Below are 144,179 nucleotides of genomic sequence, written 5' to 3' on the forward strand. Positions count from 1 at the left end.
TTGCAACGAGCTTAGCTTCTGTCTTGCTAGCTTGTGCTGCGCTCAGTGAATCTGCGCTTGACAGTGCAACCTAGGCGGAGTAGTCGAACGCAGATCCACTGAGCTCTCAACACAGACAGCATCGTCAGAAGGAAAGTTGATAAAATAAATTAAAAATTTTGTATTGTTCGATACATATGCGTACCAAACCGAAAGCACTGTATCGAACGGTTCAATATCGATACGAGTATCGTTGGACCCCTATAATATCTATATATATATATATATATATATATATATATATATATATATATATATATATATATATATATATACACACATACACATATATATATATATATATACACATACACACACACACACATATATATATATATATATATATATATATACAGAGAGAGAGAGAGAGAGAAAGAATGACATTTCTTTAGTTTAAACTGTAACTGTGGAGTATATTTTAAAACCATTTGTAATGTAAAAATAGGTTAATTGTTTCAGAAAAATCCAAAATGGGCATTTCTTGTTAAAAACAAATCATATTTCAAACTCAGGCAATTGTGAGAAGAGAATTTGTTAATTTTCACATACACATTTTATTTTGCATCATAGGATTGGAAAAAAAAAAATGGCCCTACTGTATGTGGCTGTGTATTCCTGAGGGCAAACCAATCTGGCATAAAGATTCTTCATAGGGAGAGCCATTACCAGAACAACGGTCAGAACATAACCATCCAAACAAATGTAAAGACATCACATTCCCAATCTCACTGGCAGAAAATGATAATTGGCTGTATTTTTTTAAAACTTTACAAAACATCTTTCAATTTGGCAGTCATTCAAGTCTATACATGTTGATGATAGTGGAAATCCATAACCATTCTGCTCTGTCGTTCATAACAACAAATTTGAACAGTATCATTTCTTTGATGTTTAACATCATAAACACATGTCATTAAAACATCCTATTTCTCTACAAGTGACATTGGACATTTTTAATTAATCTATCCAATGCATTATAGGTGACCTGCTCCAAATTCCTGTCATCTTCTCATTTCACAAACTGTCATATTGTATTTTTAAATATTGCACTATCATCATGTCACTGGATGTAACTGTAAAAGGAACAGATATATATATAAATATGTATTAAGAGATTAATGCTGGGAATGGCAGAGAAGTATATTTCCATTTGTGTTTGCTTTGGATATCACAGCTGATGTGTTACTTGGTTACCATACAAAATCTTCTATTAACCATTTGTTGAGAAACATTTTTAGTATAATGCATAATAGGTTTCCCAGCAAAAGAAGTATGAAACACAGTTAGTTATTTTGGCATATTAGTTTTCGCCTGTGTTTTTTGCCTCATAATTCTCAATAGATGAACATTTCTCAAAAAAACAAAAAATACAGCACAGCCAAGTATACATGTCTTTTTGTTTATGTTCTCGATTCCCCTCTTTGCCATTATGATTCTCCTCCTCAGCTTAGCTGACAATGGGTTTGTGCTTATTTTCACCAAAATGCTCTGTGCAAAAATACAATGATACAGTAGCTTCATCAAAACAAGCTAACAGTTTGAGCATTAATGAAAAAAAGGACTCATGGTAATAAATCACAAAAAAAGACAACATTGGGTTTGGCTTGCATAGCAAAGCAAAAGAAAGAGAAAAACATTAAAAAATCTATTTACAAATTATGCAAGTCCGTTTTCATTTGAATCATTAGTCATTTTGTTAGTTGTGTGTTTTCTTCCTCATCTCCACTGTGTGAATTGTTGTACACCATGTGACAGAAAATAGAAGCGGACACATAACGCACTGTTTACTCTTTTGAAGAGGGGGATGAAAATAACACTGTGAGAGTGGTGTCTGTGTCTGTACATGACATTTACAGCTCTGCATTTTATCCTGCACAATTTTGCTTCTTTGTCTTTATTCTGTCTCCATTTTCCAAACATCATACAGTGTCACTCGCAGAGAAAAATCTCATAGCGCTTATAAACAAGGTGTCCTGGGACAGGCAGCAACTGCGGGGAATGATGCTTCACATAAACTCTGAAAGAAAGACAGACAGACACAAAGGAAACAATGTAAAGTCTGGATGATATAAAAAACTTTACTCTCACAATCTGGATGTTCAGCTGCCACTCTCAGGATGTGTCTGAGGTGACAAGACAAAAGATTTTGTTCAATCTATACCAAAACTGTATTTGTTTTTGTTTTTTCTAGGTTATGTATAGAATTTAATAATAAAAAAAATCCCAGGTGATCTGACTTTATTTTATTATTCCCCTTCCACCAGATTCTACCAGATTTCTTTTAACTGAATTTTACCATTCATAGGAACAGCCTTTTTAACTTTGGGGTTCACTGTTAGTAGAATATAACATCACTGCTAATATTGCAAACCCTTGAATGTGGTATACTGTTCCAGAGAACACTTAGTGTTTGTTAGATTTAGGAAAAACTGGCAAGCATAAGAGTGTCAGGAACATTGCCAATAGCCAAAATGGTATGGCTACACTACTGGTCAGAGCATCTCAGTCCTGTCAGTTGATCCCACATGACTGAGATGCTACGTTTTGAACATTACATACAAAAAATACAACAAAAGATAAGTTTGAACTGGTTGCATGAAGAGTGAATTCTAACCTGTAGCATCCACTGCTGAAAGCCTTAAGGCTGCTTATGAGAGAAAGGTGAAAACACAATGGATCTATATGCTTGGTGGCCTGATCTTATACATCACATTTTCAGTGAGGTGTGTTTCCCTGTTATGCAGGAAAGACACTGGTGCATAACAGGAAGCTATTATACATTGGAAGAGTGATGCTCTGGCCAATGCACTCATGTAGTTGATCCTTTAACATTTATCAACTGCCTAAACATTCTTACAGACTATCTACACCCCTTCATGTCCCCTTTAATTTGATTGATGATTCCTTCATACCGTAAATTTCATTCAAGACTAGGGTTAAAGTTTTCTAACTGTCCTCCAAATTTTCCAGATCTCAACTCAACTGAGCATCTGAAGGATGTCCTGGAAAAAGTCCAATCTATGGGAGCCTTACCTTTACATGCTACTAGTCATATTTAGAGGTTAAACGGTATTACGGAAGTGGTTTTAATGTTGTGTCTGATCAGTGTATGTAGTATATATATAGTATATAACTGAACCTGTCTAATGTTAATCTTTGCAGAGTGAAAATTATTAAATGCATCAGAATTCATGAAAACTTGCATGTTATTACTTTCTTGCTTGTGTTTGCTTTACAAGAGATATCCAATATTTGTAATGTGCACACACACACACACACACACACACACACACACACACACACACACACACACACACACACACACACACACACAAATACAGTAGATCCTTTTGAGGATGAACACTCACAGTGTTCCCTTTTCTCTGTGCCGTTTGTGGAAGGATGCCCGTTGTGGGAGGGTTCTATGCCAGCTCTCTTGTTTGAACCCCTACTCAGGGTGGCCCTGCTGGATGATGTCGTGCCACTCCAGGATGCCATATGCTGCCGCTCCAGCGTGGACACACTCACCATGCACTCCTCAGAGGGGTCTGAGGGAGCAGCTGCCCACGAACTGTGCATGTGGGAACCCATGCCGTGCAGGGACTTCATGGCTGGTGTGTGGGCTATTGAGTGGATGGTAGATCAGGGTGTTTGGCAAAGGATACGAATCAGACGTCACGATATGGGCATTCTCATTAAATGTACTAAAAAGACTTAAAATAAATAAAAAGTAATAGCTGGGGGTATTAAAGTCCAGACTCACCGTCTGTGTTAGTGTCTCTTCGTCTGGGAAGAGTTCCAACCTTGTCTGTCTGAGGCTTGTTAGCAGTGAGTGGCGCCCTCTTGTGTCCAAGGCTATGCGAGCCTTGTGTACCATGGTCTGCTGTGCCAAAGCTGTCTGAGAGACACTGCTCAGAGGCCTTACCTATAATGGACCGAAATGAGACAGTTATTGAATATTAAGGTTTGGGTATGAATTCAAAACCAAGTATTTGGAAAACCCATAGAGGATCAGCAGATCTATTAACAAGCCAAACGTGTCAGTTGGAACGATAGCGGAACTCAAAGCTTCGATTGAAATCAACAAATACTAGAAATTTCAAAAACTGTCTGTTCTACATCCTAGCCTATATGTGATATGCAACAGAAGGTATGAGAGCATATTGCTACTGAATGCCAGAATCAGAGTACAGAACTGTTTTTCTTTGTTTGAGTGACAATAAAATCAAGCTCTAAAACCAGACAAGCATTTGAAAATAAATAAATAAACTATTTAAAGAAGTACTCCACAAATGCAATATGGCAGCCGCTGTGGAAATACTGCCACCACAAAAAAACCTTATTCATGTTTTGATTCACTGGACTGAAATAATTCTCTCGCTGTGACTGAATGCACTTCTAAAATAGGAAGAACTCTTGACAGCTAAATATGAGTTCATAAAATGTTTGCATTGCTAATGTTGGTAAATATTTTTAGTCACACTGATCTGCATTTTGCCCTGCAATGGGTTAATAAAAGGGCTTAAAAAACACATATTCTCAATTCACATTTCAATTTTAACCTTTCAAACAATGGAGTCTAAAAATGGTACAATCCTGTCCCTGTGGGAGAAGCCATCAAGTTTCTCTTTAAAGAAACATTTTCACACAGTAAACCTATTTATAAATGCATCAAATCTTAAATGCAAGATGTGTTTCTTTTCAGTAGAGCCCTACTAAAGATGTTGAAATATCATATATTATTGCTTTGACATCTATCCACGGAGGACTTCAAGCAGCTTTTAACAGACTGTCTTAATATTTCTTTGAAAAAGAATAAAGAGGTATTAATGGTTAACCCTAAACTATCTGAATATCCTTGAGATGATGAAACTGTTTTACATTTGCCCAAATGTATTGTCTGCATCACATTGCGCGCAAATCGCGGTCCAAACGACCAATCAATGTCCTAAAAGACCAGAACAGTGTACGGGGGGCTTGCATGCATGTGATTAAATGATCCATTTTATGCTTTTGTGTTTGTGTTGCCGACCCATAATTGATTAGCAAGGCTACACACTGCAAAACATTTTCACTTCAAGCTTCAGTGGCCCAACCACATTGGCAGATAGAGTGTTGATATTGAAGAAATCTGCAATGCCTTGGATAGTTAGAAAGCTGATTTTCTTGATTATTCACTGCTGTTTTTACATTATTTACGTGTGATAGTGGATATTGTTAAAAAGACAATATTGGTTGTCACCCACCATAAAAGGCACTTCTTCTTGTTGCGAGTTAAAGAATGTATTTCAGAAACTATCTGACATGAATGCAGTTTCTCAGATTGGCTGAATGTATGAACAAGAAAAGCAGAATTGTCTCCTCTTTGATATCGTCCTTTTCTTAAGTACCCCATTCAAAATCTCTGATAAGAGACAGATTTCCTTTTGTTGCATTTTGACATCTGTATTGTTATATGTTTTAAATCTACACTTTTGTGGTTTTTCAGTAGTGATGACAGCAAAACACATGTTTCCTTTCAGTGAATCATAACTATATCCACATGTCTCCCATTCATATGCAGTCATGGTGAAAAGAAAGCACACCCTCTTTCAATTCTAACTTTTTCCGTATCAGGACATAACAAATAATCATCTGTTCCTTAGCATGTCTTAAAATTATTTAAATACAACCTCATATGAACAACAATGCATGGGATATTAGATAGTGCCATTATTTATTTGACAAAAATTAAGGAAAAATGTTGAAATGATGTGTGAAAGTCTAAATACAGCCTCACTTATAGCCTCAACTAGGTTACTAATCAAATGCATTAACAGCAACTACTTTTAGCAGTTTTAGTCTGGAAAATTCAGGTGTGTGCTAACACGATACCAAGGAGGAAAACCATCCACAGTGATCCTAGAGAAGCAGTTACTGCTGCCAATCAATCTGGAAAGCATTATGAGGCCATTTCCAAACAATCTGAAGTTCATCATTCCACTGTGAGAAAATTATTCATTAGTGAAAAACATAAGACAGTTGCTAATTTTCCCAGGAGTGGACTCTGCAGTAAACTCACCTCAAAGAAACTGAAAAAAAGAAAAGAAAAAAATCTACATCTCAGATGCTACAGGCCTCAGTCAGTATGTGAAAAGTTAAAGTTTGTGACAGTTTAATTAGAAAAAGACTGAATATGTATGGTTTGTTTGGAAACAGGTTGCCAGGAGAAAGTCTCGTCTCACGAAAAGAACACGGCAGCAAGGTTTAGGTTTGTAAAGTTGGATAATCTGGATAATCTGAAGACTTCCGAGTGGAGATGTTTGGCCATACAGCCCAGCACCACATCTGACAAAAGCCCAAGACAGTATATTACCACCAACACATTATACCAGTTGTCAAGCACAGTAATGGAAGGGGGATAGTTTGGGCTTGTAGTTTGCCATGGGAACCAGGAACCTTGCAATCACTGAGTCGAATATGGACTCATCTGTGTTCCAAAGTATTCTAGAGTCAAATGTGAGGCCATTTGTCCAACAGCTAAAACTTGGTGCTAAAGGTAATTGTAAGCTACTGAATCATGGCTTAGTTTTTCACACACTGCTTCAGCATTTTGGCTTATTTTTTGCTACATGGTGTAATATGCAATGCATTGTTGTTCATCTCAGGTTGTATTTTTAAAAAAATGTTTTTTTAGTTATGTCCTCCAACGTAAAATTTGGAAATTGAGAGAGGTTGTATTTTCTTTCTTTTTATCATTATGCTTTTCATCGACTACACTGAAGATGAAAAACTTCTACTAGCTACATTCTCACATGGGAATGATATTATTCTTAAAAGTGGCATGCCTTCAGTGAGAACACATCAAGTGAAAGCTATGAATTAAAAATGGGCTCCATAAATAAGTAATAATCATACCTCGGTTTCACAAATCATCCATATTCCTAATGAAAGTGCTATCGGTGAACTTGGTGTAGGCATATAAAAATATAATTAGAGCATGCATGTTAATATCTGTCATATTTTCAGCACCTATGCATTATTATTTACCCATATTTCCATGTGAGCATGACCTCATAGTGTCAATGACTCAGTGGTCTATTCACTTAAAAATGAAGACAGCAATTAATTTTTAAAACATTTTTACCTGAGCCCTCAAGGTTATCCATGCTGTGACCAGGAGTGTATTCAAAGCCACACAAATTCTTTGACACCACAGCATATCTTTCATCCTCCTCCTCCTCTTCCTCCTCGTCTTCAGAAAGGAGAGTGGTTCCCAAATCAGAACCCAGTGTACTAGACATGAAGTCGATTGGGGAGTTGGACACGTTTGGACTGGTTTTCATATGCCTATTTAAATGTGGGGAAACAGTGTGTATTAATAAAATGTTTTTAAAGCAACAGAAGACAGATAATGGGCGTGAAAAATGCTGCAAAACAAGCATTACAAATTCAGAATCAGTAGATATTCAGGAGGGTGGAGATGCAATGTGCATACACTATGAATGCCTGCAGTGATTTTACTGATTACTTTCTCAGTGCTGGTGTGTGTTGTGCTAACACAATGGAGTTGTAATTGGACTGGATTAAGGATATCTGGATGGGCAGGGCTGTCACCAACATGCCTGTTATCTCCCGCACAGCTGTCCTCCATGATGGCTCGCATCCCACCATAGAGGAGATGCATGCATAATTACTAACTCTATTTACTGATGTCAGAACAGCGTGTAAGACTAAACCCAGTCATTACCCTCCATGTCGCCACTGACTTGTCAAGTTTTCCAATGCTCCATCAAAGGTGTAATCAATGGAGAGATGTTTTTATCGCTTGCAAGACACACGGGCCGCAGGTCTGAGCTGACACATGTAAATACCAGCATTGAAAGGCACTCAGACATTTTCCATTGATATGCAAAATCCAAACTTTCACCAGAATAAAATGAATAAAATTACATGCATCTCTCTAACAGAGCAAAGCAAACATAGTTGAATGGATCTGCGTTACCATGCAAAGCTTTCACACTTTCACATTATTACCAAAAACAAGAATATGAAAGGTGGTCTTAAAAAGCCATCTTTGCTTTTCCTTGTTTGGTGTTCTAGCATTTTGGTTGTGAAGCATTTTGTGATGCTTACTGTATATTGAAAAGTGCTATATAAATAAATTTTTATAAAACCTAGCTTTACAAGGGAATCTTACCATGCCTGCTTGGCCACTTCATACTGGTAGGCTCTAGTCAGCTCATCCAAGTGAGCCTGCAAGATGGACTGCATTTCTTCATGGTGGGCAGAACTGAGAGAGGACGATGAAGGCTGACTAAAAGTAGCTGCTGCTGGGGAGGAGGACCTTCCTCTCAGGGGAGGAGTGGGACCTCTCTCTTCCTCTACTTCATTTTCCAAATTCTGATGGCGGTAGGTCTGGACAGACATTGGTGGTGCCCAGCTTCCGTTGTCATATCTGGCATGTGGACAAAATGTTTTCATGTTAATCACCACATTGACTTTCCTAAATAACTGATTAGAGATGTATGCCAAAGACAGAAAATACCTGTAAATATTCCACTAACAAAAGTGTTCTCAACACTTTTAAATGATCAGAAAATAGCAGCCACAATATGTTTAGGCTTTACAATGCAAGTGTGACTGTGCAATTCAGGATGGCAAAATGTGGTCCTGAAGACATCTGCTCTAGAAGATTTACCACACAGAGAGTAGCACTTTAGCCACCATTCAGAAAAATCAGAATCTGTCATATCTCATCATCATATCATATTATCCCAAAAGAGCACTTTGCTCTCTAAGTGCAGGCTTACTTGTGGTTCCTAGAGCTTCCAACAATACAGTGGGGGAGACAGAGCCTTCAGCTGTGAGGCTCCGCCCCCGTTAAACCAGCTCCCTGTTTGGATTTATCATAATCCAAAGACAAGCACCTAATATGGATATCTTTGGTGTGAACCCACATAGGCACAGAAAGATCCCCAGCTAGTGGTTGGGTTCAAACACACCCAGTGGTTTCACAACTGTAGAAATGGTGCTAGATAAATAACAAAAAAAAGGAATTCACTCCAAGAACTTTTTAATTTTGTTGAGTTAAATTATAATGTTTTGTTTATATGTTAATTAGCACTTATTAGCAGCTATGTTAAGGATATAGCTTGCTAACTAAGCTCACACTGTTAGCGCTTCATCATGTGGTTTAAATATAGTCACTTCTAACTCGAAAAAACATGGCATAGACAAAAAACAAACAAAAAGGCTTCACATTGCAGAGTTCAGAAATTAGTGTGGGGCAGCATGGCGACCACATCCATTTTTCATAACAAAGACTTTAGCTTAGTCTTAGCCAAAAGGGCTAAATGTAGGCCAGCAGTCACTCAGCTAACTAGGGTACTAGCGTTTAACAGGCTAATACAGCTAATTCTTTTTTCTTTCACAAGGTAAATTAAACAGGCAGCTTATATCCAAATTCTGATAATAACACAAAGCCACCCATGCATACACTCTGCTTGGGCCCCAAGTGCAGGCTCTGTGTTTGCATGTGTTTCTTTTCTGTTTTTATGTATTTTAGTACAGAGACTGATGACATATGAATGTACATTACCCTCCTCCATGATTTTCCTGGGGGTAACAGTCAAGGTCAACCTCAGTCCCAGGCAGGGGGTTCATGGGTGGTGGTGGCAGAGGCATGTTAGCCCAACATGTCCCATTTGATTTAGAGGTTTTTGTTCCACTTTTTAGCTTCTTTTTCTTCCCAGCCTTTGCACCTGGGGGTAGGCAAAGAGAGGTTTAGCTTCCTCTATACAAAATACGCAAGAGTATTATTCTACTCTCAGTCCACACACATTCGGTTTTGCTTGGAAAAAGGTACCTTCTATTTTTCTCTGCTGCTTCTCTCTGTGAACTTTTACCCAACCTATCTTCTACCCAGTTTTCATTATTCGTCTCTCCTGTGTGCTGACAGCACATTACAACATTTTCTAAATGTTGACATTTCTTAAATAGGCATCAAAACCTGCGGCAAACCACTTTAAGTTGCTTCTCCACTTGTTCTCTTTATCTGTGGTTAGCTTGACATTTAACTGAGCACACGGCCTATAGTGCAAAAAAAAAAAAAGAAAACACAGAAAAGCCTCCACGACTTTACTAAATGTATATAAGCTACATAAATAGCTCCAAACACTGAGGGATTTTCTTCTTCCATCTAATCAAATTAACCCAAAAGAAATGTGTCATGATTGCGTGACATTTCTAGGCAAGATAAGCTCCCAGGGTAGAATTGTGATGAAGACAGAAGAGTAATTAAGGACATTATCCTAAGGGTTTATTTTTAGTGAATATGTAAACAAATTCTCTCCTTCCTAGTTTGGTCTTTCCTTGGTTTAGCTCCCAGTAATTTAAATGATAGGGAAAAAAGTGCTTGTGATTTTGCTGCAAAGATGCTACACTTAGTTCACAGAGACCCAAGGAGTTTATCATAAAATGAAAAAAACCCAAAACAAAACCAAAAACAATCAAATAAACAAAGATCTTGATCATTTCATCGTGGCTCATACCACTGCCAGGGCGTCTGTCAGTTAGCGAGTAGCCCAGGTTTGCTATTTCCTGCTGGGCTTGAAGAGAAGCCTTCCAGCGGGGATCTGGCCTATCCACCGCCAGCTCGTGGAAACTATTGGACTGAAGTATTTGAGTGGTGGCATAGGGGGTGGGCTGAGTGCCTCGTGCTGGGCTGCTGTAGCCTGCCTTCCCCATGAAGTCGATACTGCTGTAGATGGCACCATCAGACAGCATGGTACCAGTTTTCTCCACCGCTGCAGACGGTAAAACATCTGAGGCAAAAAAGAGGATGAACACAGAGAGGGGAGGGAAATGGAAAAGGCATCATGGAGAGATAAGTTGACATGAAGTTAACGATCTTTAAGGTCATTAACACTCCCTGCTGCTCCAGCACTCTGTATTAGTTAAATACATTTCTCAAATGGACTTGATATAAATGAAAGTGATTATCAACAACCATAATTAGCATGCAATGCTCTGTGGGAGCCGGGTGGAGTGCTCACAAGAGGGATGCTCAAACAGTGCTAACCTTCAGCTCAACAGTCTTGCACGAATAAAGCCTGAAGCTCACCAGGGTTCCATTGAACTTTGAGAACATGTAGGCATACAAACACATAATGGAAACCAATATACTTCAACCACTGTGCGCAACCTCGAAAAACGGACAATGGCAGAGCATGACAAAGAATGATGGGGAAAACAATATCTAAACAGTGCAAATTTAAGCCAGATATCAGGCTTGTCACATCAAATTAGTAAAACAGAGCCCTTGAAGGCTGTTTTAATTTGTGTGTGTGTGTTAACCTATTTGTGTATATGTGCTTAAGTGTGACATCCTGTCAGCATGCTTCCCAAGGGATCAACATCAAAACTGTCCAACTAGGCATCGCTAAACCGTATTCTTCATCGCTCCGGCTTGTTTATGTTTCTTACCTCCTCGGCCAAAGTTGCTGCCGCCTTTTGGACTCCCTAAGCCCCCGTTAGCTGGGAGACTTGTGGAAGGCCAGGAGTCAGCTAACCAGGGGAGGCCTGGATCACCTGCTTTTAACAACCCTGGACGGCTGTGAGAGAATGTTTAAAGTCAGACAAAGGTGGATGAGAGGTGGAAAGGACACCAGAGAACCAGTGACATTGTTAAATATTCAGCCTGCCCTGCTTATTTTCTTCCTGCTGCATCAACAACAAATTGATGCGAAAACTCATTCAGCATATTCTCGCCCGTGGAGCAGCCGAGCACGCAGGCAACAATAAACAACAGAGAGACATAAAATGGCAAGTCTATAAATCAGACTTCTGCCTCCCCTCGACTCTACCACCCCTAACTCTCCCTGGAGAAGCAAGGCAGGCCTAAATACACACTAAATCCACTTTAGAGCCTTAGCACAACAGAAATTTACATTTTAAATTGAGAATCATGGACAGCCTCTGGCAGATCAGCTACACTGCTGCTCAGTCTCCATAGCAACAGAGACAGCAAAAGCCCATTAGGTGGTTTAGGAATGCTACCATGTCATTTTGTCTTTGTGAAGTACAACGTCCACGAATAAAGGCGTTCGCTTCAAGGTAGGAAAGTTGTGGGCAGCAATTCAGGGAGGAACAAAAAATAGAAAAAGACAATTTACACCCCCTCTATATCAGCTGCTGTAAAAATGGCAAAACATTCACATGCCTGCACATTAAGTAAACATACCGTGTGTCTGCATATGTTTACTTAATGTGCAGCTTTACAGTGAGTTTTCCACTGAGCCTGATTTACCAAGTGCCAGGGGAGTTGTTCACAGCTGACTTGGTGATGGCTCAAAGGTGTTCAAACAATTACGTCAATAATTTCCATTTTAAACTACACAAGCATAATACATATATTTCCTTGGAAGAACAGGGCAAAGCTATGCACAGTAGCGCAAGCAGTCTGTGCACCTTCAGTGTGGAGAAAGGCACTCATGCAAAAGGGTTTTACAAGAAAGCGTTTATTTTTAGTCTATTACTTGCAACATTTGTTCTGGCTTTGGGCTTATCTGCTTGCTTAGGTGTAACAAATATGTAGAGCAAACCACTGTCCACAGAGCAAATTCACCTCTTTCCCCCTGTTGTTTTCAGGAATACTTTGATATTCTGTGGACACGCTGTCTTTGCTTTGGGCATTTTGAGCAGTCTGGAAATTCTATCGGCCACTGAGAGGAGTCTCAAGGTCCGACGCATTGTTCTTCTGTCTCCACATAAAACCCATGACTCTACTTACTCTAGGCCAAGCTTTTTAAACAGCACATTCATCACCTCTCCCCTCCTTTATTGACCTCTGGCTCACTCAGATGAACTGAGAAGCGCGCCGGTGACTAAAACACCTGCATTAATTGGTAGCTCTCAGTTCAAAGGAGTGATTAATGATTTCATCACAGTGAACAACAGTGGAAATCGTGCACTGATACAATATGAATAGGTGGGGGTGGGTGAAGGGGGGGCATAAATGCAAATTCCATTCATCAGGAGAGAACTCTTCATATTAAGTTTTACGATAGCATGGTGTCATTAAAAAGTTCACCATGTGACACCGAAATGTCAGCTTGGAAGCTTTAGCAGTAGGGTTTCTGAAGGTTTTTAGTGGAGAAATTCTCACCTTCCATTGCGAATCAGGCCTCTGTCTCTTTGGAATGTCACTTGGAGGGAAAAGAGGGAGGAGAGAGAAACAATTAAACTGTCAAGTAATCAACAGCATGACTGTAGATTTGAATGGCTGATACATTACTGCTGTCAAGAATGAAGGCACCTAAATTGCCGGGATATTGTATATACAATGGCACAATGTAAAGACATACCTGCTCGAGTGAAGGTGAAGGACTGAACTGCAATTTAAAGAGACATAAAGAGTGTGCGTATCAGAGGGCATATCAAGTGGCATAAAGAGTGCTTAGAAATATTAAAATGATTCAAAATGCTCTCGTGTTCAAAAGATATGGATTGTGTGCTTTCATTTTTGCTTTGTTTGTTCATCCATCACTGATATGTCAGCACTGTGATCATATTTTGATGAAGCTTGGGCAATAACGCAGCTAACATTCCAGCATTTTCTGATTTACACTGACTGCCCTGAGGGAGAAGTTTAAATGAAGGTGACATTTTTAACCTTTTATTTTTTATTTTTGCTCGCCTCAGGTGATCTGCACTCTCATCATAATTCTATTTTTTTATGAAATCCTTCCAAAATACATCTTGAAACAATACGTGTGCAACAAGAAAGACAATTACTGATGCAATAGCATTTTTAAACTACTGCTATAAATTATTTAAAAATGAAGAAATCAATGAATTTTTTAAGTCAATGGCTCTTATAGAAAGAAAAAAAAAAGAATCCATTGTTTTCCAAATGGAAATATGAAATTTTGGACTTAAACTCCTGCAGTTTTTGAATAAAGGGATCAGAAAACCAGCCCTCAATCACATAAATCCCTGCTGAATTAGGAAATCGCACTGCTCTCTCCCCAAGTCACTAAATAAAAGCTGCAATACGCATTATGAAATTTGCACACAGCTTCATGCTCGACTCGCAGTGGAATAAAAGAATATTCCATACATAAACCTAGATGTACCTCATGTTAATGTGCAAACAACACCAGGCATGGTCTGATAATGGAAGGGGATGTTAAATTACTTATCTCGCATGAATGTATTAGAGTGTTGAGGTGTGCTGCTGATGGAACGCAGCACAGTCGATGCACATCAGTGCACAGTGAATTAAAGTAAATAGGGCCTATTTCCATCCGCGCTGAATACATTTTCTTTGTTCTGCGTTTCAGCCAGCTCAAATGGAGTCACATCTGTGATGGCATCAGCTTCCGCTGGAGAGAGACCTACTTTGCTTTGTGAGCCAGTTTTGATGCAGAACCATGTAAATTGATTTTTTTTTTTTTTACCTGCATAGTTGCTAAGTCCTTTCCTCTTTTTTCTCCTCCAGTACAACCAGGCACTGAAGCCCATGAGGACAATCCAGCAAGCCCCTCCCAAAGCAGCGATGAAGGCCGGCTGCTTCACCACATCTGAGATGCTGTTGTTGTTGTCCGATCCTGTCATTACGTCCCTCAGTTCTGCACCTGGAGGCACCACACACCCACACAGGGAGAAAAGGGAAAGAATTTAGAATTTTAATTTCAGTATGAGTGACTGAATGGGATTAAAAAAAATATTGAGCAGGAAAAAATGCAGTTCAGAGAAATTAAATTGCAACAAAATTTTATTCAATATCATCACAATGTTTGACATAGAGATAAATAAATATGGTGAAAATGTACAAGTTTAAGCAAATCAAAGAAGTGTGGAACACACTATGTATCAAACCAGGACACATGGACTACAGAGACCACCGAAAGATGAGCCCGTGAAAAAATACAAACACAAAGAGATAAAAAAAAAACCCAGCATCAGTGCATCCAATATAGCGTTAATCAATTCAGCAGTGCACTTATCAACTTGAGCTGCAAGACACAAGATTGACAGAGCAGCTCTGACAGAGTTTGATTTTCTGTTGCGGCTACTGTGCTGTGAAATTAGATTCACAGTCTCCAGCAGGAACCACCCCCCCATCATTAAGCTTCATTCCACAGGCCTGTTTCCCTTTCTCTGGGCGTTAGGGGTGTTATTATATATCAGTCAAAAGTCACAGATGAAGAGCATCTGGCCTGAGCTCCCATATTGATTCTGGGCTTATATACGCTGGGCATCCTTTAGTGATTTCATAAGATGTGATAGGCTGATAAGCTCCTACAAAAACACTGTCTACTTTGTTAGCGCCAGCTGCACACATATTGGAGAGGATTATTGATATGGCTAACAGTACTTGGCACAGTGTTACCAGGCACTACACTTAATGAACTGCTATTGATTTCTCTATAGACATCTGGCGTTGTAAAGCGCATTTTTCTTTCTTCAAGTGCGATAAATTGATAAATCATTTTCCCAGACCCCCAATCTGTGATAGAGACCTAGGTCTCCTATCTTGGGGTCATTTTATTTGACTCGAGGTTTGGCGTGTGTGTGTGTGTTTGTGAGAGAGAGAGAGTGGATTACCCAAAGTGATGAGCTGGGGTATGCTCTTGACCCCCACCCCTGCGCTGGTGCCTGCAGCCACCTCTACACGGTACTGCACTCCAGTCTGCAGACCCCCAACTACCACTGAACGGATGGTCGCGTCCACAGACTTATTGACATGAAAGCGAGTTTCGTTGGCCAAACACCAGATCTGACAAAGACAGACACACCAGACAGATTTCATTGTGTGGTTGTACATCACTAAATCACTAAACTATTCAGTCTGGAGAAGCCTGGGCTCACCTTGTACTCTTGTATGATGCCATTCTGTTGGTCAGAAGGAGGAGGGTCCCAGGATACACTGATGGATGTGCTGTTGTGGTTTCCCACTGTCAGCACTGTCACTTGCTGTGGAGGCGCACTTGGTGCTGATGGGTCACACCGGGAGGGGGGAGGGGGGGGGGGGGGGGGGGGGGGGGGGGTGGTAAAAAGATTAAAGAAAGAAAAGGTAAAAAAGAAAGAAAGAATGAAATCACTACACATAGTTTATTCTGAAAAACGAGTGTGTCTTGTTTTATTTATTTCTTTTTTCATATGTCAAAGAGGGATTTGTCTCACTCGCTACCTCAATTCATATTAATTCAGCAAGCCAAACAACATGGGTTTTTCTATTTCCTAAGCCAGCCTGGCAGATGGCTGCTGGGAGTACTTCATCTCAGTTTCTTATCTTAATAGTGAGATTCTTATTGTGTTGCTGAACCCAGTAAGTAAATCACTTTCATCATGTCCTACGCGCACTACACCATATTGGCCACATCCAAATGCTTCCAGTGTAGATGCACTCAATTTAGCATGTCTGTTTGAATAAAATTGGTCAGTACCCATGTCTGATAATAAGTTTGAGGTGATTTCTTGGTGTGTATGTGGAGACTAAGGGCATAAAAAACAAACTTTAATAGTTCTTTTTTTAAATTAGAGATTGTGGCACCCTCCATAGATAGATGTAAAATTTAAAGAAACTATAGGCAGCAGGAGGCAAAAAGATCATATCTATGGAACTGTGCAAATCAGGCAATCCCTGGGCACATAGTCTCTCTCGATTCCTAATAAAATCATCATTACGTTCTGACTGAATGGATGAAACAGCTAGTTTGAGCCCGATTAAGGAGGCTTAAAATAACAATACTAATCACAGTGTTTCAATATATGGAAGGCACTGTCTTACTGTACTGAGAAGTAAAGGTGGAAATGGGCGTTGTGAGTCAAATTCTCAAAATGGACATGGTGTCTGTACTCTCAAAGTCAAAAGCACCAAGCCATGTATTAGCGCATATGAACTAATGACACAACAGCATATTAGAAGTGTATGACAGAGCATTTGTGCAAGATTTGATCCTGACCTCTGCCAGTTATTTGACATCTGCAAAGCTCAACATCAGCCTCAGGTAATTTACATAGCAAAAAGATGACAAAACAATAGATTTCTTTTGTTGCCAGATGAAACAAATCTCCCTGTATAATGTAGCTTGTGCTTAAAAGAGCGGCTATGAACAGATATGGCTGTGTCTGCAAAGTACTTGACAGGCTGGCAGGACAAAGGAATTAAATCAGCCATAGGAGATGCGGTTTATTTTTATTACATTTAACAAATTAACTGAGCTCAGTTTGAGGATATCTATATTCAGACATTTAGGCAGTATTGACTTTCCAAAGCAATTACCGTTAAACAGACTCACACAAATTACTGTCCCAGTATTGAGATGACTATTGTTCAGAAGGAAGGAAAAAATACACACGCAATGAAGGAAGAGTCAAATATAAAATACAGGATATTATATTATACCATATCATCCTGCCACAAATCTTTACTCCTTTCATTCAAGTAAACATTTACAAGTAATTCCAATTTGATTACAGGTGAAGGAATTCAACTTTCTAAGTCATCAACAGTCTGAACAAAGAAGGCTCCTAATATTCATCTTCGGGCTCATAATATTTGAGGCAATCCTTTTGTCTCTGAAGACAAAAATCTAATCATAATAACTAATCTGATGGAGCAAAAAACAAACAAACAAACAAAGCATTCCATAAAACACAGACCTCTACAACTGTTTGAGGATTTTTGGGGGGCTTTCAAAACCTCAGCCAGGAACAGTTTATTTGTCAGTTTTGTTTGTTTATCTTTTCAGTTTTGATTTTCTGAAAAAAGGAAAATACACATATACAGATAAAATCAGAAGGTATGCTATATGTCAGAAAGTACACAGAATAATGGGCATGTATACGGTTCCACATTTTTTTAAATAAATGAAATGATCATAATTTCTGATTATACCACGTTTAACATTTTATTTCAAAAGTATTCATTCCTTTTGTCATTGCACGTTATTCTGGAAATACTACCACTGTCTGTATATTTTATAATAATGCTGCTTCATACACTTTCCACAAGGCACCTAGTAAGCTTAGAGCAAGCTTAGAGCAGTAGTAGAGTGACCAATAAAAAAAAACTGCAGGAGGGCAGTGACCACTAAATGCCTTCAGTGCTCCAAGTAGGGTAATATCAGGTCACAATTATCCAAGTAACTTTCAGCTTTCCAGATGTCATTTCAGAGGTGCTCTTTTAGCAAACAGTGCCTTTCCAGTCAGTCAAAGGTCTGCATTAGGAGAAGACAGGAACCATTAAGTGTAGTTCTACAATTTCCATATGTACCACAACAATCCCCTTGGATGAATAATAGTTAGAATACCAGTAATGACTCAGGATAATATTACTATAAATGGCTGCAAAACCAAGAAAAGGTCAAAGATTATGTTCTTACTAATGTGACTAATACTTATATTAGGACTGATGTGAACTGTAGCTAGAGAGTAATTTCAAGCAATTAATGCTTCCAATGTCTAAGTAAACATTTCAGGGGGTTTTTTTACCCACAGCTGTGCAATTAAACAAAAGCTACTAAAGCTGCTTAATGTTCTGCTATGCAGGATATGAAGTAGTAAACATAACCTGTTATGCAAATGGATGCATAATTTAAGCTAATTAATTCATGAACTGGTGAACATTACTCTACAACACATCTGCCCCCGCCCCCAAAAAACAAAAACAAAAACAAAAAAACAGTAATAAACTCTATCTAGCAAGAGAAGGGAGCTCTGTTTCATATGAGAATTTCAGCTTTTAGCCTCACTAATGTCCATATGAGACCAGGTCAGATCAGAGGTTCTCATTTTAACAACTATACAAGCATAGAACCTTGACTCATGGGTTCATTTGACTTGCTGTGAATACTGGCTGAAAGCCTCTTTAAACTCACTGAAAGGTTGTGAGGTGCATTAGTATACAAATTCTCCCTTGTGCAGTAGGGAACTTCATTTCCAATCTACCTTTGATGGATAACAAGTGATTTTCTTGCAATTTTTGCAAGAATTGCATTTCTGTGCAGTAGAGAATAGGTTGAGCAAGGCAATTTTTTTCCCCTCTACCACAATGCCTTGTTTCTAGGTATCCCTGAGCAGACCATATGCCCCCATCTGCAAAGACCTCTGTGATCCTGTGTGGCCATTTTAATTGGGCTCCAGTGAGGTGAGTCTCTCTTTTTTCCACCAGCTTTATCCCCTAGACTAAGCTAGCCCTGTTCTCCTACTGGGGGGAAGATGCAGCCCTGTGATCCACTCATCATCAAACACAGATGCTTTGGGCTAATATTTTCTCTGACATTAATGGCCTTGTCATGACTTGTTTTTCAGCGCAAGCCAAGTTCCACACCATTCAAATGATGCAACACCTGAATGATGCAATGAAGTAAGTGAAGATATTGTCTTGTTCACCCACAGGCAACATATGTAGCCGCTGTAAATGAATGATGATACAGTGCATTCACTTTTTTTTACTCTTGAAGTCCAAAATGCAGTCTCACCTTCAGGGGAATTGATTAAATTTGAAAACAGTGTTAACCTTAATGCCATAGCCTGTATCACCCGATCATGTTTGCTCAGTTGTTATGGAGATCTTTTGCAAAGAGAGGACAGTAACTCTCATTGCTTTTAGCACATTTTCAGATGAGCCGGTAACGGCTTGCAATTTCGGTGAAAAGAAAAGCTAGTGAGTGGATGTTTAGTTGGGATTGTCACACAACCATATTCAAGGTTAAAGTGGATTTTCACATCAGGGGCTTTAAATAATAAATATTGGGTGATTTGACTGGAAGGTATAGAGAAAGTTAATGAGAATCAATGAGAGCATGAATCCTTTAACCTGAATGAGTAGCACTGATTCAGTGACTCCACCTGTAAGATTCATATGCATAATTGAAATTTTGTAGTTCTTTCAAAGTTGTCTCCTTAGTCAGCACTCCACCTGCCTAAGATCTTTCACTCCACAGCTGAGTTGGTGCATCTTAAAGCCAGTGTTTTTGACACCACAGCTGAGATAGTTTCCACCAAATGTTCAAATGCTCCTTAGAATTCTTATAGTTAAGCTCTGTACTGACAGGTTGAGTCCAGGGGTGAAGAGCCCATTCAATGAGAAAACACAACGAGAGTGATGCAGCAAATGAAGTCGCAGCCATGACCTGATTCTCTACCTTTGGGCTTTGTGCACTGTGGTCTCTTTCACTTCAATCTGCTTTTTCATCTCCGATCACAGAAAACCCAACATAAAAGTTGGGGTTCATCTCTTGTGATGTTTGCATTGGCAGCATTAAATAATTTCTATTATAGCATTAGCATGCAAAGATAATTCTTATCATTTCCTGTTTGCAAAGAATTGAGAATGAATAGAGAAGTCTGATATTAATAACATTTCAAATAGCCGATGAATAACACGAGGAGAAAGACGAAATCAGGAAGTGTAATTACACAAAGAGCTCATTGGTGTGTGAGTGTAAGTGAGGTGGGAGGTCATATCATGTACATTTAGACAGAGACATGGCAGCAGGCACAGACGAGGTGAGAGAGAGTTGAGCTTTACTGCTCGCCCTCTTTGCCCACCAACCCACAGAGGCTCGGGGTTGTCATAGAGCCCTACTGCGCTGTCTGGGAGACCTGCTTTCACACACAGGGGACATAGCACTGCAGCAGTGTGCGTATGTGGGAGGGTGTACTTGAAATGCCATTATCCATTCCTATCTAGCCAAGAAGCCATTAGTAGGAGCAACTAAATATGAAAGTAGGTAGAAACATTTACACAAGAGCTCCTGCTCATGCATTAGTAACTATATCTTACTTCTTTCGAACATTAAGTCAGCAGAGAAATTAATTTTTATCAGAAATGCGAATTAATTTGTGGCTCACCTTCTTCCATGGTGCGTGCTGTCATGGATTCACTGTCGGCGCCCTGAAATTCATTGAAATACGGCCGCACTTTAATCTCATATACAATGCCTTTCTTCAGACCAGAGAGAGTTATGTCCCTCTCTGAGGCAACCTTCAAGTCCTGTATCTGCCACGGCCCTGGGGAGGGCAGCCCTGAAGTTTGCCGGTACAAAACACGGTAGCCTTGGATAAACTTGGATGGATTCTCCACCTGAAAAGAGAGGAGAAGGAGAAAGAGAGAGACACGCTGCATTGTAATTGTGCGGAAGGTGTCATAAAAACTGCTATGACTCAACATCCGCTTATTTAATCACACAGTTCAATTAGCAGAAGAGAAGCAAGAAACCGTACAAAAACAGTAGTAGTGCATTTGCCATATCTGCACAGAATATGTTTTTCCTCTTGTTTTTTTTTAATTTTCCCAGGTTCTTTTCAGGACAGGTACTTCTTGACAGGGGGAGAAGCAAGAAAAAGCTTTTACAAGGAAAATAACACACTGGATTATCACCAAAACAGTGCAAGAGTGGCTCTTTTCTGGCTTATTTCTTTTCTTTCGCTGTCTCTCTGTTGTCTCAGCTTGTATGTTCTTAACAAAATGATTTGTGCATCTAAATGTCCCATAAGCCATCTCTTTTTCCTTTTTTGCCTATGTTTAAAAAAGGAATTACTGTTATTGGGAGTGTGAATAAAAAATAAACACAAATTCCTATTTTCTTCAAAAGATAGAAAAAAGTAATACAATTGATCCAAATTTGTGGAAGTTTGTGCACGCCGGTTCTTACGTTCTCCAATCTCATTACTACCAAACCCTTATCTTTACAGAAATGTGATTTTTCATAAGGCAGGAAAAATTTGCTTTGTGATTTTTGATGTCTTAGTGGAACTGTTTCTAGTAAATGTAATGTCTGATGTAATCCTGCACAAGCTGTGCATATAGGCCAGAAATGTGGAGATCCAAGTTTAACAAGAAGTATGCAATGAAGTTCTCATCTACCACACAGACAAAGGTGACTGACAACTTTATGTTCTGAGCAACAAAGTACTGAAATTAAAGTTGAGTAAAATCCAAAAAACAAAATGGGAAATGCTGTTTTTCCCAAATAACATGCAAAATACAACAATTAAGAAAGATTCTGCTGCAACTGTTTAATACATAAAGTTTGGGTACTGAAAAAACTTCTGTTAAATGGAGCCAGGTCAAATAACGCCTGTGAACCTATTCAGATCCACCACAAACACAGTTGTCTCAGTCTAAAAGCTGTGTGACAGTACACGGTTGTCATGCTGACAAGCATGAAATAGCAGACTGCAGTAAATGTATCCAAGGTGTGTTATTAACCTACAGCAGCAGGCACTGGGACACCTTGCCAACAGACAGAAATAACATTTCCCAGATCAAGCACTGCAAACTGCTTCCAGAAGTGACACATGTAGTGCCTAATGGTGATGTATTTGTCCTGAATAGAAGCATTAGTCTTGATTCCTGCATCGCTTCACACCAATCAAAATTGATGCAGCAGCAGCTGTTCATTCTACAAATGTGTATCCATCCCCTCATATTTATTCTGTGTGTGTGCCAGCTAATCCAAAACAAAGTGACGTGCCAGGTATAAAGTTCTCAAACAAGCTTAGACCAGATTTGTTTTTCTTATATTGCTCCAAAGGTAACAGTCGGTACTTCGGCTATACTTTTACAAATCTTTTAAGGGTTGTGGGTACTCACAGTCCAGGTGACCTGCACTGAAGTGGAGCTGAGGACAACAGGATTGTGCATGTTGACTACAACATCCCCCAACTCTTTCTGCACACGACGGTGGTCCACTCCCTGTGCTGTAGGACTAATGTCTGTGACAGAGAAAAAAACCAAAACACAAGCAATGTAAGTGGGAACAGGAATTCTTATCGCTAAAAATTTATTAGAATCCATTCTCATTTCTGTACCTTGAGTGCGAACGGGCTCAGACATTGGGCTCGGATCCCCGAGCCCTTGAGCATTGACTGCCCTGATGATGAACAAGTAGACGGTATTGGGTCGTAGATCTTTGACTGTGAACTCTGTGGTTTTCACATGATCTGCCACGGTCTGCCAGCTGTTACTCACTGACTGACTGTAAAAAGAATAAATTAAATAAGCAGTGAACAACTTCAAATGTAAGAAATCCAGACAATTCATTTGAGATAACTAGATGTACTGCTGAGAGTGGGAGCTCAAATGATGTGCCACATAGTAATGAAACGCCAGAATAACTATTGAAAGGCTTTGAAAAACATTTTGTTTGGTGAAAGAATAGTCAGTCCAACAAACACAAGACACACACACATACACACAAAAAGTGTGCTAATCATATTCTGCTTAAAAACAACCAATAAAGTTATTATTTACATTTAAATACAAGCTACTTTGTACTCCTTGGAAATTAACTATATATATATATATATATATATATATATATATATATATATATATATATATATATATATATATATATATATATATATATATATATAAATATATATATATATATATATAAATAAAAGAGCTACTCATGAATGTTCTCCTTCAAACTGCCCAGGCTTGCTTGACTGCCCACAGAAACACCCACATCTGTTACTGCCATGAAAGTTTGGGGTCACTAAATGTTGCTCGAGGCCATAGGTCGCAGACATACCCAAAAGCCTCAATGACATAGGAGGACACTGGGGAGCCCCCCTCTGGTCCCGGTTTCCATGACAACGAGATACTGCTCTTGGTAACATTAGTAACCTCGGGTTTGGAGGGAGGCCCTGGGAGGGCGGTCGAATTGTGAGATATGAAGTCAACGAGGTCAGTAGCGTCTAAGGAAACAAGACAGACACAATTAAAGCAAAAAACCCACACAAAAACAAAACAAATGCAAGCCATGTTATAAGTGATATGCATAAAACATGTGAATCATTTCTACTGAAGCAGACCTCTGACATCCAAGTAGGCACTCCACGATGTTTCTCCACTGGAGCTGGTAGCAACGCAGGTATACAGCCCTGAGTCAGACAGCTAAGAAAAACACAATTTAAATTTCAAGTTAATTCAAGCTCCCATTTCATCTGAACTCTACAAGAACTGGGCAGATTTCAAAACTGCAACAGAAACCAAATTCTTTTGGGTTTTTTTCACTAAAAAACAGTAACTAATGATAAAAAAATAATAATAATGATTGCAGACACTGTGTCTATTAAACTAACAAACATTTTCTGCTCATCTGCATCATAATACAGCTTTTCGAGTGTACTCTGTTGCTTTGTACAGCTGAATCCAACTCTGATCCCAGATGGTTTCCAGAAGCTCTTACGTCACTCTGGGCTTTGCACCTACTAGTACAGTAAAAATGCATTAACCTCCACTGGCCTGCATTTGGCTCGAGAAAAGCCGGAGAGTGGATGAGAGGGAACTTTAATGCTGGCCAATGACAAAAAAAAAAAGAAAAGAAAAAAAAAAGAGAGATCCCAGTGAAAGCTTACATTAATTTTCTTAATTGATTTGCTCCAGTAATGGTCACCCGCCATTCCAAAAGCCATCGACATTATCATCACTAGTGCTGACACAGGAAATAGTAGATATGACAACCAATTTCATATTGGCAATGCTTTAGGAGAGACTGACAACTATGTTATCTCTCGAGAGAAAGTACACGAGTGAGGAGCACTTTGACATTGTGACAGTACAGCGTATATTGGAGATTCTCCATTTTATTTCCCCCTTCACACTTCTGAATTCAGACTATATAAAAGACTTCAAAAACTAACAAAAATCTATACTCACTATTCATCATTTAACAGCAACCTGACTGTACCTGTTCATCTGTAATGCATTAAAGCTGACATCATTTATCAGGTACGTAGATTCCTCTTTATTCTTTCACACGCAATGCAGGGTGTGAAAGCTACACATGCAAAAACAAACAAAAGCCCCATAGACTAAATATGTTGTTTTCCTTTGATGTGTTTATGAACTGCATTCACATTCACTTCAATGTCCTTCTCACCAAAAGAGAAAGATTTCACTGCAAAATATACGAATAATTTACAGGTCAGAGGAATGTGAAATATGTGCAGTGGGATTAATTGAAGGCACAATAATCAACAGGAGATTCAACTGATATCCTGCTGAGAAGATAACAAGGGCATTTTAATTTTGGTGGTAAAACACTGTCTCCAAGATTAATTAACTGTCCTTTATTTTGATTAATTAGTCCTGAGGACCTGATTGAACTATTGCAAAGGACACTTCAATTCCGTCTGCCACATCTGGCATGAGGAAATATAAAGGTCGTACGTAATGCTAACTGGCAGAATGTTTGCTGCAATTGTGGTTTATCATTTCATATATTTGGTAATTTGTTTATCTCTTTTAAAAAAATTAATTAGACTAAACCAAGTGAACAACTAAAACCTAGGAAAACAGCTGACTGGCAACAAAGATGGATTGAATGCCAGGAGCCCAGCCAGCACTTAAAAAACAAAAAAGAAAAAGAAAAAAGAAACACTACTCTATATGCTTTAAACATCTACAGACTGAGCAGAAAAGTTAGATGTAACTGGAAAGTGATGTCAGTGAAGAGTCTCCTAAAACTCAATTCTTTCTAATGACAGGCATGGAGAAACGTAATTTGTTAGAAACAAGATTAATTATCTAGAAGTCTAGAAAAAGAAAAAATACAACTTTTCACTCAGCAAGTATGTCTTACTTCTGAATCACAAATTTCATTTAGAGTTCAACGAACACTTAAGTTGAGCATGATTCACCACTATTTTGTGGCAGATCAGTTGCTACTCTTTCCAATAATATAAGAGAAAATGCCTTTAAAATAAGAGTCCAGAAACCAGTGATCTATGGTTAACCCATCAACTTCTTCCAACTGGACTTCAATCATTTTTTAAAGCAAAGTTATGGGGAAAACAATTAAATTAGCAATTAGAGCTATTCTTTGGTGGTTAGTAGGCCACTGTCCCCAGAAGAAACTACAGTACATATTACAGATACAAGGTATCGCTCGCTACTTCAACATAACCCACCCTGGTACTCTGGATCTGAAGGCTGCCATGTTCCAGAAGGGAAAACCTTGTGTCCTTTCCAAGCAGGTTGGCTCCATTCTTCCGCCAAGTGATTGTAGGCTCTGGGTCCCCAGACGCCTGACACCTGAGTAGGGACATGCCTCCCAAAGCCTGAGTTTGGTTGGATGGGCCCTGCCGGATGATCGGTGGTGGGCGGTCCTTCAGGGCTGAGTATAACAATCAAGAATCCGGTGTTATTATTTGAATGCTTTCCTAACATTGTAATTTGAATGTCATAGTCTTGGCAAGAAACATGCAACTGTTTTCTTGGAGTTATCAGATTTGTGGGAAAAAATACATGACCTTATCACAAGGTGTTAATTTGTGATTGCAATAATTATATTTGTGGTTGCATGCCCGAGATGTTAGGGTTCAATCTGGTGGATTTGTTGTGAGAGGAACTGACTGTTTTGTGAGGCTTTTCCACAGTAGGGCGGAGTGTTCATGGCACTGCATCACACCTTGGAGTTTTAATTACTAGGTGAGGATTAACGATGCTTCACCCGTGGTGCTAATTACCATACCTTCTTTATAACACCTTTCAGCACATTCATGCCTGTCCTCTCTCTTTCCACTTTGACTCATGGCTCTATCTCCACCCTTTTGGCAAGTCCCCCACAAACACACATGAACCAAACTCAGAATTAGCATGCCAAGCAGAACAACAATACAACTATTTTAAAGCTTTTTAGAGCATGTTATATCATCCAGAAAACAGCCTCTGCACTCTCAAACAGTAATTTCGGTAGTGTTGAATCTCTCTAGGCCTTGTAACTATCCCTCGCTTCCAATTTCCTCACTGCTGCTCTCCACTGTTATCAGGGCTGTCTCCATTCACACAAGTGTTTACAGCAGGCTCTCCCTGCCTTATCTTTCATCACACCTCCTTCAGGACAATGAGCAATACAGCAACTCAAGCAGAATAACAGAAAAATCAGGTACAACTAGGCGCAGCATAGTGTACAGTAAGCAGAACCGCATGTGATTTTCAGAGAGCTAAATTGTTTGCACATATATGGCAATATTATCACGTTGTGTTGTTGGAAAGTATATATTAAGGTTTAACTTAGATGTAAATGTGAACATTAAATAAATGGGAAGATGCCATTATTACTTTTTCTAGTTCAACACAAAATTATTTTATGTATTATCTAACAAAAGATGCTCTAGCAAACTTTTTCTAATATTACATTTGCTGTAGAGCACGCTCTCATTATCCCAAGTGATTACGGTATAAACAAAAATATGATATTGCTGTTCCTGATTTAGTCTGCTCTGTGAAAAATGCAATCATACTCACAAACCTTGGTGACAAAAGTAAAAATTACAATACTGCTTTCCAAGGTTGTTACAGGGATGCAAGAGAACACTCTCCAGTATTAGTCCCTGCTGCTACTTATTGAACTGTATCAAAACACTAATTACTGATTATGCATAAGAATATCAATTTCTACACTGCTGGTCCAGGTTGGTACTCTTCAATCAAACATCACAGCTAAAAAAATAGCTAAAGTTATAGCTATACTTACATAGTTATAAAGTACTTTTACACTCACACATTTATGGCATATTAGAGAAACCAGCACTTCAGAAAATCCTAATCTAGTGGACACATACAGTATGGCAGCTGATCTTACAAGCTTAGTGCATGCTACAAAACGATACAATTCAAGCTTCCAAACATCCCAGGCGTCACGCCAACTCTATCCATCTTTGTTTTCAGCCATAAGTCAAAGGAATTTATCCTATCCCTTGCGCTCTACACCTTACATTTTGATATTTATCCATCTCCTCTGAGTGACAGAACAGAAGTCATTTGCTCTCCAAAAAAACACTTCAACAGATGCTAATTTAATAATGTGTGGGAGAAAAAGCCAAGAAACAAATGGGGAGAAGGGCATAAACAGCTCCCAGCTGGCAGCAGCTCAGCACTTAATGCTGACATTAAAGCTTTGTCAAAAGAAAAAGAAGCATTGCATCTCTCCATGAAGTAGATCGTTTTATTTTACATGTTTTCAGTCTTTAAAAAAGTAAGGTGCAAATGGAAAGGTTCATTATCAGTGGCTGGCTTTTAGAAGATACAGATGTATCTTTGCCAGTAAATGTGGGCAGATAAATTATCTTTGATACAGTGGTGTTCAGTGTTTGAGTAATGTTATAAGCTATATGTGCCCCATCAAAATAATAAACATTGATGAGACTCTTAAGTTATGCACAATGTTATTATGCTGATATACTTTGCACAACATTGCAAAATCACTGTAACTTCAGGAAGCAAAGTTTTCTTTAACATCTCTCATCTTTCTTTTATCCTATTTGCTCTTTAATCCAGCTGAACTGTGTATATATAAATTGCATAACTCGATAAGTGGTATTTTCCTTCATAGGTAAACATTTTCTCTCTCTGTGAGGATGGTGTCTGCTATATCTACTCTCGTCTTACCGTCTGCTACTTCAAGCTGGGCCTTGGCCATGATGCTTCCGGCCACAGTGAGGGCTTGGCAGATGTAGTACCCCGCATCTGAGCGCTGTACAGGAGAGATGGTCAACTCTCCATTCACAGACACAGACACTCGGCTGTCTCCTTGTGCTTGCTGACTGGGGAAAAGAAGATCCTATTGGGAGGGACAGTGGGGAGAAATGTAAATACACTAGATGATGTACTTGTTTAGTAGCACAAAGGTTTGGTTCATATTAACACGATAGCATCACACAGTTGATGTAGATTTGTCAGCTCCACATCCATGACACAAATCTCCTGTTAAACCACACTGCAAAAGAGCTCTGTTGGATTGAGATCTTGTTACTGTGGATGCCATTTGAGTACAGTGAACTATGTTTAATGTTCCAGCATCCTGCTGGAGGCAGCTATCAGAAGATGGGTATACTGTGGTCATAAAGGGTCGACATGGTCAGCGAGCAGACTCAGGTAGGCTGTGACATTTAAACAATGTTCAATTGGTACTTAGTGCCCCGGTGTTTGTCAAGAGCATACCTCACACACCATTACACCTGCAGCCTGAGTTACTTAGCCAAGGCAGGATGGATCCTGCTTTTATGTTTTTTATGCCAAATTCTGACCATACAAGCTAGCTGTCCAGGCAGAAATTCACACTCATTAGACCAGACAATGGAATTCCAGTGTTATCCAAAATTGTACTATGTTGAGCCCGTGAAAATTGTAGCCTCAGTTTTGCATTTCTCTGATGTGGTCTTCTGCTGCTATACCCTGCTTCAAGATTCAAAATGTTGTGCATTCAGTGATGCTCTTCTGTATAATTGCAACAATTGTAACAAAACAACCTTATCTGACTAACTGTTGCCTTCCTTGTCAGCTGGGAGAGGTCTGGCTATTCTACTCTGACCTCTAACATCAACAAGGCATTTTTTTCTCAAAGAACTGCCACTCTTTGGATATTTTTGGATCATTCTCTGTAAATCCTAGAGACAGTTGTGTAAGAAAATCCCAATAGATCAGGGTGTTGTTGCTATTCCAGCCTGTCTGGCACCAAGAACCATGCCAAAGTCACTTAAATCTAATTTCTTCCCCATTCTTAAGCCTGGCTTGAACTTCAGCAGGTCATCTTGACCATGTCTACAAGGCTAAATGCATTGAGTTGTTGACATGATTAGATTAGATATCTGTGTTAAAGAGCAGCTAATCATGTTCATGTAATTAAGTGGACTGAGTGAGTGTTCTGACAATGCTCGGGTCATGTGTTTAGCTCCCCAGTGGTCGAATATGATGATACGCACTATTCCTGATAGTTATAGTTATTATTAATTATTTCAAAATGATTCTTCAGACCAAAACAACATCAACACATGCTTTCAATATACTTGAATATTCACTCCCCTGTGTACAATTCGGTTAGAAAAGTGGGTCAATGTCTCTTTCCTACAAGGTCTGAATAGCTGTTTACCACAAGAGTGCTAATTCTACTGTGATAACCTGAAGTCATGGTCATAAAACTGAGGCATCAGCGTTGTCCATTTCTGCACCCTAGGCAGACAAGCTGATGGGCAGGAAAGGACATTAGCCTGCTTTCATTATGTCTAATGACTCTAATGCAGTACATGACATTGTCTCTTGCTAAGTGAATTGGCTAGTCAGACCAGTGTAGATTGATGATAAATGACCACTTCATTATATGCGTGTGGAACAGAACCGCACTGCTTTCCATTGGCTTGTTCCATGTAGTCAGATTTTGACCATTTTTTGAAAAATTATTATGATAGCTGTGGAATCGATGCCTGTATAGGAATGCAAGCCTAAAAGAGACACGCACACCACCCTACTAAAAAATAAAAATAAGTACATATCGTTCAAATCACAGTCTTTATCCTTACCTGGCTCCCTTCTCTTTGCCAGAAGACTGTGGGTTGAGGTTTTCCTCTGGTCTCACAGGGAAAGGTTGCTGTTCGTCCTTGAGCGACTATTTGGTCACGGGGACGCACCACAAACTGAGGTGCCTCTGAGTTTAAAGGCAAAAGAAAACATAAAACAACTGCAAAGCAATTTTACAGAATTCTGATTGTGTTTTTAACAGGACTCCAGTTAAACTTTCAAAGTAAAATCCATAAACTGAATGTCCAGCTGCTAATTGAAGGGATTCATGCACTGGGTTTTACTCACTGAAAAGCTATACAGCTAAAATGAGCTAAATCCAGCTGCCAAAGTATCAGAATATTTAATAATAACTCATTAGAGTGCCCATATATCTTCATTTTTTTCTAAATAAGGCACATCTCACATATCTGTAACTCCTTTTATTTCTTTTTAAAGTGACGTGGTAAATTTAAGGACTGCGGGAATAAATCAGTGGTTGACTAAAACAACCTATATATGCATGTCTAAAATTAGTTTGATGGTTGCGTTTGTGGAATGCCACAACGGTACATGCATACTGAACAGGTGTGTGATTAAAAACAAAGAGCAGCGCATGCACAATGGGATCAGCTCTTACTTACCAACGGGGCGAGCTGATGACACAACAATGGTGTGAGTGAGATTTACACACAACACAGAGAGAAGGAAAGCAGAGGAGTAGAACAGAGGGACAGAAAAAAAAAGAAATTAATGAAAATCAGAGATGAATGAGATGGAGTTGGGTTTCCATCCATGAAACTCAGGGACAGGGAGGGTAAAAATCAGTCACCAAAGCAGGTGATGACGTGGACCTTAAGGAAATAGTACCTTGTTGGTGTTTGTGAGATAAGAAACTGATGGCAAAAAACTGCTGAACAGTTATATCGCTAATGATTTATCAGCTTTAAGACTAACAGACTTGCAAACTTAATAGATCTGTTGGTAGATTAAAAGTCATGTAAATGAAATGGATCATTGATGAGAGCGGGCTGATTAAAGATGAGATATGTTGTGTACATTATGCTGTGTTTTCTATGCATTTGTTGTTAAGAAGTTAAGATAATTAAGAAGATAATTTTAGGTGATTCAAAATAAGCTGCACTTGGTTTCCTTTCTTCTGTCATACATACAGTCTGTTCTATCATCAAAGTGTCAGCTGACATTTAACATGTCCAAAGTTTAAAATAAGAAGGTCAGAATATGTGCTGAGGTAATGTAATCCTTTTGAATCCATAATTCAGACTTTAGACCTCCATAACTGTTTGTTTTTAGGCTTTTTTTGTGTGATGTCATTTAGCGCAGATAATCTTAATATGGTTAATTCAGACACACAGGTCTGGTTGTGGACACAGCATCCGCCTTCCATTCAAACCTTTTTGGTTATGTTTCGTTAAGAAAGTTGGCTGTGGGGCCGGGGGGCGCTGCTGCGCTGGGCCCCGATCTGGATGGGCCTGGGCCCCCTTTCCCTGACGGGTTGCGGAGTATGGGAGTGCCTACTGGGGTCAGCGGGGGAGCTGGCCCCAGGGAGGGGTCACCTGCCCCTCCCTTCCTTCCCTCCCCATCTCCAGCTGCCTCCCTTTTCCCGCTCCACCACAACCACCCACACATGCAGGGCCTTGGAGTAGGGGTGCAGAGGAGGCTAACCCCCCCCCTCTGTCCCCTTCTGGCTGCCTCTGCCTCAATTTTATCCCACAACTTAGACCTTCACATTACTCACACTCTCATTACACATACATATAGGATCTTGGGGGTGGGCACGATACACGGAGTCCAAATTACCATCAGGGTGTACACCCCACCCCTGGCGTCGTTGCCCACCTCTCAATTTTGAATACACGTAGACATTGAGGGCTAGCAGGAGGGACTATGCGCTTACCTGCTGCTCTCTGGCAGGTAGCTCCATGCCCTCCTGGGTTTTAAATGCACCTTAGAACACACATGCATCAACACTACAATGAGCGGGTGGAGGGAGGTTTGGAGTCTTCTCTCACCCCCGTTCTCTGCGGCCTGCTGGAGCGGGGGGGCTAGGAGGAGTTGGCCGTCCGACTGCGGTCCGGAGTGTGGGGCCTCCCTGCTGCTGCGGAGTCGGGGCGGTCTGCCTCTCCCCACCGCAGGGAAAAGGGTAACACCACCTGGGTCTGGGTGCAGTTCTCCCCTCCAGGGGCAAGGGTACCTAGACCCGGTTCGTAGAGTACGCTTGGGGAGTGTGATTGTGTGTACAGCGTCTCTTTATGTCTGTCTTCATGTTGGTTGAGTGTGGAGTAAGTGCATATGAGAGCATGAGGGTGGGAATGGATGTTTGTATCTGTGTGTGCCTGTATGTCTGTGTCTATATGTCAGGTTGGGTGTCAGGCGCCACCTCTCTGGGGACATCTCAGGCCCTCCAAGGTTTGGAGGCCTATCTCCACCCACCACCACTTCCCCTGCCAGTGGCGGACTCCCTCAGGTGTCGGTGCGTTGGTGGTTCTTTGTGTCTGGGGGTGGGCGTCCGGGTACACACCGGCTCACTCCTTGGCGGCCGCTTATCGGGGCCTGGAGCCTGGGGCTCGCTCGGGCCACTTCGGAGGTGGGGTGCCCCGGCCTCTCGGCCTGGGGCTCGGTCACTCAGGCACAGCTGGCTGCCGGCGGAGCTCACGGGCGCGTCACTGCAACTCCCCTGGCTTCTGCTCCGCGGCTGCTGAGTGAGCCCTCATCTGGGACTCTCCTCAGCTCTTACTGGGACAGTGGCGCGGCTGCCCCTCTGTTGGTCTTCCTTGGTCTCTTGTGTTCTGGGGGCCTCTGAATGTCTGGAGTTTTGATCTCCTCCATACCTGCTTCATACCCTGGAGGAAGGGGCTGTGGCCCCCCCACACTCCCTAGCAGATCGTTACATGGAGAAACCTTTGGAATGCAAGCATGCTGATCCACACAGGTATGCACACAGGTGTACACACGGGTATTCACAGACGCGGACTACAGCTTTCTTGGCTGCTGCCTCAAAGCACATTGTGCGCTGTCTATCTTGCGTGCTGCACAATATCGTTTATTATTTAGTATCTACTGATATCTACTGCTAGCTAGTTTATTGTGATGGTGCCGTTTTTTTTATTATGTTGCTCTTTGTTGTTTGCTTTCTCTTCTGTTTTTTTTCTCCATACAGGTGACCCAGGTGTTTTGTTTTTTTTTGTTTTTTTTTTTTTCTTTCTTTCTTCCCCCCTTCTCACCGTCTCTTCTCCCCTTTGGTTTTCTTTCTCTCCCTCTCTTTCTTTCATTCTTTCTCCCTGTCCTATCCCCCAGTCATGTCTGTCCCGTTTGTAGCAACTGAAAATAAAATAAATTCATAATTATAATAAAGGTCAATCAAATGGACCAATATGGCAAGGCCATGATGATCCACTTGGTAAAATAAATCCGCTTGGCATCTTTCTTGGCCTTAAGACAACAATTCTGATGGCTAAAGATCCAAACGGGACACACAAAAAAAAAAAAGAAAGTTGGCTTAAAGTGAAGGAAGGAGAGCTAAACCAACTCATTTTAGGCAGCGGAGAAAATACACCAAGGACAAGTACAAGAAAAATAAGGATTATTTTGATGTTTGAGTCACGTGAAGCTACATCAGTAGAGTCCAGGAACAAATATGTGGAGTGTATGCAAATGAGTATCCCCTTTTAGCTCTGTCAACAATGTTTTTTCATGCATAAAAAAAGAAGGAAAGAGAAAAACGAAAAACGGAGATAATGTTATTGGTCTGAATTTGGCTTAATTTTTGCTTGAGCTTTTCAAAGATGAAACAGCTTCTTCCCACTGATAAGGTGTAAATATGGAGTGAGTGGCTGGATGGAGAATTAGCCCCCCAGGAGAGGTCATAAAAGTTCACTTAAAGCTGGTAAGATTGTTCATATCTGGTGCCTAGCTGGAGATCTAGAGCAATCAACTACATCAGCCCACTGTATGAAAGAAAAGCTGAGGCCAGGCCTAGCCTTTCAGCAGGGGGGCAATAATGCTCATAAAGTGGGCAATAAAGGACTGATTGTCCTGTGGCCTGCTTTGGGAGATACAAAAAAAAAATATTAGGGATGGGTTATGAGCTTTGCCAAGTGTGAGTCCACAACCAGTTACCCACCTCTGATAGTCAGATAGGCGGAGGCCTCCGCTTTACCCACACGGTTCTCTGCGAGGCACGTGAAGGTTCCCTGATCAATCACTGATGCTTTCTTTATCCTCAAAAGGAAGTCGTCTTTTTCATATCTAATGTCATACCTGGTGACAGAGAGGAACAGTGACAGCAAGTCAAGTAACATTCCCAGCTGATTTAATAAAGCTGGAAGCATGATAACGGTTATATGCAAATTAAAAATCTCACGTTTAAAGTGTAGTGTAAAAACAACAAACAAACAATGATATCAAATTGCTGTTGTATAAACTACCGTGTGATGTTTTAGATGGAAGCTTTAAAAGGGTTGTGTCCTTTTTTTTGATACATTGCAGGCAGACTTTCTAAGGCAATTTCTACAGTGCTAGAAAAAGGGAAGTAATTATATTGCGATGAATGCATGGCAAAATGAAAGGTGCTTTGAGCTGGAACCCTGACTGTTCCACTTTTTCAATATTTATAATGACGAACCACCCACTGTGGTGTGGGCTGTGCAGTATACTTACGTGTGTGTGTGTGTCTAAGTGTATGAGTGTGGAAGAGAGCAATGAAAAAAGACAGAAAGGCAGAGGGAGAGAGAGAGAGAGAGAGAGAGAGAGAGAGAGGAAGAGATAGACAAACAGTCTGAGAATAAGGGAGTGGCATAGTCTGACAAACAGAGTATGATGAATGAGCTGAGCAGTAAGAAATGACTAATTCATAGAGATGTTCCATGCATCAGTGTGTATCCACCAGTGCAGCATACTGTAAGTCAGCATCACTGAAGTTAGAGTGAGAGAAACATCTAAGCTACCAGAGTTTAGATAAGTGCCTCATAGGGGCTACAGACAGAATGAGTAAAGGAGCAAGGAGTCGGGCTCTCCCTCTCTCGGGTCCCTTTTGGCGTGAGCGATCCTGTGAAATTGTCTAGCCAGCCATACTGATTCAAAGATGGGAGACAAGTCGAGCAGAGAAATGGCACAAGGGGTGAGAAAAAGTCACATCAGAAATAGCTCTTCCAAAGGGTGTGGGCGGAATATCGATGGGAGTTGTGGGGTCTGTCCAGAGTCTGGTGAGGACTCCATTCACAGCACATCCCTGACCCAGATACAGACTTCCCAAGAGGCTGGTGGGTTTCGGAAAAGAATGAAAGAAGTTGAAGGAGGGAAGTGAGGCGAGGTAGGCCTGAAAGTAGGACATGTTTCTGGAGTCAGGGGGTACTGAGGTACAGGGCATAACATAGGTAAGCAGACAGACTGCCAGACATAGGGCGGCAATCAGTTGTTATAGTCTAACTCAAAATATAATCTAACACAGAGGCACTTTATAGCGTGTTAATGGCTTACACCATGTTTATTTCTTTTTAAAAATAAAGCCATTAAACAGCATTCATTTCGACATGAATAATCACATTTTTGTATAAAAAAGATGAACTACTATGTTTCAGCTAAGGAAAACATACCCTTCAATGCTTTAATTAACTAATATAGCTGATTAATTTCGAAGCAGCTCCAAAAGTAATTGAAAACATCTCCAAGAACAAAACCTATAATTATTTTTGCATTACAGCTGCAAAATTGAATCTCAGAAGCAGTTCAGAGAAACAAATAAACTAGTTAAACAGTCATAACTATAGACTGCTGTTGCAATTAGCATAATTGCAGTGTACCTAGAGCTGTACTCGCTGATAGGCTGATAATATTTATAATGAAATAGTTTAGACAGAATGCTTGCCATGGTTGTTTTTTTTTTAAATTTAATTAAATGTAATTGTCTGTTACAGTTTGTGATAAAAATCTGATTCATATCACATCTTGTAAAGTCCTTGAAAAATGCCTGAAATGACGAGCTGATGTAAGTTACATACTTCAGACAATGACAATTTATCAGTCTTCAGACTTCAAACTTCAGTTAGAGAAATGTAGTGACTGAATCACACTGTTTCTATACAGAGATCATATATTTAAAGCATATAAAGCACAAGACAAACAATGATAGGCTAATAATAACTTTTTAAAATGAATACTCCTATGTGATACACGCATATGCATATGATGTGATCTAAATGTGTGGAACAAATCGCAGGAACACTACATATTATAATGCAATCCATTGCAAAATTACCATAAACTGGATTAAAACATGACATGATTAAATAAACACCATTACAGCTGAATATCCAGTTACTAGGCTATTGTAGTTTTTTTCCTTTATACTATAGACAGTATATAGGATCCTATTGTGTTTCCATCTCTTTTAGTGCCTTTTGTGCCACAATTGAATTGTACAAAGCTGGCATTAGTAAAAAGAACAAAAGGACAGACATTCATGTGCTTTTTGGCCGAGGAGTTCAAACAGCAAAAAAATGAGATTCTCTGCAGCTAATAAATAATTTTTTGACAGACTAATTAAAGTCTCCCATGAGTAATACAGTATGTTAAAACTTCTTTTCCTGATGGGACTCATTAGCTCTCCTCAAACATTTATCTATTATCGTTTTAGCATCGGTACACATTCACACAAACACGAACGCGCACATGGCACACAGACGTGCACTAAACACATTCAGTCACAGTCCTCACCTGCCACGAGTAATATCCACATCCTCTTTTTTCCATCGCAGCACAGGCGGCGGGTCACCATGGACTTGACACCTGAACTCTACGCTCTCGTCAACTAAGACCACCTGGTTCACTGGCCGTTGCACAAACACTGGTCTTTCTGGATGTCGGCAGGAAAGATAATATAGAGGCGAAATTTACTTTTGATATACTGGTTAAATGATGTAGGTGGCAAAAAAAAAAAAAAAAAAAGCTATGATCTATTATTTTCTGAACCGAGCATATGTGCGTGTCAGACTTCTTACCAAAAACTGAGAGCTGAGCTTTTTCACTATCTCTCTCCCCAACCATGTTGGCTGCCACGCAGACATAAATCCCTGAATCACTCTTCTTGGTATTTGAGATGGTCAGCTTTCCTCCACGGACCTGAGGAAGAAAAGGCACCTGTAACTAGAATGAACCGGTTCAATACAAAATCCTTTACCCCCTGAACAGTTCCGGGTTAATGTGAGTAGCTGAGTATGTGATTTAGTGTATAGGTCCTGAAGCAGCAAAGGAGTCCCCTCCCTAAGGGAATTAACCTACTGTGATCCTGTCGTCCTTGAGGTCAAGACGAGTTTTATCTTTCCTCCAGAAGGTGGTTGGTTCCGGATGCCCACGTGGCGGCTGACACTCAAAACTGGCAGTCTCTCCAACTGCCACAACCACGTCCTGTGGATTCTGCCTGAAGTCATCACGCAACACTTAGAAATATAAAAAAAGAGAGCAAGGGTCGTTACCATTTCTTTAAGAAAATCTACTTCAGGTCACTAGTTTAAATTTTCATTCAAGTTCAGCTGTTCCATTATGTGAACCAAAAATTACCTTTAAGATTGAGCTGCCACAGGCTAACAGAACTCTATGACTTTTTTTTGTAATTTAAGAGTTCAAAGATAATTCTGTCAAGTAGACTGTCGCAGGAGACAATCGCCCATCTGTCTCCGACAATACAGTCATCACTCTGAGGGCATACTGAATGTATGGGCTCTGCAGATAAATGCAACACCATGTATATATCTAGGTGGGGTTAGCGGTACAATGTGCAAAGGAAAGACACACCAAAACACAGAAAGAGACATGAAAGCAAAGCACAACTATTAAAGACACACAAACAGGCAAGTCTAGATAAGAAGTAAAGTAAATGATCATGCATTAAAAATTTAAACTGTAATAAGTCTGACTACTTGAGGCTGAATCACTCAGTGTAAAAGTACCTGATAAAAGCAAGTGAGCTACACTCTGGTAAGTGCACAAAAGACATTGGCATACGGACATAGACATCAGCCTATGTGACTCTATACTAGCAATGATCAGGTCAACATTGAAATACCTGATTGGGTGAGGTGAAAAACTTTGATCATCTTGCTACAATGCAATGTTATCCTTTGAGTAGAATCTACACAAAACAACCCTGATTCCATGAGGTCACCTACAGCCTACGGGATGCAAGGCTCCACAGCTAATGGGCTAGTGCTGGACACCACAGTATCCTCCTCGAACTAAACACACTCAGCAGGTTCAATCTCAGGGTACCATGAATTATCCCGGCACTTTAAAACTACTAATTTTTCTAGAAAACTTTGATAGTAAAGTACACACTGGCCTGAAATTCACTGGGTCCCTAATTCATTAAAATTCATATTCTGTGAATTTTGAATACTCCAAAAGCAGCCCAGTAAAAACATGAATAACTCTCTTCATAAGTTTAATAGCCAGAACTTACTATTTACTCACTTGCTAATGAAAGTTCATGAAAATGGATACTATGGTTCAAAATGATATTAGGCGTCGGTGTGTTATGGCTATGGTGAAATCAGGCACCTTGAGATGATTGAAAATAGTCACTCTCCAATTCATTATTGTGTTTACTTTAAAACACTACCGAGCTGCATCAAAGGCTGCACAGCGGACTCTTAAATAATTCAAACAGTTATTGAACATTTTCTTATACAAAATCGATGATTTTCAATGTTTTATGAAATTCATTACATTCATACATTCATTTCCTGTAATATTTCTTGACATAAAATATTTATTTATTTTTTCTCTTTCTGAGACCTTGGATGACAACAACGGTTGGTAATGGGCCTGAATTTTTCAGCAGACACAGGGTCAAACTTTGGTTTATTAAAAAGAAGTTGAAACACTGCATATAGGAGTTAGGAGAGGTAGTGCAAATAGTGAGTGGGGATACCAATTAGATCAGACTCTGTTGGTGGATGTCTATGAAAAAACACAGGAGCAGGAACAAGGCCAGATTTAGAACTAAGGATAAAAATTTGTTTCAAAACAACATCTTTAACAGAGATGCTCACGTTATACCTGAAGTTATACACTGACATGATATGCTATGACACCTGGATGAAGTATGGTGGTTAAAAAAATATGCCTTGTTTATTCTAATTTTCTGTCTAGGGAGCTGTAGTTCATTAGAATGCCATTCATGAGCACATTCTCCTTTCTTCCTTTCTTGTCAACATTTTAATTTACCCACGGCAGGGATATCTGCTCTTGATTTTGTGTGTTCAAAGGATCCGAAACATCAAGGATTGTCAAGCAGTCCCTGTAAAAACCATGCATTTTGAACAGATGTATGTGATAGCCGCTGCTAAGTTAAAGGTTAATGCTTCAAAAACTCCCCACTTCTGTCACAGTTGTTTTCCACATATCATTTTTAAAACTAGTTGTTTTTTTTAACTAACCACAGGATTGACTGTACTGTAAGCCATCACTGAAATAACAGTTAAAAATAGATATCATGATCTGGTTCATGCAATGAGCTGTTGCCTCTTTACATTAACAGCTTTTGACGTCTTTTATTTATTTATTTTTTTAACAAGTCTTGCTCTAGGCCTGTTTTAAATTACAAAGTGTGCTGTATGGCAACAATGATGATTTACAAAATTAAAAATAAATAAATGAATAAAGGGAAGTTTTCAAATTAAATAACTGTCTGTTGTTTAATAAAATTCTGCTGTTTCTAATTTTCAGTGAGATGAATTAATGAAAAACTAGAGCACTTTATCATATCCCACACTAGATGATAGCCTGTGTTTGCTTTTCATCCACATTACTGCCATAAGCTATTCTGCTGATATACTGTAACATGAATTCCAAGTCCCAGAGGACACCTCTAGTGAAAAAGCAAATCAGGAAGGAGCCAACAGCCCTTTGGCCTAACTGTCAATCACATTCCAGTAGCTAGAGTAAACGAGCCTCAGTCGCAGACACTACTTTGGCACAGACATATGCCTAGCTGGCTGTCACGTTGTACTATACGCTTACTGACCCATTCCATGAAGGCAACACTGCACTCATCCAGTCACACAACTGCTTTCCTGTTTTTGTGTTGTCACATCAGAGATGCTTCTCTAACAGCTTGTCCCAAGAGACCGTGAAACACACAGGAATAACTGGAAAACCAGTTAGTTGAAGATGAAGTGAAAACCCAATTACAAGAAGTAAGTCAGGGGAAAAGGCAGTCTGTCTTAAACAAAGGTTGCTGGTTTAATGTAATGGTGGAGTTTATAACTGTCACACTATGCTGGCAATACCATAAAAAAGAAACATATTCTAGGCATGATGTCTGGTGTCAGATACTAATCCATTATCAGCCACTTGCAGCTATACAGTATCTAAATCTAAAGTACCAAATTCTCCCTGTCTCAGTGTGAGCTTGGTCGAGCAGCCAAGAGCCGAAATGTGGAGGTCACAAGTCCAAGAGGAGTTTTGAAATATGAAGCACATTTATTTCTTCTTCCAAAAAACACAAGAAAACATATTTCTAGCCAAACCCTCTAGCCAGACACCAATTCAAAATGCAACTAACATAATCTCTACTCTACTTTAATCCTATCTGGTGCATACCAGATAAAGAAAGAGTTTCTTGCACACACACAAAAATGCTCAATATCCACATAAAAAGCACTTCCAAAGCAATTTACAACGTCTATCTATATTGACAATTCCCCAAATGCAAGTAAATATCATTCAAATAAATATATTAATACATCTAAACAGTAACACTAAACACCCTTCTAACTAATACACACTTGATAATACTCTCCAGGAAATAATAAAAGACTCTACTGGGCCTAAGCTTCTGCTTGAACATATCGAGACTGTGGAAGAGGCAGAGGTAAATTTGTATAATGGATGGATTACATTGTAGTGCTTGTGTGCTAGTAGCTGGGCAGCAAATATCTGTGTATCAATTACTCCCATTATTAATAGCAATGTTCTGTGGTAACTGAATATAACTAGCAGTTACATTCTGATACACTGTACCTATTGTCTCTGGGCTATTTTTACTTGTGATGCCACACATGATTTAAAATAACAATTTATCTCTTGATTTACTTTGGTTTGCCATGAATGGTGCACACAATCGGTTTTATCTAAATAGTTTTGGAAGAGAGTAACTTACAATTTCTTGATGATGGGCTACTGCAAACTTGAAATTTGGTCTCATTAACAAAGGCTGCACAGTTACAAATTATACACTTTAAGGCGCAGCGTAGTAGTGCAGGGGTTTGCACTGCTGCTGCATTGTAAAGCAAGTTCTTGGTTCAATCACCTGTCGGTGTCCAGTTACTCTGGCTCCTTCACACAGTCCAAAGATATCTAAGTTAGGTTAATTGTTGATACTAAACTTTGTGACGTGAGATACTTAAAGTGTATGAGTAAAACCAGAGAAGTGCTATGTAAATGGCATTCTGTGAACATTATCAGACTATACATAAAGCAAAAATAATAAAGCCCAGCAGTCTGACTGCTGCTTTCTCTCTGATACACTGAAGTAAATCTGTTTTCTTATACAGGAGAGATAAGATTGTCACAGTACACAGACTCGTCCTGTCTATTTCAAATTATTTTGATTCACTAACTTACACGAGGCAGAAAGAAGAAAATTGTTCTTTCTGTATGTTTCCTGAATTTTCCATGCTCACTTATTCTCTGTGCAAGGAAAGAACATTTCTACACAGATATTAGTGACACCCACTGAGAGGTCTAGGCAGGTTTCTGTGAGTGCTAAACTCAAACTTATGCGAGGAATAAGGTTAAGGTGATGTTAATCTGTTGATCTTAAATGTGGAACCCCTGTGGAGGCAGCATCCATGCGTAAGCTGTTGTCAGATGGTAATTATTTTGAGATGGTGGGCTGCCACCACTGCCTAATGTTGTCTGATTGAGTACTGCTCAATTATTCAAACAAGGCATTCAGAGGACTCACTCATTTGCCAGTTACATTTATCAAATCAGAAGGAGAGTGACTTGTAAATGGGCTTCATTTCGTGGCACAATGGATGGTAAAAATATGTGACAAGGTAGAAGTGTCTGAATACAAATAACTATACAGAGGCTCATTCTATGATTAATAGAAAAAGGGTGGTAATGTGGCAGTTGTAAATTCTGAGATATTCCATCTCACTGTTTTGATTTCTTGAGACTCTCTACAGGCTCACTCTACAACTGAATTTCATTACAGCATTTCACCAGCACATCAAATCTGTGAAGATCCCACTTGAGTACTGGATGCATGTTGCTCAGTTTGCAAGCTGCCCAGATGACTCAGAAATAGAAAATCATCTCCATTTTGTCACAAGTACATGGATTTAAAGCAGTATTTATTAACTTACAGCAGGTGATGTTTCAAAACATGCCTTGCTCTATACAGACAGGGCATTTATTAGACGCTGTATTATCTGGTATAACTGCTGTCTCATGTACCCATTAGGCATGCATACATTTACTGCAGAGTCTATCTCCAACAATGCACATCAGCTTAATATTAGTCATAATGCATCGCTTCTGAAAAAAAATGCAATGTTGATATTTGTATTTTAGCTACACCCATCTATAAAACTACTGAGATATTTTGCTCATTTCAGGGCTCACATAGCATGCTAATAAATTAAAAGGCGTGCCGGGATACTAAAAGGATTGCAGTGCAGCCATTCTATATTTAGCCAAAGTCCTTATAATGTCTCTGATATAGGTAAGGTTGATAATGTTCACTTGAAACCCACAAAGTAATGTTCACACAGACAGGTCTGACTAATGGGAGTAGCTGTCAATTAACCTTAGGTGGCTGAATGTTCTCTTTTAAATTCCTCGAGAAGATGCAGTAGAATTTAGTGCAGATAACTTTTTTCATGGTGCAAAAATCAGTTAAATTCAATTTTATTAATATAGTGCCAAATCACAACAGACACCTCAAAGTGCTTCATATTGTAAGGTAAATACCTACTATACCCACAATACCAGACCACTAGATGAGTTCAAATATACAATTTAGAAACAGCAGCTGCACTTAAAGCTGTTTAGAAATGCATTTAGCCTTTATTAGTCATGAATCCATAACGAATAAAAATTGATTTAGAAAAAGTTAGCCCAGAGCAGCTCAATTAGATAGCTAGATAGGTGAGGTAATGATGTAGATATGTAAATTGGGAGGTTTATTCTGCGTATTTAAAATATCGGAGAAAAATCTTTCAGGTCAATGTAAGAAAATGCAGATTACATTTTTTAAAAATCATTGTGGACCTGCTAGTCGAGTCATTTCAGAGCAGTAATTAATCATAAAAGGCATTTGTACAATATACACAGTGACAGATGGTGACTGTGTATATTTAAATTACAAGCAAATTAACACAGGAAGAATTCTGTGTCTCATTTCCTAACATATAGTGTTTAGAGTGCCTTTATGAGTCAATGTTATATAAACTGCTTGAGGTATAGCAGCGCTATACCTCAGGAGCCAAAATGAAAAGAAATATGTGCACAAAGTATATGACTAGTGAGGAAAGATGAAGATAGTAACATCTGAGTTGTTGTGTGTAACAGATGGCTGGATTTCCATTTGGGACTCACAGATGCGGTGAAGAAATGAGGTGCTTCATGTAGACAAAGCTTGACACATACAGTCAACATATTATACATTCAGGTTTAAACAGCATATCAGCCTTTATTTATAGAAATTGTTATAGCAGCTCTATTTCTGTGATTACATTGTATTTGAGCATAAGGAAAATCCTGCTATTGTACAGCCTTTTGCAGTCAATGATCCAGTGTCCACGAACAAACTACAGTCGTGCCATTTCTTGTGACAGAGGTCTACTACATTTTTGTTTTCTTTTTCAAGTTTGCTTGAGGTTGTTTTTTTTTTTGAACAAGATAGCCTGTAGGGACATGTCATGTTCTCAGCAGCAGTCAAGGATGTCCCATATCTGTCACATGCATAATATCTACACTGACATACACGCACATATACACATAAACAAACAGAAAAACAGCTGGCCTGTTCCTATATCACAAACTGTGCTGATGACCATAACACATCATCACTGTTCAAGAGATAGAAACAGAAACCAAGACAGTTATGCCGACACGCACTCATGGAACAGGGACAGGGAACATGGAGTCAAGAAGGCTATTCGCATTGGGCATTTTTTTTTTTGAATAAATAAACAACTTAGCATGTCTGTGCCCTAAAAAAGTCATCAGTAATCAGTCAGGACTAAGATCAGCAGGGAGATGAGGAACATTTACACAATGTCCCCTGAGGCTAACAGCCCAGTACAAACGTGCATTACCTATTATAGTTCTGGCTTCCCAACAGGAAGACACAATATGAGTAAATTAAGCCCCCCTTCTTTATATAAACAACACGGTAGCCTGAATATAGAACTATATACACTTGAATTTCTGCCATAATTGCAAGGTATAAGAGTATCGATGACATCAAATGTAGCAGAAAACAATAGACTGCATTGGCTTGAAGCCTTATTGGTGTCTCTACACACTTTCCAAGTATAATTTGTATTCCTGACAGCTCCTTAAATATATATATGTGAAAATCTTTATTTAATTCAGCTATACTTATTAGTGCACATTACTATTAAGTCCAATTATGACCCAATTTTATTTCCATTCTTGCAACATGAAATATAGAGGGGGAAGACCAGGAGGTACATAGTAACTGAGGTCAGCAGCCTTCAAAAGTATGTTCAGACAGCCCTAGCACCGCTTTGCTTTGCTTTTTTGGCATCATTAGTGTCAACACCAATTAGTGTCAATACGAGAGCTGAAAATAGATGAACGGTGAAATCTGTGTACGCCTGTGGCAACACAAAAATTTAGCAGAGTTTTAGATGCAATTTAGTTTTTACTTTGACTTTAGCTAGCACAGGCAGAATTTAGTGAATGCTATTTTGAATTGCTGTTTGTTTAAACGCTCCTCCTTAGCTTCATTATTAACCATAAAAGGACATTTTACTTTTCCCCTCTTTTCAACCAGATATGTGACACACACTAACACAGGGCACATTTTACCCATATCTTTACTCGTAACCTTTCTTTCCATGGAACGTTTGAGTGAGAGTTTACACCTCACGCTATAAAAACAGTCATTATGAAATCTTTGGCCTTTGAGTTAGGAACCAGTCAGCCACCGTGAAGGGTTAAGAATAAATGCCCGATACCATTGTCATGTTTAATTAACCTCCGTTCTCTTGTCGTGTAAAGTAAATTGAAGTTGTGGATGGTATAGGAGGAATCACCCCTCCTCCCATTACCCACTCCCTCATCTCTCACTTGCTTTGCCTCTAGTTACTGTAACAGCATTCCCTCGGACCACATTTCCACATCTATAATTAATTACTCCTGTCTGCATGAATTTCTTCGCAAGAACACATTCCTTTATCTCTAAGAGTAACCTATGTAAATCTGCTTCTCCCTTCTCTCCAGAGTCACAGTTTCAATCTCATCTATATAAACCGCTAAATCCAGATGCACTGTTGTTTGTACAGCAGTGTTCAAATATTTTTGTGTGGACTTAGTTTGTGAATTTGCATTTATCGAGACTTAATTCCTACCCATTCTTCCCAGTGTTCTATCTTTCTAGTTGGTATCTAAAGATAAAGAAACCTGCCTTGATACTTCACTGTTAGTTATTGGAGAAAGAAGAAAAGGAGAGAAAAAAATGGAAGAAAGCAAGATATATAAAAGGTCAATCACAATATTTTTTTCTCAAAAACCATGGGTGTCATAGACCCTTAGAGCAATATTTTGAAGAAGTACAACATGAGCGGAAAAATGAGTCAGGGATCAGAATCTCACATTTGATTCGCCTTGTTTCACTAAAGCAGTGGTCACCAAGGGGAAGAAACCTTACTTGCAGACACTAGTTATATCTAACTGAATGTATGCACCCTGCTGTGTTTTATATTCATCATTGTTATTATCATCACAGTACTGCACAGGGTAAAAAGAAAAGCTATTGCAGACTTTTAAAAGTTAAAATGGCTTGATCTTTTCTAGCAACCACTTTTTTCTCTTCACTTTTCTGTTCACTACAACCTTGTCCCAGCTTTGGGAATGGTCACTGTCTTCTGTTTATACCAGTAGAATATATGCAATTTCCAAGCTGTCTTGAGTTATGTGGGAAAAACTGAACTAAAAAAAAAAAGTCAGAGAATATCAGAAACAGAAAAATCCAACTGAGATGCCATGATCTAAGCACCTGCACAATGATGTCCACCAGAGATAGTAGTAGTAGCCTATATATAGAACTATATGATTGAATTTGAATAAATTATTGGAACAACTATGTAGGGCACAGCTCCTCAACTACAGCTGTCATTCAACACAAAAAAGAAAACTAATTAATATGATAATCTCAGTCAAACACATTAACTGATGATATATGGGAGGTTTTGTTACTTTGATTGCACGGATTTGACCTTTGATCTCTAAATGAGAAAATTAACTGAATTAATCAAATATATATGAAGGCTGGATATATAACGGTCTATCAGAATATAAACTGATAGCCTGTAAAATATGTACCATTTCTCATTCAGGTCTCATCTCTGAATCTGAATACGTAAATTTTAATGTTTTGGCTATGGCCATTTTGAAATTTTGGAGTCAGATTTGGACGAGAGAGTAAAATGCCAAGTTATAAGCTAACGTGACTTAGCTTGGTTAGCAAACTGTAACCACAGACTGAATGGATGCAATATACGGACACAGATATCTGCTAGTTAGAACCAAAAATGTGCACTACACTTCTATATTAGAGATTCTCCCAAAACACCACAAACATGGGGCAGAAGATGAATTCTGTGTCTCAAATTAGCCAAGGGAAACTTAGCAGAAAGCTAGCAGCTAAGCTCTTTAACTTGCAATAGGTGAGTTATCAATGCTATATAGACCCTCTTCTACGGGCTTCAAGTTTTCAACAAGGCACAGGACCGTATTATCGATTCTGTGCCCTCATTAAAAATTATAATAATAATAAAAATCAAAGTAAAAAATAATAATTGAAAAATAATTTCTCATAAAAATAGATCACCATCAGCAAGCCTAAACTTATTTCTTCGCAGCTAAGAGTTTTGACTAGAATATAGATAAGCTATTTAACAAATCATCAATTTAAAAAAATCAACTGAACAGGACAAAATTCAACTTATTTTTCATTCCTTGGTACAAACACAATCACACCTACACAGCAAAATCTCCAGTGTTAACTGATTTTCTAACACTAGAAAATAACTCAAAATGCTAGAAATATTCCAGTGTTAGAAAATCAGCACTGCTTAGTGTTAGTCATTGTAAATCTTGAAAACTGACTAGGTTACTTTTAAAAATACAACACTGTCAAAAGTGTTCATTTAACACTCAACAGTGTTATATTTAACACTCAAAGGAGTGGACACATATAGACACTCTCTAGTGTTAATTTAACACTGGAGATTTTGCTGTGTAACATCTAACATTTACACTGATTTAATAGAGCTGATGAGCTAAAACTGGCTGCCCACAATGTTGATGTATTAGTCAAAACCTCATTTAGCATTTCAAAGTGAAAATCCCAAATGCACAAGGAAGGATAAGAGTCCAGTTATATCTCCTAGTAATTCTTAAGCTTCTCCCACAGCCAACTAGCCTCGATACAAATACTCCCTTGAGCAGTTTAGGAGATTATTCACCACAAACTGCAGTTAATCACATCTATGTACACCTTCTGGTAAGCCCCAGGTCACCAGTTACATACTCTGTATGTACACAGCAACTGGAAGGGAGCAAGTGTTGGTGGCTGATCCATACCTGCTACCTGCAGTACCTTCCTATGATCCCTCTGTATGTCCTCCATCACATAAAGCAGATTAAAAAGCACTATCTATGAGACAAAAGACTTTGGTGCCACTTCAGAAAATGGCATCAATTTTTCATATATGACATTTCCATAGAGAGATAGGTATGGAGAATCAGACCAATCTTCCAGTGATAGCCCATCATGGGGTGATCGGTCTCAGCTGAGCGAGGGCGTCCTTTCCTGCATGAACACACACAAGCATATTCATCCACACACAGGGAGGTACATGTGCAAACACAATCACACCTAACTCCTCTATCTTTCTCTCACACACATAAGACAAATCTGCTCCGTTCATCAACACATTCTTGCTGCTGACATCCACATTTCAATTTCATGTCTCTCTTCATCCTCTGTCTTCTATTTTTCCCCTCACATTCTCCATCTGTGGTACATTTTTGCAAAACAAAACAAAGGAGTTGGCGTCTTTCAACTCTTCAGAAAGTTCTGTTTATCCACGTAACCAGGCATTATTCTGTTTCACAGCAATCTAACCCGTCTATCTCCATCAAACCATGCTCCCTGAATCCCTCCGCATATCCCTCCCTAAACACAAAAAAGCACATGTCATTTTTCACGATGAATCCAGCGGCAAAAATGTAAAACAAAACAGACCAGGAAAATCAAAAATCACAGTTCGTTATTTGAGCAGAGCGTGTGGTGCACTGCTTGACAAAATAACTGTAAATACTGACACGGCTAATCTCAACACAGCTGTTAGTATTAGGTCCTTTAATCCTGGTCCAGATCGGTGATGTGCTCACACTGGCTTGGGGACAGATGAGCAACAGCCACCAGGCTGCCAAGTAGGCTAAAGGCAGCAGACTGGCCTGACGCTCACTCTTCGACATGATAAGCCGGGAATCCGTGAGCCCTGGAGCGGGGCTCTAAAAGCAGTCTTTGTGGTGCATCATACAGCCTTTGACTAAATATCACTGGCCATGCTGCAATCTAACACCAGATCACTGCAATGTATTTTTTTTCTTACCTTTGATCATGCCTGTTACATACATCTGTGCTGACAGAAATCCTACTTCTGAACAAAAACAGGGGTGCATGACAGGAGTGGTGCACAATTTTTATTTACCTGGTATTATTATTTTTTCATTTGTTAATATTAAATTATTAAAAGACAAATAATTTCAGTGTAAACAGCACTGATGTGTCGGGTTGAATTAAAACTATGTAGGTGATACCAATTTTTAAAAAAAGATGCTGTAAGCTATGGAGTGGCACTATGCTAATAACAAAAACAATGACAGCTAATGCTCTGCTCAGCTTTAGCTTTCTTCTGAAATTAGTGTAATGTTTTTGTAGTATTATAACAGGAACATCTAAAGGGAATTCTCTTTGAATGTCCTGCAAACCTGTCTCTAACTATGACTGAATAAAGCGACAAACAAATCTGAGCGGCACTTGCTCACTGAACCATCTATTGTTGATTCATCAGTTGCTTTCCTTCCACTCTTTCTTCCTCTAATTATAGTGTGAATACTAAGTAAATCCTTTTAAGCCTGGCAGTAAAGGGAAAAAGTAAACACACGCTACATATGACGTGCATCAGTACAGTTAGCTCAGATGCTCTTCATATAAAGAAGGATAATACCTATTTGATTTTCTAGTCCAATGTTTCCTCTGATTTTATCAAATCATATTTGTTCATGCTTTCATAATCTGTCAATCACGGCTTCTAACTGACACACTATCACTCACTGGTGAGTGCTCCCTCTGATGAAATACTGTGCACAACAGAGGGATGGTTCTTTTCCTTCAAGCATCATAATAACCCTTTAAATCTCTGTGAAAATGACTGCTTTGAGAGGCGGACTGTGCAAGTGCTGCACTTCTCTGTTGCTGACATGCTGGAGCCAGTTGCACTGACTTTACAGTCTGATCTGCATACGACGCCATGTGCCAGACCCGATTGTCTGTGGTCAGGAGAAGAAGCGAGAGAAAGAGACACGGCAGCATCTGTGCCACGTATCTGTAAGAATAAAGGTCATAAGTGTAAGACATGCAATAAATGACTGACAGATGGAAGCACAGACATGGATGCCAACTCAAATTCTCTAGGTACACGGCGTAAGGAAACTGACAATCCTGTCTCAATCTTCTGGATTAGGAAAAACAACCAACACCCTTGCGGCATACACACAGGCAATGCAAACAAACTGTACCCTGTTCTGTACAGCTTCTTCATTGCACAGCTGGAATCTAGAGAGAAACTGTTAAAAGACAGAATTCACTAAAATTATGGCATCCTAAATATATTTTTTAAAATCACTGGGCAGATATTACACCAAATGTATTTTAGATGTAAACTGCAATTGTGAAACTGGTTTATTAACCCATTGGTGAGCCTGTACAATCTTAGTCAGAAAGCCCAGGTAGGAAAATGACAACAAAGATTTAAATCAGCTCTGTAATTGGCTATTAAAAGATACTGCAGGTTTTATATGCCAAAACCAATGAACAGGTTTCCTTTAACTGCCAATTAGTAAATCTTCTAATCTTCTAGGTAAGCGCTCAGATGCTTTGAAATGAAATTTTCAAAAACAGTAGAAAGTGATCAAATATTATCTTTTCATAACAACGCCACCCTGTTATGATTTGTGGTGTTTTTTCATTCATTTACGGCGCAAAACTATGAGGGCAGTGGATGTCAAAAGAGAAGAAACAAAGTTGTCAATCATGACACGTAAGTTGGCTTTTTATAGTTAATAAAGTAGTATTCAGCCTGTGCTCCCTGCACTACAAACACTGCACTTATTATCGTTAAGTTGCACCAATTACTGGCTGGCAAAGGCATTTGAGAAAAGCACCATTAAACCCAGCATCCGAAGAAACAGAAAACAGCCGGGTGTTTTCTCTCAGGGAATGTAATTGATGAGACGCTGTGGAACAACACACCCACTGGAGCATCCAGTCCCTCAGCAAATTATTACTTGGCTTACAGTATGTGCGGCGTCTACCTAGTTGTCATTTCTTATATATCTCCTTATCATTACATACTTTGACTCATAGATATCAAACATATATAATACTGTGACTATATAACATCTGCTACCATAAAATCAAACCTTTTTTTAATTTCTTTTTGTGTACAAATGTTTAATTGCGCTTAATGTTCATTGTAATTATTGCCATATTTGGAGTCAAGATTAATGTTTTTGCATTTTAGCATCACACATCTCCGGGAAGCAGTGATGTGCATAAACAGAGCTGCATTCAAAGTGTGCTCAATAGACAGTCTAATCCACACAGCAGCAGGAGAATCGGCTTTCAGACTGACACCATGAGCCTTGAACATCCACACATTAATAATGCGCTTCCCCCCCCCTAAATTCTTTATATTAGAGGCTATGTGTAAATAAATTATTTCTGCATCTCTGAATGAAATCCACAGGGTGAGCAATGTGTAAAAAGTGTCCTTTGCTAAAAAGCGCAAGCAGTAAGTGGTAAACACTGTCACCAAACAGCAAGGAGGCCTCAGGCCTGAAGTGAGTTTGCATGTTTTCCCTTTGGGTTATATACCTCCCTCTACATTCCAATGACGTGCACGTTAGGTGACTTGAAAATGATGAATTGCTTGTAGGTGGGAAAGTATTTGTGGTCCATATGTGACAATGGGAAGGAAAAACTCCCTTTTAACAGCAGGGATCAGGCTCAGAAAGGGGAGCCATCTCCTTCAACCAGATGGGGGTAAGGGGAGGTAGATGGGACAAAAGACACACTGTGGAAAAGAGCCAGAGTTTAATAATAACTAATGATTAAATGTGTATATACAGAGGTGAAGAGCTTAGTGTATCATATGAAGCCTCCAGCATCCTAGGCTTATTTCAGGGTAACTAAGGGCGGATTCAGGATCACCTAATCAAGACCTAATTATAAGCTTTATCAAAATAAAATTTAAGTTTTAAGCCTAATCTTGAAAGTAGACAGGTTCCACTGAGGAGGGGCCTTAAAGTTGAAAAGACTCTGCCTCCTATTATGCTTTTGAAATACCCTGAGAACCACAAGCCACCACCCTGAAAGCAAAGTGCTCTAGTCAGGTAATAAGGTGCGAATAATCTTAAAAATTAAACCATAATGCTGAAAGTCCCTTTTTTGTTAGGTTTATCATGCAAGCAGTGACAGCTAAGGACTAACAACTGTTTATAAGTTCATCAATCAAATATTTCAAAAGCTTGATTTGTTGGGGTTTAATTCTGAGATATCCATGCTCCACTCAGGGTGAACCAAACTTTGGGCAGGTCAAATGTTTATGCAACTCCCCTTCATGTGCCTCTAGGTGAAGTTTCTATTTACTTGTAACAGAGAGTTTGAGAGCATACTAAGGAAACTGTTATGGTATTTGGGGTTAGTGTTTTTGAACTGTATTAAATGCCAGGTTTATCAAAGCCTGTCTTCCATCATTTAACAAATAGACTGCAGCAGCATGTTTAGTTATAATGTCTAAATATATATGGGAAAATGAACATCAGGTGGCAAATACACATATTGTGTATTTGTACTCATGTGACCTGTTTCACAGCTGTGGCTGGTGATTTGACAGCCACATTAATATCACATGCTTTAACTGATTGTGTGTCAGTGTGATAAGTGCCACTCCTTTTGAAAAGGATAAGGCCTGTGAAAATTGACAAATTTCATCAGTAAAAGTCTGCTGAAAACTATTCATGGATGTGTGAGGTGCAGTCAGATAGATTACTGTTGAGTTTCCAATATCTGGAATCACATCTCTGCCCCCATCGGCTTAATGGACTGAATCCTATGGGAACCTTCGCTCCTATGTTACTGCTCTACACCACTTCTGGCTCAACAAAAGCCAAAAATATTACCGCATGAAGGTGAGTAGACTCTACATTCCCTTCGAAAACGAAATTCAAAAGGCTACGATTTATCCAGTAAGCACAAGAATCTTTCTTTGGCGCATGCAAGACCTTGAGGAGTCTTATCCACCTTGTCAGCCATTTGATGTAGGTATTAAACTATCCCTTCATATTCTGGGTGCAAGGAGATAGGGGCCAAGCATAATGAGCTAGGCTATCACATAAGGGTAGGCTTCAATATCTTTCAATTTTAAGGAAGGCTTTCTTCACTATAGCATTTTCCATTAGCTGATTTGTCTTCATCCTATGCAAGCAGTCAGAATTATTGCGAAGCAAACAGTTTTCTTTGTTTCCTTATCATTTAATTGATCAGCGGAACGATCTGTAATAATGAATTGTTTCTGAATTGCAAATTCATAAATGGCAGAGCGCAGCATGTAGTAACAACTTCATTAGCCGGTGCTTGAGGTTTTATCAAAATGAAATGCTCATCGTAGTGTTACCTTGCATTCACGATCCTATCTATGACCAATCCATCTTAGAGCAATATTTAACAAAAAGAAGACATTCCATTGTAAGCAGTTCTAGCTGAACAAATTCTACCTTAGACCGTGTGTACTTTTCTTTGTTTGAGGAGTATGCATGAATTAGTAATAAGCTCAGTGATCCCCTTGCTGCTAAATAGGTTAGAGGAAAGAATATATAATTATGTATGAGGGAAGATGGAGGTTGTGACTGACAGTTCTACAGATATAAAAAAAAGGAAAAAAAAGAGAAGAGTTTGTTAATTCTGGATGGGTAGCTGTATAGTTCCAACCTTGGTGGGTGAGCTGTTGAGCACTACATGCCTGAGCTGATCTGCACTGCATCTCACTGTGGCTCACTCTAAAAAAACCCTCACCTACAGAGAGTTCCCCAACTGTCACATGCCACTGAACCACAGTAAATACAAACACACACGCACACACACAGCATAGCCATTTTCATTAACAGAACCACTGGCACACTCAACCCAGCTGGTCCCTGAGTCGACACTGGAACTGCACATCTGGTGTCAATGCTCTGTTAGAGGGAGGCCATCTGGTTGGGTAGAGGGAGGAGAGAGGGGAGACAGGACCAGAGTGGGGAAGTCTAAAGACGTTTGGGGAGACAAAAAAAACCAGACTTCTCATCGATACTGTGCCATCGGAGGTATGTGCATTAAAAAAATGGATCTGTTTGTGAGATGTACTACATGCTCTGCGTGCATTAGTTCGCTTCCGAGTAAGAGGATTAGATGTCAAAGTCGGGTTTTTCTCTCGGAGCATTTGGAGCTAATGGCAATGAACAGATAGCTTGTTTAATGGCTCTGACTCTCAGCATAACACACGTCTTCTCAACATGAATAATGCTCCCTCTGTATTGTCCCATGGCTTCCATGAGGAACTTAATATTACATAATACATAGAAACATTAATAATTCTTAAGTGTTTCCATGTGACGCTGCAGTACATTTTTACTTCCCTGTCCTTCTTGCTGTAATGTTTTACGTTATTAAGCATTGCAGTTCCTACCAGTCTGCTTGTATTAGACGACTGGCTGTTGACAGGATGCCTGTAAAGAATCTAGGACTATATGATATTTACCTATATTGAAGAGATTCTCCCCTTATAGCTGCAAGCGTAGGCCAGTGCAATAACCGTTTATGACAACTAGTTCTAAAGACATTTACTCATACACAAGTCCAGAATGTATATGAGAGGTCCTGCATTGGTTTGCAAGCAGACAGAGAACAAGTGCATAAGCATTAATCTGTTACTGCCACTTTGATTACATTATTAAGGACTCATACCACCAGTGTGACAGTGATATAGTCATGCACCTCACTTTTAGGCTTTTGATTTGTGTCAATGTGAGGAGAAAGGTCGGAAATTGACCACCAAAACCTTTGAATGCACCCCAGCAATGCACTTTACTTTACCTTAAAGAACATACACACACGCACACGCACACGCACAAAGTGCCTTCTGCTGCCAGTAGCCGACTGAATCATGCTCTTATTAAACCTTGATCGGAATTCGAACGAGGGCATTACCCACTTACAGTTATTAATGCTGCGGCTCTCAAGGGAGGACAAAGCAGACAGCGACGGACGGGGTGGGGGGTGGATGTATGCACACCGCACATACAGATGTTACTATAAAGTTCTGTCTGGAGGTAGGGTTCTTGAGATTGTATACATAGATAAGGTTTGCACTTCCATTAAGTAGGAGTTGGATAAATATCCATCTCTCATTAAATAGAGAAGCCCACGCACACACACATACATACACACACAATTATCAAACTAATCATCAAAATGTTGTATCTGGATACAATAACCACACCAAACACCAAATGCTTGATTAGTGATAGGAAGGACTGCTCCTAAAATCCCAGCCTCAAGGAAGTCAAAGAAAATGAGATTCTCATTTTACATTTCCAATATACTACAACCTCAGCATCTCTTAATTAGGAACCAAAAGACAGTCTTTATTTTGGCAGAGTTAATTAAGAAAGAGCAAAATTTGCACAACTATTGCAAGGTACAGTAGATAAACATAAGAGCACGGGAAGAGCAAAAAAATATAGATAAAAGTGCTCGTCAATGTACTGTAATGCCTTTACGGGAAGGCAAGTAGAGATTAGCTGTCAGTCCTGTGAAAGACAGAGGTAAGGTGTCAATAGAGAATCAGAAAGAAATGTTGCCGTGTTACGGAAGTGATAATTCTGTCTCTGCATAGCATCCAGGGGGCATTTTGTGAAAGCATCCTCTATGAAAACTATGAGAATTAATAGCCTTAAATTCTATCTCTGCTTGAAGGTTTTGCACTAGAGCACATGCTCCTATAACACTGACATCCAGAATTAGTCTACGTGATTTGAAAAAAACACATTTACTTACAAAAGCCTTGGAAATACACTATTTGGACTATTTCCAGTTTTATATGCTTTATTTTTTGTAGCTCTGTGTTTGTGTAACGATTTAAACAAGGCAGCACCTCTTAAGTGTGCTGCTGTTTTCAAGGGGCTTTGTTTAAAACTGTGAACAAACAAAGGTTGTATGGAAACCAAATTGATTTTTTTGCCACCTACACACACTGCTTTTAATTAGACAGAACTGAATCATGCGACTGTTTCTATTGTGTCTGTGGAAATAAATTGCATATGTGCATTGCACTTGGATCATTCTTTGCCTTACATTCATTTACACACAAGTTTCTATCAATTTGATTATTTATAGATGGTATTGCACATAAATTGACAGTGACTTTGTTAGCTAAAGCATCTGATTTGCACCTGTAGTTTGCAAAAAAAATGTCCTCTCTCTACTCCCAATGCCAGCAACTTGAGGCTTTGTGCTTTTAGCAGTTTATCATCCTCCCTAATCCCAAATAGCCGTTCCAAGAGTTACAGCACCTGTACGTGCATCCGCCGAGCCACATGAATTTTCCTCTTGGGGATTGCATGATACCAGCAAGGTCTGACTGCCTAGACAACGCAGTAATACAAGGGGAGTGGCTGCTGCTGAACACAAGCCAAACCAGCTAGACGGGGGAGGGGAACACGTGCAGGGAAAGGGAAGCGACAACTGTGGTTGGATCTGGCTTTGATGAGAAGGCTTGAGAAGAGGGGAGGCTCAGTCTTCGATGGAAGCAGGTGTGTGAGGAGGTGATAAGAACATTGTGACAGGCACTACACACAAACACCCCGGCACACACACACAAACATGCAAACAAATAAATAAATAAAAAATACTCCTGCAAACACCACTTACTGAAACTGTTCCTTCAACTTCAACACTAATTTAAATGGCATCCCTTCAAATAACTGAGCCTGCACTTGTGCGGGCTCCAACTCTTTTCTGGTCCCTCGTAAGAAGACAGACAGAGAATTATGGTGTGAGAAGAGAAACATTTAAGAGGAGAATGAAAATGATGAGAAAGGGGAAATGGGAGCGAGGTTGATTTAGGCAGCTAATATTGTGGTAAACAACTCTTTACTAGCAAAGACTACACGTGTCTCAGTTTGCACTGTAAGGGTTTCAGGCTGCGCACATATACTGCACACATATATATTAATTTATAAGCATCCCCAGTGGGTGCTTTGTGGTAACATGTGTTACGGCACAGAGAAAAGTAATTTATGGATAAGATATTTGTTTGGCTGGCTTATTTCAGAAACCATTAAGATTAATTAAGTGCTGCTAAATGTGGTGCTGTGGAGTTCAGATGTTGCAGATGCATTCTCGTCATTAGCTCACAGTTTATTTACCCTGCTTAACAGCTTCTAATAGCCTAAGTAAAGCCAGACCAGAGCGTTTTAATGGCTGGAAAACAGCAAGTATGATTTAGTGATCGAGAACGACTATCAAAGTGTTAATGTATAATCTATAGTGTGGGAATGTAAATCTAAATCATGCACACTTCAGCACAGTACACACCTGCCCATGCTTGTTAATCACAGGCAGAGAGTGAGTGAGATAGAAAGCAGGCAATTAGACACTCTGTCATCAAATATTTGGTTTGTTTGGCAGGAAGACTGCATTAAAGAGTGAAGAAGAAATCGCCAAGTGTCTTCAGCCTACTTTATATCCAGCCTTATTTCAAATAGACGTTACACAAGTAATTAGCTCCAATCAGGGATTAATTGAGCTAACACAGAAGGAGAAGGAGAAGGGTGGCTTTGGAATTGTTCTACTTCAGCATTTGTCCTATGTCCAATTAAAAAATCATTTAAATGACTGCCTAACTGCTCACTACAACTTCACAATGTGTTGTGTGTGCAGTTGCACTGCATAAAGATCCTGGTGTGAACATCTGCACTTCCATAGAAGTGATAAAATTCAAACTTGAGATCATAACTATTACAATGTGTGCAATACTACAGAAATCTTCAGAAAACTAAAAGGTGGATGATAGTATTTTGCCAAATGTTGTTTATCGAGGTCAAGACATTTTCACAAGATTATCTTTTCTTGATTTTCACTGCACTGAGTCATGTTTGCTCAAGAGAAAAAAACTAAAGTGATCACAAATATTCCAAAATGTCAGCTAGTAGTTGTAGTTATGTAGTTCTGTGACTAAAAAGAAAGAAAGGAAGGAAAATGTGATTAACAGTCTTCTAAAAAAATCTAATGTTGTAAATACTTAATACAATATAAAATAATTCAATGAAATATGCAAAACAGACAAGAAAAATCATATTTGATGTTGAAAAATACTTATGCTTGACTGCTCAAGGAATAACTTGTGCACAGAAGCTGGTTATCTGAGGTTATCTGAAACTTACTGAGGCTGTCAGAGGAAAGGAATGGCCTCTTTAAACGTGGACACAAATGTGAAACCAGTGTTTGGTTGCACCACTAAAAGGATTTTTGCTTTGTTTTTCAGTCAATTCAACTGTAGACTATTTTTTTCTGCTTCAAAAGAAAATAAATTCTGCTAATTTGTGTCATGACTTACATTGGCATCATCTACAGTTTGGACAGAAGTAGTCAAACTGAGGAACTGGCAAGTTGTCTGTGAGCGGCATTAACCAGCAGACAAAGGAATTTAAATTAGCAATTTTAATCCCATGGATCCTTTTTTTCAGGCTCTTATTAAAAACAATAGTCATGAGGCATCTGCCACTGCACCTACCAACATTTGTGCCTTTTTTAAGTGAAAAAGAGTCCTAATTTCATGAATGCTTTTGTGTCTATATAGACCAAAACAAGCAGTGTTTGTTCCTCTTGCAACTTTTTGTTGTATGGAAGGTAAACATACTATTTATATCATAACTTTTTAATTATCATCATCATTCCTAAAACCATGCATAAGAAAACTACACATAGTCATCCATTTTCAGAGGCTCAAAAGTAGTTGGACAAACTACCCTAGGTTTGAATACAAGGATTGCTTTCGATTCCTATCTCTCTTACTCTCTCTATGTCTTAAGAACTACAACATTATTTTTATTAACTGAAAATTATTTAGTTTTCATTTTTGTAGCCAAATTTAAAACAGCATACTGGACTTTTCTGAGAAGCTAGAAATTAATCAACCATAACACTGAACCACCAACCACAAAAACGGTTTTCTTTGTTCAGGAATGCAATCTGGGCATAGTAATGGATGAATTATTACAAAAACCATTAAAGAGGATTTTGGTAATTTAGAGCAGCTGTGGAATAAACGTACAACCCACTATAAATCTTTGAGGATGTCAAAACAAAATCAACCTTGTCTCTTAAACATTGACTCTAAAAAACTTGAGCTGTCCCTCTGATGTACTCATTTCGGTCTATGAAAGTCTTAACATCAGCTCTGCTCCCCTCCACCTCAGCCTGCTGTCTTTTTGTTGGTGCCATGGTCTCAAAACCGTACATGGTAGTAGGTCCCACTACCTTCATGTACACCTTCTCATTCACTCTTACTGCTATCCTTCTTTGATAAATCACCCCTGACAGTTGTCTCCATCTGGTCCACCATGTCTGCACCCCCTTTCAACAACTGACTCAAGGTATTTAAACTCATCCGTCTTCACTTCTCCTCCATACATCTCCAGCATTACACCTGTCTCGCTCTCATTCATGACATATTCTGTCTTGCTTCGACTGAATTTGATTCCTCTTCTCTCCACAGCATACCTCCAGCTCTCCAGGCACTCTTCCACTCATTCCCAACTTTCACTGCATATCACAATATTGTCTGTGAACATCGTAGTCCACAGAAACTCCTGCTTAATCTTCTCTATGATCCCATTGCAAACAAGAAGGGGCTCAGAGCTGATCCTTGGAGTAATTACACGTCAGATTCAACACATCTATCACTTGTGCCGCACAGGTAACCACTGTCTCGTTGTCCTCATACTTGTCCTGCACCACCTTCACATACTTCTCTGCCACTCTTGAATCCATGATACAATACCACAGTTCCTCACTTGCCACCCTTCCATGGGTTATCTCTAGATCCATAAAGACAGTGCAACTTTTTCTGACCATTGCTATACTTCTCCATCAACACTCTCCACGACTGTGTTAAACAGTCTGGATAAAATCCAAGTCCACTGTCTCACTGGCATCTTCATACCTCAAGAAGTATGTCATAATCAACTTTCCACTCTTCATCCTCTTCATAGCTGACCTCACTTCCTCCTTACCAGTTTACTGCACTTCTAGATTTACTTCTCCATTCATTCATCCATCCATCACCCTTTCACTCTCATTTTCTTCATTCATTTTCTCAAAGTTCTTCTTCCACCCTCTCAGCACTGTCTTTTTGGTACATTTCTATTGCTATCCTTAATCACGCTAACCTGCTGCACACCCTTTCCAGTCATTTTATAATCTATCTTTATCATCTTTGCCACCTCTCTCTTTGCTGTATCTCACCTCCCCATATTGTACTTTTTTTTTTATTAACCTCTTCCTCTTATATTGCCTCATTCCACTACTAAGTTCTCTCATCCTCTTTTCTTTCTTCAAAAGACACAGGAAATACCTTCTTGCCAGTTTCTCTCGTCAAATCAGAGCTCTACTCTGCCCCACTACCCAAAGCCTGTCTCAATGCCTTCCTGAAGTCTGTGCAATATTCTTCCTTCTTCAGCTTCCACTAGTTAACCCTTGACTCTCCCTTCCCTCCCTTCCTCTTCTTGATTTCCAAATTCATCCTACTGACTACCATCTGATGGTACCTAGCTACATTCTCCCCTGACACTCCCTTGCATCTTTTTTAGATTGCACTGTCTACACAGGATACAGTCCACCTGTGTGCACCTTCCTCTACTCTTATATGCCACCCTATGGTCTGCCCTCATCTTGAAAAACATCTTCACCGCAGCTATTTCCAACCTTCTTTTCCCCGTGTAACACCACAGGAACAATAGTCAGCAGTGTGGAAATAATAAGCCAAACATGCTAGGAAAAAACAGTGTACACAAAGTAGACGAGCAGTGTAACTAAACTTGATGGTTCCCAGCTACCTGCAAAGACAATTGCATCTACAGTACTGTGGTGAAGATGAATATTGTGGCAAAACTCAAGGTAGCCAACCATAGAAAAATATGGCACACTGATTGCCCATTTAAGAAAATGTCTGTGAATATGAATACTGGTCAATGCATCATCTGTACTACCAGTATCACTGAAACCATTGAGGTCATATATACATACCATTGCCACAGTAATCTTAAAATCACTTATAAATTAAAATCACAGATATAGATCCAAGATGCAGGTAGAGGAAAAGACAAAATCAGGGAAACCAAAAAGTTGGAGGATGTTAATTGATTGAGTTGCAGAAGGGAATCATAAGAGACACATTCTGGATGAAAAAGAGGTACAACAAGATAACTGAGGTTCTAGAAACTGTCAACTAAAGGCTCACAGCTGTGGTTACATGGCTGAAGAATTAGACTGTAGAATCAGTTTTCCAAAGATCCATTCAGAGTAATCTCTCAATAGCAGCTAAACTCTCAATGATCACCTCACAGCAAAGTGACTGCTAACAGCAGGTATTCACCAGGACTGATTGACACAGGGCAGAGCAATTTTTAAAGACTGCCACATATATCATGATATATCATATAATGGGCATGATAGTCTCAAACTACCAATTACCTCCACTCCACAACATGGAAGCTCCTCTCAGACATGGTAGCACCCAGGATGAGTAGGCAAATGAGTCGAAAAAATTGGAAATAACACCACTGGGCCCCAAATCACCTCCTGGTTGACAGAGCAACACATCAGGACTCTAAGACAAGGTAGAACTGAGCTGACAATAAGAATCCCTGTGACTCAACGCACCACTCATGGATACTGTAGTGTTTGGCACTATACAAAGGAATAAGATCCAAACCATCAATGCATACGCCTTTCCAGTCATTAGACACCCAAACTAAATAATAAGCTGGCAAGCCACAAGAAAATATACACACTCAGTATGATATCAGCACCATGCTAGGTCTAGTATCTGTCTAGCCAGGTTACATATTCAGCAAAATATTGTGCCTGCTAAAGCTCTGCACTGTTACAAAAAACATCTTAAAAAAATGGTAATATTCCGGCAGCTGGGGTGCCAAAATACTACCGTAAAATAACAGAAAATAACTCCCTCATAAAAATACGATTATTTCCAATAATGACAATACAGTTTGTTGCGCTAATTTTACATGGGATCTTGCCTTTTCAAGTGATTTTAAACATTAAATTAGGAACATGTTAATGTGATTAAACAATGAAATTACATATAAATAGGGAAAAAAACAAATAAAAAAAACGGTAATATTCCAGCAGCTGGGGCGCAAAATACGACCGTAAAATAACAGAAAATAACTTTCTCATGAAAATACAGTCATTTTCAGTACATGGGATTCTGCCTTTTCCAAGTACTTTTAGACATTAAATTAGGAACATTTTAATGTGATCAAACAATGAAATTAGCTATAAACAAGATCAATGAATGTGGCAATATGAATCATAATACGCAAATGTACAGAAATATACAGTTAACAGTTGGTTTAAATAATAATGGATTGCATGCCCTGGGACAGAGGCGAGGCTGCCATATCACACCATCGGCCCCTCTGGCCATCACTAGTAGGTGGTAGGTGAAGAGTCTTGACCACGGACACAATACCGAGAGTGTCCGAGCTTAGGCTCGAACCAGCAACCTTCTGATCACAAGGCGAACTGCCAACTCCTCAGCCACAATCGCCCTAAATAGCAATGATAATAATACTTATGTGATGTAACACAAGCTTATAGGAATCATGTTATATACTTTTCCATAGCATTACATTTGAATTCAACAGTTCGATCTTTCAAATAACGGACAGATATTTGTGAAATCATGATACATTTGTGAATGTATTTTAACAATCTAAATATGCACATGTACAAAAAAATATATATTTAAAAAACAAGTAAATTGTGTTTTACTATATTTACAGTGATGTTATGTTATTTTACCTTTGACATGTAAAATCACAGTCTACTTATGTAAATTTCATGATATTCTAGAAAGACAGTACAAAACTGTAAAATATACAGTAAGATACTTTGACATTACTATTTTTTGGAACATTGTGGCTCACACGCGCTCCAGCATTAGTCTATATTTTGTTGGTACTGCCAAGAAAATATTGAACATTTCATTTTTGCTTGCTGTGATGATTTCTTCATTCTGCAGTCATCACACTATAATCTGCTTAAGTGCTACCAAAAGCCTGAAACTTTATCTCTAACTTCAATTCAATATTCAGTGTGGCACTCTTTAAAAGCGTGTTGTTCATTAGAAATGAATGAAGTTAGGTACCTAAGTTGGATTGAAGTAGTTTGTCACAACAGCTTGCAAAAAAACACCCAAAAAACATTTGGCTGTACCATCTGAATTTATTTCATTAGATGTTACAGGGGAGTTATTCCAGCAATAAATAAAAAAGACTGTCACCATTTGGTCATTGGTGTTTTTGTCATATCCAGATCACAGCTATACCCTATGGCAAACCCAATAGAACAGCACTGACCTTACAATGGTTTATCTGTTGGATATGGAAGTGCTTGTCATCTGAAAGGCACTGGCTGTAGGTAGGCAATATAAACCAACAACTAGACCTTTTAAGGGACTTCATGACCCCTCTTGATAACTGCTTCCCTATTCAATATTCATGATAGGAAATGATGATGTGTATGTTTGTCTCCACTCTATATGCATTTCTGCACATTCTGACAGAAAGCTGTCAGCGGTGAAGCTGGAATGATTTTCCACTGGCATCCATGGAGAAAATCCTGGTTGGATTCAGAGCTGGCTTTTCTGATGTGTAAGAGTGCTGGAGACAGGCCTAGCAGGTTTAAGCAGATTAATTAGGGTGTAGCGTAGACTGTGAAGAAATCTCTCTTCCATAGATGCTATATCCACTGACAAAGCTTTGCATAGCAGCAAGTCCCTAAAATGTGCACACAAGCACCAGCATATCTTTTTAACTCTATAACACACACAAATGTGCTGCACATACACATAGATGAGACACTGTAGGAGGGCCAAAAGTCTGCCATGGCCCAGACTCATCCAATAATGACACCTCCCTCCCCTCTCTCTTCACTGAATATGTTTATCCTCCCTGTTTCCCTCTTACTCAGTTTTTGCTCAGAACACATTTCCGTTCGTTAGCACACTTGCAAGGAAAATGTTATTCTATTAGGGATAATTTTCACTTCCTGTCTCTTTCTCAGAACACACTGTTCAAGCAATCATGGGTGCCCTTGAAGTGAACAAAACAAACAAACAAACAAACAAACAAAAAAACAGAAGAGTGACTGACCCAGAGATTAGCAACCATGAAAGTCGGAGTTTATAATTCTAAACTGATGCTAAACACAAGCAGCGATGAAGCCTACTTTTTTGTGTATAATACTGAGTGCTGTTCATGATCGCATGGAAAGTGAAAAGGAACTCGTCCAAACTCAAACCAAAACTTATTACCCATGCTTCACTCTGTGTGACCACCATTTATCTACTGTCTAATCTCAATGCACTGATTGATACTGAAGAAAAGACAAGGGCAAAAAATAGAAGCACACCCCCTCTCCAACCCCATCCCCGCCTCTCCCTGATTCCTCATCACCATCATCATTTTCATCATTACATGAAATATGACCGAGAGCAGAATCCCACAATGCCGTGCAAATGTCTACGTGAGTTAGCATCAAGAAGACACAAGAGATATGCATGCATCATCTGGCCAGGAGAACATCACTTGTGGGGAGACAGCCAGAGGCCCTAAGGAGGAGAGGCACGGAGGAGGAGGGTAAGGCAAGGGGGTGGAGAGTGGTGGTGTTGATGGTTGATGGTGGTGGTTGTGTGTGTGTGTGTGTGTGTGTGTGTGTGTGTGTGTGTGTGTGTGTGTGTGTGTGTAGGGGTAGGGGGTGAATAGAGGAGAATGGTAGAAAGCAGGGGAATAGACTGTGTACATCAGAGGAAAACTGAGTGAAAACCAAAAACAGAATGTGGTACAATATTAGGGAAGAAAAAGGGATGAAATAAGTAGAAGATTCACTACGGCACAACCAAGGGAAATAATACAAAGAGGCAATCAGAGAAAATGGAGGCATAATATCCCAGCACTGCATAATCTCCACAGATTCAGGCATGATGTATAATCTCCACAGGTTCAACAATAGTCCGTGTGCCCTAATTCTGAGCCAATTACAAAGTGTGGTGTTTGCTTTTGCGTGCGTACATGAGTATGGATTTGAATAGGAGGACCTTGAATGTTCGAATGAATTTAGGATTTGTGGTGAGGGGTGGAGGGGTGGGTGACTTCTCAAGAGTGCTGACAGCTGGGGTCCCCATCCATGCAGCATCTATGCCCTTCACTGACCAGATTAAAGCTGAAATGACAAATGCACAAAGGCTGGAAACATCTGTTCTGGAACACACTGTCCGTCCCTCCCCACGTTGAGCTCTGTTGGTCACTCCTCAGCTCCAGTCCCCATGCGGACAGCATCTGCAGCAATGGACTAGTACACATTAACTACTGGAGCATGAGAGACCAAGCAAACCAACTAACCATGGGAACAACATCCTTTACAGAGGAACACTTTATAAACAGCCTTCTGCAGTGCTACAGTCCTATTGTCTCTTAACCAAAATGTTAATTTTGTAATGACTCGTGATTCTCATTGTAGCTCCCTCATATTGCATATTTGAATTTGTTCTAAATATAAGATTTATCATGTGACATTTTGCTCTTTCCCATTAGTTATCTGAGGCGTAAAAATGGTTACGACAAGGATAACGTAGCGAGAAGAAATAAATTGTTGTGCTTTCCATGAAAATACTACTATTGTACACATAAGCATTTTTTTTCTGCCAAGCCAGTGTCGAGGGAGACAAACAGGAAAAACAGTGAAGAAGAACAATGTTTTTCTGAGGACTCTTTGGTAATGAAATCTTTCGCTTCTACAAAAATGAAATTTCACGGCGTGGCATCCCTCATTGTGAACTACTTTAAGTATGGAATTAAGACTCTGTAGCTCACGACATGTTTCCCATCACTTTTCACTCTGATAAGGGATTTTTACAGCTGCAGTAGAGGGCTTAAAAGTCCTTAGCTGCACTGACAAATCCATGAAGTAAAAGGTACCTGACTCATCCAACAACCTAGAAAATCTGTTTTGTACATGCAACATAAAAAGAATAATCAAGAATCTGAAGGATCATAGTATACCTGGTCTCTGGCATATACAAATAAAGAACAACATAGGAAACGTGTGTGTTGGGCGCTGGAGAGGAGAACGTAATAAAAGAGAGTGGAATGATAAGTGAGCTTTCAAGGTTGAAGAGAATATGAAATCAGAAAAAGCAGGGTTATGTAACTGAATGAAGAACTAAATAGAGCATTTGGTTTAAAGGAAATAAAAATCTGTAAAGTATAAACCAACAACACGGTATGAGACGGTTAGTAGCCGTCTTGATTATCAGAAATCCCACTTAGACCTAGGGATGGGTATCGTTTAGGTTTTATCCGATACCGGTGCCAAATCGGTACTTTTGAAACGGTGCCGGTGCTCAAACGGTGCTCAAACCGGTGCTTAAAGAATGGAGAACACAAAATTGGTCCAAAAACCTCTCATGTTCAGCTGTTTTTTGTAAAAAGATAACAATGTTAGCCTTTTCTGCAGCTATGGGGCATATATGGTATCACTCTTGGCTGGAAGCAGTGCTTAAACAATGGAAAAAAACAAACTTTGTCCAAAAACCTCTCATGTTTAACTGTTTTCCACTTTTTCTTTGGTCATTTTAGCCTTTTTAGCCAGGGTGAAGGGAGTATCTGCCATCAAACAAGAAGACAGCCGCATGTAGCTATGATGGTGTTTGCTAGTTCACCTTACATGCATTAATGTAATAACGTGGTTAGCCTACTCAACGTAAATTAGCTACTCACGCAGAGAAGAACGGCTGCTGCTGCATCATCATTCATCATCATTTCTGCTACACTGGCAGGGCTAGGGGCCAGGACTCTCCTCTTCGTGTTTTTGGGGGATGTTGCATAACAGGCAACCCACCCGCAGTAGATGTGCTCGGTGTGAGGTCTCGCAGCAAGCTATCAAATACGGCGCATTTCTGGGCTTTTAAAAAAAACGCTATGCATCGCCAGGTGTTTCATCGGATTTGAGGTGTTACCTCCTTTGACAGTATCACAGTATCAGCTTAAAGCACTTGTTGCAGGCTGCTGAGTTTGCATATTTTGCTGTGAAGTACAGCCAGACTTTTGACCGCTTCGCCTTGGACATTTTTAATCTGTAGCTCTGCTCTAACAGAACGTACGTACCTGGCCCCGCCTACTATCCTCGGAAACGTAAAATGATTGGCTAGAATCTAAAGTGTATCACAGCTCAGGAAAAAAAAGCACCGAAATAAAGCACCGAAATGTGCGCTGCTTTTCGGTCTGGTTACTACCGTTTATGTCAGAACCAGTGCCATCATGGCACCGGACACCGGTACCCATCCCTACTTAGACCCCTGAAACACTAGTCCTGAGTCTACCATCTAACCACACCAAGTGTAAGTATCACTTACGTTACACAAACAGACACATGTCAGATGGGATGTAATGTTATTTGGTGCCTTGTTGCAATTACACCCTTTACAGCAGTTGAGAATAAATTAAGACACACAGGGGTGCAGCACTTTATGGATTTGCTGATATAAAAGGTAGTGACAGGAAACATTCTGTCAGCCCACTTTGTCTTGTAGAAAGCATTTATTTATGAAATCACCTTAGCCAGGTAAAAGCACGAGCAGACAGATGCTCGTGAGTTTCAGGGTTAGATAAAAGAAAAATACTACATCCAGCAGGTTTCATGAATTAATGAAGCTTCCGGATATTCCCATTCCTCTTTACTCATTCAGGTGTGTACTGTGAAAGCCTGATGTCATTTTATTGCTGCTCTGGTCCTAGCACTCTCAACATTTTGTGAATCAGAGTATTGGGTGGATGGACTTCAGCATAGACTGATGCAATGGGAGTGAATGAATGGGCAAACGGAAGTCTTGCATGTGACACTTAGCAGTTATAATAGCGCTTTGGCCTAGATTGGGTAGAATGTTGGGTAGACAACATGAATAATAAACCAACTACAGAGACCCTCTGGCTGGTTGGTGATGTTCCTCACTCTCATCACCCCAGCCAGACTGAAGAAGGGAGTGGATAGGCACACTTAAGTTAGCAGTATTACACAGTGAAACAGCAGATATTTCAACACATTCACTGGCTTCCAGCGATGGTTAATATACCACGAAAAGAATGATGATAATACGTTTTAATAAAACTGCATGTGTTATAGTCCACGGGGGATTTTTTTTCTTTTTTGCATTAGGGCAATCTGCCTAAATATGCCCTCTAACCCACATCGAGAACATGCATATATTGTACATCAATAACTGCAGTGCAACAATTATGAAGCATTATCATTTTGCTGAGAGACACACGCCTTTGCTTTGTCACACTCAGATGCACACACAATCACACATGAGTAAAGACACCCAATCCCACACGCAAACACACAAATACAGTGTGAACACATTATCATGCTAGGGGTCACTTTAAATTACTGATTTCTTTTTACTTTAAAAAGAAAATTAAATTCTTAATTTAATTTCTGAATATAATCCATTACCCGTCCTAATAGCGTCATGCCGCTTTATATATTTGTCATAAAACAAGGCTGGATGTCGCTTTCTGAAAACAGAAGGCTACACCCAGCAGCAGCTTCTACAGATGACAGAGGCAATAAGTTACAGCTATATCTGTAATAGTGTGAAGGCCCCATTCAAGGTCTGCTAATGGAGTAGCTCAAGCCAGCGCCAACTCATCTAAAAGGAGATGTATAGCCATATTTCAAATTCAAATGTTGGAACACGACTGCATTAAATTATAGCCAGTAATGTACTGTGTTTGGCATCACAATATAATACCTTGAAAAGTAGACGGTGGTATGTAATGAATCATTTTGTGATCCGTCATATTGAAAATGGATTTTGTAGCTGGTCTTTGCAAGCTCAACACAAACGTGTTGAATATAAAATGTATGCATGGCTGAATTCTTCTGACAAATACTGTTACATGTATGTTATTTAATGGTCTAAAAATAAATAAATAATAATTCTTACCACACAGTCCTCAACTTAGGCATTAAAGTTGAAGGCTACTTTGATAGTAAACACATATCTTTCCTCGCTGGATGAGAAATCTGTAGCTGGAAGCTGCAACCCTCAACACAATTTTGAAAGAAGATTTTCAATATGTGTGCAGGACTCCTCAGGTAGATAGCAATATTTGGTTTATTCATAACAACAATCCCCAGTCACAGGTTGTGACAGGTGCATGTGAGTAGCTTGACCCAATATGACCTAGCCACTGACTCAGTAAACACAATCGCTTAAATGAAAGGATGACACTGACTGCTGCTTTCATTAGGATGAATTCTATAGTTACTGGGACATTATAAATCCAGACACTTTCAACTTGTGAATAAAATAAGTCTGTTTATAATCTGTCAGACTTGTAACTATTGATGATATTTTCTACTATTAGAATATTAAATGCCTTTGCCAAGCACTACTCCCTGAAGTCTTTTAGAGTGCTTGTTTTTATCAGACAGAGTTAGTGTTGTTTTCCTTCTGAAAGAATGTGAAAAATAGTCCCAAACGTGATGACGCATCCGTAAATGCAGGATGATAAAATCCCAAGAGGGTAAAGATCAACTGACCATGAAAAGTAACCAGATTCCATAATTTAATAGTTAGCATCTGTTTGACAAGCAACCTTGTTTATCACTGACTTATGTAACTCAGAATTCTTTCTAAAACAAACAAACAAACTTTAGTCATCGTTTTGCTGGATAACATTAAAAGTGCTTTGTGAAGGGGGAACAGTTGTATTAGCAAGTTAGTGTGTTATTGTAAGTAAAATAAAATAGTGCTTATTTAAATAAACATTTATTCAGTGAAATTCAGTGAGATATTTAAGTACATTTCCATTCTTATTAAATGTTGTCATTATATTAAAGGAAAAACATAACCACTTACAAGCATTTTAAATATGACACTCGGGTAAAATATATAAAATAAGGTAAAAAGACAGGATGTATATGGGGAAACAAATTTTGATGTATAATTAAGACAGAGACATGGAGAGGGGAATGTAAGATGTTATATCTTGAATTTCCACTTACATACAAATGATTCTCATCATAAATTAGAAAGTTGAAACAAGCTTGAACACAGCAAATCAAGCTAGTGTGCTTCTTCACGCCAGGCATATGTTTCTTCCAACCAACTGTAAGAAAGTGCACCAGAGCTCTTAAAGGTGTTTGCATGGTCCAATTAACACCAGATGCTAGCCCTTAGCTAACTTACCGAACCTCATAATGCACAGACCTCCAAGGAGTGAACATGGTCCAGTTAGCACCAGATGCTAGCCCCTTCACTCACTGTCTTCAGCCAAAAAAAAAAAATCAAAAAAAAAATCCATAAATTAGTTCTACTTCCTTGCCCTGGCCACCTCTATATCTGCCGTTTATAAATACTTTTAACATAAAACTGCCTGAAAAGACAGGAAAATAAATATGTGGTTTGTATTTTTATTACCTGGAAGAAACAAAAGTATTCTCCTACACTACTATTAAGACCCCAAAACAAATCGAGAAACATATCCAACAGATTCTAACACGTTCATTTGGGATTCTACAGTCATAGGAGATATGACTATATATACAGTACAGATTAATTCAGTCTTCTTTGAATTCAACACCTATTCTATAAAATGTGACTAGACTCTCATTCAGAAGTAAATATAGTTTTGAAGCACTGGATAGAATGAATTTCTTTAATAATTTTAAAAAAAGTTATTTAGCTATTTTTGTGTATATATGATATGTTTTCAATAAGTGACCTCCGATAGGAAAAAGTTCAATGCTGAGCCTTTCAGCTTTTCTCTACTTTGACAATCCAAGAGCTTGACCTTTCCAAATGCAAGTTCAACAGCAGAAATGAAGAAAAAATAACTAAGATTACTGAAAACTTATAGACATGTGTAGTATCCATTTTTGATGAACAGAAAAAAATCAAATATAAGAGCATGCACCATGCCTAGAGGAACATTTGTCATAAAATGATGGCATCATTTTACATGATTAAAAACAACAGCAAACAAAACAAAAAAAAGATCTCCACACACATACTAAACAACTTGAATAGAAATAAAGCCACCTTACGAATCCACGTACCATAACCTGAAAGCTACTCGAATACATATTATTCACATCATCTTCAAGGATTTGATAATTATCACATTCAAAAAGCTTCCCATGCATACTAATGCCCACATGAGTGTGATCAGGTTATATTTGCATGTGGAGTCTTGATACCATTTTCCCTGTCTGAGCTTCACAATGATCTACAAATGTAAGCCACATTTTAAGTGCTGTGGAAAAGACTGGATAGTTAAACACCAACAGACGACATGGTAGGCTCCCTCTGTAGCTTATTGTCTAAAGTGAGTACATGTTTGGAACAGTTTGTAATGTGAATAACTATAATCTCATTATTTTAGAAAAAAGCCTAACTACCTAACAGGTGGAAAATCAGAATATACCAGCTGTGATTCAGCTGTGTTAACAATGCACCATGGTCTTTGTTCGTTTTTCATTTGGAAATTATATGATTTCATTTAGGGCTATTTGGGGGCTTGTTTCTCTCTTTCACTTCAAGGTTTCTGTTTTTGATGCTATACTACTAATACTAATATAGCTACTGTAAATTATACTGTATGTAGCTCACTGACATACAAGAAACTGATGGCTGATTACAGGCTGCTTAGCAACACCAAAATGGCCCTATGGAGAGAAAAAAAAGAATCAGTGTGATTGGGATCATAAATGCACGTGGAGAAGCATCCCTTTTTTTGTGCAATCACCTCTAAGAGGTATTAAAGAAATATACGCTTGCACAGTTTTGAATTATTTTTTTTACATCTGCTCGCATTAGATACAACCAACTTAATTGTGAAAAAAATGTTGAATAACCACACATAATACTGCAATGCTGCATCGATTTGGCCCAAATGTGCACGACAAATGTAACCTGCTAAAGTATGACGGCATGTATTAATAATGCTAATGATTCAATTTGGTGAAAACCTGAGAAAGCTCACTTCTTATCAGCTGGGTTCAAAACCCTATACTGGCTTAACAAAAGCAGGGTAAACAGAGGAAAGATACACAAGGGCTGGTGAACTGGAAACAGATTGTACAATGTGGCCAACCTATCTACTCATACAAAACATTGACAGTCTGCCTAGAAACACACAGGGCTGGCAGGCAGACACTAACCCTGGGTGTTTTCAAAACAGTGAAATGCATGATTAATGGCAAGTTGCCACTTTTTGAAGCACCACAAAATGTCTCCTAATAGAACGGCTACTAAACCTTGAGTGATTTACTACGTTTTCAGACTCACACCATCAGTCCTAACTACAGGTAAGTACCTTAAAATAGTAATGACTGTTCACAGCAAAACTCTAAACCCAAACAGCTTTCTGAAGAAAACCTCCCCATATGATATATACCAAATGTAAAGCATAAATATGGTGATGTAGATAAATTATGCCTTCTATGAGATGCACTTTGTGAAAGAAGATATTTTCATGCCTGGAGAAAGCATTGCTTTGACTCTCACAGTACATTATACCAACCAGTAGCCCATGTTGCTCAGGGTAATGCGCATCACTGAGGAGAAGACAATGACAAGAAAGCAGTGAGTGATGATATAGATCACAGCACAGCTATATGGCTGCAAACTGAATATATTGCCCATACTGTACATGTTGAACATAATTGGTTGCTGAACTTTTTTTTAGTGCTCTTCTTTATATATGGTTTCCAAGGAGCAACACATTTTTTATTTATTTTATTTATTTAATTATTTAAATTGGACTAAAGCAATAGGTAATATTTTCTGGGCTTCTTTTGGACATTTTTTTTATACAGTTCTTGTACTAGACCATATTCAGAGGAATGTTCTGTCAACACATAAAAGACCACTTAACATGTGGTGTGCAATAATTTTAGAGAATAGGTAGAAAATAATATTTTTGCACCAACAGGATGATTCCTAAAGAGCTATTATTTGAAAACTTGGCCTGTCTTGGCATGGTGCGCAGTATTTATTCATTTTTTTTTTAATGAATTGAATAACTCCATCAAAGACCTGACATAGGACCCACGAGATGGATCTGATATTTATTCTGATCTATCTACTGTTCACTGAGAAAAGTCTATGGTATGCCAAATAAACAAGAAGGAGACTGAAGGAATCAAATTCTGGTCCAAAGCCTCATCCAAATGTGCAGAGAAGGTCAGGAAACCCGTTAAACCCGGAGGAGGCTCTGTCATGATTTGGGGCTGCATGTATATCACCTGTAAATCGATTGTCAACTGCTTTATTTTTCAGCTTGGCAATGATTCCAAACACACTTCCAAAAAGCACACCTAGAAAGAAAATCACACAGTGGAACATTATCAGTCATAGCTTGGCCTCCCCATTGGCCAAATGTCAACAATACTGAAGCAGAGTGGGACCATCTCAACCCTTTAAGGCCTATTGGAGCAGAACTCCCCGCTTTGCTGAACTATTTTTTAAATCCCAGTAGAATTGCAACCATATAAGTTACCGCAAAAATGTATTTTGCATAGGAAACCGGAGGAGTTGTACTTACATCTTATGCATTCAGCTTGTCCTCGGTTTCCTTCCACATATGGTTTTGCAAAAATTGCACAAAGAGCACTTGCAGCAACAAAAATATTCCAGAAACATGCTTTTGCCGATCCGATCAGCTGTTCATAGCACTTCGTACGTTGGCATAGACTTCAGCATGAACAAACATGTCTGCCATGTCTGTCATGTTTGAGTTTATGCTTTTCTGTATAGTTTCTGGGACACTTAGAACTCAAATTGCACTGTTGGAAATAGTTTATTTTGATGCACATGCTGTTTTTTTGTTTTTTTGCAAATTTGCAATATAATATTTATTTCCGTTTTTCCTGCAGTATACAAAAATTGGTGTATCTAAAAAATAAAACTATGAAGACATTCAAAATTATTTTCCTGTGGTTGGAAACTATTTTCTGCAACTTTTTTTGTATTTACAGTTTTTAAGTATATACCTCTGAAATTTCTCTAACTAGAAATATGTTTAAAAAGCAAAAACTATTTCCTTTTTTTGTAGTTTATTGCCCTTTTTTGCAATTTATGTACTTACTATGGACTTAATGCATACATATTATTACATTTGGGATAGAACGGTTGTATTGACATACAGCAACTTGTAATGCTCCCAAAAATGGCAGTACAACATGTAAAGAGAAGCTCTGGCGAACTTGGTTCTATGGTGGAGAACAGAACAAAAGCAAACAAAAAAAAAGCTTTAGATAAAAGATGCCTGATGAACGATTCCTGAAAACTACTTGAAGAAATTGCAAGAAATCCAACAATCAAAAAGAATTCAGATAGTGCTAAAGAACAAAGAAAGTCTTACCAAATACTGACTTTCAAGAATTGTACAAACTTTTAACTTTTAACTTATATACTTTATTTCCATTTATGTTTGAACATGTTTCAATGAATCACTGCACCTATTTTCCCATTTTCCAGGCAAAATTTAAAGACGTTATGGGCAGCTCAAGACTTTTTCACATGTCCCACCTCGCAGATTTCAGTCTGAAATCAAACTGTCAGTAAATGAATTTACTCTTCTATTATACTAAAATTCCAAAATTTTGTGTTCAATATTTCAGCAAAAACGATTACCATAGGGATCTATGGTAAAAAAAATAAAAAATAAAAATCTAGCACTAGATTTATCTAGCATTGTTTCTGCTTAGTTCACTAGTTGTCTGGGACTGTGAGGATTTAATTGATGATTGTCTGGCTGAGTGACTATACATCTAATTCTCCTAGCACAGTTGAACAGAAGGGGACTCGTCTTGTTCTTGAGTTTGGTGCTAATGAATACCCTCGCATCTGCCGCCTCTCCGCCCACAACTCCCTTCAAAACATCACCGTTCATGTCTTTCTGTCCCTTCTCTTAATAGTTTGAGGAAGCTGTTCTAATTCCATCAACAGCCACTCACTCTGATGATTAGTGCCAGTCCACTGGTGGCCTGGAGGTTGCACAGTTGTTTGTTCACATTGCTCAGAAGTAGCGCTCAGCTGTAATGTCTGACTTAACAGAGTGAATATGTAAAAAAGCTGCCTCAGTGGTTGGCCAAGTGTGATTGTACACACTGACAGCAGGTGCCTGTCGATTATTAAAATTACATACTTGGATGTGAGATCCAGGTGACATGTTGCAACAGTAGCAAAAACACAATGGGCCTTGTTTATCAAGAAAAAAATACATGACATTCTAATAATAAACAGGTATTTTTTTTCCCTTTGAAATAGCTGATGTTATCATTTGTGTCATATATACACCAAATAAGACGGTCAGGAAATAGAATCTCGAGAAGGCTGAAAATTCTTCTGTTTCGTGCCTTGCTATAGTCCATCAGCTTAGAAAATAAATATGCTCCCATTGTCCACAGGATAAAATTTATGCTTTCTAGCCTTCATTTTTTTCCACTTCTACTTATTCAGGGTTAGTTCAGTCTCGCTCAGCTAAGAGTCAATGTAAATGTAAAACATTTCCTCTGAAAAACCACGGTGCTGGAAAATATCCACAGTGCGCTAAAAGATTTAACAAGGAAGGAATAACCATGCAGATGGTATGAAAATATGTTAATACTGTCCCTCTAGACATCACAGTTGTATTGAAGTCAGCCTGAAGCTAGATGATTAGGCACAAGAAGCAAGTTAAAGGCAAAGACTTTAAAATATGCCAATGTGTTAAGTGAATAACAAATCAAATAATGGAGGAAATAAAGAAATGGTGAGTTATGCACAATAATTTCTTCAGATTTCAAGAAAAACTAACATTTTGTCTGTCCTTTTAGATGATTCTCAACAACAACAAAAAAACCTGTGGTTTAAATTTGCACTGTTACTATTAATTCTTTAACATGAGCCCTGTTAAGGCATAAGGGGAGAAAGAAAATATGTGTGCAAATAGATGTTTTAGTATGGACTGGCTAATTTATATGACAAACAAATGTTGTGAGGTACATCATTTGTTGATGCCAGGCTGTCAGCTGTAGGTTTGTCTGGCATATCTGCATAATTTACATATTTTAAGCTTTGCTGCCATCTTAAACAGCTGAAGTGTTTTGCATCACACGGAATGAATAATGTCTCTTCAAATTTCACTCAGACTCAAGCTCACAAAATGCATGACGAACCACCAAAATTGAGCTTGTATAGCACAAATGTACCCAAGGGAGCAGCACCCCTCTAGTTAGCTACATTTTCTGCACCACTGGTTAAGATACAATGCTACAGCCCATTAGAAAATCTGAGGATGTGTGTGGACTCCTAAAGACCATTCTAGAGCTAGACTCACTGTCAGATCATCCCCACAGCACTTTCGTATACCCGTTTGCTCCCACCCGGAGCATTGCATGACAACTTTGGCTGCAGCAATACTGGCAGGAACCTGCAGTCCCTGGAGGAGTCATGTGATTATGCATCCCTGTAACCATGATATTCTGAATTACACAGAGAAGACTAAAATCTGCCCGGCATGTACTGTCCTTTATGTAAGAAAGGCTGTGGAAAACAAAAATGATCCCTTAACACTATGTACACAAGGCAGTTACTATAAATATAATACATACTGAAAATATGTGGATCCTATCCTGGGCTTCCTTATAATAGACAAGATATACTGAGCTGTACAAATAGATTAATGAGTATTTGGACCATTTATTTTTTGTTTTTAGTTTTGCTTCTGTACACCACTGCAGTGGACATCAATGAAGATTGATTCATGTGAAGGCAATTATTAGGGTGGAAATCAAAATAATAAAGTTAGAATTGGGAAATTGAACATCTGATACACTGCTAAAAAAGAACAAATGCACTGACAAGAACAGCAACACCAAAAAGTAGCATCTAACCAAGTCAAGTCATCTTGTGGGGGTAGGTGCATCACTGTCAAAGTCGTCTACATAAATGTAAATATTGGTCAATTGACGTTGCCAGAAAAAATGTGGAACATTTTGAAAAAAAGAAAAAGAAAAAATCTTTGGACATATGAAACCAAGCTTGACTTGTTCGACAATTATGAGGAGTGAAAAGTATGGCGAAGGAGAGAAACAGTTTGTGATCCAAAGCATACCACATCATCTGTCAAACATGGTTGAAGTAATGTTATGGCATGTATGGCTGCCTGTGGAACCGAGTGGTTATTGATGATGTGACTGCTTAAAGAAGCAGCACTAGCAGGCTATGCTAGTGCTACTTCTCTGCTCAGACTCAGCCAAATGCTGCAAAACTGATCAGACAGGACTTCACAGTGCAAATATATAATTAATCAGAGCGCAGCAAAAGCAACCTAAGAGTTTCTCAAGGCAACGGAATGGGAAACTCTTCAATGGCCTTGTTACTTTTCTTTTATTAAAGAAAAATAAATTGAAGGCAGAAAGGCCCACAAAAAACAGGAACTAAAGGTGGTGGCAGTAAAGGACTTAGAGAGCAGAAACAACATTTCGTGATGTCCATGGGTTGTAGAATTCAGGCAGTCATTTCATTTACTTTTGGTAAATCCATTGAATTACTGCCATAAGTTTATACTCAAATCACATCTCGCTTGTGTGATTTAAATTAACTAAGGTGGTGTAGAAAGAAAAATACACACAAAAAAGTGTCATTCTCCAAATATGTATGGCTCTATCTAGAAATACGAAGTGTACTCATGAGGTGTACTCCTCAGAGCCAACACTGATCCTTCAAAATGTCCTCAAAATGATTACGATGGTGCTTTGAATACAAAAAATATAAACCAATTGGTGTGGATTCAAGAATGTATCCTATGATGTGCAACAAAACATGCCTTTCAAAGAATATTAAAGCTTTGCTGAGCCATGCTGAGGAAGACATTTCTATATTTTCTAATATTTAGGTGTTGCTACTCTATTTTGGGTAAGTCACATTTACAACATATGTATGGTTGCTACACATAACATAGGTTTCTCACGAAAAAAAAAACCAAGAAACAATTTATAAGTAGCTGCAGCTTTAACAGTGACAAAGAATGTGAGAATTAACTCAGAAAATGAATTCAGAATGCCGGTTTGAGCTACAACATACAAATGAGCTTTATTGTGTTTAGGGAGAACCAGAAAATCCCCACAAAATCACTCTGACACAGTCACTGTGCTCATAAAGTAGGCATCTATTCAGTCAAGGGAATCAGTGAAGCCACCAGAAGATGTGTCTCTTGACATTATAACGACAGTTTTGGGTCTCTGGTTTCTTTATGAGAAAGAATTATTCACTATCTTCAAAGACAACTGTACAGCTCAAGAAGTGCAGTGTAAATGTGATACAAAGTGCAGTGTAAATTCCGATTACAGTGAGACAGGGATGCTAGATAATACCAGCTATAATACCCGACACCACAATGTCTCGTTTTGTATGGGGAAGCCAATGTTGTATCCTCTGACGCACACATACACACAGACACACAGACACACAGACACACACTCGTTCTTATGGCTCGATTTGTATGTCCTATTACATTGCCAGCATCTGCGTAAGCCTCAGCACTTCCAGGACAGTTCACTGCCTTGAAACAAAGACGAGGTATCATCAGTAAAAGAAGACAACAGAAACACAAGACAACAGGGACTGAATACAGCAATAAGGAAAAGAGATCATGTGGTGCACAAAAAGAAGGCACAGAGATTTCAGATAATGTCTTGAGCTACAATTAGCTTCATGGTTCTTATCTCAGTTTTTTTCCCTTCCTTTTCTGTGACTTGCCCATAAAGCCAAGGGTGACAAATCAGCTGAAGCCACAACAGTGCCATAATTCTGACTCTGACATGTTCTTGTTTTAACTGTAGTAATGTAATTGTAGTACATCATAGTCAAGTCATTAGGTTCATGTCTTATATTCACCTATTTTGGAATTAAAAAGCAAATATAACAGAATGCCATGGGTGGGTGAATATTTTTTTTAATTATTATTTTAAAACCAAATTGCAATATATTGTTTGCATGGAATTCCCCATCTGTGCTAATGATAAACACAGAGCAGGGGAGACGGTGTGGGTGTTTTTGTGTGCATGCATGTGCGTCCGAGCGTGTGTGCATCTTGTTCATGGCAAGAAATCAGCTCAGTTTAGCACATAATGGAAATGTGAATAGCCCAGAGCGCCTTTCTCCCACACAGGGAGAGAACTGGCTGGGAGCTGGCCGCGTCTTTCCAAATCCAAACACTGAAAGGGAGTTCGCTGGGTTAAAATCCTGCCTCCTTTTGCTCTCCCTCCCTGGAGCGATTCACAGCTTTGCCCATACATTACTCAAACAGGTCATCCAAACAGGTCTCACTAGCAGTCAGGAAACATATTCACACATATGCGCACACACGTTATGCACACGGCTGGGTAAATTAACACACACTTGTAGGTTCAGCGGAAAGGTTATGTGATCTTGCGTGCACCGTGACAGATGACATCAGATGACATATACGGTAGCACAACAGCTCCACATTGTTTGCTTAATTTAACCTCTACTTTTTTATGCAATATTAGCACATTTTCATATTTTCATATACCCCACAAAAGGTTACCACCCTCACCCATGCTCCATATTCATTTATTTCCCTTTTTTTTTCATGCGACATTGAGATTTCTTTGACCATGTTATTACCTTTGTGCCTAGAGGGGCACAATGAAAAGTCAAACTTACGTGCTACTTCTAGAGACGCGTTCCGGCTTTTGGCCTCCCCCAGATAGTTTCGGGCCACGCAAACATAGATGCCATCGTCTGGCTTGCTCCGTCGTCCATGAACGATGCGCAGGAAGAAGAGGGACCCACTGGGAAGCAGCATACGGTGGGAACGGGGATTTTCCCTGTTTGTCTCAACACGCTCCCCGTCTTTGTACCATTCCACCGTAGGCGGTGGACGACCCTCTGCCTTACAGTTGAGAGTGGCTGGCTCCCCCTTGGACACAATGAGGTCAGAAGGGTGTTCCACAATGCGGGGAGGGAAGTCTTCCTGGCGAAGACGAGACCCTAAAGGAAAGGAATGATGATAATGTTTATTTCATATACACATATATTTCTTTTTTAACCAACAGTATGTTTGGGATAAAGGTTGGTAACCCCTGAGTTACCAAAAACAGCAATATCAACTACAAATGAGCAACCTTTAAAAGTTAATAGGCACTGTGTCATACAACAGCAGTAAAGCAATACTGGCTTATCACAGTTTCTCTAAAATAAAAAAAGAGAGAAAAACAGGGAATTGTTGATTATCATACTTCTTTTGATTAAAATAATGACAGCTGATGACAGAGAGAAATCTTGGGGAATTATGTTGGAAAATAAGTAATGGTTTTCGTCTGTCACTAAAATAATAATTTCCACTGCAATTTAAACTGTAAATTATGCCTCTGCATCAATTTGTAAATATGATTGGTGGAACACACAAAATATAATGTGATTACAGTACCTGGAAAAAAAAAGAAAGCTGATTAGTGTCAGGTTTTTATTTGCTCTACAATATACTGTGTTTCTAAACTGAAGCTTCCATATTTACTTTCACAGACAGGAGCTGAGGAGTCATTACATCTCATTAACTTTTTCATTAACACGTTCCATCAAACACTGACATCATCAAACATGTTGTCACAGTGGGTGTATAACAGCAGCTGCTACAATGGATTTTTTGATTTGTACTTTAACACTAAGGATGTGCAAAGTTCACTATGTGCTTTTCAAATCAACAGCTATATTTCGCCATAAATAATATTTACGTTTTAACCCCCAGTATTTGATAGCTGATCTCCATCAAATGTCACGGGAATGCCTGATTTTTTTTTTTTCCATTTATTGACCAATTCAGTGGTGTTTCATATATTCCACCTCTAAATGTCACAGAGTAATGACCCGAATGTAGTGGCACTGTGTTTGTTTACCGACATGACAATCTCACAACTTTCATCTGTTCCATGGTGTATGAGCACATTAAAATATCTGAGTTAAAAGGTCTTCTCTGTCGTGTGCATACAAACAAGTCAAGTGTGTAGTGTTTAAGTCGCTAGAACTTACGTTTTCGACTGTCTTACGGAGAAAATAAATAAGATATATAATAAATAAATGAAAGTGATGTTTGGCTTCTCTTGTCTTTTTAACTGTGAGGGGGACAAATCATACAAACTGCAGAGGCAGCCGTGATCATTGACTGCTCTACAGCAACTGAAATAAAGTCATAAAAGTGAATAAAAATTGATGTGATGGTCTATAATGTTAAGAGGTTTGTTGACAAAAAGCGTTCCATTAGCTGGCACCAGCATGCCAAAGCAGGGAGATACACTGCGTATTAAAAATGCTTTTAAAACTCTATAATCTATAACATTTGTGTGGCTCTGCAAAGTCACACAAACACATATTTTGTGAAATACTGGCTTTGTTTAATTGGTCTTCCCATTACCCGGTCTCCACAGTAGCTAATGCAGAGTTTGAGGCTTGTTCTGTCAGACAACAGAATTTAAATTAGATGATTTAAGTTGTGGGTGGCACATTGGCTCAGTGGTTGGTACTGTCATCTAACAGCAAGAAGGTCCTGTGGGGTCCTGTCAGTCTGTTGGCCCTGTGATAGACTGGCATCTCATCAGGAGGGGGTTGTTTATTTCTTACTCGGGGCAGGCTCCATGGACACTATGACCCTGAATGTAAATGAGTGAAAAAAGAAGGGAAAGATTTGGATTTTTTTTTTTAAATGTAACTCCTTAAAATGGGGGTTAAAAAGGCAGATATAATTTTAATGGAGTCTGAAAGTAAAGAGTTATATTTAGATACATTTAGAACAGTTAAAATATTTTTAAAATATTTTGTCCAGGTCCAGCCTTTGAGGCTCATTTTTCTTCCCAAATATGTCCATTTAGTGAGAACTATCCATGGTGCTGAAGCCCACACTCAAAGCCTTGCAGAAAATAAGTAGTTATTTGGGAGCTTACATGCAGTGGACACTTTGATAAAAACCAGGTTACGCTGACAGTGTTTTACCAGTACAAGCTTCAGCTTATAACTTGGAAGATTCCTTTAACTGAAAACATAAGAATGGGTATGCTGGATGTGTATTAACATATATCTCCATATTAATACATATATATCCACAGAAACCCATTAAAACCAATGCAACAGCCATGCATTAACAATGGCTTATGATGTAACTGTCAGAATGTGCTGATTCAACCCAGTAAATGTATAGAAAAATGTGGTGTGCCAATCACAGGAAACACCTGTCAGCAGGAGTCCAATACAAACTTCAACTCCTATGATGACCTCAGCGTTCAATCAACACCCGCCCCCCAACTACAGGTTTCATAAAGATGAGATGATTGCTGCTCTTGTGTGCTGCATTGACACACTGTACCATATAAACTCAGCATTTCCAGTGTACAGGAAACACCCGTTTCAAAAGCCACTTTATGTGCTGTGTAGTGCTTACACCTGCACACATTTACTCTACTGACACAGATTTGTGTTATATGGGACAAAGTAGCACAAAACACTTCAGGAGATTGAACAACGCAAGATTCTTGAAATGTAAAGGTGCAAATGAATTTTTGTGCATACAGTGTTTATGTTAAAAGGTCCATTGTACTGAACACATGCACAGCTTGGGACAGATTTTAAGACTATGTGAAGGTACACTGCCTCCACGTCAGACTAGACATTTCAAATTTGAGACAGCAGAAGGTCCATTAAGTTAACTGATCAACCTGAACGTGAGGCCACGTATCTGACGCAAGATAAAGAGAATTAAAGCAATATGTGGGTCCAGCAGGAGCCATTATAGGTTTCGACATGAGTAGAACATGACACTGAAGGAGCAGAAAATATTATTTTTTCAGATAATATAGGGGGGAAAAGTTTGGCTGCCTGGACTTTTTCTTTTTTTTTTTTTTGTCAGATTACTCAATATTGATAAGCTGTCAACCATTTAATTCAAGTAAGAAATCTATTCAGCTAAGGGTACCCCGTATAAATAAATAATCACTTTGTCTACCTAACCATTAAATAGTTGGTCTGGAACAAAATCTTATACAGGGGCTAAACTAAAAAGAAAGAGAAGAAAGTATATAATATGATGACCAAGAATTGAAGGGTGCCAGCTGTTAATCGCGTACCATACTCAGTATCTTCTTGGTGGACTTAAGCTGGAATCACTGTGGTCGAATACGCATCGGGTCACAGTTGACTATTCTTTCTATAGCATGACGTGGGACGAGACATCCTTTTAACCACGACGCTAAGTAAGAGATGCATGCACTGTATGAACTTACCATAGGTCTGGGTGTGCAGAAGTCCACAGAGAAATAAATACTGTAGAGGACCCATTCTGGCATATTGGCCTCGTGAGCTATCGGCGCATGAATTCCTCCTCAAGCAGAAACAAAAAAAGAAAAAAAGAAAAAGAATCTCATCAATCCTGTTTTCACTTGTGAGACTTTGTGACGATTTGTGAACTAAAAGAACCAAAACAGTTATTGTAGCCGCCGAGGGAAATCGTTCTCATTCACATGTCCATTCTCCCACTCCAAGAGCGCACAAGTAAGCTGTGGTCTGTCGACTCGCCGACACGTTGGCAGTTTCTGCAGTCACCAACTGCAAACATCACCGACGCCCAAAGACCCTCCAGTGACTGTCGGCCCCCCAGTTCAGACGCATTGGTCTGATACTTTACAAGGTCCGACGGCGGTGGAACTCATCCATCCCTACGTGGGACAAGTTGAGGGATGAAAGGTGGAGACGGGATTCAGTGAGAGGTGAGCAGCTGAACGGTGCAGCACAGCACAGCTCAGCCCCTCCTCTCCTCTCTCTTGCCCTGGGAGAAAAAGCCGCGCGAATGTAACAAGCACAATAAATCTGAGCATTAAAACTCAGCAGCAGTTTAGATCTGAACTGGTACAGCTATGGTCAGGAGTCGTTTTCTTTCTTTCTGTTTTTCAAGGAGATCACAGACAGCTGATATACTCATAGGCATAGTCAGCAACATGATGAGTGTCGCGTAAATGAAAGCGCGCTGTTTTGGCTGGCTTCTATTAGATTTTATTTCCTTTCATTCAATTTGTATGTACTTGGACTGATAAGATCTTAAAGCACGCCTTATTATACCTAACTGTTATTTCAAAATGTTATTATACATGTATAAATATATATTTAGCTAGTTCATCTCCATTTGAATGAATTAAAACATCAGAATGCGTAACATACACTTGCTCGGTTTATACTTTTAGAGACTCGGTGTTAGATCCCCCAACACATTATTCCCATTCCCAACATTGCACCTGCAACTAGATATACTAGAGCCATTTTGTTTATCCAGCACACAAACATTCCTCCTTTATCTTGCAGATGTGCTCTCGCAGAGCTGATGCATCATTTCTGTTATCATTTGTCTCCTCCTGAACTCGACCCAGCGTCACCCCGCCAAAAGACACGAACGGTTGAGTAAAACGATTGAAACAAAGCTGTCTGATTTTTAGTAGCTGGCATTTTATATTCATGTTCATGGTTGAGAGAGCTATTACAAAGGTGTACAGCTGTGAAGAAATGGCACTTCATTCCTGCCCGCTGCCTGAGGCTCTTATCCAGTTTTTTCGTCAATACTGCTCAATATTGTCAATAGCATTATAAACGCAGTGCCTCACTGTTAGATGAGAATGAGATGAGGCTGTATCAGGTGCTATTGATCTGGCGAGTGAAATTAAAGCATTTTTTTAGTGCTGTGTTCACAGCAGTAGATCGAATAATAATTGTGGACAATGACTAAAATTAGTCTGTATGAAAGGGGTGTAAAGTGAACAGAATTATTTACACTGGATAGATCTCATTTATCACACAATTGTGTTTTCAAAATATTTTTTTTCCTATGGCAGCAGCCTTGTTCTTGGTGTTGTGGAGACATCTTTTATGTCTATAACTCTTTGCCTTAAAAGGGCAAGCCTTTACCAAAACTAGATTACTGTCATTAAGTGTCATCTGGGAGGAATAAAGTACTGCATTACCATTCCTGCCAAACCACAAAGGAATGGTCGCTTTAAGTGACCTGGCACCAAGTTTTTCAAAATTTGATGTTCAAAGTGACCTTAGCCCACAGCGAGCCCTGCCTCTCGGAAGTACAAAGAGGAGATAATAAATAGGCTTTTCAAGAAATTAAAAACCTCACAAAATCCATCAAGGTGAACTTTAATGACAAGTAGAGGAATCTTCAAGAACACGGTGAGTGTAATTGTGGCAAATAACTTGATACATAATGCTGCTATTCATCATTAACACTGATGAATAGCACATGCTAACACATATTCTATGGTGCTTTTTCTGTGCTTTATTTTAAAATCCCAAATGTTATTAATTAAGTTACTTATTAAGTAAAAGTATTTTTAAGTATCCCTCAATTAAAATAGATTAATGAATGCACCTGAAAAAGGTTATGTTGCATAAGTATTTGTGTACTGGCATGTGAGATCTTGCATAAGGTTAAAAAAAAAGAAATACATTTATTGAGTGTGGTGATTTGATGTTTATCTTGAAGTTGAATAAGATAAGGGAGGCAGAGAAAGACCCCATCTTTCATCACACACTACAAGATAGACAGGTTTCCAGGCAACGTGGGATTCTGCTGCCTTTCTCACACAAACCAAAATCAAAAAGACTCTCATCAATCTACCTCTCTCCCCGCGCTGATCACACATAGGAGACAGTGTCAAGGTCAGAAGTTTTGTCTGCACCATTACCTGCTCATAGCTGTGTTTGTCCAAGCCAGAAGTGTTGGAGGTAACAGATGGTGTGTGTGACAGTGTGTTCAACACGCTCACGCTCAGCCTTACTGAGAGTAGACAGAGTAGACATGTGTCCTGACCACAAAGTCCAAACCTGCATACAAGTGTCAAACCTCTGTCTAACCGCTCAGGGTGCTGAGTGCAGTGGCAATGCCTTGAAAATCAAACTAGTGATCCGAGTAATTGATATAATAAAACTATTATAAAAATTGCTCAGATCAGTGACTTTTTTGGATTTTCAAGGCATTGCCACTGCACTCAGCACCTTAATATATATATATATATATATATATATATATATATATATATATATATATATATATAGAGTATCGGAGCACTAAGTGCGGTGACTCCCAAGCTAGGCGAGTGGCTTCAGCAGATCCCGGGAATAACATCGGAGATCTCTGTCCAGAAGAGCGCAGTCCTGGGAACAGTTAAGATACTGCGCAGGACCCTCAAGCTTCCAGGCCTCTGGTAGAGGACCCGAGCTTGAAGGATAAACCGCCCGCAGGGGCGTGCTGGGTGTTATATATATATATATATATATATATATATATATATATATATATATATATGTATATGTATATATATATGTATATATATATATATATATGTATATGTATATATATGTGTGTGTGTGTGTGTGTGTGTGTGTGTGTGTGTGTATTTTCCATTTTCAATTTCTAAAGAGCATTTTTTTTAACTTTTCTTGCTTTTATACTATTAAAAGTAAGTATTATATTATACTTACTGTTTTTTTCTACAATATAAAAGCCAAATACTTTCCAGATAACAAACAAACAAAAATGTCAATTACAAGTCAATAGAATAATATCCACATGGTCTTACTTAATTAAGTAATACAGATCACTTAAACATTAAAAGCAATTAGTTCTAGGACTGATAATACTAGGTTAACAAACCAGACTAGTTAATGGAGATCACTGAATCATTTTGTTTCTTTGTTTATTCCACAAGATACATGAAGCTGTATTGATTCATCCATCCTTCCATTCTGTTAACTGCTCATTCAGCTAGGATACAGGGTGGTAGTGGGCACCCTCTGGGATAGTGCCCAGAGGGGGGGTGGGGGGGGGGGGGGTGGGGGTGGTCAAAAGGCAGAATATACCCTGGACAGGTTCCAAGTCCATTGCATTGCTATCTCAAGGATCAATGTATTCCAAAACAGTGCAATGCTTCAGTTGCAATGAAAAAAGTATTTTGTTGTGGTAGTAAGTTTCTCCCTTCATCTCCTCCCCCTATTTTCAAATGTGGTTGAACATCATGAATTATAAGGATCATGTGTGGGTGTGGTTTTTTTTATACATGTCATAGAAAAATGGTCTGACCTTCCTTCCAAATACAACACGATGTAGTTGGAAGCTTATAAAAAAAAACTAGAATGGAAATCTAAAATTGTGAAGGTCTGACTGACTTATGAGGGATCAAATCACTCTTTGGGATCTCTTTTGTAACAACACAACAACACAGCAGGCACAGTCACAAGGAATGTCTGTTAACTGGTGGACTACTGTACTTGGGTCTATTACAGTAAGAGTCTGAAGTCTGAGAAAAACAGCTTCACAGGAAAAAGAATGAGGTTCTGCTGGGGGAAACCTCTGTGTTCCTTTCTGACCTGGATTCTTTAAGGCTAGGGCAACGCGATTGGCATGATTACTGAATTTACCAGTTGTAAATTTGAGTTTACACAACAAAGTGGGAATAATTACACCGAATTAGGCTGTAGAACAACTACAGTACATAAAGTAGAGTAGATGCTGCTCAGAAAAGGCCGTCATCTAACACATGCGCAGGGACATCACTGTATGCCATCCCACCTGTTTAAGGGCAAAGAGTATTGGCTCCTCACTCTGAAACGTTGCCCTTTGTCTCCTTGAGTTTGAGAAGGCAGATTTTATCCTCCAGACCCAGCAGGCTGTGAATAAAGTAAGTATGCAATGCAAATCAAAAACCATGGGAATAACTGTCTCCACTGAGGTTCCTTTGAGTTCCTGTGTTGCTGTGCTTTTCTGGATCAAACCTGTTCTTTAAATTTCAAAGTGTACCATACCTCTTGGGATACTTTTGTAGGACTCTTAAAAAATCAAAGCTAAACATCGCAAGATGTCTCTTTTCAAGAGATGTATTTTACTTTCTGGGAGATGAGTGGTGTTGTCAATGCATTACTGTCACTTTATTCTCTTGCCGTAGTCACATTGCTTCCCCTGTATAACTTCACGCTTCACAAGACACCATTGAACTCCTGACATACCTTGCAAGAGTGGGGAGAGAAGAGTCCAATCCTAGCAACTCCATTTAAATGCTTTCAAGGTGAAAAAGACCCCATTCAGCTTCTGAAAGAGGTACTTTGGGGACACTAGTGGGGAACTTCTCTGGCAATATATAGATGTAGAAGAAGCAGAAAGGGTTTTTGCTTAATCAGGCAAAAGGACATTTAAACCATTTGTTTTTCCTCTGGATGAGCACAGGGGAGAAAGAAGAAAACAAGGAAGAAAATGCTGAGAGCAATATGAGGTAGAAACCCCAGGAAGCACTGTGCACATTTTCAAAATGGCAGATAATAGACTTCTCCCATGCGTGTAAACATTGGATTTCCATAGAAATGGCCTCTTTCTCTGTTTCAAACGGCTAGTCATGGGTGAGAGAGTTATGTGGCACTCACCTCTTAATCTTGTTAGATGTTTTTAAAAATAGCACTGGTTCTGTGTTTTTTTTGTTTTTTTTGTTTTTTAAACATTGAGAGACAGAAAGCTTGTGTCAGTATTTGTAATTTGAAATCTGATTTAAAAATTATGTTTCTGTTAATGACAAAGATATGATTTCTTTTAATATATGTTTTGCTGATGGACGTGACAGGTTATTGGCCAAATGTCACAGCTGAAATACTCCCCCCACCTCCCAAACATGTTTTCTGTTGTTTCTTGTAACTTCCTGTATGAAACCAATTTAATATAGGAGATTAAACAAGAAATTTCATGTTAGGTTTACACATGCTTCCAATGACAAAATGAATCTGCACCATCTCTTCCTGTGACTGGATTCATATCATTCCCATCATTATTGTTTATGAACAATTATGTTGTGAACATAGCAGTTTTTTTTAAACAATTCATGGTTATATATTTTCACATGTGGAAAAGTTTATGTGATATTAACTGAAGTGAGTGATGACAGTTTGTAAATTGTTATTAGTACATTAAACCATTTAAAGTTTGTGTTTGCACTGAGATCCTAACAGCGCAAAGTTTTATTAACAAATGTAGCCCAAGGATTCCAATTCATAAGAAGTACAGATGATATATGTGTATTAATAATGTGAGGACTGCTGCGTACTGTGTCTTGTTACAGTGCAATAGGTGTGGGACATTATGCATCATTGTGACATGCTTGTGTGTAGGCACAGTCTTGAGAAACATAATAACCCAAGAACAATGCATGCCAGAAAGCTAATACCTAAATTGTACTTACGCCACAGGTCTCCTCTTGAAATCTGTCATGCACTCCTCCATACTAGATGATCTTATTAGATTTTGGATGACTTTCCTGCATAAATTTGCATTTCTTTGAGTAAAAAAATGCATTCATTTTACTCTATCGAGTTTACACAGCTCCTCTACTTCTGAGGGAAAAGTTCTCTCCTAGATAAATGGCGGGCCGCTCGATTAATGGGGTGATATGATCCATGCACAGCAGTGCGGGTTTGTCAGGAAGCAGGAGTAAGAGGAACAGTGAGTTTGCTGGTTTTGTGCATCAAATGAAACTCTGTTTTCTGATCAGTCTTCTCTTTGCCACTGACCTGCGGTCATAAGGCTTCTGGGCAGTGACCGAAAGAATGAGCCAGTGGATATAAGTGACTGAGGGTTTAAGGCTTGACTTTGCGTGACTGGGTAAGGGATTTAGTGATCCAAAAAGACTTTGATATTGTTGTTGCTCCCTCACATTGGCAGGAGGTTGTTCAGGCTTCTCTCTGGAGCCTTTGCCAAGTTTAATAGAAAATGTACTAAAAACATTTATTCATGAATGTAAAAAAAAAAAACCTCTTCGTGAAGTTTGTTATTATGAAACCTATTTTGTTACAGAAAAGGTTCAAAATCTTATGAAATATTTTATGCCTTCTTACGAAGCATTAGCTGACAAAATTGATGCCACTCTTATGCCTTTGAAAAAAATAGGAAACCATAACCTTAAAACTGCCATGTTATATGGTCCTTGCCCCCCACCCACTAATAAATAATTTAAAAAATACAGCTTTTAAAATAACAACTTTAAAATAACATAAACGAGACAAAAACTGCTGTTTTTACATTTTAGCTGTGATGGTACTGCAAGTCATTCAACAGGTCCAATAAGAAGAATTCTATAAGAAATTGTTATAGTGTTATATGAATATAAATTGGATGAAATATTGACTCATGTCTACATCCCTAAATTGCATTTAGGAATGTGGACATGGTCAAGACAAACTGCTGAATTTTAAACTGAGCATCAGAATGGGGAAGAAAGGTGGTTTAAATGTGTTTAATGCTGCCGGATAAGCTGGTCTGAGTATTTTAGAAACTGCAGATCTACAAGGATTTTCCAGCACGATCACGTCTGGGGTTTACCGAGAATGGTCCGAAAAAGAAAAGAAAATATTGTGCGAGTGACAGATCTTTGGGTGAAAATGCCTTGTTGATTCTAGAGGCCAGAGGAGAATGGTCAGAGTGCTTGAAGCTGATATGAAAGCAACGGTAACTCAAATAACCACTCGTTACAATCAAGGTATGCAGTTTTTCTGAACACACACCACATTGAACCTTGAAGGAAATGGGATACAGCAGCTTGCTCGAATTTTGCTGCATACATATTATAGTCTTATATTACTCACATAGTATTAAAATACTTCTAATCCTTAAGAAATATGCAATACACAGCTGAGAGGGTCAAGGCTGTTGTATATGAGAGAAATATCAGATTTATACTCAAATGAAAACAGCTATACTGTGTATTAGCTTCTCAGTAATATGAAGCTGGTAATGATTGGCCAAGCAAGCTACTTAGAATTACCTTTCTGTGTTATATATATTTCTCTTTTTTTAAATTTCAGTATATGTTAGAGAATGGCCTTTGATTTCTTGGAAATCAGGAAGAGGAATTCTCAGATATGTAGCTTCTACAGCAGTGCCACTGTACACTGCATATAGGGCATATTTTGTAAAATAGTTGGGTTTTTATTGGAGAAACAAAGGCATCAAATTGGGCTATGTCTTTCAATCATGTCCCCCTTTTTTGGTTAGGGGGATATAGACAAGTCTGATCGCTAAAGTAGTACAGACTGCGGATTGTGAACAGCCAGCAGGGATTAGACTGGTCTTGGTAGATCTTCATTAAATGGATCAATGTCCAAGGAGAAGCTCATTATTTGTGGCTAAATCAGGTAATACACTCAGATTGAATGGAGAGTGATTAGGTATAGAAGAACACAGGCTTGAGAAGCTGTCTGCCTGAGAACAGAAGTGAGACATTTGATGAGGAGATGCTGGTAAAGGAATTTTAATTTGCCAAAGTAGTTGTTGCTCTTGAACTTGTTATAGCTTCATTTGTCAACTCTACCTGAAGACCTAGCTATAGTGATATTCCTACAGTGAACGGCAGCGGTAACTGTTGGCTACGTGTATAGAGATCACTGTCAAGTATTGTTAATATTACATGCTGCAGTCTCTAACACTGTACACAAATCTTCATACTGGCTGGGTGAATTCTTGTAATAAGTATGCGCTTCTGTGCATTTCTTGTAATACAACTTTGCTGATTTGTCGGACGAGAGATATTTTTGTTCGAATATTCCTGTGAGAGATGACGCTAATATGAGCAGGCAGGTGGATTATTTCTGTAGCTGTAATAAGGCCTAATGCGCTATTGCTGTGTTAAATTCTGGTAATCCACAGCAACCTGAAAACAAAGCAATGACCTAAAGGCTTGAGAGAAATTAGTTTACTTTGTGTAAATATTTGAAAAAATGAAATGAAATTGGACATTTATGTTGGAAAATTGTATTTTTCAATATTGTTTTAGCAAGAAACAATGTTGGGAAATAGCGAGTAGCAATATCTCCATTACTGAAAGACAGATAGGACTGCATAGCTTTTTATTCTACACTTCTGATTTAAATCTTTAGGCAGTTTACAATACATTATGGTTTATATCTAAATACTACAAACTCATTTTATTCATATAGATGGTATGGATTATGATATTTCTCTGATATTCATGTCTACAAAGGAACCAATTAATAATAAGAATATGGCATAATGACATGTTTTAGTGTAAAGACAGCTCATACCAAAATTGTACCCAAGAATGTTCATTCCTGTGGCCCTAAATACCCTTTGGTCACTGTAACCCTGCACTGAATACTCATATCAACAGTGTGAATAGAAGGGAAGAAAGTATGCATCCCAGCTGCAATCATACCACTTTCCAGGTGCTGGGATTCTGGGCTAAATTCCAGTGTTTTGAAGAACATTTGCATGCATTGGAAATAGGCCTTATGCAGATTTATGGTGACAGCTGGTACTCTTAAGACCTAAAAGCTACACACACAGATCTATGTGCCATTTTTTTAGGTCTAGAAAAAACATAACCAACTGTAGAGATCGCTCTTGAACTGTTGTGAAAATTGTTTTGTGACCTCTGTTGCTTGTGTGTCATATATCTGTCACTGGAGATTGCCTCACATTTTCCCCCAAATGATCGAGTTGTAATTTATGTTTTTCAAAAAGCAAGACAAGAAATTTAAAACCACTCTCTCTGACACCAGTATTGTGACTTGCTGCAGTCACCATGGCAGTCAGAGTAAGAGGCCATTCTCTGCTGCTGAGCATAAGGAGCCTTTTTGATGACTTTGTAGCAGGTTGAGTAGACGAGCTTCTGTAGCTTCTTTTGTTCCAAACAGTTTTTCATCCTAAAAGCTGGTCTGAGACTTTGTTCAGTTCCATATGTTTGAATGACATAAGAAAATATAGTGGCTTTCTCTTTATGTTAGACAAGACCTCTGCCACAAACACAGTGTGTTCTGTTTCTAAAACCCATGCAACTTTATTTTAAATTCAAGTGGAGATCCAAAAGTTTGCAAAGATATCAGTCATGTCAGCTTGAATAATGGGGGAAAGTTTCCCTTGGTGTCAGTGGAGAGCTGACAGCGTGGATTAAGATGATTTTGAACCGCCCAAGGCTATGCAGACGTGAACAAAGAGGGAGTGACACTGTATGTTAAAGGTATTAATTGTTGTGACAAGTTTAATTCTATTTTATAGCTATTTTACTGCATAACTTTGCTGTTTGTGACTATTTAACACGCTCTTGTTAGCGTTCTCCTTAATTTTGCTTCTGCACTGGAAGATCCGGGACATCATGAAACTGTGGAACTGTCCTTGGAAGTCTGAAGTTGGATGAATGGATGGATGAAGACCACTAGATCAGAAATGCCACATAATGTGGAACAACAATGAACAATTAATATATACCTGTATGTTGTAATCCCTTTATAATAAACCATCTCACAAAACCACCCAGTGAGCTGGACGGGATCCTGAACTGAGCCTACCGAGTTGCTTAGACTTATGTCTGGAAAGAATTTTTTAACATCTTATGTTTTTAAATTTTTTATTTTTAGTATGTTTAAGTAACACACTGAGTACAGTGGAAGCAATCAAAGAGATTGTGGCAGAGTGCTAAGCAGCTGTTGAAGTACTAAAAAATATTGAAATATTTGTGGCAACCGTCAGCTTAGTGTTCTTTTTTCCTTTTCCTTCAGACAAATCATATTTCCTGCTTTGCTGCCGGTGTATATTTATAATCAAAGCACAACATTTCCTCCATAGGCCAGCTCTGAATATCACACTATCACAGTCAGTCTTGTTTGCCTGCACATTTAAGAGGTATTTACAGGTATTTACAATTTTGAGCTGCACAGAAGCACACACTATGTTTATCCAACCTCTACCACAGCTTTGTCTGCCTCTGCAGTTGTTTTGATTATTGCCTTTGCTGCAATTACCAATTGTTTGTATTGCACTACTGCCCCCTACTTATGGGCTGTGGTAAATAAACCTTCTAGGAGGTATTCAATGCGCTCTTTTTTTAATACACTATGTTGCAAAGACATCTGTTTCTACAAAACTGCACATTTGCTGCCACTCCAACACCCACTGCTCACTAAGTTGAAAAAATGTTTATGCATTTTTGTTTGCACTTTTTAAAATATTCAAATAACTTCCCATGTTCAGAAAAAAGAAGTCTATTCTATTCTAAAAAAGGTACAAAAGTAAAAATGAGAGAGACCGTCAGTGTCTCTAGCAGCCTCTAGACACTTGTTATTCAGTGCTATTGTTTTGAGTGTCAAACAGACAGAATAAATGGAAGAAAAGCGTATACATAATATACTATAGATGGCACTCTCAAGACAGCAGAGTTACAAAGGAATATATCCAACAGATTTGCATTCATTCCCTGGAGAGGTGCTGCGCACTGCACATCTAGTTTGAAAATCAGCCTATTCTTAGATTCTTAGAGGGAGGGAAAAAAAGTTCCTTTCATATACATAAAATATGGTGCTGTCTTCAGGAGCAAGTAATATTCATGTGGAGTAATGTCACCTTAAATGTTAAAAACAAAACAAAACAAAACAAAAAATATCCATCCTTGAACGGACTCCTTAAAATAAAGCACATTCTCCTTCATTGGACTCTCAGGCAAACTCTGAGACTGAAAGCTGTAGCTGAAGAACATACAGTACATTGCATGCTGAACCAACAGTCAGTAAGATCTACCTCCTGTAGTGTTATCACCACTATGCCCTGAATTTAACATGCAGCTCTGTGACAGGAGTGAGCTTAAGGTGTCTGCTTCAAGTCATCAGCACATAATACTGCATCTGAGGTAAATAGATGGGTGGCAAAGAGAGGTAAAAGGAATATCTGTTGAATATAGCAGCAAGCACTAATAAGGAAAAGCTAAGCTCTTAGTGAGGCTTAAAACAGCTTACAGATGAAGAGTCTCAAATTGGCTGCAGTATTTTTTCTATTCCAAAAACTAAAATCTTGTGGGGCTTAGTAATTTCTTCACATATACACTATGCCAGACGGAATGAAGGGAAATCCAGATCTGCTGAAATGCATCCTCTGCTGCCCACAGCTTAAGTTGAGCTCTTAATATGTCGTAAAGGGAGCTTAATTGGAAAGGAGATGCAGACACTTTCATTCCTGGCTGATGTAATTTTACACAATATTAACACTGATGCAAGTGAACCATCCATATCCAGCCGTGTCTCCTTGTGATTTAATTTTCCTCAAGTGATATATATTTGACAGAAGTTGGCACAGAGCAATGTGCATTTTTCGTATGCATTATGATGAGCGATCTACCAGCAGAAATGCAATGCTTAAAGGAGGATATGAAGTTATGTGATAGACGCAGTTCTTACATAGTTTTATTTTTTTTCAAGTGGTAAAGTTTGGCTTGCAGAGGGCATGAATATTTCAGTGACGTTGCCTTCATTTGCTAGCTCTGTGGTTAATGACTCATTGGGGTGTTATATTTCTGCATAGTGGTTATATAGGAAATGTAACAATATAGGGCATCTTTTAATCAAATGAACCCACTAAAATGGACAAAGTCACATTCTCATATCCTACTAAGCAATAACTCTGCATGCCTAAGCCCCAAAATACATGCAGGTTCGGAACATTTAACTGACTCACTCACCATTTTTCTCTTAGCATATCTTAGTAAAAATCACATATAATTTTCTTTATGCTCACACAATACTCTCCTTAATTTCCTGCAAATTTTATTTTCTGAATTGTTTTTTTTTTTTTTTGCAATTTTAACTTAAAAAAACCAAATCAAACAAACAAAAATATTCATTCCTTTCCCAGTTTCATGATTAGTCCTTTTAATCTTGAGTTACCTACAAGATGAATTAGTAATGACTTTAGCTGCTAAGCAAGTGTGTCACTACTGTCGTATTGTGAATTTTAAGCAATGTTATGGACAAATACAGCTTCATAGAGTTCCTAGCATTGCTCTGGACACTTAATTATCAGTTTTTGCAAGCTGTTAAGCCCAAATGACCAGTTTTTGTGGTGTGTTTCGGGTTTATAGTGCTCATCATGCAAAGTGTTTTAAAAGTGCAAAAGCTATATACAGTGAGTAAATTAGGCTTCCAAAGAACCCAGCACAACAACACAGCAAGGACTGGGAAAAAATATATATATTTTGAGGCTTACAATGAGGAGCAATAACAGAGAGGAAAAGACAAACAGATGGTGGATGTAACATACACGTAGATAAAAAAGTGGTAACTTCAGTCTCGGTCTCAGGTGGCAGGACAGGGACCAACAAATAAGAAATGGAAGAAAACAGGGGAAATCAGTTGAACTCTCCTGGGGCAGACCACATAATATGAAGACACTATACAGAGAAAAGTAAACACAACTCAATTTAATGGACATCAAGGACGACAATAATAGGAAAGTAGTGAGGAGAGCTATACTATTAAAAACCCGCCTCATTCAGAGTGCCTTCCTTGTTGCAGATGCTGCCAATTTGACTCTCTCTTCAAGCATGACCAGGTGCTGGGTATTTTAAGAGCTGAACTTTGTGCTGAGGCTCTCCCTCAGCATTAAGTGTCACTCACTACGAAGCAAAGGAAAAAGCACTCTGTGCAGCTTCCACAGCAGGACACACCACAATGCATTTGTTCCCAACAGCAACATCCCCCCCTCTCTTCTTAATCTAATCAGTTCAAATTAACCTTAATACACATTGTGCCCCGGGCTTTTGAATCTGTGCTGTATCTCCCTGACACACCTTGTATAACGTCCCCGTGTTCCTGGCTGAATGACAGCCGCAGCGCCTAACTTGAGGTGACGTGGGGAGTTTAAGAAAAGTTCATTGGTTGACAATTTTGACAAAACAGAATATGGGGTCTCAATGCATCAAGGTGCAAGAAAAAAACTATTTTGTATTTGTTTGATGCAGGCAGTCTACTTATTGTTGACAAGAACCAAAAATGCTGGTTTAGTCTAAAGTACACAGATGAAAAGTCGGTGACCTTAAAATGCCCACGGGTTGTCTACATAAGAGCATTAAGAGCCAAAAACATTTGCTAGGTTGCATACAAGGTAATTACTTTACATTCATCTGGGAGTGGAGTGGACTCCACTTTGCCCCCAGAACAGCCCAACAACTTCAGGGCATAGAACCATCTAATTATCTCTGCCGAAGCACTGCACGGATAGCAGCAGAATGGTGATGGTTATATACAAAGCTGGGGTCACATCATTACATGCTGTGACATTCATAATGAAATATTCATCTTAGCACAATACACAGTGGTTTGTTTAAAGCATTAAAACTTTGCCAGCAGGCTGCCTCTAGTTCTCCTAACACTGACAGAGACTGCTTCACAACAGGCTGTTAACCATTTCAGACTTTTTCCTGCTCAACTAAACAAGACAGATTCCACTAAAGAACAAAGAGTATATCAGTATATATGCAGCTTTTAAAATGTTTGTGGCACACAGATTAAGTGGCAAAGTACAGGCAAATAGAGATCTCCTCAAAAATCAAAAGTTCTTCTTCTGTTTTGAGATCTGGATCTACTGCCTATTGACCAATAGGCAGTAGATCCAGATCTCTTGAGGTACTCTTTCACATCTCTAGGACACAGCATTCCTATTCCATGTGTCGATGTTTTGGGTTTTTTTTTGGTTTTGTCTTTTAATTAAACTGTGAATTAAACAGGGTGCATATTTCCCCCTTATCTGATCTAATATATTGTTTTAATCAAATGAAGAAAATCAAATGTCCACAGTTACACTGCCATCAAGTGGTGAAAAGCAACATTTTTTTTTATTTTTTTGGGAGTCATTCCACGTGACTAAATCATTATTCTTGCACTGAAGGCAGAGGAAAGGAGGAAAAACATACTACTGAGGTGTATTTGAATAGGAATGAACTAAATTGGAATATGGCAGATGAAAGAAAATGTTCAGATATAGAGTTTGGCATGCATTTGAGCCTTACACTGTCGCTACTGTGCAGTGTGTTCAACTATGAAACACTAGGTTGTGATAAAACAATAAAAACAACAAATGAACAACACATGGAGAGCCGCCTCTCTCATCACACACCAGTCAAAACAAGCAATAGGAAATTATTTTTGATCTGGTGCATGAATGAGTTTTGCTGCCATCTCCTGGTAACATCACCTTATTGCAGGTAATATAACACATATGCCCCACTTAATACAATATTGACTTTGCTTTCATAAATGTGCTCTGTTAAGCAACATTGAGCAGCCAAATCCATACTTATTTGCTCTACTTTTGAAAAATGGTACACTTTGCTATTGGTCTCAATTCACTGGAATGATACAATGTGCAAAAGGCTGAAACTAGTTACCAGAGAAACAGTAGTTGCAGCAGTGACGGACTTGATTTGTTTAGTGTTTGAACATCCGAATTAAGAGTAAGCCCCTCGCCACACCACAACTTAAAACTCAATTCCAAGTCCTATTAACGATAAGGCTCGAAGGCAGCGTATAACAGTTTCAGTGTTTACATGCTGGGCTTGAGCCATTGTTTAAAGAGAGAGTTGTGCCAAACCTTGAAGCAGTGAGATTCGACATACAAGTTGGATTTTGTACTTCTGCTGCCCGCATATCTGAAATTTGGAACTTCCATTTTGGATTCCTTTGGTTTGACCTCGCAAAACACATGCTGTGGGACTGTGCTGCAGTTGACCAAGAATGACATGTGAAAAAGGATTAAGACTGTGTTTGGTGCAAGTATGATACATAGTTCAGGTAAATAATTTCATTTTATTACACCATATTACTCAGTTTCAATCATATACGCATATTCACACATGTACATAGAACAGAAATAGCTAATAAATGATCAAAAACTTTATTATTTCATTGGTGCAAAACAAGCCCGTTCCTACAGGCTGCGTGCAGTACTTCAATATATTTTATTAGACTCAGTTATATAGCCTTGACCTTTTACCTCAGATCTTTTCATGCTGCATCACTGCAGCAGACAAGTTTGGTAAGGGCTGTTGACAACCATGCACAAATCCAGCCAAACATGCAGGAGGGGGTTCCCTTGAGGGCAGCGTTCATAACTAGGAGGTTGATTGTTGTTTTGACGTTTAATTGCCTTTTAACTCAAGTGGGACGCAGAAGGTATTTGGTTTAGATGTAAGGACGAGGGGATAGGGGGAGAAAGCAATTGGAACTGACAACTGAAAATACTACCCTATTAAATATGTTAGACCAGTAATATACAGAGGTAAATAACATAAATATTTCATGAAAGCCGTACAGGTGGACCAGCTTGCCTTCAGGCTGACCACAGATGATTTAGCCTCTTTGCTTCTTTAGCCACTGGCTCGTCTAGCTTTGAAAACGTATATTGAAGTGCTATCTGGCAGTGCCTCTGTATTGTTGACAAATCTTGGTAATTGGCATCCAACTTAATAAGGTCCACCTCTGCTCCAGTGCAATAGTTTCTTTTCAGTGAAATTCCTCGTCCTTGAGGTGTTAGCGCGGCGTGCCACCGTTACAGTTCATCCAGAGTTTAACATGATGTGATTCCTTATTCCAAGTTCGTTTTTTGTTATTCAATTAAATCTAATTTAGGAAATGGCTTAAGTGAATATTTACATCACAGAATAATAATGATAAAAATGATTATGGTTTATTTTAAAGTAGGCAAACAACCATCTGAACAATCAGCTATTAAAACTGAAGATTTGCACAGCTAGCTCCCATTAAGTTCTACAATCCACTCAGCAAGATTCATTAACCATATTGGATCACCACAAGGAAATTAAGAAATGTGCCAGAGCATTTATGACACCAGTGTGAGAGTATCAGTTAAATGAAAGTTTTCTTGGTAATAGGTTCTTAAAGCACTATGTGTTCATATTAAGATAGCAGTCATGATATATTAATTATATATATATGTATTTATACACAAGTTGCAGTATAGAAAATACACTCAATTTATGTAACAAATTACCAAAGCATCTTCCATAACGAGTACTTGTACTATCCGGGAAAATATCAACGGATGTATGCATTGTCACGTTGTCACAGTGTGTGTGTGTGTGTGTGTGTGTGTGTGTGTGTGTGTGTGTGTGTGTGTGTGTGTGTGTGTGTGTGTGTTTGTGAGAGAATTTAGGTCACATGTTTGATCTGGTCACCTCAGGCACTGTAGATCTGAACATACCAGATCTACAACTACCCAGTTCAAAACATCTTTTTATGGGAAGCAGCAAATCAGAAAAAAAAAAGTTGGCTGAAAGGAATGGGAACTGGAACTATAACATCTTTTTGCAGACAGTGCATGAGCTGAAGGGCTGCACATAGCCCCAGAAATAAAATATGGAGCTGGAAATTAACCTGACAGGGTACTTTTAATCTCCTGTGCATAATCAGACTGTCAACACAAACCCGATCAAGGTGACATGCATCAAGTTATTGACTTACAGTGAGCTGCTGAACACATGATTACCGCATGTAGTTGATTTTTTTTTTCTTTTTAAGATCACAAACTTAACATAACCATGACAATGTAACATTTGGCTGTGGCATCTTGGCCTCAAGTGTTTACTACAAAAAGCTGGTGTGTCATCTTATGCTCTAAACACTTTTAATGTCCACAGCAATAGGCAGTATTAGTGTTATCGAATGTGTTCTTCAGCTGAATAACAGTAGTTAGATTATATAATCTTTACTTTACTTTAATTTTCAGCACTGATTTTCATGTAACAATTTATGCCACATCTTTGTTGATATACTGTATCTATGCAGACTTTACTTCCTCTGCTTTTCTCCTGACCAGTTAAAAAAATGGCCTCTCACCCTGTTACATTTACATCTACCATCAAAGAAACTTTGATGGTAGAAGTTAAAGTAATATTTATTTGTTATTAGGATAAAAGGCTTTGAAAACAAAGGTCCTGTGCAGATGGTTGATGATTCTTTTATCTTGTTGCACATTGCAAACTATAACAAGTTTAAACAATACCCAAAAGGTCCACTAACTGAAGTTTGCATTTATGAACATTTGTTATAATGTATGTTAGGATATTACAGAAGATTATTTGAAAATTAGACACTGTTATGCATGCTGTATTGTACATTGTATTGGTTTATTCTGTTTTATAAACAGTGCTCCTTTTTCCAGGTCGCAAGCCATTTGACAAACTGTGACATTTTCATGTCTTTGTGCTGGTCCATATCACAACTGCCTATAAATCCCAAACTCTGTTACTGAGCCCACTGTAAACAACCAGAATCGGAGGGAAAGAGATGCTATTGTGCTTCCTCAGCATTTACCAAAGGACAGTGCTACCCTCAGGTACTTGTACTTTAATGTCATACTGTAATTTAGAGTCTTAAGACTAAAAACAAATATGGAGTGTGTATCTATGACAAACAGTAGCTTTCATATTGTGAAGGTTAGGTTTATTTTATTGTGATATTTGCATCAGTGTCATAATTCAAATGGGAATGATTATCCCCCCCCCATAAGTTTAAATGAATGGTACACTATTTTCGGAATTATTATCATCAAAGCTCAGTCACATACATAGAACAAATATGGCTCCATCTTTCTAGGATTATTTACTTAATATGCCATGAGTGGCCTGGTACTGCTGATAAATATGTCTTATTAATTTATGGTGAACTGTCAAATGGCTTTTAAGGGTTATAAATATCAGACTGCAACATTTTGGAGACAGCTACACAGAGTGGGTGAGGAAAAGGGTCAAGAAGACAGGAGGACAGGATTTCTTTAGAAGGTAATTTCCAGTTTAGCCTGTTTAGTGCGAAGGTATGTCTGTAAAAAACACAATGTCTTATGTTTTAAAGGTGCAATGTGTAAAACACTTGTGGTTCTGAAGTCTGAAAATAAAATCAAGAACAAATAACGTCTTGTAATGTCATATTTTTCAGAAAAATGCTGTAGGTATTATGTTAGCAGATGGTACATTTAAACTGATACAAAAAAATAAATCATACCTTACATAATTAATTTTATAAATCTGTTAATATTTTTTGTGCTATAATTACTTACACATGTTTATTTATTTTGAGAAGTAAGAGGGCACAAGCCTAATCTGGTTGTTAAGTGATGATATATAAACTCCAAGTCCAAGTTTTACTGTGCTCATTAAGGCTATCGTCCTTATAATGTGTTCTAATGCTTTGTATCTTGTTCTATTTAATCTGAACAAGGCCCTAAAAATAGTCAGTGGTCACTATCAGCCTGTCTGGGTTTTTAATATCACTATTCATCTGCAGTACGTTTTAGTTTTTTAAACCTTATGATGTAACTACAGCCCACTGGCTCATGGTTTGCCAGACACCACATATTTTAACGATTAGAAAATAATCACTTTGGGGCTAAGGAAGACTTTAATGGGTACATCAAGATGAGGATCGGACAGTTTTCATAGTGAGTAATCCAAACCATGCATTAATGACTAACCTAGTGCTGAGGATAAATCAGCTCACACGTTCCTTTGACTGAAGGTTGGTTTTCAGCATATTTTTCCTGCCCTATGATTGCATTTGTCTCTGCTCATCCAGGACTCTCACGTTAACTTTTATTGAAGGGAAAAAAAAGGTTACAGTTTGTCCTTTAGCTTCACTGTGCTTATGTGTTTATATTATCCTAACCATAGCTCTGTAGCTAGTCACCACGTAGCCACAATTATATGCCAGCTAGTCCAACTTCAGTAACCCTACAAACAGTCACTGCTCTTTAGTTTTCTGTCTTTGTATGTCTGAAGTGATAGCAGAGCTATATATTTTAATGTAATATATATGGCAGGTAGCTCCATGCCCTCCTGGGTTTTAAATGCACCTTAGAACACACATGCATCAACACTACAATGAGCGGGTGGAGGGAGGTTTGGAGTCTTCTCTCACCCCCATTCTCTGCGGCCTGCTGGAGCGGGGGGGCTAGGAGGAGTTGGCCGTCCGACTGCGGTCTGGAGTGTGGGGCCTCCCTGCTGCTGCAGAGTCGGGGCGGTCTGCCTCCCCCCACCGCAGGGAAAAGGGTAACACCACCTGGGTCTGGGTGCAGTTCCCCCCTCCAGGGGCAAGGGTACCTAGACCCGGTTCGTAGAGTACGCTTGGGGAGTGTGCTCGTGTGTACAGCGTCTCTTTATGTTTGTCTCCACGTTGGTTGAGTGTGGAGTAAGTGCATATGAGAGCATGAGGGTGGGAATGGATGTTTGTATATGTGTGTGTCTGTATTTCTGTGTCTATATGTCAGGTTGGGTGTCAGGCGCCACCTCTCTGGGGACATCTTAGGCCCTCCAAGGTTTGGAGGCCTATCTCCACCCACCACCACTTCCCCTGCCAGTGGCGGACTCCCTCAGACATCGGTGCGTTGGTGGTTCTTTGTGTCCGGGGATGGGCGTCCAGGTACACACCGGCTCACTCCTTGGCGGCCGCTTATCGGGGCCTGGAGCCTGGGGCTCGCTCGGGCCACTTCGGAGGTGGGGTGCCCCCGGCCTCTCGGCCTGGGGCTCGGTCATTTAGGCGCGGCTGGCTGCCGGCGGAGCTCACGGGCGCGTCACTGCAACTCCCCCTGGCTTCTGCTCCGCGGCTGCTGAGTGAGCCCTCATCTGGGACTCTCCTCAGCTCTTTCTGGGACAGTGGCGCGGCTGCCCCTCTGTTGGTCTTCCTTGGTCTCTTGTGTTCTGGGGGCCTCTGGATGTCTGGAGTTTTTGATCTCCTCCATACCTGCTTCATGCCCTGGAGGACGGGGCTGTGGCCCCCCCACACCCTCTAGCAGATCATTACATGAAGGAACCTTTTAAAAAAAAAAAAAACAAGCACGTCCATGCTCACAGGTGTACACACGGGTGATCACACCCACAAACTACACCCTTTTTGGCTCCTACCTCAAAGCACACTGTGTTCTGTTGATCTTATGTGCTGCACAATAATGTTTAATATTTAGTATTTACTGTCATATTCCCATATATCATTGTGATGTTGTTTATTCTATTACTCTTGTTCTCTTCTGCTTGTTTTCTTTTTTCTTTCTCAGCAGGTGATCCAGGTGATTGATATATGCATTTTTTTTCTTCTTTTTTTTTCTGCTCATTCTGTTGGTTTTTGTTTTTTGCCCTTCTCCCCCGTCCCTCTTCTCAGCTGTTTCTCTTTCCCTCTTTCTTTCTCCCCTTCTTTCCCCCAGTCAAGTCTGTCCCGTATTCAGTAAGTGAAAATAAAATGAACAATAAAAGGTGAATCAAATGGACCATTACGGCAAGGCTGGGATGGTCAATTTGGTAAAGTAAATCCGTTGGGCATCTTTCTTTGCCTTTAGACAACAATTCTGATGGCAAAAGAGCCAAACGGGACAGGCAGCAAAAAAAAAAGAAAAAAAAGAAAAAAAGAAAAGTAATTAATTTTTTAGAAATCCCTCAGTCGGAACATGGTAGATCATCTTAAGCGAGCTAACTCCCTGCTAACTTCTAACTCTATTAAACTTGTTATATCCAGTTTTTCATAGATGCCTGAAAGCTAAACTTTATTGTTACACCTGGCAGAGCTGCCACACTGATCATTATATTAAAATTGTAATAATTTAGACAGTATTAAACTTTCAGAGATGCCATAGTGTTTGTTTGACTTTGGGAAGTGAAGAGAAGTTTGGACCCGGAAACAGCTAATGATGTCAGACTTAAGAGGCAGATAGAATAATGCGGAAAATTCGGATGTTTCCTTAGCAACTTCTTAGTAGCTTCTAGGATTTGCCAGAACTTACCACATATAAATTAGATACAAGTTTGCTCTTTTGTTAGGTTTGAAATAAGAAAAATGTCAAATATTTAGAGACACCATTGAGGGTTTATTTATCATTTTCAGCATGATGCTCTTGTAGATCAGCAACAGATGACGACAACAGCATACACCATTGTGATGTATGTTGTACAGTACAGCGAGGAATGCCCAGACCTCTACATTGGAGAGACCAAACAGCCACTTCACAAATTTATGGCACAACATAGAAGAGCCACCTCTGCGGGACAAGACTCGGTGGTCCATCTGCATCTAAAGGACAAAGGTCACTCTTTCAAGGATGCCAATGTTCACATTTTGGACAGAGAGGACAGATGGTTTGAAAGAGGAGTACAAGATCATTAGGGGGTCCATTGTCCCTCTCGGTGGGTTACTCCCACAGAGCTTAAATCTGGGACTCTCCACCATATGACCCTAGAACTGAAGAAGCTTCTCGGATAAGAGGTGAAACGTCTTCAAGCAACTTAAAGAAGTCCAGACCTTTTCTTTCCAAGCTCCTTAGACCACTGTTACAACAGTAGGCAAAGCTCTGCTACTTATTAAGCATTCTTATGTACTGGCTGTGGCAATGTAGGGACTAGGGATGGGAATTGATAAAAATTTAGCTATTCCGATTCCATTTCTGATACCACTAATCAATTCTCAATTGGTTCTCATTGGCTCTATTTTGATAATAACCTTCATTGCTAAGCAGCAATAAAGAAATTAGATTTAAGCAAATTAAGTGCATGCTGCAGGTGAAATTTTTTTTTCATGTGTCTTGAAATATTTCTCCTCCTTGTTGCAATCATTGGCAGACTCCCAGGAAAACGTAATTTGTTATAATACTAGTTACATTATTTTCATGTTATTCTGTAAAATAGCTGAAATAAACTGCCTCATAATCACCATTTAACAATATAAACCTGAGGCTGCAACCCCCCACACCACCATAAATCCATAATGAGGACACACTAAGATGTTTCTCTTAGTAGAATACAAAGCTGACCACAAAGCAAAGATGAAAACCAGCACAAAAAGTGATTCTGCTTTAGAAAATGTCTGGCTGCTGGGGTTGACATTTGTTCAGCTTTCAGTCTGGGTTCTTGGCTAGCTTAGCATTAGCATAGTGGTGTGTGCCGATGTTTGCAAAGAACCAAAGTTGTGTTAGCAACAGTTAATCGAGCTGTTTCTTTCCTGGATGCAGTTCTCCCCTTTACCATTGTGCCCTTATCCTTTTTTGTAATAGAGGCATTCTTACTATTCGGTGCCATTTGAGTCCTAATGACATAATATGGTATATTTAGTGTAAAACTTGTCTAATGCTTATTTCTAAACCATTTTCTTGTATGTTTAACCCCCCTCTACCATAGAACACATTGATATATACACAGGATAAATACATTAAAAGTAATTTACTTTTATTTTAGCACAAGTCACTAAAGTACTATGTCCCCAGTCATGCTTGCTCGACTTCAGTTACAAATATAACTTAAAAAAAAAAAAAGAAATCTAGATTTTTCATCATTTCTGGATTGTCTTATTTCTAATGTTCCTCATCAAATGTTCTTTTTTATTATTAATGCATGTTTAATACTTAAAATCTTTAAAAAATGTTGTGTCCCTGAATCAACTGTCACCCCTGTTACTCTGATAAGAATTCCATAGAACACATCACCTGATTATTCTTTTAGTCACATGACACTCCCGGATGTAACATATTTTGGAGGGAAAACTTTCAAGAAGAAGACGAGTAAGTACCACTCTTTAATCAACCCTTTTTTCAATGTTTTAGCAAGATTTTGTAATGTGGCAAAGCATAACACGTCCAACCTGTTACGCTTATTAATAGTGGAAACAATTTTTTTTGTAATTTTTATAATATGGCTAATAAACATGTTAAAAATGGTTCTTAGTGGTCACCATGTACTAGCTTGTTGTTCATCATACTAGTAGTAATGGCTAAGTTTAGCATAAAATCTCCCCCCTGATACCGTCACCCCTGTTATTGCTATGCACTGTAACAGGGGGGACACATGGTAACAGGGGGGACGTAAGATGATAGAAGTTTAGTGTTTAGGGTTATTTATACAAGTGTGTATTGGTAATTATTATTAACCTGTATATAAATACTTTTAGAAGATTTTGAATAGTATACATTTTTCAGGGAATGGCACCAATGTCTGCTGCGGAGAAGCAGCGGCGCTACCGAGCACGTCGTGATGCTGACCCTGAGAGAAGACAGATATATCTCAATAAAGAGAAAGAGAAGTGGAGAAAGGACAGAGAGGAAGGGGAAAAAAAAGAAAGTGGCAGATCTCAGTGAACGACAGAAGAGAGCACAGAGAAAGCAGTGGCGAGAAAGGAAAAGAAAGCAGAGGGCTAGTGCCAAAGGCAGGACAGAATTTGAGGCTATGAATACTCCTCCCCTAAGTCCAGAATATTCCCTAGAGCCAGAAAATGCCCCGCAACCAGGACCCTCAAGGTTAGAAGAAGAGTTGACAGTTCAATGCTTTGCTGATTAGGTAGATTTTGTATTTGAATGATAAAACGTGATTTTGCCCTAAAAAAGAGAGAGAGAGAGAGAGAGAGAGAGAGAGAGAGAGAGAGAGAGAGAGAGTGTGTGAGTCTACCTGCCTAATACATTATAAACATATAATATCCAACGTCTATCTTATACTGTATCTAAACATTTATCTAAACATATATATATAATAATTGTGACAATATTTCCTGTGTTGTAGGCAATACATTGTTGGACGAAGGAATATTAGACAGGGAAGAAGGAGACTCAAGAATGAAATTAAAGAGCTAAAGGCCTTGTTGGAAAAGGAAAAGAGAAAAAAAGAAAAATACAAGAAGAGGTGCCAGCGTTTGGGTGGGGAAAAAAAATCCCCACGTTCTAAAGTGGATGCACTGCTGCGTCATGAAACAGTTAGCAACACAATTAGGAAAAGACTATTACTGCAGGAATCAATCATTGAGGAAATCAGGAATAAATACAAAAACACCAAAAAGGAACGAGAGAGGCAAATTATTGCAAAAACGACAATAGGAAAAATTATAAAGAAATACAGGCTACAGAGGGCTGCACAGACAGCTCTAGGCTTTTCAAAAAAGCGTGGTCAAAGACAAGATGGAGGGCTCATAACCTTTGAAAGAAAGGAAAGCAATAGATTACCAGTTGATTGCAAGCAGAAAATAAAGGCCTTCTTCTTAAGAGATGACGTCAGTCGGATGACAACAGGACGAAAGCAAACTAACTCAAAAGAAAATAAAAAAACAGAAACGTTTGCCAACTGATTCACTGAAGAATCTGCACCATAAGTTTCTTTCAGAAACTGAGCATCAGGTCTCATATTCTTGTTTCTGCACCTTAAGACCATTTTGGGTTGTGGTGCCCACAGAAGCTGATCGTGAAACCTGTCAGTGCAGGACACATGAGAACTTACAGTTCATGGCCAATGCCCTGTATGTCCAAGGTCTGTCAGCAACAAAACACATTGAAGAGATGGTAGATGCAACAATGTGTGATGCTAAATCCAAAGTCTGTGCATACGGTGAGTGCAAAGACTGTTTCAGTACAACACACACACTCTTGAGACCTCCTAACAACACAGAGATAGCCTTTACCAAGTGGTCTCTAGACGAGAATGAAAAATTAAATGATGGAGAGGTATCTGGTAAAAAGTCAACAATTACAGTGAAGACAACTGTCATGACAACAGAGGATGCACTTGCAGGGGAATTTCATGACGGACTACTCAGATTTAGGCGGCACGTCTTTAATATCCGATGGCAGTATAGGGCCTACAGACAACTGAGAGAAAATCTGAGAAACGATGAATGTCTGCTACATGTAGATTTTTGAAGTTTCTTTAAGGTGGTATTTTTTGTCACTGATGTTATGTCCACCCTGTTACCTCCTGTCCACCCTGTTTCTCCTCTGTCCACCCTGTTACCTGTGTGTTTCTTTTGTTAATTAAATCAAATCAACAAACATAATGCATGTCTCTTTGGTTATTGGGAGGGAATGAATCAGCAAAATTAAGTTACTTAAAAATGGAGCCAATTTTTTTTAATATTCCCTTTGAATCTAAAAACAATCTTTTGAAATTACACTGTCTTAAAACTGAACCTGTCTTCTTTCAATATAATGCTTGTTTAAAATACTTCCTTGAAATTTCCTTGCAGATTTTAAAAAGGGACATTGTAGCTTTTAGAAAATGTAAATATTACTATAACTGTGCATTCAAAACAGTTATTAATAGAAAATTGAATGTCCTGTAACAGGGTGGACATTTGGCACGTCATGGTAAAGACTTTGATTTTAAAAAATATTATAATATAATATCCTTAGCTGGACCAATACTGTCACGGCTGCCGAGGCGAGCCGTGTGGATTTAGAAGGAGGACCCAAGATGCAGGCAGTGGATGAGATACCGGTGGTTTTATTTACAGAGGTGTAGTGGCAAACAAACAGTGGGGCATAACAAACAACTAAAGACACCTAAACTGGGAGAACTAAAATAACAGACCTGGGAGCATATGACAACGGATGATGAATAGCAGAGAGACGCAGACGAGGAACAGGACTCCGTGGAACACAGGGTAACAGACTGACACAGAGTTACACAGACTGACACGGAGGAACACAGACGAACCGGCAACAGGCAGGAGAACACACAGGGCTTAAATACACACACCAGTAATCAGGGGATGAGAGACAGGAGGGCAACACAGCTGGGAGGAATCTGGGCTGACGGGACAGGGGAAACGTAAACTGATCACACTCGCATATGACGCGGACCTTCACAATAAAACAGGAAACTCAGATACATGGAACCAGACAAGACATTGAACTAAACAGACAGATTCAGATGCAGACTCAGAGGCAGATCGAAAATATAACACACAGAACTCAAACAATAATAATCATCATCATCATAAACTAGAAAATGATAACTAAAAGCGCTGGGTCACCGACCCAGGACCATGACAAATACATTTTTCTTATAGGTTGAAAATCCCTCTTTTAGATGAAATGTTAAAATAATTCAAAATTTTGTATTTTTTGATGAAGAGTGATCACACTGAAATGGCACCGAATAGTAGGAATGACCCAAAAATGTCCATGTCCATGATGTAGACTGCATCACCATTTTCAGCTGATTTCAGTGGGAGTGCAGATCTCAGTTCTCCTGTTAATCCTACTCCTTAATGTTTACTTGCCAAGGTATTCAACCACTGTCTACTGTTTTTTTTTCTCAGAATTTCTTTCAACATGATTGAAAAGAATCACAAACACAGATTCTAGAATTCTTCTTACCTTGGAAATTAAACTGACATGAGTAGTATAAGTGTGAGTTGTGAGGAGCAAGGGTAGGACATGCTGGTTAGCATGCTGGCTTTAGTAGATATTTCTGAAACACAATGCATAAATGTGTCTGATATAATGCCATTAATCTTGCATACATATAGAGGAGCCTGAAGCACAGTACTGTTCAATTTGGCCTTATTCAAGGATTTATGAAATCTGCCCTCTGATCAATTGATGTATGGACAATGGAGAAAGTCAGAATTTATTTATTTTTTTTTGGGGGGGGGGTATGTGATTACTAGCAATGCTACCTCTTCCTGGCCAGTACAAAAACTACATTTCGGCTCTTGGGATACAACATGTCCCATAATGAGCCAAGCCACATGTTTGGAATGATTTTAAAACTGCTGCTTCTTTGCATTCCAGAAACAATTTTATTTATTTACTTACGACTAATATATATATATATATATATATATATATATATATATATATATATATATATATATATATATATATATATCTATCTCCTTTAACATCAGTATCTTAGTTCAGTTGAAACATCCTGTGCTAATATATAGCAATGCAAGACAAAAATAATCAGCCACTTCACAATATTTAGCTAGACCCTAATGTTGAATCATAGTTTAAGGTCAGTACGTGTAGTATAAAGCCACTAGATGGCCATTTTGTGAACAGTTTTGCTTTTATGTAAAAAAGTAAAAATAGCATTTTTTTTTCATAACACCTACATATTTAAATGAAATAAACCAAATACAGTTTACCAAAAATTAAATACAGAAAAACAAACAAAAAACAGTTTGTTCAACAAAGGTGTTGATAAAATGTGTTGCAGACAACCTCGAAATAGCGTGCATTTTATCCCACATACGCGAACCAGTAAACACGTATCTATGAGCAGGTTTTATTATTGTTGTGCGACTGTACCTCGGCATTTCTAATTTACTGATGTGCACTAAAATGCTGATGCTGGTTTGACTCTGATACAGACAAGAGACAGAAGAATAACCCTTAATGAGGGGCAACAAAGCATGAATTTCTTTCACGGCAGAACAAGTGTTGAAATCAGTTTGTTGAAAACTTGCAAAGTGTTGTCTGGAGAGGAATAAAACAGCACTCAGTGGGATAGGAAGACACACATGACTAGAAATGATGGGAACAGCTTAACCAGTTCACCTTTTATGTCATTTTCCCTTTCTGGTACACACTTGAGTTAACAGAGAATACAGTACCACTGTGCTGGGTTCTCATTCCAAGCACCATAAGCTGCACCAAGACTCTAGGTTTGCTCAAATATCCCTGCTCTCTAATGCTCTGGGTTCTTTCTCTTTCGGCTGTCTTGCATACAATTGTCTGGCATGAGCTTGTGTGCTAAGCACGACTGCCCACAATCAGCTCTAAACAAATGCTCATAGAAAGTCTGTGGGGGATTTGGCATGGTGAAAAGAAATATTTTAACAGTGTATATTAAATGTTGTGTTAAAACAATGGGAAGATTTCAAAAATCAAAAGTGTCTGATAGCATTTCTTGGAAGTGTCAGTACAGAAGTGTTTATTCACAGCGGAAGAAGAAGGACATTTGCTGATTTGCCAAGGAGATAATTAAATGCTAAAATTAGAAACGTGACATGTTCTTATCTTATCTTACGTAGGATTGAATTATGGCTTTCTGTTCTTCAAGTACAGGAAAAAAAATAGATCTCTGTAAGGGTACTGACTGATTATTACCAAAATAACTGCAAACAACATTATAATCAAGATATGTTGTTAATATAAATGCAGGACAGCACAAGCACATAAGCACAGAAATAGTTGATGAGGAGATAATTTTACTGAATGCTTATGGGCATCCCCTGATTTCCATTCTAAGAGTAGAGCCCCCATAGAAGTTCAAAAAATTGTAAACATTTAAAATCAATGACTCCAATTAAGTGATACTAAAAGGGTGAAAAGCACTTGTTTTATCTTAAAAGACCTTAAGTGTTTTACAAGCTCATATCATATTTTACTCACTGCAAAATCTTAATCAGAAACGCATGGCAATTTATAGAGACATAAAAAGTGAAATACTTAGGTAGCATGACATGGAATGATTAAAGGGGTGGAGATCAAAGCAGCAGCTACTGCATATAATATGAGTTGTTTTTTTTTTTCATGTATTATTCCAAAAATGTACAAGACTAGCGGATAAAAGATAAGTGCATTATTTAGGAATGAGTTATATTTAAAAACTCTCCTACTAACTGCTTAGAAAGATGATAGGATCGATGCGTTCTGCAAGAATCACTGACAACATATATTTTCACTTAAGTGTCACTAATAATTGACAACAACAAGGTCATGTGAAGAGGAACAACAACTGTCTTGAAAGTTTGTGTCTCAACAGATGTGGTCTGCGGACATAAGACTGCCAATGGATGAAAACTCACATGACATTCTACTCAAGTTATGTAGTTATTGTCGGTAATACAAATGATAGCAATATACATAAGGTAGCAGTGTCACTGCTGAACATTTTATAGTAGCCGTTTCTTTTTTCTTTTCTTTTATGATCCATCATTTTGAAATCCATGAGCCGAAGATAACTTTGATTGAGTTAAATAAATACAAGCAAACGAGTCTGTCTGCCTGCTTCCCTGTTCTCGTGATTGAGTGCCTGGAGGAAATCACTTCAAATTTAGCGCAAATGTTAATGTAGACACAAGGAACCAATTAGATTTTAGCGGTCAGTAGTCAAAGGTCATGGTGACAGTGACCTCACATCCAGGGAATTCTTTCCAAGTCTGGCACATGTCCCTTTGGATTAAATGTTGAAATGATTGGATTTGTGACTTAAAGGTCAAAGTCATGTTACCTCATGCCCGTTCCACTCGTGTGCATACGAAGACATTCAGGAAATTTCATTGATTCTGATACAAGCATTCCCTCGTACACAAGGAAAAACTTGTAAATTAGATTATGGTGACAATTTTCTAATTAGATTATTCATTAGAATCTGGTGGTTGAATGAGAAATGCTTTTCGTCATAAGTCAAGAATTCATTTGCTAATTAAGACTCAAAATATAGTAGGATAAGATGTTGAAGTCTTGCAGTTACTTAATGCCATGATTTAGGAACAAGAAGGAGAATTGTTACAAAGTATTACATTTAGCTAGATACTTAATTGGAGACAATGATCCTTGGTGCCAACCTTTTAAACTCCTTATATCATATTTGTATATAGCCATGCTAATATAAGGAATTGTGCTAATTTGCCCCTATAACCAGGATATTAATGAGTACAGCCAGATCTCCTCCTCTTCCGCAGCACTGTGTACACAACCACTAAGTTATTTAAGCACTGTATATAAAAATGGCTGTGATGACTAAAGTCAATTCCCCCCTTTTTTCATTGTTAAAGATAAACAGTAACAAAGATAGATGAACAAGTATTGCTGTTACTAAATCCTATTATGTAAATGTTATTACCTGTGATGTGCATTCTCTGCAAAACCTTAAACTGAATTTATTGAATTTTTTCTGTTGCATGACATAAAATAGATATCATACTTAAATGTCATGATGTGACAACAGCTTATATATTAAAGCCACTTGATTTAAATCTGAATGCCCTCACTTCAATTACAACTTGATTTTTTTGATTTAATATCCATTGTTATGCTATACAGGGCAACACTGAAAAAAGGGTAGATATCAAAAAAAAAAAAGCCAGAGACTTTAAACTCGAACACACAGTCTCATCAGAAAGCTGTTTTATAGCACTTGGGGTATTTTTTAACTTGGTAACAAAGTTAACAAATTTCTAACCTTTACCAATTTTGATCTTTTATTTATTAAACAATTTTGTTTTTTATCATTTCATATTTTTTGCCTAAAATCTGATAAAAGTTTTACCATGACATTAGGAATTCTTGGGGAAACGGTGTATAATGCCCTGAGCCCTTATAGTACTGGTAAACGCCAGTTTTGATAGTAGTAGCAGTAGTAGTAGCTGATAGAGTTAGAAGCATTTTGACACTGATAAACTAAAAATGGGAGTTTCTGTTATCTAGTTAATTATAAAGGGAAAGTCAGCCATGATGACATGTTGCCATCATATAAAACTTTAATACTCACACATGTGAAGACCGATGTATTTGTCATAAGAATTCATAAATGTTGTACTGCAACAATCGCATAGAGTGACAACTGTCTGGGGGACGGGAGAAAAATGGTGCCGTCTTTGTAAGGCAGAAATGTTTGCACTGCTGAAAGGAATCAGTTTATTGTACATTCAGCGCCAATGTTAATTCCTCATAATAATAGGGGTATTTGATGTCCTTTATCATCAGTACTTATGCCTGCATAAAGCAATTTGTTCAAGTTATTTGTTTACACTGTCATGCCACTTCTTTTTCTTGTTTAAGGCATCTTTCACATTCTTGATGAACACTGTGCAAACAGAACATCAAAAAATTACAGAGCAGCATTAACACTGACTAACACAGCATGGCGAAAAATGGGAGAAAGAATTGCCTCCCAGCACTTTCACAGCCCTAGGAGATTTAAATAATAAAAAGCACTGGGCCTCTGAACAAACAGGATAATTATGGCATACAGTCTTCCTGTCGCTCGTCTGGCACGACCAAGCGGAAAGAAACATGTTATTACCACTCAAAGGTTCTGCAAGGAGAATTAGGAGAAATAAATGTTTCATGTGGAAGGATAGCTCCACAGTGAATCCCTCTGACCAAATCAACAGCCGCAGTTTATTGCTTTCATTTATTTTATAGAGCAGCAATGACAAAAATGTACTGTGTGGAATGTACCTTATTACTTATATTATTTTTTATATTACTTTACTTTTTTTTAAATGTTGGATTTGCTCAGTCAAGTCTTCCTTTAGTTTAGATAAAATCATTCATTTACTTTGGTTAAACACATTGTTATGATCACAGAAACATTAATATTCTGTAATTGTTTGCTGCCTTAGATACTTCACCTTATTCAATCAAATTAACATCAGAGCTTCTGAAAAGGTGAGCTCATTGTGTGGTGTCACAAAACGCATCAAGCAGCGGAATTAAAGGAGTTTCACTCTTAGGTTGAGCTCATTAAAATGTTCGCCATAAAATACCTGTCAGGTTTTCACAGGGCACTCGGACCTTTCTGTCTGGTTTCAAGGTACAGCTCCAACATCTGTGTAGCTGCCAGCAGAATGTTTCAGTGGAACAGATGGTGTTGTAATGGAATGAGCTTGTCTCCATTAGCAGCTTTCCCTTTCTGTAACATAGTCATCCAAGGCAGCCATTGCTTTCAGATTGCTACACTTTTCAAAGCGTAACAATGTCAGCAAAACACTATATGACCTTTATGTCTGAGGCTGCATGACTGTCATACAAAGGCAGTGTCTTCACATTGATCTATTCCTTCATTTTGCTCATATATTTTTTTTTCCACATAATATAATGAAATCGAGAGCACGATCTTATTTGCAATCCCTTATTATTTAGGTATGATAAAAGATGAAGATTAAAAAAATGCTACAACAGCCTGGTTACTTCCAGTTTAAACAGTTTTTATGTTTAGATTTAGCTGCAACTTGAGATGCACAATACTTGAGCAAAGATTTCAGGCATTTAGATTTTTTGTAATGAGGTTTCATGACCACGTATGTATAACTACTGACAAGGCTGTGCACAGAGAAATTACATTTGGTCTCTATATTTTTCAATTTTAATGAGGAATGCTGCATGCTCTAATTCAAATGTCACATTCTTGCATCTTCTTTTCATATTTAGCTTGGGTAAGACTGAAAGACCTTTCAATCAAAAAAAAAAAAAAAAAAGCCACCTTCCACCAGACTTCGTGTATTAATTATGAATATGCTTTCAGGGCAAGGCCATCCAGATGTCTTGTGGCAATTGGAAAACCTTTTTGCTTCTTATTTTTGAATTCAGGTTGTGGGATTCCTAAATGAACTCAGGAGGCCATTTCCACAGCCCAATTAGCATCTCAAGCAATTATAGTAGAGAAGAAGCCCATGGTAATTTTCAGTGCAGGGTATTTGAACCTTGGGTTAAAGCATACTGTGCAGTGGAATACTTGCAACAAGAGAGCAAATATGCAACCAAAAAACACAGAAATCTAATTTGTGCTGGAGAATAGCACTACAGAAAAATAATATTTATGCAAATGCCTTTTACAATATTGTACCCTGGGTGTCCTGTTAAAGCCAGCTATGGCAGATGCAGCAAATGGTATACAGTGTTGTGAAGAAACCTTGTATTTTCAGTCAATTTCATTGCTCATTGTGTATTAACAACTCAGTCATTTTCTTTGACATTGCTTTGGAAGCATAATGAGATTTAAAGTGCTCCGAGCCTTCACTCAAAACACAGACTACAAATAAGACTATATTAAATTGTGCGTGCTGTGTGTAATGCGCACTCACAATCAGGCAGCTGAAAAGGCTAAATCAATACAAAAGCAACCAACTTTCAGACGTTCAAATGCAACAATTAAATCTCACCATGTCACTATTTATGTTGCAACACCATGCTGAAAAATGTTGAAGCTAAAAATGGGACACAATGTAACAAGGTTACCCATATCTGCAATGGAACAATTATATAGTGATGATGATTGCAAGACTTAAAATCAGGGTCCCAGAAAGCTGATGGTTTCCTTATAGAAACATATATAATGGATTACAGTAATAGTTATAATGTTCTTCCTGGCTTCTCTGACGACAATCAAAAAACTAAATTAATGTTGCTTCTTTATAATTAGATATCAAGCAGGACACAAATAGTATATAGCAAAGAAAACAAAATTGATATAGAACAAGCAAAACATGATAGAAACACAGATTTAAAAAAATAATAATAACACTGATGGGTATATATGAGCCCCAGCTCTTACCTTTAACAGAGTAGATAACACTTGATAAATGACCTAGCTGTTGCTACAACAACACTGTGTTTTCTTTACTGGCTTCTGAGTCCTTGTTAAAATGCTGGTACAGCACCTTAGGTGAGTCCTGAGCTTGAAGTCATTTGCCATCTAAAATCAGCAGTCGCCGAAACTACAAATTTCATCTGCACAACATTGCCTCAAGGTTGAAGTCAAACTCTTGAGAGCCATGGAGAGGAACATTAAGATATTTAACTCTTTTTAATATTTGCTGCAGCGTCACTGGCTCAAACCAATGTGCCTTATTCAATGTCAATTAAAAAAAAATCTCTGAATGGGCTTACATAAAGGACCCAGCTCCACTTTACACAAAGACTTATCTGAAGAGATCAATTCACCTGTGACATTTTCTTAAACACTATACTGCGTCTGCTGGTGTTCTATCTATCAACACTAGTGAGTCATAAACACTACTAAAGAATATTGCTGCTTGGTTTCTTATGGCCAAAGGGCTTATGTGATGCCCTCCTCTTTTGTATTGGATGCTGTCCTGGCCGACCTCAGCAGAAACCTGGCTACCATGGAAGAGTAGTTGGCCTTGTTTACTTGGGCTTTACACGCTTTAAAAGCTGGCACATGTGCTCTCTCCGCATCACCTTTTTTGCTTTTGCCCCTTCAACACCTCCACAGCACACACAGAATGCATATCCACTCCTGCCATCTTTTAGTACTTCTGTTCTCCACGTCGCAGTCTTTGCTTCTGTGAGTTTTAGTTTTAATAAATTGCATTTGCTTTCAGTTAACCTTTACATGGGCTCCCTTCATCTCTCACAATGTTGAAGCCAGATTATGAAAGAGTCAAAACAGATATAAGAAACAACGGGAAACAAGAATAATCATTGCCTTTTTTGCAATCTGAGGTAAAATAGCAGATTGTCAGATACTGAAAATCAAGACAAATACACAGTATTTTTCTGCTTTATTATAGTCCAACACTCTGGAGGAAATGTCGATCTTGCTTGAAATCCATAAATACAGCACAGTTTGAAATGCACATGGTTGAAGCATTCTTCCAAGAATTCTTAAGAGAGAGACTAATCCTTAACAGAAATGTTTGCACAATTAAATATTTGGCTCACATAATCATCTTTCCTTTGCCACTCTGCACTCACTGGATTCTCTCAAGGGTACGACTTACAAAAAAAAGTGTATGTGCAGCTTTTAGATGACTAAAAATGCAGATTCTGGGTCTAAGTAATAGAAACAATAATCTGAAAGTCCTGTTATATATCATATTTCTCAACTCACTATAATATTGGGTGTTTTGCTATAAAATGTGTGTGTGGTTTTAGATGTATTTCATCAGGCAAAAACATTTAATTTAAAGCTGAGTGCTGAAATGATGAATGTATGATGAGTTACATGGAGAATGCAGATGGCATACTCTCCCCCATCTCTGTCCATCCCACACCATGTTGCTCTCACACTACATTTCCTGCCACCGTCCCTCAAAAAAAGGGTGTACTTTTCAGAGAAGGAGGCTTTTAATTGCATTTTCATGTAGGTGTTTTCTGAGGGTGTCGTTCCCCAGGCAGAAGGAAGAGTGCTCTGAGACGAGCTTTACATGCTCACCAGTGCAGTCAAGCCCCACTAGGGGAAGTGCGTCAGAGTGGAGAGGTGCTGGAAGTGCAGACAGCCCTGTAGGGACACTTGAAAAAGCCATAACAGCCACAGTATAAATAAATGCATGGGAAGAGCATTTTTCCTCATGGATGAAAAGCCTTTAACCTTTTGGTCTACATAAGAGCAAAAATCATTCTGTGACATTTAACTTGCATATTTGTCCTTTTTTTCTGGATAGATAATTTCTGGCTTTATAGGTAAATCGACAGAGCTTTATTGGACTCCAGCAGTCTATTAAAAATTCTGTTTCAGTGCTACTGAATTTGAATTTGGAAATTCCAAGGGAACACTTGTGAATTTCAAGGTGCAATCCCTTCGCCCTTGGACAATTTATTCAGCATTACTTAACGGTCATCTCTGTTTCCTCCTGTGTAGCCCCCCCCCAAAAAAAAAGATAGAAAGGAGTTTGTTTTAGCCCCAGTCTAGGATGCCACACTGATGCATAATTGATTTGGAAAAGGACAGAAAAGGAAACGGTGACATAACCAGAACAGTGTTCTAATCTAGGGTATGCTTACTGGTTTGAACAGATTTCGCAAAGAAAAGGACTGATAAGAAGTCAGAAGTTTGCACAAAAATTGGAAATATTTTAATCCCCTATAGTTTTGTGGCCATCAACTCTGTATGCATTTAAACTAATCATTTGACTACACTTGTTTTTCCTCGTTATTAAAGTCATTTGAAAAGAGATTGAATTCTGTGGTTTTTGACATTTAGTAGTCAATCTGTTCTTTTGCAAGCATTTGATTCACAAATTCCACCTTCAAAATAATAAAGCAGCAAGAAACAAAGGATGGCTGATCAATAGAGTCAGGCAACAGTTATACTAGACAGCCAACCACTGCCAAGACATGTTCACATATCCAGGTTTCACTGGATAAATAATGGTTAAAAAATCCACCCAGTTTCCCATCCATTGAAGTAGAAGAACAGCTCCAGGCTGTACATCAATGTGACATCACAGATCACAGACATATATCTCTGAGGGCTCATTTATAAAGCTTGTATACACTGAAGATACACCCTAAAAACTGTGCACAGCAGCTTCCCATCTCAGAGGCACAGATTAAGAGAATAGGAATGTGGTCATGTGTCAGTGCAGAGGGAATAGCTCTTAAATATTGAATACAAAGGAAGAGGCGATGTGTAAAAAATGATGTAAACTTGTTCTTGCTGAAGTGTACCATGAGCTCTCGCAAATGACTAACTTAGATGCCGTATAAGGCAAAATTACTAATTAGCAGACTTAACGAGCTTGATGAATATGAGTTTACACAATTTTACATTACACTTTAGGTTCTCTTCACCAGAATTTTAAAAAACTAAGAATAATTAAAACAAACGTCTTAAGAGGAATGAAAATGAGGTAATTATGGCTTAACTATTTTATCATAAATATACAGTTCTCTGAATCATACGCTGTTTACTGTATAAATAACAGATGCCAGTGATTAGTTTGTAGACTCAAAATTTCTCTTACTGGCACAGATCTGTGTTTCTGTTAAACAGAAAGTTATCTACACCCTTATAAACCTTATAACCAACTTTATTGCACACTTTAAGGTAAATGGGATTTTAATTTACAAACGGACACAATTTAATACAAAAAAACAAAACAAAACAAAATAAAATATACAAACATACACGGTAGACTGGAGAGGTAAGGTAATAAATCATGTGATACTTTTTCTCATTGTTTTAATAAACAATCTTACATTTGCAGGCGTTTTTGTTTTGCTTTAAATTAAAAGATATTCAGCTCTGACCAATTTAGCAGCGTTCAAATAACGGTTCTAACAGGTTTAAGTGACAGGGACGACTCACTCAATATTTAACACATAAATGGTGAAATTAACCACTACCTCAAGAAAGACCATGCGCTAACCCATGGTCCACATTGCATATTGTACAAAACACTTTTTTTAATCTGAAAAAAATATTAATATCCTTTTAAACCTTAGTGAAATAGAACTGTTGACTCAAAATACGGACTTTGCAGGCTGATTTAGTGAAATTATACAAAGCAGAAACATGACATTAGGATAAATATATGAAGGGCATTACAAGATGGGCACAGAACTAGAAATTGCTCAGAGATATATGCACATTTTTATGTGAGGAAAGAAAAATGTTTGTTATGAAAATGTTGCAGAATGCGACTAAATAGTCACAAAGGAGATAGAGAATGAAATTTAAAAAGAAAGATTTCAATAATTCAGTGACCCATCTGTCCTGGTTTCATCAAAGTGAACCTGGTGGATTGTAAGTTACAATATTTACAAGGTTCTAAATTTTGACCTTGACATATTATGTCCCCATCAGGCACATACACTTATGTGCCTGATGGGGACATAATATGTATTCAGGCACAAACACATAAGTGTATGTGCCTGAATACTGGACAGTGCCAATAAATAAATAAATACAAATCTGCTTTGATTGAGGTCACAAGAGGAGTATATGAGTTTGGAAGCTTAGGATACATTTACTTTTGTCATGTTGTCGTATTTTTTAAGTTTATGTTCTATGTGATATAAATTATAGATTCTATAATATATATATTCTATGTGGTATATATGAGAGTTCTTATTTCATTTCCAATCATCAATCTCATGAATGACTCAGCTCAGCTGATTAAAAGTTGTGTAGTATATATGAGACTTGCTCCAACTTTAAGCATCAATATCATGAATGACTCAGCTCAATTTTGCTGAAAGTACAGATAGATCAATGTCCTGTGGTTGTACTATAGCCTACACTATCCTGATCAAAGTGTGTTGACAAGTTTGCTAACATAAAACGAGTGTTCGGGGCAAACACAATTATTTTCTATCTACCTTTGGGAATAACTTCAACTCTGGCTGGCTGCTCTCCAAAACATGTGGCTGAACAGCCACATTCACAGGAATTAATCGCGAATCAAATGAACCGTCCCTGAGTGTATTCACTGCAGTTGGACAGCTTACGAGAATTAAAGAATATTCTCCCCACTCTAATTCCACTCACTGGTGTTTCAAAAAAACAAAAACAAAAAGTCTGCATCACCAGTCAGTCAATGCACAAAGCAAATGAAGTGCATTCAGCAGACTGGTGTTCAGTTTCTTTAGACCTTTATTGTTAACACGCACACTAGTAAGAAATAAGATAAGATGTACAAGGTTAGAGTTTGTATTAGCAGTGTATCTGTACACTCGGTGACTTGTAAGAATCTTTGTCCTTACAGCAGAGGTCTTACATTTTCAGTAATTCACCATGGATTTTCTGGAGGCGTACTCAGAGAAAAGGGAGTTTAAAAACCAATGCCATGTTCTATTTAACAATATGAGTGAGCTGGTCACTTATTTTTGTGTGTTGGTCTCCTTTTTTTACTCTCTGTATCTTCCTTCTGTTCTCCTGGGGTTTCTGTATTGACAACCTCAATAAAACTTATTGTATTGTTTTGATCTTTCACTTGCTATGAATTACCCATGTATGTTGCAGAAAATGTCACAGGAGTGTGCGCTGTATGAAATAACAATGCAGTTCACAGTGTGCAGTCTTAGCTGTTCTTTCCTCTTGTTGCCTGGCTCTCATGTCTGCATCTCTCTTTGATGTCTGCATTGAAAGACACCAGGGCTTGAATTTGTTCTGTTTTTGTGCGTGGAAAGATTGGGGAGGGTTTCACAGAATGCTCCTGAATGGTTACTCGACTCTTCCTGTCGGAAAGAACAACAGTTGCTACATGTCAAACACAAATGGTAATAAATTTTTGTCTTATTGCAGGATATTGTAAACAAGTCACAGCACAACAGTAATACTGAGATTTTTCCAGTGTTTCTGCATCTCTACCCCCCCCCAATAAATGCCTAATGTTCAGGAAGAAAACTAAACAAATATTCTTTCCAGAGCCTGTGTAGCCAGGAGGCAAATTTGTGTAAAACAACCCTTAGATGCAATGCCATGCTGTATGAGATAATACATTATTATAACTCAGATTCATATTCCTCACCTGGTCTTTTCTGATGTTTTGTCTGCTTTACCTGCAGGCGCTATCATTCTTTCAAACTCTTTCAAATTTTATCTGATTCTGTTTTAACAGCAGCCAAGAACAACACCATACTTGGTATGAAGTAAAACATTAAAATTGAACATAAACATTACTTATTAAACAATGCTAATAGTCTGCTGCACAGATACAAGGACACAATAGGCTGTTTATACGTAGTGCCAAAGTAAGCTATTTGGCTGATAAATAGCTTGTCTTTACAGGTAGGTGGGCGATGGGTTCCATTAGCAATTACAAAAACAGGTAAAACATTACAACTTAGTCCATAAGCTTTCTTATTATTCGGTTTCAGTCTACTAATAAATGTGATATTTCCACTCAAGGATATTCATAAAATGCAGGAAAAAAAAATATTCAAGCATCCCCAACAGAAATAGCCAGAGGCATGTAACGGAAATGTTCTTGTTTAGACAATGTTCAGTAATGTTGCTTTAAAACATTAATGTTTCAAAACAAATAGAAAAATCCCCTTTAAAGGTTGAGAACAAATACAGCCTTCAGTAATTCATAATTTTTTTGTCTTTGCTTGAAGTGCACATTTGTGTGCATGCCTGGGATAAAACAGGTGATTTATCAAAAAATATATAAAAATGTAACCTCATGGCTGTGGACAATGACTGCTTTTTTTCCTCATTATTTTTACTGATAAAATAACACTAACCTGGTTCTTTATTAAGTGCACCAGTTTAAGTCGTTCGTAATCCAACTATCTAATTACCCAATCACATGGGATCAACTCTGTGCATTCAGGCATGCAGACATGCTCAAGATGACCTGCTGAAGTTCAAACCAAGTCTTGGCATGAGGAAGAATGAGTTCAGATAGAATGACCCGAAAAAGACAGCATGTAAGAAAGGACCACACAAGTTGCCAGTCCTTTCTTGTAAGAACAGAAAACTAAGACTACAATTCACACGAGCTCCCCAAATTGAACAATAGAAGGCTGGAAAAATGTTGCCTGGAATGATGGGTGATGATGTGCATTGCAATATTCAGATGGTAGGGTCAGAATGTGGCATAAAACATGAAAGCCTGGAGCCATCCTGCCTTGCATGGATATAGGCGATATTTTCTTTAAATTATTCTTCTGGGTTTTTTTCTCACCTGCAAATTTTGTTGAAGATGAGATAGGAAAACAGAGAGAAAGACGCAGCAAATGGCCATAGGTCAGAATAGACCCCGGGCCATTCTATTTGGCCTTGCAGCATGTGGTTGCCTGTTCAGCCACTGAGCTAATCCAGCACCATTTGCGCACTTTGGACTTTGGTACCAAGTGAGCATCAATTGAATGCTCCAATCATCTTAAACTGTTTTCTTTAAGATGGCAATGAGTTTACTGTACTCTAGTTTCCACAGCATTGTTGGTGACTGGTCATTGTTGTTGGTTACTTGAAAAAAATAATTAGCAACTAATTACTGATTACTTCTCCAAAAAGTAATCCTGTTATTTTACTGATTACTTTTTCAAAAGTAATTAGTTACTTAGTTGCTTAGTTACTTTTAAAAAAACATGATACACAACCTCAATAGGTAATAAAGTAATAGACCTTTAGCCCAATTCTATTTTTCTCCATTATTCATCATATAAAAGGCAATCAAATGAATGTGTCTCTTTCTAAAACTTGTTTTCTTAGTTTTAATCTTTTAACTGTATGCACATTGCATCAAGCAAAAATAAAATTATATGCAACTGTCTTTGACTTGACGAAATGTGTTTAACATTTAAACCTATTTTCTGCATATTCCAGCATAAAAAATAAAATATTTTTTTCTGTTTACACTCATTCTTTCAAATAGATGCAAGTAAAACACAGCAGAAAATAAATAAAATCAGCAGCACCGAGTCTTGTTGTGCTTAAATCTATTTTCATCAGTTTAGCAGAAGTGGAGCAGGCGGAGGTTTGCCCGGTGCCACAGTGGTCAGGTCAGTGGGTGAATCCAGGGGTTTCTCTGTGAATTTCACATTACTTGCTCAGAAGTTTGGGGGGGTTTGCTGTAGAAAGAAGTTTACTTCCCTTGCAGAGTGTACAGCAGACGCTAATATTATCACTTTAATATTAATATTATCACTTTATTCACTTGTTAAAGTAATATCAGTGCTTTCACTCTAAACACTGCAGGATCATACTCTATCCTACACTCTATATATTATCCATTGTTGTCTGTTAGGTTACCACGAACGTTGCACGTGCTTACTGCCCATCTCTGGTCTACAATCAACAGAGTTTAACCCAATATAGCACCTTTTGGATGCGGTTGAGGTGTAGATTTACATCATGAATCTCCAACCAATAAATCTGCAGCAACTGGGGTGATGCTGCCGTGTCAACAAAGTCCAAAATCTTGGAGGAATGTTTCCTGGACTCTTTTGAATCTATGCCACAAAGAATTAAGACGGTCCTGAGACCAACATTAGGTTGAACCAGCTACTCGCAAGGTGTACCTAATATAATGGCTGGTAACTGTATAACTAACAGCTTAGAGAAACAGACCAAAATGCATAAAAATGAGGCATTTAAGTCAACGTAAACTGTTAGTGTACTGAATTGACTCACACAGTCTTGACAGTCTTGAGAAATATTTTTGGCAAAGTGTCTCAGGCCTTTAAGAACACACACACCGTGAAGGCAAAATCCATTAATTCCAATAATTCTCGATTTTTAATGGAAGAGCCTCTGCCTTCACAAATGGAGGGCTAGATATTTTGTCTTTACTCAGAGCTTGAATTAGCTATAAAACTACATGTTTGAAAATTTCACTTTTTTTTTCTTCTGAACTAAAGCATTTTCACAGTCTTGCTTAGAATTACTTTGTATAATTATATGAGCCCAACCACCTCCAACAAAGAGGAAGCCACTAGAATATCTGCACACAGTCAATTATGGATGTCCTCTCTTAGATATACATTTTACTTTGAATACTAAAGTAGTAATCAGGATAATTGCACTCTTCACTGTCTTCAGTATTAAGTGACTGTGAAGTACAAACAATCTGTGCTCTGCCCTCTGGTTCAAGATAAAAAAAAAAGGGTTTCTTTGATTGTATAAAGTTAATTTAATATAACTTGACAAACTGAAATATAAAAAGGAGATTGGGAAACTCTGTTATTGCTCCTTGAAGAATGTAATATATCTTCAATGTAGTACAAATCACGTATATGGATCTACTTTAATGCACTATGCACATCTCCAGTCAGATTCCCTGTTTACTCTTGCAGAACAACAGGAAACACATTAGCAGTATGAGCTGCTCACTGGGTTGGGCACAGAGCAGTGGAGAGGTAAAGTGTAAATTAGTTTTTCGTTACCAGTATGTGTTAGGCAGGCAGCCAAATATCTTTCTCAAGGTATTATCCTGAAATAATCTAATGCATATTGTGGAAACATGATTCTAATCTGACGTTATTATTTTATCATTACAATATTGCTACTCATTCTAACACCGCACATAGTGTTTTCCACTCTAATTAGCTTTCTCTGTTATTACTTTTAAACTATTTTACTATATTATTGACCATTAAAGAAATTAATCGTTCAGGTATCAATTTATTCTTATCATCATACTCACATTATTACCACATCATCACTGTGTTAAAAGGTTACCCACTATGACTTATTTACCAGAATATTTCTTGTTTCGTATAATCTGACTTAAACAATTGCCTGTTTAGGGTGTTTTTCCAATTTATTCAACAGCAAGAAGAATGGGAAACATTTCCTTGAAAAGGGTATTGATGTAAACTAAAGTAAACCAAATATTACTGGGTTCACTGTAGTTCACTTTACTCACACGGTAAAAAGGGAAAACGAATTAAATATTTGTACCTTTAAAAAAAAAAAAAGATTCAAATGTAGTTTTCCAGCTAGATGAATATTTCAAGCAGAAAAGCTTTGATAGAGTGCATTTGAGAGTCGGTGCATGTTGTGTCTCTCTACAATGGGTTTGGCTCATGGCTCATGCTTAGAGCACTTTGGCTGCAGTGTGGCAGAGGGAGAATGGCCTCCGTCCAGCTGAGATAATGGAATTGGTGTGTTCTCCCTGAGCTGTGCTCCTGGCTGGAGTTAATTCTGTTAATAGCAGGAGCTTCCACAGTCAAACCCTTTCGCTGGCTCGGGCAGCGTTCAGAGAGCACAAGAGGTGGCTTCTGTAACATTGGTGATGGATGTATAATGGATTAACTGGAAAGTGGCACATGCAACTTGCAATTGTTCTCAAAGCTGCTAATGTGTAATCATAAAAAGGACTTGGCACTCTGTGTTTAAATATTCCATATTCACTCAATGCTGAATGCATTACAGCATTCCTGTATTCAGTGCATCTTTCTGAGCCCACCACTGTTAACATCAGGAGTCTCTTTTTGACAAGATAAGGCTATTTGTGGAATACAAAATTACATATTATACCTTCATGGGATTTTTAAATCCATTACACATGGGATCCACTCTTCTCTCTTTTATCTGTTTAATTTGTCATGGAATAACAAGGGAACAGCTCTCACCTGGCCATTAAAATCAGTTGTCACTCAATACTTCGATTACTTCAGAGCATCAGAGCAGTGCTTCTATTTAATCCCTTAAATTCATGCTGAAAATATGTGCTTTGATCATAATTTAAATATTAAGTGGCAACTTTAACAAAAGAAGAAAAAGAAAAGAAAACTAACTGTATATGTAGGTGGCAATCAGAGCTGTAAATGATCTACAACTCTCTATACTAATTTAATTATATTTATGAATTGATTTATAATGCCTGGTATGATATGATCAGTGATATCTGATGTGATAAAATAAAAATTAGCAATTTCAGCCCTCACTGTCTGCATGGACAGCTTAATTATGGAAAAAGGTAAAAGATTAAGCTAACACATTACTGTTTATATACTTTTCAAAATTACCCTTTCCACAAATGACGATAAAATGTTGGGTTTTTTTTCTATTTAAAAATGCACATATATTTTACTAACCTGTGAACTACATTCTTCATAAACACATGCAAGTCTACAGATGAGCCAGCATACCAAACATGTCTGACAAAACAACAGCCTCACCATGACTACCTGAACATTGGCAGTCACAATCATAGGCTTCTTCTGTAGATGTGGTTCTTACAGGGACAATACAAATCCCTTGCTTTGTTCTCTTGCTTATGGTATAAAAGTGCATTGCCATGCACAGTACAGTTGCCATAAATATGTATCGATAACAAATGCCAGCTGGGGAGATTAATATGCAGTTTTGACTGCCGTCACACCCATTCGCTGTCAGTTGGAGTAGAAGCTGTAAATGAGGCTCATTGTTTTGGGCTTAGGTCAGAATATGAATTCTGCATGATGTGTACACACTAGAGAAGAAATCTCCCATAATCTTCACCTCGAGTTAATTACTGGAGACAAACATTATGGAGACCGGAGAGTCTTATCACTGGCTGTTTGAACACAGAGGAGAATTGCCCCACATCTGATATGATTTTAAACTAAATAATCATTGCAACAAAACAATCTGTTTGCCCTATTGTGAAATTTATCCCCTTTTTCATGAGTCGATCTGAAGGAGATAGATGTACATTCTCACTAATTACAGCAATTATTACTAGGTGATGATATAATAAGCTCTCAAACAATTACTCCTTCTCCCCTTACTCTTCTTCCCACATAGTCTCAGAAGAAGTATTTCATTGCACAAATATATGCTTGCCATTTATACTAGCTCATAAGGAAAACTACAAGCATATCATTCATTATTTTTGCATGCCAGCATGGAAACTAAACAAGGCCATCACCCGGGAGCCAAGTTACTTCCTGCTGAGCACAAGATGTTGAGATGGTGACACTCTCTATTCTGCAAATTTACAAGACTGCTGACTAAACTTGTGCTTATGGCTTACATACACAGAAAAATATAATGCCTGGAGTGCATCCACCTTTAAGGTATTGTAGAACTTCAGTGACTGTACCATCATAAACCAGAGTTCTTAGTCCTCTTAGTCCTGATTTAACAGTGTTTACTAAAAATGTTTGACTTTTTAAAGCAATAGCTGTGGAAAGAAGTTAGAGGTTATGTGAACCAGCACTCACAGCTGGGAGCTACCGTGTACAAACAAAAGAGCCTTGTCTTGTTGCCCTCAGAGCAGACGTACTACTGCAGTTTCTCCATGTCTTCTTCAGTGTCCTGCTCAGGGGCATTTCCGCTATGGTGGATGACAGCAGTGAGGTCACTGTATCAGATTCTTGACCATATTTGCTGCTATGGTACCAGCTTTATTTGCAGCACACGCTTGTTTTTAACTGTGACCAGTGTTGCACCATAGATGTATGAGTTTGTTTCTGTACTTTTCTATACGGCAGTATTATTAAACTTCAGCATGAAAATTGCTTAGAAAACAATATTGAAGAAGTGATTCCTCTCTAGGAATACTTGGAATCTCATCAAAGTTTTCTTCTCCACTCAGTCTCTGTCTCCAGCCAGGATTTTGTGTACCACATGCCAGAGACTGTTGAGGACCCGTGGGGGAGTGAAAAGTGAGTACAATGGACAAAGGCATGTGTGGCACCTTACATCCATTTTTTCTCTACCTTGCAGCTATTATTGTATGAAAGTGCTGTCGACAGCTTTTGCACTGCACCATGACTTCTCAAACAATGGGAAACTTACCTTCCTTTTCTACATGGAAATAGTGATGCCTGCAAACCTAAAGAAAAGATCTTGATCACGTGCAATAAAGATGCCCCTGTATCTTGAAATTTACTTTCGCCACTCAAGAATTTAGGATTATGAAAAAAAATGCTTTTACAACAGCACTAAAATGTGCCAAAGTTGGGTCTGATGATTGCTCATGATTTTACTTCCTCATCACTACAGACAAGTATTGCTGCATGTCAGTTAAAATTAGCACGCAATAATAAATAAAGTCTAATAACTAAATAAATTGGTCCAGGAAAAAATAATAATAATGTAAAATGTACAGTACAGTACAACCAAGGCAAATTTCTCTTACGCAGAGAGGAACTTTGTCGCATGGAGTCACACAAACCACCTGCAACTCAACACCTCAAAGACTAAGGAACTGGTTGTGGACTTCGGGAGGTCTAGAGCAGGTCCACTGCCGGTTCAGATAGAGGGGGAGGAGGTGGAGGTGGTCAACAAGTACAAGTACCTCGGGCTGTGGGTGGACAATAAACTGGACTGGTCATGCAACACAGAGCACCTGTATAAAAAAGCCCAAAGCCGACTGTACTTCCTCAGGAGGCTGAGGTCTTTTAACATCTGCAGGAAGCTCCTGAGGATGTTTTACCAGTCAGTGGTTGCTGGAGTACTTTTCTATGCTGTGGTGTGCTGGGGGAGCAGCACAGCAAAGAAGGACTCATCCAGGCTGGAGAAACTGATCAGGAGGGCTAGCTCTGTGGTCGGCATGAAGCTGGACACTCTGGTGACAGTGGCAGAGAAAAGGACATTAAAGAAACTGATGGACATTATGGACAATGCCAGGCATCCTCTGCACACGGCCATTAACAACCAGAAGAGTCTGTTCAGTGACAGGTTGCTTCTCCCAAAGACAAGAACTAACAGACTTAAAAACTCCTTTGTCCCACACGCCATCAGACTGTTTAACTCCTCTCTGGAGGGGAGAGGGAGGGGAAACAGGAGGACAAAGGAGGGAACAACTAAGCTGTAGTGCCTCTTCACCTCACTGTGCAATACCTTTTGTGCAATACTTTTGTAAATAGTCAACGGTGCAATAGACTCAATACTTGAAATGTGCAATTCACTTGTATTTTTATTTTTATTCCTATTTATTCTATTTATCCCCTTCGTATATTTTATTTATATTGTCTCTGTATTTATATATATGTGTGTGTGTATAACTCTGTAACTTCTGTCGGTGCTGTGCTTTTTTGGAAATCGAATTTCCCAGAGGAACCCACCCGAGGGATTAATAAAGTTCTATCTTATCTTATCTTAAATTTTAAAATAAACATAACCTTAAATAATACCAAGGTGAAAACAATCTTGCTCCTTATAGGAATATGCTTCGTCCTATGAATAATCTCGCAGCGCTTACCGGGTAGCACTTGCTAATACAGCCTGTTAATAATATGGTACTACTGGTGTAATAAGGTAGAAACAGAGGGGTAATAATATGGAAACATAAAGTATATACTAATACCATATGATAATAGTATATGTCAAAATATCAACCAATATTACCTCATTAGGAGGTTACTACCACATAAGGTTATAAAAGTTCTAGTCCACAGTCAATACAATGCTATTGCTTGCAGGTTATTATATTGTTAACAATATGTTGCTATACTATTATTAATTGATTGCAGAATAGTTTGTTATAGGCAAATATTATTACATTTTTGCCTTCATTTTCTGGCCTGTCATTACCCAGTTAAATAAATTTCAATGTAATATTACTCATCCATCCATTACTACTTGGCATCCATCCTCTAAATTACTGTCATTTTGCAGCTGCGCTTGGTTGCTGGATTGTAGCTTGACTACCAGACATTTAAACGGTTGTTTCTGTCATTTTCATGAGCATTTATATCTTTTTAAGAAAGGCTAGAAGCCTCATAAGCTGAGAAGGGAGCTGACTGTTTTGGCTGTTGTGCATGCGCATTGTGGATAAAGCTTTGAGAAACTATGCACATGCAGATGTTATGGGTCTATTCTTTTCACATTTTTTGTGCTTATATTCCAATCCATGCATGCATATTTAGGATTATTGTGAATAAAGAATACAGTATGCGCATTCAGACCGGATTATGTGCTAATGTAGTTCAAATCATGAACTCATCTAAATAAGCACATATGGATCTGTACACAAATTGTGATACAGATTCAGAATGACCATGGCTTACTTGGGTGTGATAATGGTTGTCACTGGCAACCATTATTTCAAATGTGATCTCTGTAAAATGTTTTGGGTTTGTTTTTTGTGTTTTTTTTTGAAATTTTGAAAATACAATTTCGACAACCACAAATACTATTTATATATCATATTTGACATTCACTTTTGAGTGCATTCTCTCACTGAAGTGATGATGTGAAGCTCATCATTTCTGTTAATGTCACTGGAAACAACTAATTGCCTGGTCAACTTTTGTTGGTACTTAAGCTTCACTTAGGTTTGGACTTAATTTTATGTGGGAACAAAAAAGTAGCTTAGAAATGAGCAAAACAAAAACAATAACAAAAACCACTTTTCTTTTAGGCTTTTTTTTTTTAAGGCACAAAGCACACTGCTGAGTCTCCAACTGTTGCAATGATACTAGCATTTTGATGGAGGTGATGATGGAGATTTCTGTTATCGACATCTGCTCATCCAGTGCTGAGTACTCCTGTTCTAGGATGACTGGCAAAAGAGTGGACTCACATCGATGAACAACTATCAAAATATTGGAATTGATGCTGAAGCCATTTTGCTGCAGTTTAATGGAGAGACACAGAATGCACTTCAAATGGTTGGAAAAACTACTTCATTTTATCTTGTCATCTGACATTTTGCTTTATGTGAGTGCTGCACATAGTTGATATTGTTTCCGTGTCCAGTTTTAATAATAGTGTTTCTTTTACATGCAGAAATTCTCCATATTAGCAAATTAGGTCAACTTTGAGAGGGGAGGATAGGTGCATTATGTGAATGGGTCCTGCTGACACCACTGGTGTGGACTAGCATTTAATAATTATTTTAGCACTTTAGGAAAGTCCTGACAGTGATGATGGCAACATCAACTCTTACCATGGGTTTTATTAAACAGGCAAGTTGAACATGTGCAGACTCCAGCAGACTTTTCAGATTAGACATATGAGAAATTAATTTAATTAACATAGGTAGATGATGCATTTAGCGTTTGTTTTAATTTATTGTGTTTCAAATGACATTCAAATAAAAATGGGCAATTTGATTTTAACAACAGTTTTGAACTGAAGCAAAGGAGCTCTACCCTCAACTAGATTAAAGATGGGGAAAAACTCCTGGGCTCTCTGGTAACTTCTGGCCCCACTAAACCAGTGAAAACCTTGATTCCACTGTACCAGGCCCAGCCCCATGCTTCAGATCCATGGATCACATGGGTGCCAAACTAAAGGTTCTACTAACAGAGCCCTGGACCACAGTTTGCCACATGCCCTTCTTTCAGCTTTTAAGATTTAATCCTTCTGTTTTAAGTATTCCTAAGATTCCAGTGTTGCTGTGAGTATAATGTACTGTAACCGCGTATTTATTTATTTATTTCAAAATGAGATAATTACTTGCCGCCAGTATGTTTATTATAAAAGCCAATATAATAGCAAGTTGGACACACATTTTCTATGGCCTTTGGATGCCAAGATGTAAACTGCTGTCTAAGGCCTTGAGATTCACCTCCAGTCTAATCACACCATTAGTGTTTCCCTCCGTGCAAATGTGCCTGTTGATGGGCTGTCTAATGTGAGAACTGTGGCCAGGCCTGGAAGAAGTCATCCACTCGCCTCATTTGTTTGCTTCATTGCACTCTGGGAAATTTTTCATGAGGTCTAAGTGACTAAAACACGCAGTGAGCATTTTTTATCAGATCTTTATAATTTAATATGGTTGAGATATTTGAAAGTTTGAAGCTGAGTAAAGCAACTTACAAAGTCTTACACGAGCCTAGGTTTCCGTGTATTTTAAGAGCGTGTTACTGATAGTAACAATTAAAGCAAGACCCTGATATTGATATACAGTAAATGTCACCTCAAGGTTCTTTGTATTGTAAGGTTACTGAACCTACAATATTAGAGAGAAAACTCCAACAACAGATGGTTTTCTTTGAGCAGGCACTTGGCGACACTAGGAAGGAAGAACCTGACATGCAATGGTGGTGTATAAACACTTGAGGAGCGAATAGAGGCAAATGGAGAAGAAAGCCTCAGTGCTGCTGGTTTTATGATGATTGTAGGGCCTAGGTTGTCATGTGGGGTGAAACTCAACTTGATAAATATCAGGTAAACAAAAAAACTGCTAATTTTTCCAGTAAAAAATGAAGTGAATTATAATAGAAACTCAAACGGCAATTTGGGTTTCAAATCATTTGTTCTGAGAGCTCAAAATAATATGTCAGTCTTACTCGGTATACTCTTGGTATCTAAAGTGGAGAAACTCAAATACATTTGAGGCAAAAACTTAAGTACATAGATATATTAGACATATAGGCATATAGAGTCAAGGTTCCTGTATGCAGCCATTTGGGGAATAAGCTCAGGTGAACATGCCTTATTGGTAAACATTATGGTTTGACATTTAACAACTTTATACCTTTGCGATTTCAACTTTTCATCATATTAATGCTGTCCTTAGGGGGCTGGTGTGATTCACTGAAGCCATGGCTTGACGACCCTATTCACCAATCTTATCACCAAGGGAGCTACCCTTTACTGAAAAAAAAAATTGCATTGATATGATATATCATAGACTGCAGCCTTGGTTAGAAGCAAGTGTCTGGGCACAGTGTCAGGTAAGAAAGTCTGTAAGATATAATAAGAGACTTGTATTGCACAGTATGGCTCAGGCACGTAGACTCCCATAATACTATTCACAGGAATCTACAGTATATGCCAGTTGAGTCAGCAGATATCAGATGAACTCATGCGTTTTACAATTGTACAATAACAAAGAGGGCTCTCCACAAGCTCCTCATATTTAAGGGGCTATTAAACCACTTGGGTAAAGCATAAATGTTGAAGCAAGCCACTGATCACTGAGTGATCTTGCCAAATGATTCTTAGGCCGATTATGGATCAATTGCCTTGGACACAGACTGCAACATTGGAAATGAAAGGAACTTGAAGCTCCTTTTGGCTGCTTCTTTATTCACAAGGGGTTAGCACAGTGAGTAGCTGTGCATGTTTGATTTGGTAGACTTTTGCACTGGACACACTTCCTGGCACAACCCCAAAGGGACTTGTGTCTCCTCCCAGGAATGAACCAGGGATGTCTCACTTGTTAGGTGAATGTGCACACCACTTGAAATAACTATGAGAATAGCTGTACATGTTTAAGTAATATCTACACAATGTGTAAGTTATGCATTAAAAAAAAGAAAGAAAAAAAGTGAAACTTGTTGGGGAACTCTGACAGACCTCAAGTAAAATGGAAAAAACAAAAGAAAAGAAAAACAAAAAGTGTTTCTTGAGCAAAGTCAAGCCATGGGGGATAGGTGTAGTTATTAAATGTGGAGCTTCAGTGCATGCTTTGGGTCTTTTCAGGCTGACTTTTTGACTTCTGCAGTCAACCAGATTTATACTTTCTTGTTTTTCGTTTTCTGTTTTTCAATTAACTCTTCAAGAGGTCATCGCGGTCAACAAAATTCTGTGTGTAACACAGTATTACTCAGCGTGCTGTTAAAATAACTGGTATTTATTCCAGTATTCCAGTGCACTTGTAGCCATAGTAATACAGTTTCTAATGGCCCAGCATTATTAACTGGTTTTCAGCTTAATTATCTTAAGACCATATCTGTGTTGTTAAGCCTGCACCTTTACACATTCATTTAATCTTCATTTCTGCAATGACCTGGAATGTGTGAATGTGTTAAATCAAAACTTTTCCACTTACCATCTTTGGTAAGTGGTATAAGTAAGGTATGGTAAGTCCCTATGGCTGTACAGTGGAAAGGCCAGCATGGAAAGGCATGGTGGTTAGCACTGTGGTCTGTGTAAATCTGTTCTACCCCTGTTTGTATAGGTTCTCTCCAGGTACACCAGCAGTAGTACCCATGCTTCACTGTAGGGATGATACTGAACAAGTGATGAGTGGTGTATGGTTTTCTCTTTGGTAAGAGTTAAGTATTAGTTTCATCAGACAAGAGAAATGGAACAAGTGAAGCACAGTGAAAAATACTATATGCAAAGTATTAATTTGGTGTTGCAATTCTCAGACAGATTATTCTACCATTTTTTACATCAATGCAACTTCTTTTTTGCTTTTTAGCAAGTTTATCGTCACACTACAGTTATCTGCAGTCAGCAGTTACTATAGTATATTTTTGCTTTAATAAATTAAATGGAAATTTGACACATAAATTGCGGCTTTATTTGTTTTTAATGCAAGGTTACACTTGCTACCATTCACACTCTTGTCTGACTTACATTTCAATATTCTGCAAACCTTAAGTGAGTTGTGTTTGTATCTTGCATTAAGTATTTGCGTGATCTGTATCACTTTGTTCTTTGTCTATTTTCTTTTTCTCTTGTGAAATAACTGAGATTAGTTTGTCTAAAGGTTCTTCTGACCTTCTGAGTATGAAATAAGTATTGATACACTGGCAAACAACTAGCTCTTTTCATGTACAGTGTATCCAAAAATGTCAATGCATGCTCAATAAAGCAAGTGAAAAGATTCCTAGAAAGTTGACTCAATTCATTTGTATGCAACATTTCCATCACTGAACGGGCAGGGGGCCATGTACATTTCTAATCCTGTCCATTTCTCGCCCAATGAAAATCCCAGCATCTTCTTAGCATCGAGCTCTGCATCCTGTGTTTTTTTTAGTACCACCATCTCTAAACGAATGCATCATAGCCGGTATTACTGCCATCTTGTAAACCTTCCCTTTCACTTGCTGCTATCCTTTTGTCACAAATCACTTCTGACATTTGTCTCCTTCCACTTCACCTTGCATGCACTTTCCTCGTCACCCCTCTTGTGTACTGTTAATATGATATATAATTTAAATGGGGGAGGGGGGATAATTTGATTTATATCCGACTCAAAAGTATTGCCACTGTAGGTGGAAAAAGTTGGGTCAGAGTATCCCTGTTTTTTACACAAGGAGATGGGTCAGAGTAACCTGATCAGTCACCTGATCCAGACCCATCAAATGAAGAAAGCTTTTACCTTTGTTTTTTCTCATGGAGCTTTAGTATTAAGGAATTACAATATTCCAGCCTAGAAGGGAGAAGCGCAGATTATTTTTCAGCATCACTCTGACACAGGTGTTGCAGAGATGAAAGAATGCAGTCTTAATATTACGTTTAGAGGACGAGCTAAATGACAAGTTGTGTTCAAATGGATGCAAAAGGCAATCAGTGTGTATAAATAAAGATAGCAGTCTGAAGCCAGACTCGAAAGTTCAAAACTTCAAAACTTAGTTCAAAAACTAAGGTTTGTGATAAGTTTGTACAAAAGCAAGAATAGAACTTACTAGGGTTGGGTACTCTGCCTTCATTTAGATTAGATGGCTGCCCATCTTTCAGCTGTAAGGTTAGGCAACTGTTTCTGACCACAAGCTAACAGGTGACAATCATTTTGTATTTGTTTGCTGTAAAAGATGGGAGTGTCGCAAAACTGGCCCATGGTAATTCACAATCTGTGACTCTGGGATGTCAAACTCCAGTCCTCGAGGGCTGTTGTCCTGAAACTTTTAAATGTGTCATTGCTGAAACACACCTGAATAAAATGGCCACTGGTATTAGACCAGGGCTCACTCTGTATGCAGTTCCCTGACTTTTTTTTATAACAAAGTAGATCTTTCAGCTACTGTGCGCCTATACTAACCTGTGTGGTAGTTTTAGTCATAATATATAGTATTCAAGAAATAGGAATGTAATATCTAAAAGGTCTGTGCTCATCTGAGTCTCACAGCTATATTATACTGATAATAAATCAGATAAAATACTGCAAATAATTATTTCTGCATTTGTGTGATTGAAATGAATTGAAAATGTGTATGCAGTGACACCATTTGAAAGATTTGACCTAAGATTTTTCTACATATTCAAGCTATAATACATGTTTTTTTAAACATGTTATATGTGAGCTTATTAAGCAAGATTAACATTTATATCCATGTTCATAAACATGACTCACTATGCTTGATGAATGAGTGTACATGTTAGATTGTAATGACAAATGAGTTAAAGCGCCCGCCTTTCCCTTTAAGAAAAAACATGTTATCTGTTCAACGCCTTACATAGTGAAAATGTCACTTCGCCTTTGTAACAGCTGTCAAATCATTTATGTGTTCAGAAAGCAGAGAAGAATGTGCAATACTTTAATATTTTTATATAAATGTGCCCAATTATCAGATTGGCTTTTAAAATGGACAGTGGCTTTGAATATGTCAATCTCTATTCCTGGACTCTAATCTCCTTTGCTGCAGTAAATGATTTGGGGTAAGACAGCGTAGTCTCTTCAGTGTTCTTCCTGCATATTTCTACATGATGTAAGAAGAAAAAAATCAGTGTCAGAATTAAGGAAACAACAAAAAGAGCACTGTGCTGGTCTAATGTCAAATGCAATACTATTATACATTACTAAATGCAGTATGACACTGCAAGGTTCATCGCTTGGTATATCTGACTAGCATACAACTGTATTGTATAAAAAACCTTTATCACGTCTAAGTAGATGTGTTGAAGAAAATATGTCTGTTCTTTTACACTGTCAAATGTCTACAAACAAACAAAAAAATTACCAAATTGTATGTAGTGACTCCCAAATGGACAAAAACATTTGAATTTCAAAAGTAGGACTTCAAGTTGTGGAGGGATACAGAACAAAAACAAACAAAATGTTGACATATTTTGAACAAAAAAGAAAATAAAATGAGTCCAGGCTGAGTTGTTTTGGATTTTTGCAAAGATTTCAATTTCATTGTTACAGCGCAGCCTATGAGTATGTTAGTTAGATAAAAGGACCAACATGAGAAATGTATTAAAATATTTTAGTCGCCGGCAAAACCCCAGTTTAATATATCCACTCGTAAGTTCGATATGTTTTATTGCCATACATCTAACATGTTTTATCCTGGTTTAGAAGCTGGAAATTCTATGTGTAATTCATTCATGACTGAAATACCTTTTTTATGTTCTGGTTTTAGATTAAACATTTTGTCTGTCCTTGACCAATTTTGAAAGACATCTCTGTTGGCAGTACATACTTCAGATTTTATCCTATTTAAATAATCCTTTTTCTGTCCGCTCATTGCACTTTTGTCTTTGTTATATGCTTGTTACATTTTTACTTTGGTGAGTGACTATTTTATAAAAAAAATTATCAACAAAAAATTTGAATAAACTTTTGGACGTCTGTCCTTTACTGTACTCACTTGCCATTTTATGTAATAACTAGTACTTTTTGCAATATTTTGCAGAAATAGTGTATATTTCTGAGTAAAAAACACAAACTCTGCACAAAGTATCATCTTTATCATTTTCCCTACATTTAAGCTGTCTCCTTTACTTTTATGTCTTCTTGTCCCTTCTTCTTCTATGACATTTTTGTCCATTTTTCAATGCGACTTTAAATTAAGAATTAAAATTGCAAAATACGTGTAGTCCACATCAGAAAAATGTCCGTAACATAAATAATTGCAATATCACTTACAATACCATAATAATCTTAGAAATTGAGAGCTCTGATGGAACATGAAGAAAAAGTTGCAGAAAAAAGATAGCTTCAATGGGACATCATCCAATTTAAACAGCAGAAATGTGGGGCATTCATTACTGCAGTGCAGTGCTGGAATATGACTTTGATGTGTATATGATGTGCAACTAGAAAGGGAGAGAAGTGACAGTGGAACGGTAACTACTCTGATAGCAGAGCTGAAACCCTGTTGAGAGGCCATTGCTTTGTACACTCCAACTACATAACTCTCATGCGTGGCCATCATGAATCATAGAACAGATCATGATCCTTTAATGGAGACATTGAATTACTGACGAGTTGGGTTTGGTTGTTTTCTCATCCTGTTATTCTGTGCTCAGTGGTGTAAGGAATGGACCGAAATGATTTTTACTTATCACAACTGTGGTATGCAAAGTGAACTGAAGCAGAGGGAATTACGTTATGATTGAGCAAATGATTGCAGGACGAAGGGCAATGGTGATGTAAAAAAATCTGCTGCTAATGACATGGAAAGAAACTGGAGGGCATGTCAGTATTGTAAAATAGTCAACAGTGACATGTGACTGGTGTGTAAATGTCTTTATGTATATTGCACAAATAACTGCATGAAAAATATTCATTAGGGATTTGGTGGCTGCTCAGTCACCATATTTGTCGGCATATTAGGCAGAAGTATTTTTCAGCGGTTGTCTTTGTTGCCTCACAGCATGATGATCCTAGGTTTGAAATTGGCTGTTTCTTTTTTGTGTGTTGTTCATTTGCTCTGTGAGTTTCCCCGGGCTCTACTAGTTTCCTCCTATCCTCCAAAGAAAAGCAGCGCGGTTGAATTGGAAGTCAGTAACTGCGCATGTGTGAAAATAAGTGTGAATATGTTTGTCTATGTGTTATCCCTGCTATCGATTTGAACCCCTCCAGAGTGTTAAAATGTGCAAATCAATGCTTGAATGTCAATATCTTCAACCCTGATGTCTCTTTTTGACTAAAAATATCAATACCAGTATCATTTTTAACAAGTAATTTTAATGTTTTGCAAAGTCAAATGCACATCTGATGCTGAAGACAAAATGAAAAAATGACAAACGTGCCAATTACTGCACTGGAGAGAAGGAGCCTCTCATTCCATCAATAAATAAGGTTGTTTGTTGGTCCTTGCTAAATGCCTTGTATCTAGTGCTTCTCGTACAATATGGGAACAGGCAGTTATATAGAAATACTCACTGCATTTATTTAGACTGCACAAAGGTTTCTATAAACAACCTGTTTAAATTCCATATATATTAAAGCAATATTAAACAACTGATCATTTAAATCAGTTGTTTAAATATCAGAAATAGATATATTTAGATTAATATAAAAAATGTTCTGATTACCAATCACTTCAGCTATTGAAGTTATTATTATATAACAAGCTCTGGCTTATACATAAAGAATAATAAATTTGAACGTAGACTACTATGTTTGAATTCTGTTTTTATATTTAATCTTTACTCTCAAACCCTGAGAGAATAAAAGCCGAAGCTGCCATTCGCAAGTTATGCTCCGAGTTTTGGTTTAAAATTTTCTGGAAGCGCTGCTTTTTCATTTACTTTTTGACTTACAGCATGTTTTAAGTATAATATAGATTCTGGGAGGAAATGTTTCTTATATGCAAACTGTTAAGCTGTACTTTACTAAAACCACTGTCCATTGCATTTTCATGGAAATGTGCATGCATTAATTTGGTGATTTAACAAAAAACGTATACAATGTTGTTACATTTGATACTAATCTGCTGCTAAGTGTCATGTTCCTGGGCCCGTGACCAGGGTTACAGAATCGGAGAAACTTTATTAATCCCAGAGGGAAATTTAGTTGTCATAGCAGCAAATATACAACAAACAACAAGAACTCATATAAAACGAGTGTAGAAACAGAGTTATGATATAATATATGATATAAATATTAAGATAAATCGATACATATAGAGATATATAAATATACATAAAAATATAAAAAGACAAGTATGTGTTCAAAAGTGACAGGGTGCACTGAAGTGTGATTAATTGTCTTCCACATGTGTGGACCTAACCCAAGTGGATGAGTTAAAGAGTCTGATAGCAGCAGGAAGGAACAACCTCCTGTAATGTTCCCTCAGACAGCGAGGTTCAGGGAACATGTTGCTGAAACTGCTCTTCAGATTGTCCAGTGTTTTATGGAGGGGGTGGGAGTCAGTGTCCATGATTGCCAGCAGTCTTGCCAGCATTCTGTCACTGATCACCTCCTTGGACGATTTGTTTCTGACTTATTTAATATTCTAAAGTTCAGTTGATGTTTCTGGTTTTGGTTCTTACTGTTGTGATTCTGCTCTGTGTAGTATTTGTACATTCTAGTGTTAGTTTTGTCATCTTGTCTTTCATTTTCTGTTTCCATGCCTCCCCTGTGTTCCACATTCCATGTCTGCCACTTTGTCTTCATGTTTGTTTATCTCTTGTGTGGGTTCTATGTTCCCTTCTGTCTCCCCAGTCTGTTGTGTCTCCTTGTCAGGTTACTCCCAGTCCTAGTCGTAAGTTCATGTGTCTTTATCTGTGTCTTGGCGTTGGTTCCTGTTTTACTTTGATAGTCTCCGCCTTGTGTGCATCAAGTTTAGTTTTGCTTCCCGTCTCGTCAGTCTGATTAGTGTCAGCTGTGTTCCCACCTGTGGCCCGTTTCCTCGTTATCCTTTGTGTGTATATATTGCCTGTGTTCCCCTCTGTTCTCTGCCATATTCTCCCTCATTGTAGGTAGTGGTTGTGTCTGTCTGTTTTCCTTCACTGAGTCAGTTTACTTTATGTTTTATAAAAATGTGGGACATGATACTAAAGAGGTAATTAACACTGTGGACATTGGGAGAAAGGGGAGGGATATGCTATCCATTCCTACATAAAATAGGATAATTTGTCACCCTTATCCCAACCATGTTTAATAATAAGAAACCAATCAGTAGATTTTTTTTTTTTAAATTTATATCCCATTGCTTGTTTACAGCAAAAATGTTAATAGCTATCAAATTCCATGATAGGAGACATGATCATGCCCCTAACCACTGATTAATCACCAAACTGCCTGCATTTTTTCATTCAAATAAGCAAAAAGTCCCCCCCAAGAAACCACTACACACACATTTTTAAAAAGTTTTTTCAACATATATATGCCTTAAGATTTGAAGCTTTTACCAAGCTTTTTGTAAAGGTCACATATCTCTTATCTGTGCTCCCTGAATTCCTTTTCACACTATTCTTATCTTCAGCTAAAAGAACATCCTTATATCATGACAGTTCTGTTTGTGTTAGATTCATTCCATTCAGGTTATCCTCATCTTAAATCCAAGCTGTGTGGTGTGTCATTTGTTTGAGTGATGTACTTTTGTGAATTACGTGGTCAGATCTGTACGCTGATGTGCTGCTTTTTGTCATCCTGACATCTCATTCCAAGCATGCAAATGTCACTGTGTAGAACTTTTTCCTTAAAAGGGGAAAAAAACTGGAATTCAAGTCAAATCATTAGTTGGAGTGTTCCAAAAAAAATATTTCAGTGGCTAGAACTGTCAAAATTATTAACCTCTGCTGCATTCTGATTGGATGTGGAGTTTGATGTGGAGCAGATGTCTTCAGCTTCCGGTACTTTTATTTAATCTGCACTTTTAGTCAACAGCTTCCCTGCTGGAGGAGCCATCCAAGTTAAAACACAATGAAGCAAGTTTATTTTTATTTCTTCAAATACATCAAATCATACAGTATATTACATCCTCTCCACTTCAGTACAGATATACATGGTTCTCCCTCTCCACAACCCAATAAACGTGTTATGCCTCTCAGGAGGACTTCACTCCCATTAAGTTCACACACAGTTCACTTTTTAAGGAGATAAGGGAGTCCTTTGACAGGGGGTCATTCCACTCGCAACCACTCTCACTTCGAAAACATCAAGCACTGACATGTGAAATTGACTGTGGATTTGAAAAGCCTACACTGCATGTATGAAATTCACTCAAACTGAGAGGTATCTAATAAAACCAGGCAAACTGAGATGCAACCGAATTTTATGCTTAATTTAAGAAACATTAAAGCTGCACTATGCAGATATCCGTAAAAGGAAAAAGAAAGACAAATTTGAAAGCCCTTACCACCAGATGAGCATGGGCATACTAAAAATAAATCAATGCTGACTTTTGGCACTACTAAAGATCAGCTTTCCCAGGTGAAGGCCTCTGATTATCTCACTTTTCTCAACGAGGACTTTGCTGCTTATTATATTAGTTTATACTGCACGCCTTATCTGGTCTGAAAAGATCTGTGATTGGCTAAAGCCTCTCCTAATGGATTAAACTTTCCAATTCATGAAAACAGACCGCAGAGCAGATTTAGAAGTCTGGTTCGCAACATGCTGGAAATGCCAAACATGTTTACTACCCACTAACAAAATGCAGTAGAGCACTTTTGGACACTTTTTTTTTGGGGGGGGGTAGTTATGAGTGATATAAATTGACTTTTTTTTTTTTTTTTTTGCCCTGGAATTTATGTCGCCATCTTTACTACTGTAGAATCCAGCTATAGATTTCAATGTAATATTCATCTAGGCTGCATAATGTCTCCGGAAGAGCGTACTAGTTCCTTTAGCTTGAAATACAGATGCAATTTTATTCCCACCGTCCAAAGACATGCAGCTTGTGGGGATAGGTTAATTGGATAATCCAAATTGTCACTAGGTGTGAATGTGCGAATGAATGTGAGTGCGAATGGTTGTCTGTCTTTGTGTGTTGGCCCTGCGACAGACTGGCGACCTGTCCAGGGTGTACCCCGCCTCTCGCCCTATGACAGCTGGGATAGGCTCCAGCGCCCCCCGCGACCCTGAAA

General features: G+C 38.5%; 1 protein-coding gene and 1 pseudogene across 1 annotated transcript; one reads left to right on the forward strand and one right to left on the reverse strand.

Moving 5' to 3' along the window:
• Window positions 1-610: 610 nt before the first annotated feature.
• Window positions 611-84,017, reverse strand: LOC146660335 (roundabout homolog 2-like). The gene is made up of 27 exons (XM_085420163.1): window positions 83,592-84,017; window positions 79,987-80,313; window positions 37,625-37,782; window positions 37,345-37,465; window positions 37,061-37,199; window positions 34,470-34,606; window positions 30,349-30,473; window positions 28,442-28,613; window positions 25,960-26,165; window positions 23,860-23,941; window positions 23,577-23,742; window positions 22,849-23,015; window positions 22,631-22,752; window positions 20,887-21,118; window positions 15,895-16,019; window positions 15,631-15,802; window positions 14,481-14,657; window positions 13,386-13,412; window positions 13,187-13,226; window positions 11,506-11,633; window positions 10,572-10,844; window positions 9,620-9,782; window positions 8,219-8,476; window positions 7,166-7,368; window positions 3,803-3,964; window positions 3,408-3,662; window positions 611-2,056 (listed from the first exon to the last, which is right to left on the reverse strand). Coding segments are annotated over exons 1-27 (4,194 nt in total). The 5' UTR covers window positions 83,647-84,017; the 3' UTR covers window positions 611-2,054.
• Window positions 84,018-106,704: 22,687 nt separating this feature from the next.
• LOC146660336 (uncharacterized) lies at window positions 106,705-108,838 on the forward strand (annotated as a pseudogene).
• Window positions 108,839-144,179: the final 35,341 nt, after the last annotated feature.

The sequence above is a fragment of the Rhamphochromis longiceps genome, linkage group LG10, assembly GCF_057381845.1.
Source record: "Rhamphochromis longiceps isolate RC_006_pf linkage group LG10, R_longiceps_female_GT1.1, whole genome shotgun sequence".
Lineage (NCBI taxonomy): Eukaryota > Metazoa > Chordata > Actinopteri > Cichliformes > Cichlidae > Rhamphochromis > Rhamphochromis longiceps.

Coding starts and splice junctions, on each gene's coding strand:
- LOC146660335 (XM_085420163.1), bottom strand. CDS start 83,646: ATGGGTCCTCTACAGTATTTATTTCTCTGTGGACTTCTGCACACCCAG. Junction 10,845..11,505: donor CAGCAACTTTGGCCGAGGAG/GTAAGAAACATA, acceptor TTTTTGCCTCAG/ATGTTTTACCGTCTGCAGCG. Junction 7,369..8,218: donor GAAGTGGCCAAGCAGGCATG/GTAAGATTCCCT, acceptor ACATTTAAATAG/GCATATGAAAACCAGTCCAA.